The sequence below is a fragment of the Nicotiana tomentosiformis genome, chromosome 2 (assembly GCF_000390325.3).
Source record: "Nicotiana tomentosiformis chromosome 2, ASM39032v3, whole genome shotgun sequence".
Classification (NCBI taxonomy): domain Eukaryota; kingdom Viridiplantae; phylum Streptophyta; class Magnoliopsida; order Solanales; family Solanaceae; genus Nicotiana; species Nicotiana tomentosiformis.
This window is the reverse complement of record NC_090813.1, coordinates 17,404,029-17,548,207: the sequence shown is the minus strand read 5'-3', so window position 1 is coordinate 17,548,207 and position 144,179 is coordinate 17,404,029. Positions and strand designations below refer to the sequence as shown.

The 144,179-nt window shown below is 36.2% G+C and overlaps 9 protein-coding genes across 12 annotated transcripts; 5 read left to right on the top strand and 4 right to left on the bottom strand.

Annotated features, from left to right (window-relative positions):
• Positions 1 to 40,470: 40,470 nt before the first annotated feature.
• On the bottom strand, positions 40,471 to 40,836 carry LOC138904417 (uncharacterized). Its single transcript, XM_070192915.1, has one exon. The coding sequence runs from the start codon at positions 40,834 to 40,836 to the stop codon at positions 40,471 to 40,473; it is 366 nt and encodes a 121-aa protein (XP_070049016.1).
• A 1,183-nt stretch (positions 40,837 to 42,019) lies between these two features.
• On the top strand, positions 42,020 to 46,016 carry LOC104084507 (growth-regulating factor 3-like). Of its 2 annotated transcripts, none has more exons than XM_070195030.1 (4): positions 42,020 to 42,423; positions 42,535 to 42,729; positions 43,503 to 43,821; positions 45,391 to 46,016. In XM_070195030.1, the coding sequence occupies exons 1-4, from the start codon at positions 42,216 to 42,218 to the stop codon at positions 45,785 to 45,787; spliced, it is 1,119 nt and encodes a 372-aa protein (XP_070051131.1). In that variant the 5' UTR covers positions 42,020 to 42,215; the 3' UTR covers positions 45,788 to 46,016. The 2 variants fall into 2 exon arrangements, with proteins under 2 accessions (XP_070051131.1, XP_070051130.1); XM_070195029.1 differs by having other exon boundaries at positions 42,023 to 42,423; positions 43,491 to 43,821.
• A 2,182-nt stretch (positions 46,017 to 48,198) lies between these two features.
• On the bottom strand, positions 48,199 to 54,053 carry LOC104107354 (serine/threonine-protein kinase D6PKL1-like). The gene is made up of 3 exons (XM_009616132.4): positions 53,894 to 54,053; positions 50,611 to 52,883; positions 48,199 to 49,172 (listed from the first exon to the last, which is right to left on the bottom strand). Exons 2-3 carry the CDS (start codon positions 52,695 to 52,697, stop codon positions 48,341 to 48,343), a joined length of 2,919 nt encoding a protein of 972 aa, XP_009614427.1. The 5' UTR covers positions 52,698 to 52,883; positions 53,894 to 54,053; the 3' UTR covers positions 48,199 to 48,340.
• A 19,212-nt stretch (positions 54,054 to 73,265) lies between these two features.
• Positions 73,266 to 74,034, top strand: LOC138904416 (uncharacterized). Its single transcript, XM_070192914.1, has 2 exons — positions 73,266 to 73,366; positions 73,518 to 74,034. The coding sequence occupies exons 1-2, from the start codon at positions 73,266 to 73,268 to the stop codon at positions 74,032 to 74,034; spliced, it is 618 nt and encodes a 205-aa protein (XP_070049015.1).
• Positions 74,035 to 84,119: 10,085 nt separating this feature from the next.
• On the bottom strand, positions 84,120 to 86,206 carry LOC104107358 (cytochrome b-c1 complex subunit 9, mitochondrial-like). Of its 2 annotated transcripts, XM_070195027.1 has the most exons (4): positions 86,034 to 86,206; positions 85,584 to 85,631; positions 85,303 to 85,350; positions 84,120 to 84,392 (listed from the first exon to the last, which is right to left on the bottom strand). In XM_070195027.1, the coding sequence occupies exons 1-4, from the start codon at positions 86,151 to 86,153 to the stop codon at positions 84,342 to 84,344; spliced, it is 267 nt and encodes an 88-aa protein (XP_070051128.1). In that variant the 5' UTR covers positions 86,154 to 86,206; the 3' UTR covers positions 84,120 to 84,341. The 2 variants fall into 2 exon arrangements, with proteins under 2 accessions (XP_070051128.1, XP_009614443.1); XM_009616148.4 differs by lacking the exon at positions 85,584 to 85,631 and having other exon boundaries at positions 86,034 to 86,203.
• A 3,430-nt stretch (positions 86,207 to 89,636) lies between these two features.
• On the bottom strand, positions 89,637 to 99,102 carry LOC104107370 (cell division protein FtsZ homolog 2-1, chloroplastic-like). The gene is made up of 9 exons (XM_009616159.4): positions 98,905 to 99,102; positions 97,844 to 98,583; positions 96,011 to 96,310; positions 94,382 to 94,472; positions 92,088 to 92,212; positions 91,267 to 91,359; positions 90,443 to 90,508; positions 90,212 to 90,343; positions 89,637 to 90,113 (listed from the first exon to the last, which is right to left on the bottom strand). Exons 2-8 carry the CDS (start codon positions 98,471 to 98,473, stop codon positions 90,212 to 90,214), a joined length of 1,437 nt encoding a protein of 478 aa, XP_009614454.1. The 5' UTR covers positions 98,474 to 98,583; positions 98,905 to 99,102; the 3' UTR covers positions 89,637 to 90,113.
• A 551-nt stretch (positions 99,103 to 99,653) lies between these two features.
• On the top strand, positions 99,654 to 103,160 carry LOC138904415 (uncharacterized). The gene is made up of 3 exons (XM_070192913.1): positions 99,654 to 99,786; positions 102,355 to 102,920; positions 102,999 to 103,160. Exons 1-3 carry the CDS (start codon positions 99,654 to 99,656, stop codon positions 103,158 to 103,160), a joined length of 861 nt encoding a protein of 286 aa, XP_070049014.1.
• A 10,121-nt stretch (positions 103,161 to 113,281) lies between these two features.
• Positions 113,282 to 131,302, top strand: LOC138904414 (uncharacterized). The gene is made up of 8 exons (XM_070192912.1): positions 113,282 to 113,295; positions 113,579 to 114,155; positions 114,354 to 114,428; positions 114,517 to 114,687; positions 114,989 to 115,125; positions 127,818 to 128,135; positions 130,521 to 130,832; positions 131,044 to 131,302. The coding sequence occupies exons 1-8, from the start codon at positions 113,282 to 113,284 to the stop codon at positions 131,300 to 131,302; spliced, it is 1,863 nt and encodes a 620-aa protein (XP_070049013.1).
• A 9,042-nt stretch (positions 131,303 to 140,344) lies between these two features.
• Positions 140,345 to 142,624, top strand: LOC104107379 (F-box/LRR-repeat protein At1g67190-like). 2 transcript variants are annotated; one of them, XM_009616170.3, is made up of 3 exons: positions 140,345 to 140,579; positions 140,708 to 140,756; positions 141,088 to 142,624. In XM_009616170.3, exons 2-3 carry the CDS (start codon positions 140,730 to 140,732, stop codon positions 142,348 to 142,350), a joined length of 1,290 nt encoding a protein of 429 aa, XP_009614465.1. In that variant the 5' UTR covers positions 140,345 to 140,579; positions 140,708 to 140,729; the 3' UTR covers positions 142,351 to 142,624. The 2 variants fall into 2 exon arrangements, with proteins under 2 accessions (XP_009614465.1, XP_009614470.1); XM_009616175.3 differs by lacking the exon at positions 140,708 to 140,756.
• The last annotated feature ends 1,555 nt before the right edge of the window (positions 142,625 to 144,179 follow it).

The window sequence follows — 144,179 nt, the reverse complement described above, 5'->3', positions numbered from 1 at the left end:
ACCGTCGAGCTTTATTGTATACCTAGACAACATAATTGCATCTATGGTTTTTACGGTTGTGTTCGTTTCAGCCATGAACACCGCCTGATTTCATGAGTGCTTAGAGAATGGGCCTTTACTTTCATTCCCCTTGAAGCGGCTTACACTTCACACTCACATAGGTGATTTCTAAACGTGTAATCCTGTAGACACACTATCTGGTCATATCCTGCCAGACTTAGCAAATCATTAAAAAACCTTTAAGCTTTGTTGACTCATCAAAAAGCCTTAATGCTTTACCTCGATTTCTGAACATTATCTTCATCACGAGAATAGGTTGAGTTATTTGACAATATTGAACCGTCATTCATAACTTTGTTTGATCTCTTTGAACCTAACTCGTAGGATCTCCAGTCTGCTAGGTAGAGTTACCGTCATAATGACTTGTCCTAGACCTTAACCACATTCCCTTTGATGATCTTTCAACTGCCTCTCTAGATAGGCCTTTTGTAAGTGGATCCGACACGTTATCTCTTGACTTTATGTAGTCAATTGTGATAACACCACTAGAGAGTAGTTGTCTAACGGTATTGTGTCTCCGTCGTATATGACGAGATTTTCCGTTATACATAACACTCCCTGCCATGCCTATTGCCGCTTGACTATCACAATGTATACAAATAGGTGCCAAAGGTTTGGGCCAAAATGGAATATCTTCCAAGAAAATTTCGTAAGGAAAGATTCTGGGATTCAAACTCTATTTATAGAGTTGCTGGTATTGTTTCTGAAAAGGTTTGCAACCTTTCAGAAACAGTCATGGCTATTGGAAAATGGTTGTTTGAAATATTGCGGGAAAAATATATTTAAAATAATCCGGAAAAGAAAACGGGCCTGACCGAACCGGGTCGCGGGTCATGGGTTATTCCGGATTGAATTTTTCGTTAATTATTTAATTAATTAAATAATTGAAAGAAATTTTGTCCAAAAAGATTAATTAATCAATCTTTGATCGAAGCCGAAGCCGAGCGAGCGACGACGACGACGGCGCGAGCTTGCCTTTTTCTTAACTCTTTAAGAGCTAGAAGAAGAACAATTATATATATACCCATCAAAAGCCTTTTCTTCCTCCGATATGGGACAATGTCCCTTTGCCGAGGAAAACTCAAATATTTCTTTTTCCCTCCATTTCACATTCACCCTCTTTAAGCTACACAAGCTTAAAATTCCAACATCTTTAACACTTTTCTAACCAAGGTCTCATTCGTGAATATCTTGAAGTAAACGTCATTTATATTATTTTGAAATGGCAATCTTATTATGAATGCGTTGGCTGACAAAAAGCCTGTTATTTCAAAACAGGAAGTTTTATTTAGAATAACTAAGAAAGCATCAGATTAAGTAAAGTTTGCTAGAGCTTTTTCTCCTTATGAAGCTTTTTCTGATATTTAAGCTCAATTATTTTTAGCTTTCTTTCAATAAAGAAGGAATTATTATATTGTTTAAAAAAAGGTTTGGTATGAAGGGGGGAAAAGCATCAAAAAATGGGCAGCAGAGGTGTTAGCTCACTCTTTTTGACAGAAATGTCCAACTTTCCGATTTGGATTTGTAAAGAAGAATCTCACTTATCTTATATTATACTTTATTCTTCTATACTACCACTTTTTCCTTTTTTCACTTTCCTTGAAATATATAAATATTTTACACTTTGTTTTACTAGGGATAATTGGTTGGTATGGTTTGATTAAGCGGCGCTTAGATATTCTACAATAATATATATCTAATGTGAGACCATTTTCCTCTTGACCCTTCCAAGATTAAAAATAATATAAAATTCTTTGATAATCGATGGTTGGAATTCGATGATCGCGATGATCTTAGCCCTACAAATTTCTTATGTGGAGCCATGATCAATGCACCTAAATGAAATGATTTTCGCATGCTAATCAATTGATTACTCGTGCAATATTACTTGATTAACATGGAATTAGCTATTGAGGATGTGAATTAATCACCTAAATGGAAGTCTTTGGTATATAGCATGAGCCTATTTGTTTGTTGAAAAAATCCGTAATTGTTGGGAACTTGGGAAAATTAATCAGTAGGGAATTGAATTTTAAGAGGAATTTTTAAAAGTTTTTAAATGTGAAAAGAAAGGAATGAATAATCTGGTTAAGGGGAAAAAGTGAATACAGGGGATAAAATAAGAAAAATTAGAAGTCCGCTAAGAGGAAATGAGCTATGTAAGTATTGATATTTGATATATACCTTTTAGTGAATTCAAATATTTTTATTCTGTACTTAAGAAATTTAATTTTTTTGTTTCATTTGACTATTTTCAGCTTAATTATTCCTCTACCATACCAATCCAAGAAATTATATACTGAACTATTTCTTATTAGTATCATCCATGCTTGGAGTAGGAGGAGTTGACCAACTGCTTTCACATATTAGCGGCTAAATCTGATATTTATTCAAATTAGAAAATGGAGTATAAAACATATGGATAAGAGTAGAATAACTAAACATGTCAATATACATAAACCTCTGCGTTGGTTTTTATGCTAGTATATCTTTTGGCATCACTAAAAGGCCTGAATGCAAGTTGAAAATAGCTCTAGCATGCTGTAACAGTCCAAATACTTGTGATATTTTATAGTTTTGGCCTTTTGGGTCTAAAAATATAAACCATACTTCGGCAAATATCAAATAGTAAATATTCTTCCATTTATCACACACGAAAAACAGTCAATACTCATAAATAATATAATATAATACGTACAGAGTTACGAACATGAAAAGAAAAAGAAAAGAATTTGCACTCTAGTATCTTTTCAGCCACTGCCACTGCCAACATCAAATAAATCAATCCTCCAAATTAATAAGCTACAACATAGAGAAGAAATAAGTTGCGTTCCATACTTGTCATAAGAATTGGAAGTGAAGTACAAAAAACAATTCCAACACAAATTTGTTTGGTAACTCAACTAGCTCAGAATATTAGAAAAACTGAATCTCTTGTTTGGTTTAATTGTCGGTATGCCATTTGTTTACATTAATTTAGATTCAGCTCATATTTAATATATGTGATCACATACAAAAAGGAAAAATGGTCTAGTGAACACTCTATCTACAAGGGCGTGGTGTACGTGAGTTGGCCTAGTGGATAATCTGTCCACGAGGGCCTAGCTAGTATGTGTGAGTTGGTCAAGTCGTCCTATCGATCGGCAAGGGCCTAGCTGGGTTGCTAGGGCTAGCTACTCCACACTCGCTGGTGTTCCACATTCAGGTTCATATTTATGTGTTTGGGAAAAGTGGTCAATGTCCCCTAGTGTAAAAGTCGCGAGAGTCGAGGATTGGATCAACCATCCTCACACTCGCATGCACCATTATTTATATATAAAATTTTCATAATAATAAAACTCAGTTATATTCAGTTATCAGAATTTAACTCAGATTTCATATTACAATTCTGCTCTCAGATTGCATGTATCATATCAATTTTTAGATTTTATGTTACAATCGAGATTCCGAATTTTTTTTACGATTTAGCTTTTGAATTTCAGTGATAACCTATTAAATTGATTAAATTACATTTATTGCATCCTTATTGTTTAGTCCAAAAAAGTCTTGTCTTTCGCTTAAGGCGTGGTAAACAAGATTTACTAGATACCCTTGGAGATACCTAGCCTGTTTGGGCCTCCTATGACGTGTGGCGAGCATTGAGTGTGCAAGTGACGAAACTCATGGCTAGTTTCCGTACTTCTTGGATCTAATAGGCAGAATTCGTTGATTTCACTCCAGTGATAGTTGACTATTTTCAGACCTCTAACTATACATATATTTTTATTGTTACTCTTGGGGAATGCCTCAAAGATATTATTCTCAGTTATAGTCCTTAATTAGAGGCACATGACTTCTTATTAGTGGGTCCAAATTTTTCAGATAAAGTTTTGGTAAACTCTTACTAATTATTTTTTTATGGGTACAACATAAGAATTATTTATATTTGATTTACTTTAATAACTTTATCGGCACTTACGATATAAATGGAACAGGACTTGCTCAACGAGTAAGGTAGATTGAACGACGTCGCGTCTCACCTCAATTTTGGGGCGTGACACTTTTCATACTAAGAACGTGTTAACTTGAATCAGTTGATGTTAAGTGATTATTACAAATATCTTCTTTCTATTTGGCCTAACATATACTCCATCTGTTTGTATGTGTATCAAGTTATGAAACAAAATCTGAATCAATAACTAATGTTTGCACAAAACATGTACATAGATGTTTTTTAGAATGAACTTTATCGCTTTTCCAAACAAGGTCTTCTTCTCTTTTTAATTGGTGGGTTCTATATTTTCCTTCAGTGACTTTTGACATATAGTACGTGCACTATGCACTCAAGGTACCTTCAGTATCAAGGAACTTATGGAACTGTCCAGATTTTTATTAATTAGTAGTAGTTTTTTGCAATTAACTATAAGCAAACAATTTCTCGATTTCTTTTTTCTTTTATACTGTTTTTTTTTTGGGGTGGGGTGGGTGGGAGGGGGGGTGGATCCGAAATTTTAAATTCATAATGGTTCTGACTCAGATACTTCTAAGAGAAGCGATATAGCTCAGCAGAAAGCAACTGTGAAAATAATGACATAATATGAACTAATTTGACAAGTGGGATTAAATACTATAATACTATATTTTCTCATTTAATGGAAAAAGATAAAAGATTCTATTGCCGACATTTGCCCTCCGATAATCCGACAATTTTGATTCTTTGGGTTTACCTATTTCTCTACAAATGATTTTTCGTACAAAAGTAGGCTTTTTTTCTCCTTTTTAAAATTAATACGTGTTAACCAAAAAAATACATACACAAAAAAATATGGAGATTTAACAAGTAGTTAGCTAATGTAGATAAGGTATTTGGTGTTATGTGACATCCACTAAGTTTTCTAATAAATTAAATTTAGTTTAAACCAAAATACCAATCATCTCATCAAATGCAGGAGTCAACTCAAACAATAACTATTAGTTTACACTGTCCATCAAATGAACATGAAATTACATTTTTTATCCAAATATTGCTGTCTCGATCTGACATTAATTATTATTTGGATTGTGAAAAAAAATCCTTTTAGACATTATACTGTAAATTCTTTTAATATTCAAAAAGAAAATCAATTAACAATACAGTAATAAATTAATTCAATCACACCACTCGTGGGCGTTGAGCTGTTTTTTCCCCATGATTTAAGCTAAAGACCTAATTTTGGTCAACCAACTTGCATATACTTCTTCTTCTTCATTTCCAAGCTCCCTTGGCCTTATAGTTTATACCATTGTGGTAACAACAAAAACTATATCTCAATTTCAAGTAGATTGGATTTACTATTTAAACACTATCTATTAGTACATTTTAATTTTATTTAAGGCTGTCTTCCATATGTGTACATAAGCCAGATTAATTCGAATTTATTTACCAAATCAAAATAATTGTGTTGATTTTTAATATTTATAAACAAACAAAACCAACAAAATTCGGGTTTTTCAATCTCGTTTTTTTCGAATTTTTTTTAGAGGTTTTTTAATATTTATTCGGTGTGAAGCATCGCACAACATTTGCTTGATTTTTGTGAAGAATACCTAAAAATGTGTCAAACAAATTGGACAAAGTGAATATTTTTTTAAAATTTGTTTAATCACATATATAGTTGGTGAACACCGAAGAAAGATGGAAAAAGCTTTTAAACAAGCAGCTAAAATTCTTGTAAAAATTGCACGGGACGCCTTATTTGATCGATCTATACCCATATTTTTAAATTTTTTTACAATATACTTCAATTTTGACAACTTCATACCTGTCGTTGCCTCCTCTTCTTCTCCTGCGACCTATGCACTCCTTTCTTCCTCCTCTTCTTCTTTTCTCTCTCAAACACGTGAGACTCGGTGTAAGTATTATTGATCGAATATGAAGCATTCCGTGACTCAATTATTGAACGCCATAACAAGAAGATGGACTCCATCTACAGCAGATTCTGCAGCACGCCGTGATCTCGGCTTTGGTGTAATCACCAACATCATCAATGGTGGACTTAAATGTAATAAAGGTTCAAATGCACATATGCGAGCAGAATTGGTTTCTACAGTAGATACTGTATGATTTTGGGAGTTGACCCTGGCAACAACTTGGACTGTGCTAACCAAAGGCCTTTCGGCCACTGGGGACCTTAAATCCATTATAGTACTTTTGTGTAGCAGTTGACACCCTAATAAGGTTTGGTCTATCTAAAAATAATATGATCTCTTGCTTAATATGGAGCCTTAAAAGAGTTTATTGTCAAAACTCGAAGAAGCATCATTTGAAGTTTGGGACTGCAGGGCCAAACTTTATACATTACTATGTTAAATTTTATCTGAAGTTTGCAACTATCATGCCAGACTTCAAAAAAAATTATCTGAAGTTCAAATATTACAAGCTGATTTTGTCTAAAGTTTGCACTACAAATTGAAGAACTTCAGACTAATTTGTCTGAAGTTTGCACAATGAACCGAAGTTTTTCTGATTGCTTTTGCAAGTCAAGCCAAACTTCAGACGAAAATATCTGAAGTTTTACTTTGATAAGGTCACACTTCAGGCAAAAAGTTCTGAAGTTCAAACTTCAGACATAATTTTTTGCTACTTCAGGCCCCGTATGCTTGAAAGTTATCCGAAAAATGGATAGACTTGTAATTTTTTATGCAAAGTGGGTATAAATTTAGTGGTGATTTCAAAACTGGGTATAGATACAAATGTCCCAAAATTCCTTTCATCTGCTCTTGCCATTCTAAAGTCGTCGACCCATTGACAAGAATATTTTCAATAGCCCATGTAGATGTCAACTATCGAACTCATTCTTAGTTTTCTTCATGCATTAATATTATTTGTTGTATTATACTAACTAGACAAAATTATTAACAAACCTTATAGTATAAAGTAATAAATAACACTCTCACGCACCAGTTTCTAACCAAAACTTTTATCCTCTCCTTGTTAAAGAATGTGAATTAGCTTTCAATTGGGTCCAAGAATCTTCAATAAATGCATTCAATTTGAGCTAATTCATGCCCCTTTCATGAGAGAACCCGAAAAACTGAACTATTAACGAATCGCGAGACAATACAAAGCCTATAATTGACTTTGTTATACTTACTATTAAGTCACATGATATTTGGCATAATTCTCTATATTTTGATAGTAGTTTAACCTCATTCTCAAGTGTTCTTGAATAGTTTAGTGGTTAAAAGTTCACTAAAATTGTGCCTAATTGATGCTCTTTGTTGATAGGGAGTTGAAAGAAGAATTGAAAGATTTTTTGAAGTTTTGGGATGAAAATCTGCTCAAACTGAAGAAAAGGACAAAGTGTAAAAATAACGCATTTACCCTCTAATGTGCGCTCAGTGTGCGTTCATCTGGACAAGGTCAAATGCAGAGCACACGGTGCACGCGCGGCGCGAGCCTGGCGCGCGAGCAGAAATTTCTGGGCAAAAATTATAAAAATATTTTGGTCTTTGGAGTAAATTTTACACGATATAAAAGCTTCTTTTCGCCACCCCAGCCACTATCTCGATCTGAAAAGAAGAGAACACTACTTTCGAAGCAAGTAAAGGCTTGAAAGAGTCTAAAAACCATCCTGATCGAAGATTTGAAGAGTTTCTCTCAACTTTTCTTATTTTCGTTTATTATGGAGATTGTTTTGAAAATAGTCATTATATTTTTTAGTATAAACACGAGTAGCTAAATTTTCTAACTAGGGTATTGATGAACCCGTTGTTGGGTGGGTTTGAGTAAATATTTCTGAATTATTGATACTTATTCTATTTGTTTGGTTGCGGTTTTAATGAATTCAATTGTTTGAGCTCGTAATTGTTTATGTTATGTTTCTTGTTATTCTTGGGAAAGATTGATAAGGTTGGGTTAGTCAAACAACAGTACTTCGGGCTGAATTAAGGAATTACTTAACCCGATTTAGAATCATTATGAAGACATCATGATTTAACTCTGACCTAATATTGGACGAGTTTATTATCTTGATTATTTTGGGAAAAAATAGTTAAAGAATAGTATTTTTAGTAGTTGGGAAACTCTAGCGAAAAACTTTAGGTCCAAGGTTGATAGAATACTATCAAATAAAGTTTCAGGATTTCTCTAAGAGTTAGCCCAGCAATTGGGGGATTCTCTACCTCAGGCCTTTTTATCATCTACAAACTTCTTAAGTTATTCTCGACTTCTAGTTTAGTTTGTTGCTAGTTAGTCGAATCTAATTCATTAGTTAATATCCATAAAATTCATATATATTTGTCCCTTTTTGTTCAACTTAGATTATTTAGTAAGTGAGTCAATTAGAACGCTTCATAGCTCCATATGGGATTCGACCCCGACTCATAATTGGGTAAATTATATTGCATACGACCGTAGCATATCTCTTATCGAGGTGTGTTTTGGACGTCATTAATTTTGGCGCCGTTGCCGGGAAGCTAACAGTTTAAGTTTTAGTTGATAAAATAAAATTGCCAAGTGTTCAAAGTTGAACTTTTTCATTTTAAATTATCAAGTATTTAGGTTGTTTGGGAAGTAAGCGTACGTGCTTTGGTCCAAACTTGTTAATATTGGTATCAGTATTTTTTTTATCTTTGTTTATTTTTTTATATATTTTATTGTTTATTTTTCTTGTTTATTTTCTTAGTTTTTGAAAATGACATCACATAATAAAAATTGGTTGGATAGTAGTTGTTCATACTTTGATGACCCTTGTCCTTATTGTGGAGGACCACACTCATGGTAAAGTTGTTTAAATTATTCCGAAGGCAGGTTGTACACACAATCTCAAACCTATGAGTGGAGTATATGCGATAGGTGTGGTGGTCAAAATGGTCATTTAGGCAACTGTGCTTGTTTGTCCTTCCCTTCCTCGAACCCCAACTATGACGATTCTACTTTTGGTTTTGACAAATATAGGACTTTGGATGTGGAAGAAAATGAACAATGAAAAAATGAAGAGTTCAAACTCATGAAGAAGTGCCTATGTGAAGAAGAAAACCAGGAGCAAAAAGTCTTAGAGGATATCTTGAAAAATAGTCTCCAAAATGGTTTGGAGCTTGAATCAAGAATTGAACATTCGCCAACCGACTTCATACTTATTGGTGATGTCAAAAAAAAATTAGAATTAGACTCAACATGCATAATTGAACATATGGTTGAAATTGACTCTAATTCGGGGGGAAAAGAGGATGTTAAGATTCGAGAAAATTGTAATTTGAAGGCTTGATGTCTCATTCCAAGTATTTTTCGACATTGGAGCTATGTGGTGATATGGGAATTGAACCACATGAATCAATGAGGGATTGCGAAGAGGAAAGTCAAGAGTTGTACATTTTAAGGTTTGAAGGCGCAAGACGACAAAATGACATTCCTCACCTAAAAGCCAAGAAATGCAAAATGAAGCAAAATGCGTTCGGATTTTTTATTTACTTATCACCCCCTCCGCTCGTGGTCACAAACTTGAGTCCAAGTTAGGCTCCCAATTCATATCCTACAAGTGAAGAGAAAAGTGGTAAAATTGACTCGCTTCGTGCCACGTCGTTAAATAAGGCACTTCTTGGGAGGCACCCCAAGTTTCTAACCTTTCTAATAATTGTTAATTTTTCTTTAGTATTAAATGTTTGAAAAAGCAAATTAGGAACCATAGTTTTAGTTTTAGTTTTGGCTTATAGATATGAAGAAAAAAAAGTTAAGAAAAAAAATACTAATTTTATGCTTTGTATTATTAGCAGTGAAAGTTGCAGGAGCAGCAGAGTTAGAGCATTTGTTGACCTCGCGGCGCAGGGTTTCATCCCCTGCTGCAATTTCTCACTCCCAATTCTATGTCCCTTGTTATTCTATGCTGAGATGTGATCGCTGCTATCACTTTTGTTGCTACTGCTTCTCTTGGCAACATTATTACTAGCTCGAGGCGAGAGGATGGAGCCACTACTGATGTGATAGTTTAGGAAAATTCCTCTACATCCTACTTGTTTTATTTGTTTGCATTGGGGACAATACATGATCATAAGTGTGGGATGGGAGTTTGCTATGTTTGTGAATAATTTTTTTTAATTGCTATTATTTTATTCTTGTTGGGTTTTCTTTGCCATGGTTCTTTCCCGTGGAGCTATTTTTTTGAACTGGGCATTTTTAGAATATAAAAAATAAGAGTTTTTAAAGAAGGTTCGGAACCTTGATATGCAGCCTTCTCTGAGAGTTACGAAGTATGCTTGAATTTTTTTTTCATCTCATGCTTGCATATTGAGGGTTGAAATTGAGTGAACTCTGAATTCCATGTACATAGAGTGATGAGTTCTAATTGAACATTTCCATATTCACATGTCAGTCTAGAACTTGTCCGGCTTGTCGTTGGAGGCGAAATCCTAGGAAGTTATGAAGTAGGAAATGATTGTAGGCCATATTTGTCTAGCCACACGAGCATAAATTGGCCTAGCTACAATTATAAATTATCCCTAGATAACCCCTTTGTGCGTAATAACATGTTCACATTCTTTTTTTTTTGATAGCCTAATGTTACCTCTTAGCTTATGAAGTTAATTGCATAAATTCTTACTATATTCCCTAATGGAACACATCACTTGAATATTGTAGAAGTACTTAGTGCGTGAAGGAAGTAGTGCAAGACATAAAAGAAAAAGGGATGTCAATTATGCTTTTTAGTGCAAAATAGAAACAGTGTTAATGACAAATCTTGTGTTGTTGATGTGTAACTAAAGTGTGAATTTTATGAATATGCCTAGAAAATTATTGAAGATATGCACAGCCTTAAGAGATATGTATGCAAGGTAGGGGATGCATCAAGGAGGCATTATTGATTTTGAAGTTACCATACAAAGATGGTTATATTTGGACTACTATTATCAATGGCTCGATAATACATGATGATGTTGGGAAGTTCTTGGCTTTGGTGTGTAATTTAGAAAGGGAGAATGATATTTTTAAAAAAAATATACTTAAGTATCATGTGCTGATAGTGCCATAGGGAGTTGAGTCATTGTTGCCCATATTATCCTACTTGTCCGTGAGCCTACATCACAACCATAGAAAAGTCCTACTTGATCTTTACTTGAGATGCCTACATTAGTGGATAGTGACAAAATGGGCAAGCTTATGGTATTGTTTCATGTGCATGTGAAATTCATTGCTGAATATGAGAGTTGTTGATTGCTAATTACCCCATTGTTATGTGATTAATTACATAGCGTGTGAGTTTTGGGACACTTCTTTGCTTGTGAGGTACAATGGAATTTATGTGGTCACGAAATTTCGATTTTCAATGTGTGAGTATGAGTAAAAGAAAGGATCTTTGAATTTCATAGTTGATCTCAGCGGAATCTGCTTGTTGAGAAGTTTTGAACTAGTTTTGATTGCTTATGTGTTAAGATTGAACCATTTCTCTTCTTTGCTCGAGGACGAGCAAAAGCCTAAGTGTAGGTAGTGATATTTGGCATAATTCTCTATATTTTGATTGTACTTTAAACTCATTCTCAAGTGTTCTTGAATAGTTTAGTGGTTAAAAATTACCAAAATTGTGCCTAATTGATGCTCTTTGTTGATAGGGAGTTGAAAGAATAATTAAAGGAATTTTTGAAGTTTTGGGACGAAAATCTGCTCAAATTAAAGAAAGGACAAAGTGCAAAAATAACACATTTTTCCTCTAATGTGCGCTCAGTGTGCGCTCATCTGGACACGGTCAAATGCAGAGTGCATGGTGCACGTGCGGCGCGAGCCTGTCGCGCGAGCAGAAATTTCTGGGCGAAAATTATAAGGATATTTTGGACTTTGAAGTAAATTTTACACGATATAAAAGCTTCTTGTCGCCTCCCCAACCACTATCTCGACCTGGAAAGAAGAGAAAACTACTTTCGAAGCAAGTAAGGGCTTGGAAGAGTCCAAAAACCATCCTGGTTGAAGATTTGAAAAGTTTCTCTCAACTTTTCTTATTTTCGTTTATTATGGAGATTGTTTTGAAAATAGTCATTATATTTTTTAGTATAAATATGAGTAGCTAAATTTCCTAACTAGGTTATTGATGAACCCGTTGTTGGGTAGTTTTGAGTAAATATTCCTAAATAGTTGATACTTATTCTATTTGTTCGGCTGCGGTATTAATGAATTCAATTGTTTGAGCTAGCAATTATTTATGCCCTATTTCTTATTATTCTTGGGAAAGATTGACAAGGCTGGGTCAGTCAAACAATAGTACTTCGGGCTGAATTAAGGAATTACTTGACCGAATTTAGAATCATTATGGAGACATCGTGATTCGACTGTGACCTAAAATTGGACAATTTTATTATCTTGATTATTTGGGGAAAGTAGTTCAAGAATGGTGTTGTTAGTAGTTGGGAAACTCGAGGGAACAACTTTAGGTCCAAGGTTGATAGAATAATGTCAAATAAAGTTTCAGAATTTCACTCAGAGTTAGCCCGACAATTGGGGAATTCTCTACCTTAGGCCTTTTTATAATCTACAAATTTCTTAAGTTATCTCGACTTCTAGTTTAGTTTGTTGTTAGTAATTAGTCGAATCTAATTCATTAGTTAAGATCCAAAAAATCCATATATATTTGTCCCTTTTTGTTTAACTTAGATTATTTAGTAATTGAGTCATTTAGAACGCTTCATAGCTCCTTGTGGGATTTGACCCCGACTCATAGTTGGATAAATTATACTGCATACGACTGTAGCATATATCTTATCGAGGTGTGTTTTGGACATCATAATCGGACTTCTTGCAGGGATAGCGAGTTCAAGGGGGCGAGGTTGTCAACGAGCTCGAGTGAGGTGAAACGAGTTCAAGATACATAATACATAATTATATCATATATAAAATAATTTTCAAAAATGTATACATATCATATTGAGTTAGTTTGATCTCGGTTTCACTTTTTTTTAATACTAAACTAAACCAATTGTGATCGGATTTATTTTTTCCATCCAAAATTAAATTAAATCAAACCACTAGTCGAGTTTTTTTTCAGTTTGTCGATTTGATGCAATTACCAATTTCTTTTGTATGCACCTAGCTGTCTTAGTAGCTTATATCATTCTGACAATTAAGGTATTATAATACCTTTAATAGTGTGGGATCGTTAAGGAAAACGTGTAAAAATGATTGAAAATAAATATCGCATCACATTAAAAGTATTTTTGAGCTGATTTAGCCCAAAAGCACCAGTGAAAGGACGAGCCCAAAAAATAAATAAATCAAGTCTCTGCAATTTCATGACGTTAGTGTCCTCCAATGCTAAAGAGAATACCAAAAAATTAGTGGATTTATTGATGGGCTCATTCTCGTGGGCCTCACCTGTAGCCCATGACCAAATATTTTGGAACCCATCCCAAATCAAGGATTGTATCATAATGGACCCTAAACAATATCCGAATATTCATTTTTGGGGGTTGCTGTAACAAACGTCTGGAAGTGTATGGGCCTCGTGTTTAGGTCCACTATAGTTCCTTTGGGAAAATAACAATGAATAGTCGCTCTCAAAATAATAGCCGAAAAAATATATTATTTTTGTATATATATACATTCTATATGCTATATACAAAAATTATACAAAATTTATACACTTTTTTGACTACTAAATATAAATAGTTTCTGGCGCAGGGTAAAAATAATACCCCAATTTTTTAATTCAAAACTAAACCAAAAAATTGCACTGATTGTCCTTCTAAAGGACTCATCTTTATATATCATGCATGTTTTCTTATTTTGTTGTTAAAATAAACTTTTGTAGTTTTATATGCGTTGCATTGTTCTTCTTTACCAAGAATAACATAGTTCTTCAATTTTAAAAGCTTGACATTCTTATTTGGAAGTAGAACTAAGAGTTAGGGATTTATTATTATTAAAATTATTTGAATGTTGATAATTTATACTTAAATTTTAAGTTCAAATACTGATTTAGTGATTTGCTTTAAAGATCTCAAAACTCCAATGTTGGTTCTTAATGAGTGTTGAAGAAGACAAAGTGAGTCTTCTTCATTTGGTCTCATTTGACAAAATTGGTATTTGCAGATCATTGTGTTGGTATTTGGAAGGTTTGTTTCAAATTTAGTATTTCAAATTTGGTGTTAAAAATGGTTTAGGTTTTCCTACATTTTACTTCTCTTTGTTCGTATTTAAGATTTACAAAAGGAAAACAATCGATTTGACGATTTTATTGTTACAAACTTTCATTATATTGTCACGAACCAAACTAGATAACTCAATAACATAAAAGGAAAAAAACTTTAACGGGCCTAATATGCCTCAAAGTATGCGCATGAGATCAAATATATATAGCATGAGACCAAATATAGATATAGGGGAATTTGCAATCGTACCCTATATTTGTGCCACCTTTTAATCTGTACCCTATATTTAAAAATTATTGATTTGGTAGTCAGCTGACAAAAAATCCGTAATATTATGATAATTACACCCCTCACAAAAGATATAAAACTTGCATCACGCATTAATTGCGTGATCTGCAACCTCATTCGTGAAAAAAAGATCTCCTCCTCTTCTCTCAGCAGCTTTATCAAAAATACAGAAACTTGTCCAGATTCATCTTCAGAATCACACTTGCATGAAATTGTTTCACATTGAATCTAAAACTTCATACTAATGTATCATGAAGTTATTTCATGTTGAAGCTAAAACTTCATGCTAACGCATGCTAAAGTTATTTATCATGCAGTCTACAGTTTTGTCATGAGTTTATCCGAAATTTCAGTCTAAACATGTTAAAATTATTTACTTCATTTGCTAAAACTTCAGCCTAAATATGCTTAAGTTATTTAGTTCATTTGCTACAACTTCAGACTAAACATGCTTAAGTTTTTTAGTTCATTTACTAAAACTTCAGATTAAACATGCTTAAGTTTTTGTCTTGCAGTATGTAATTTTCTAATGAGTTTTTGCTAATGCATGCTGAAGTTATTTAGTTCATTTGATAAAATTTCAGATTAAACATGCTTAAATTTTTTAGTTAATTTGCTAAAACTTCAGACTAAACATGCTTAAGTTATTTAGTTTATTTACTAAAATTTCAGACTAAACATGCTTATATTTTTTAGTTTATTTGTTAAAACTTCAGACTAAACATGCTTAAGTTATTTAGTTCATTTGCTAAAATTTCAGACTAAACATGTTTAAGTTATTTAGTTCATTTGCTAAAACTTCAAACTAAACATGCTTAAGTTTTTTAGTTCATTTGCTAAAACTTCAGACTAAACATGCTTAAGTTTTTGTCTTGCAATATGTAATTTTCTAATAAGTTTTTGTTAATGCATGCTGAAGTTATTTAATTCATTTGCTAAAATTTCATACCAAAATATGCTGAAATTTTGTCATTGAGTCTACAATTTTGTCATGAGTTTTATCTGAAACTTCAGTCTAAACAAGATGAAGTTTTTTAGTTCATTTGCTAAAACTTCATACTAAACATGCTTAAGTTCTTGTCTTGCAGTATGTAATTTTCTAATTAGTTTTTTCTAATGCATGTTGAAGTTATTTAGTTCATTTGCTAAAATTTTATACTAAAACATACTGAAATTTTGCCCTACAGTCTACAGTTTTGTCAATAGTCTTTTATTAAAGAAGGACAAAATCATCTTTTTAAAGCGTTTTTAACAAAAAAATAAGTACGGATGCAAACGGAAAAATAAAACGGCTATAAGTTAAAAAAGGGAGACTAAATAGGGCGCCCCATGCAATTTCTACATATATATATATATATATATACCCTCCATATATGGCCATTTAAAATAAGGTCATATTTGGAACAAGTATTGGACGTTAGGGGCATGTTTGCCCAAAGTATTGATTGCAGGTAAATTCGTTCAATTTCACATAGTTCAAGTATCGTGATCTCGCGAGGGTGAGCTGATCCAAAAAACCGGCCGTGCTCAGTTTGGATTGCAGATTGCGACTCGCCTGCACCCTTTTCGGTAAAAATAATTTATTTTCATAATAAAGATTTCGTTAGAACATACTCATTTAGACCTGCATTACATCGCCGACTGAATGTGAGGAAGTATAAGCTAGAATTCCCACATCATAATTATATTAGTAACTAATTTAGTGGGGCTACATAACTGTTCTGACGTTGTGCACACCATATTATTATCTACCAGTAATTATGTTGTTTTCTCATCGTAAAAACTTGAATTTTTTAACATCCATACGTAGAGTAAGTAATTTAATCCAAGTTTCGAATAATAATAATAAAAGCCTCGAAAATATAACTCACGGGTACGCACGTGATTAGTCGCGTGCTGCGAGCCAGGACTTTTATATCCTCCCTAACACACAAAAGAAATTTAAATTTTGAAAGAGATAAAAAAAGATAGAACAAAAGAAGGAGAGAAAGAAAAAGGCAAAACAAAATTTGAAGAAAATAAAGAAGGAAAAAAGACAAAAGGAAGCTGCAATTTTTGAGATTTCTCAGAAAAATTTAACATTTTTCTTACAATAACTAAATACAGGATTAACGTATTTCGATTTTGGAGTTGTTAGACAAGAGTGAGTTGCTCTAGTGGTGAGCACCCTCCACTTTCAATCAAGAGGTCGTGAGTTCGAGTCACCCCAAGAGCAAGGTAAGGACTCCTTGGAGGGAGGGAGCCGAGGGTCTATCGGAAACAACTTCTCTACCCCAGGGTAGGGGTAAGGTTTGCGTACAGTTTGCGTACACACTACCCTCATCTGACCCACTAGTGGGATTATACTGGGTCTCAGGGCAGAAGTAAGGTCTGCCTATATACTACTGGGTTTTAGGGTAAGAGTAAAGTCTGCTTACACACTAAGATACTTTCATTTAGGGAGAAATTCAAAAATAATCAGATTTACAAGTGGTAATTAAAAAATAACCACAGTTTTAAAAGTAATCGAAATTTAGTCATTTTCAATGACTTTGTAAATGCTGGCTATTTTTGAATTACCAATCTAAAAACTGACTAGTCCGTGCTATTTTTACTTTCATTTATGACCGTACACCTGATCCAAGGATACCAGCTGCAAGGAATTTTGACAGGTTGCAAGGTTAATGTAGTTAAATACCAATAATTTAATACCAATCTTATAATAAATAACTTCAGAATATTTAGGTGCATAACCCTCTTTTAAGTGATCTAACTGGTTTAGGTTTACTCAAATTTAATTTCTCACAAGATATTATGTGATTATATGTTGTGTCACGTTCAATCGAATTCAATATTTTTTATACAAAATATAGAGGTACATGTAAAACGTTACTAAATTTTTAAAAATATTGGATTTTAAACCCATAATTTCATAAGTATTAGATCATCTCCAATCATGAGCCAATTTTTACGCCAAATGCTATTTTGGTGTAAGATTTGGTATTTTGGTGCTCCAACCCAATACTATTCTTCAACACCATTAATATTTATCAATATTTTATTATTATCTTTTATTATATCACTTTTAATTTAACATATTATAAATTTTGTAATTACTTGTACTTTTTATGTAATATCTTTATAATATTAATTTTACATCTTAATTTTGGTGTATAATTTTTATAAATTAATTTTCATGTATAATATTTTTATATAAAATTGTAAGTTAATTTTATTATAAGTTATAATGCCGGACCGTCACGTTTTTGGATAAAAGAAATGCTACATGATATATTAACTACGCGTATTATAATGCACAACATAATAATCGAGCATGAGCGTGATCTTAATGCACCAATTCAAGATACTTGAGAAGGTCCAACTCCAACAGTAGAAATGGTAGTAGATGAAAATTACCGATTTGAATAATTTTTAGCTCTACACAAAAATATTAAGGACAAAGATACTCATTTTGCACTTCGTATGCATTAAAAGAGCATTTATGTGAGCAACATACTATTCCTGGAAGTTTAATATTTATGTAGAAATTAAACTAAAATTTACCATAATGCAATATTTATTTAATTATATCTTATCAATAATTTTACTTTTATTTGAATTATCTATTAATATGTATAATGTATAATATTTCTTTCAATTTATATTATTTAAAAATTTATGGTATAAATATTTTTAATATTAAATGGTTATATAAGAAAGGAATATAAATTATACTGGATGAATATGTAAAAAGGGAAAAAAAAAGAAAGGATTTGTTTTATGAAAAAGAAAATTAAATAAAAAATAATAATATAATATAGAAAAGAAGCGAAGAATATAAAAGGGTTATTTTTTTTGGTGTAAAAAATAGTAACGAGTTGGAGTAAATTTGCACCATTTTGGTGTAAAAAATGGTGAAAGGGTTGGAGATTCCCTTATAGATTCAGTCGGTAAAATTTTAAATATTGAATCCATCAAATGTAATTCTTGGACTCGTTCAATTATATTCAAATTTTTAATATGCACATATATATAATGTAATATGTATTTGATCTATGCACCATTTGCCGGCAGGGGCGGATCTATCCATAAATAATGGGTTGAACCCGATAGCTTTGGCTAGATTCTATATAGTATTTATTAAATGTTCACTAAAAAAATTAAGAATAATAATAAATTAGAACCCAGTAAACTATGGTTAGGCACTCATATGTAAGGGTTCTACTGCAGTCTTTCCGTTGAGGTGACTCAAAATCTACTCATATTGTTTTATCAGGGGCAAAGGTCCAAATATGCCCTTATACTATACGAAATTGAGCATATTTGTCATTCGTTAATACTTTAGCTCAAATATGCCTTTACCGTCACATAGTTGGTCCATATATGCCCTTAGAGTTACACAGTTGGCCCATATATGCCCTTTTCAAAATGGAATTCACCCAAACTAATTAGCTTTTTCGTTAATTATATTAAAGTGCATTACAAACGCTATTTCATTTTTATTAATACTTTTTTTTCTTTACCTTTCTCTTTTCTTTCTTCTTTTTTCTTTTCTTCTTTTTTTTTCTTTTTTCTTTCCCCCTTATCCATTTCCTCCATTACTGATATCTTCTCCATTTTCGTCACCAATTTCACTTGACAAAACTCATGAATTCCAATAACTAAGAAAATTCTCTCATAAGGTAATCAAGTTCCAATTTCACTGGCCCTCTAAATAAATAAAATTAAATTGTTTCAAAAATTATTGTTTAAACTTTAAAATAATAAAAATATCCCAATCTTTAACAATACTCAAAAGACCAAAATATTTAAATTATTTTCAGAAAGATAATTTAATGATTAATAGCCTAGAGTCCAAGTTGTAGTATTATAAATTTGAGTTGTTAGTCTTTTTTCATCTTTTTCGGCTGGACATTTTCTATTTTTTTTATTAACTATGTAAATTAAGGGTGTATATGGAACGTGTTGGTTCGATTTTTATCAAAACCAAATCAAACCAATTATATCGGTTTGGATTGTTCGATTTTGTTGAATTTTTTGGGTTTTTTGTTACAAAAATATTATTTCAATCTTACTTTGTTAAATTTTTTAGAACTAAATATATGTTCAGTAAAAATTAAAAAATTGACAAACATATGATCTATAAAAATATTCTTATGGGAGAATTTTCTTAGATCATGAGTTTTGTCAAGTGAAATTGGTGACAAAAATGGAGAAGACCTCAGTAATGGAGGAAATCGGATAAGGGAGAAAGAAAAAGGAAAAAAAAAAGAAGAAAAGAAAAAAGAAGAAAGAAAAGAGAAAGATAAAGAAAAAAAAGTACTAATAAAAAGGAAATAATGTTTGTAATACACTTAAATACAATTAACGAAAGAGCTAATTAGTTTGAGTGAATTCCGTTTCGAAAAGGGCATATATGGGCCAACTGTGTAACTCTAAGGGCATATATGGATCAACTATGTGAAGGTAAGGGCATATTTGAGCTAAAGTATTAACGAATGGCAAATGTGCTCAATTTCGTATAGTATAAGAGCATATTTGGACATTTTCCGTTTTATCAATGCAAAACGGAGGTGTTGATATATAAAGTACATGCATAACACTAGTAAACATGCCATATATTTTAGTTTTGATCTTCCATGTTAACGGCAAAATACTAGTACTATATACTGACGTTATTAATAGCAAGCAAACTTGAGTAATAATATACTGACGTATCAATTACTAATTCTTAAGAAAGAAATGACTAGTTGGTCAAAGAAAATATCCAGAATTTTGTTTACGGAATTAAAATCTTGGAGGAGAAAAAATAACGATAAAAACATGAAAAAAAGATTAAATTTGCAGAAGAAAAATGGTAAAATAATTGATTATTCAAAGCTATCATGAACTTTAACTAAGTAACAAAGTTATAATGAACTTTTCTTTTTTCTATAAAAATATAGTTTTAAACGTGAAGATGTTAAAAGATTTCCAAAACTGCCAATGAATTGTTGGGTAGTAATTCTGTGAGTAGAATAGCAAGTTCTATTGGCGCCCTACTTTTGCTGATGAATGCACAAATAAGCAGACTAGAATTTTATATGCCAGAATGCTTATTGTAGTAGATATGACAAGAACTTTGCCTACAGAAATAACTGTGATGGATCTTAACGGGAAGCAATTCCGACAACTGGTAGTAACCTATAATTGGAAGCCAGAATTTTGTGAGAAGTGTCAAGTAGTTGGTCACAAATGCCACCCACCAAGGAGAGCTGATAATAATCAGCCAAGAAAAGGGAAGATTGTACAATAATGGCAATGCAAAGGCCCAATCAAACCAGCATAAGCTAGTCCTGAGTTTAATCTTAGCAACTTTCCTGTGGTATCTGTTGTACAAACTAGGAATGGTTTTGAGGCTCTGTAAAGAAGGAACTGTGATGAGATCAACCTACCTCTGGACAGAGGTGGAGGACTTAGCAATTGAATCATGAATTGGCTGTTTTGGAAAGTAAGAGGGGTGAATAAGAGATACAAGCAAAAGGAAATGAGAAATTACATCAAGAGCAAAGATATAAAATTAGATGGTATTATTGAAACAAGGGTCAAAGAGCATAATGTTTCTAGAGTAATGCATAACATAATGGCTAACTAGGGAATACTGAAAAACTACCAGCATGCAGTTAATGGAAGAGTTTGGTTGATTTGGGACACTAATTGGTATGCAGTAAAGCTGCTCAGGAAAGAGGCTCAACTTATTCACTGTCATGTTCAGAGAAGGACAAGGGATATTGACTGTCTCCTTACTATAGTCTATGGCTATAATGTCATGGAACAAAGAAAAGCTTTATGAGATAATTAACTTACATGACATTTCAGAAGGGGTAACTGTACCATGGCTAATTGTTGGACACTTCAATGCAGTCTGTATCCAGCTGATAGACAAATGGGGAATCATGTTACTCAGGCTGAAATCCAAGGTTTCTCCAACTGTGTTCATGATCTGGTATTGAATGAATTACCTTGGAAAGGTGAGTACTATACATGGACTAATAAACAACAAGGGGATGACCAAGTGTGTAGCAGAATTGATAGATGCTTTGAAAATTATGAATGGATGATGAAATGGGGACATATACTCGCAAAATATGACGTTCCCAATATCTCTGATCATGTCCTATGATAATCTGCACTCAGCTCAACGGAATGGTAAAGCACCTTTCAAGTTGTTTTTTAACATGTGGGCAGAACATGGGGATTTCCTAGCTATTGTGCAAAGTATATGGGATCAACCACTTGCACAGTGCAAAATGAGGAGCATATGGATGAAGTTAAAAGCACTTAAACCATTGCTGAAGAAAATGAATAATGAGGAATTCAAGTTCATTATCAACAAGATTGAGAAGGCTCGACAAGATTTATCTACCATACAGCATCAACTATACACCTCCTACACAGATGACCTCTTGGAATTGGAGAAGACCACATTACAAAATTTGGAGAGATTGTATTTATTAGAGGAAAGTGCTCTTAAGCAAAAATCAAGAGCAACTTGGATAAAGTTGGGTGACTCAAATACTAAGTACTTCTCAGCAATTATTAAAGAGAGACACAACAGGAAAAACATATCTGAGATCACCTCTCTAGCAGGCAACAGATTGACAGATCCTAAGGACATTAATAATGAGATTATAAGCTTCTATAAAGGTCTAATGGGATCAGCAAATCAAGCTCTTCCAGTAGTTAACAAGAGAATTCTGAGCAAGGGTCCTAAGCTAACTCATCAGCACAAGCTAGACCTCTGTGCCCCCATTTCTGACCAGGAAATATATGCTGGATTATACTCTATTGGTGATGATAAGACACCTGGAATTGATGGTTATAATGTTTTCTTTTTTAAGAAGGCTTGGCACATAGTCAAAGATGAAGTGACAGATGCAGTGAAGGAGTTCTTCACTACTGGTAAACTGTTGAAGGTTGTGAACTGCACTACTATAAATTTAGTATCTAAAGTTACTAACCCTGCCACAGTGAAAGAATTTTGACCAATAGTTTGCTGCTCTGACCTCTATAAATTGATCTCAAAGATTCTAGCTTCTAGAATCCAAAACGTAATTGCATGTCTCATTTGTGAAGCATAGGCTGGTTTTATACCAGGGAGGAGAATAGCTAACAACATCATTTTAGCTCATGAATTGGTGAAATCCTATACTAGAAAGCATCTATCCCCAACATGCATGATTAATATAGACATCCAGAAAGCTTATGACTCTGTGGAATGGATCTACTTGAAGCAAGTTTTGGAAGGATTGGATTTTCCATCAAGGTTCATATCATGGATTGTGGAATGTGTGCAAACAGTCAATTACACCCTCTTGATAAATGGGAAAACTATAGAGCCTTTTGATACTGCTAGGGGACCGAGGTAAGGATATCCTATGTCTCCATTCCTGTTAGCCATTGCAATGGAATACTTGAGCAGGAGCCTCAAGAAAACAAGCAGTTCAAATTTCATCATAGATGTGCTAAGCTAGGAATAACTCATTTGAGTTTTGCAGATGACCTGCTCCTATTCACAAGAGGTGATGTGGTATCTATCTCTGCTATATAATAATGTTTTTTTGGACTTCTCAAATTTGCAAGCAAACATGGAAAAAAGTTCAGTCTATTTTGGGAGTGTCACACAACAAACCAAAGATGACATTTTGAAGCAACTGGGATTTGTGCAGTGAGAATTACCATTTAAGTACCCGAGGATTCCATTGTCAACTAAAAAGCTTTCCTTGCTCCAATGGCAACCATTAGTGAAAAAAATCACTGCCAGAATCTCCTCCTGGACAGCAAAAAGACTCTCATATGCTAGAAGAGCTCAGTTAATTCAGTCTGTGTTATTTGGCATACAAGCATACTGGGCACAACTCTTCACCTTACCCATGAAAGTGATTAAGCTCATAGATGCCTATTGTAGGAGCTACCTGTGGTCTGGTACTAATCAACTAACTAAAAAAGCTCGAATAGATTGGGAGAGAGTATGCATATCTAAAGCTGCAGGTGGTTTGAATTTAACCAACTTCCAACTATGGAATAAAGCAGTTATAACTAAAACTTGTTGGGAGTTAGCTCATAAACAAGACAGACTGTGGATGAAACGGATTCATGAATACTACATCAAGAGACAACAACTCAATGAAATTCGAGTACGACCACAGGCCTGTTGGATGGTGAGACAAATTTTGAGTGCTGTTGGGAACTTACAAAAGCTTCAATACAACTCCTCCCCGGTAAAAGTGCAATAAGGAGCATATATATGCAGCTATTGGGAGATTATACTAGAGTTCCATGGAAATGCTTAGTATTCAACAATGATGCAAGACCAAAGGCCAAATTTATTATATGGCTGCAGTTACAAGGGAAGATGTTTACAACTGATCGATTGCTTAGATGGGGATTACAAGTGGACTCATATTGTGTCCTTTGCCAAAACTGTAATGAGTCGAGGGATCACTTATTTGTGCACTGTGATTGTACAAAACAATTATGGAAGGAGCTTATGAGATGGATACAACATGATCACATGCAGGAAGAAACCTGGGAACAACATTTAGATTGGGTCATCAACAATGCCAAAGGCAAATCAAGGCTGCTCAAGTATTCAAGATGGTGTATGCTGAGAGTGTCCATGCAATTTGGATGGAGAGAAATCAAAGAGTATTAGAGAAGAAGAGCAAAGGATGTGATCAGAATGCAAAGGAGATTGCATATAGCAGATGTGTTCGAGCTACTCCTAGAATTCGAATATTATTAGACAAGTTTTAGATTCTAAGTATTAGCTTATGATATATATAGTTTGATTTGTATTCCTTTTTGTTGTATTCTTTTTCTACAGATAGCAAGCTGTGTGAGCTTGGCTATGGTATTATGAAGTTTACAAGTGGTAATTAATAAAAGTTCAGTTAATTACAAAAAAAAACGTGAAGATTTTGTAATAATAAGAACAAGTTGTTTAAATTGAACATTTCCTCGCTCGTTTATAGCTTTCATCCCATAGTCCCTGAAGGGAGTCTACTAAGTTTTCCACATAAGTTAGACTAAAATAATTTGATTATTAGAATTGTAAGGATAAAATGGCATTGTCGGCATATATCTTGATATTTTCTCTTATTCTTAAACAATTTTTATTCGAACTAGAAAATTGAATGGAGAAAGGGAGAACAAGGGAAATGGTAAAAAGAATTTTTACATAAATAGGCGGTCGGATTTAAATGTTACTTTTCCTAATCAATATGCATAAATTATTCTTCAATTATACATGATTATACACATTACATTCAACGACTATTTTAAATATAGACGATTGTTTAGGCAGCCATTTGAGTTAATTCTTTAGGGGGAGGGAGGGGGGAGGAGGGCAGAATACATCCCTAAACTATTGAAAACAGAGTAATTATATCCTCCATTTGCTTTTGGATACTAATTTACACTTGGCATTGAAAAAATGGCTCATATTGGCTCTCCTCGTTAATAGACTCCACATTTCACATGAAATAATATTTTTTTTTGGTGACCTAAAAATTAAGTTTGAAAAAACACAAAAAAAAAAATAAAAAAAAATTCATGAATATATCTCTTCAAACAGCAAAAACTCAAAACAAGCACATAGAAATAATTTTTTAACAGTTAATTTGCTTGCACTAATCACATAGTGAAGGTCCAATTTTCTTTTATTTTAGGATGGAGTAATTTTGATATTTGCAAGACCTGATGCAAATATTTTTTTTATACTCCTTGTATAATTCCTGCAGACGATAATTGCTAGCATAAACAGTCCTTCAATTTCAAAATACTAAGATATTTAGAAAACCTTAATAAAAAGGAATAAAGTCTGATGAAATAGGTCTTACATGACACAGTGTATGCAGGGGTAGATTAGTAATTAGCAAGGGTCAGTAACGACTGTTAATTAAGAAGTCAGGAAGTTAGTTATACTGTAATTAGCCGGTAGTTAATTGTAGTTAGTTGGAGTACAACTATAAATTAGTGGAGGATACACATTATAAAAGTAGGAGCTATAGTACACTTTCTATACAGACGAATTCATTTTCACAAAATCTTCTATGTTTCTCTCGCAATTGAGCTCAACTAACACTTTCATTTCTCTACAAATCTCAACATGGTATCAGAGCTATACGGCCACAATTGTGAGTCAGGCACTACGATTCTATATAAATCTATACAGTTCATAGCTTGAGGAATTTTTAGATTCAAAAATGGCGACGACAGTCCTAGATCACAATCACGCTCTATATCTTCATCCTTCAGACACAACAGGTGTGCCGATTATCTCAATTTAACTGACCGGATCGGAGAACTACTCCATTTGGAGTCGTGCGATGCAAATTCAATTGCTTGGAAAGAACAAGCTAGGGTTGATCGACGGAACATGAAAAAAGAAGGATTTTAGCTCTGATTTTGGTCATCAATGGGATAGGTGTAACGATATTGTGTTGGAATGGATAATGAGCTCAGTCTCAAAGGAATTGGTGACAGGAATTGTGTATGGAAAGGATGCTAGTGTTGTTTGGGCAGATTTGCGAGAGAGTTTTGACAAGGTGAATATGTCAAGGATTTTTCAGTTGCATACGGGAATTGCAATAATTACACAAGGAAATGATAGTGTTTCTGTATATTTTTCAAAACGCAAGGACCTTTGGGATGAATTTGACAGTATGGTTCCTCCTTCTTGCGATTGTCCGAGATCTAGGGATTTTATGGAACATATGTATAGGCAGAAACTACTACAGTTCTTAATGGGCCTAAATGAGAGTTATAAACAGGCACAAAGTTAGATTTTGATGACTAATCCTATACCAACAGTGAACAATGCTTAATCTATGATCATTGAGAGAGAGAGTCAAAGAGCATTGACTAATTCCTCTATGGCAGGTAAAGGAACAAAACTAACAGCCTTATTAGCTAGTAAAGGAAGCATTTATCAGAAGCAAAGGAAGAATTGGAATCTCCAATGTAATTTTTGCAAAATGAAGGGACATACTAAAGAAGGCTGTTACAAAATCATAGACTATCCGACAGATTTCAAAAACAAAAGGAATGGGAATATGACTACAACTTACAATGCACATGCTGAGGATGTGAATCCAAATATGACAGGTTCTAGTGCAGTTGGCAGGCGTGAATTCCATGATGTGGCTGGCATAGGAGATCTACCTAAGGCACCTCAACTCACCAATGAACAATACAGTCAGATCATGAAGCTGCTTAATCGAGATCAGTCAGTGGATGGCTCAGCTAATATGGCAGATATTGTTCACTCTTTCCTAGCTTGTGTAGAAAAAAGAAACTGGATAATTGACACAGGTGCAACCAATCATATGGCAGCAGACTTGAGCATGTTGTCTAAATTTAGAGCAGTTAGTCAAGCAAGCAATAAAAGAATACACTTACCAAATGGAGGAATCACCATTGTGCCACATGTTGGGAATTGTAAGCTCACAGATACAGGGGAAATAAGAAATGTACTCTATGTTCCTGATTTTCAATATAACCTCTTATCAGTGTCTAAAGAAACTAGAGAACTACACTGTATGGTTAGATTTTATCCTGATTTTTACATATTCCAGGACCTCTCTAGTGGGAAGGTGAAGGGGATTGGTAGGGAGAAGGACGACCTCTACCTGTTAGTCTCACAACCACATGCTAGGAATGGAACTGAGGAGAAGACAGTAACACAAAGATTATGTGCACAAGTAGAGAAGGATGTACTGCTTTGGCATAGGAGATTAGCTCATGCATCTGAAAATTCACTAAAGGAATTATTTGGTTTTAATATAGATGAATGTAAAATTGCTTTGGATAATTGTGAAGTATGTCCATTAGCTAAGCATACAAGAGTACCTTTCCCTTATAGTACTACTAAGTCAGAAAAGAGTTTTCAATTACTGTATTTGGATGTATGGGGATCCTATAGTACACCTACATTTGATGGAAATAAATTTTTCTTAACAATTGTGGTTGACTATTCTAGAGTAACTTGGATATTTTTACTCAAATTCAAAGGTGATGTGATAATTGTTATGAGATCCTTCCTTAAAATGATCCACACCCGGTTCAATGTTGTAGTTCAGAAAGTAAGATCAGACAATGGTGGGGAGTTCATGAGCTCAGAAATGCAGGAGTTGTTTAATGGATTGGAAATAATTCATCAAAGATCTTGTGTCTACACACCCCAATAAATGGGGTGGTAGAGAGAAAACACAAGCATCTACTTGAAGTTGCTAGAGCTATTAGATTTCAGGGTCGTATACCATTGAATTTCTGGGATATTGTGTGATGGCTGCAACTTATCTCATAAACAGACTACCCCTCTAAAAACCTTGGAGGAAAGTCTCCTTATGAGCTATTGTTTGGCAAGAAACCTAGCCTAACTCATCTAAAAACTCTTGGCTGTTTATGTTATGCTAGTGTACTGCCTAGGAGAGATAAATTTGCCTGCAGAGCTATCAAAAATGTGTTCATGGGATACTCTGTTGTCTCAAAGGGATATATCCCGTATGACTTGAAGGAGCACAGATTCTTTGTCAATAGGGATGTCCTATTCAAAGAAAATGTTTTTCCCTTTCAAGTTATGCGTGAGACCTCTATGTAGCTGGTTGCTAAAGGACCTCAATTACCATCTGAAGATATCAATCCACCTGCAAACCAAGCTCATGAAAACTTTTTAGACACCTCACCTATTGCAGAATTTGATGATGATGGAAATACATTACAACCTGCTCTACCTGTGGATACTCCTCTTCCTTCAGATGAGGATATTCTTGCAGCTTTAAATACTTCACCTGTTTCAAATAATCCTCCTGAGTCTACTGCTGTCATCACTGCTCCTGAACCCTTCAGGAGATCTCAAAGGGTAACCAAGGAGCCTATTTGGTTATCTGACTATATCACTAACACCAGGAAATCCAATTCAGCTATCTATCCTATTAGTGATTACCTGTCTTATGACAGACTATCTTCAGCTCATCAAGCATATCTAGGAGTTTTCTCTTCTATTGCAGAGCCTACTTCCTTCTTGGAGGTTTCTAAGGATAATAGGTGGGTTGATGCTATGAGAGCACAAATACAGGCTTTACAAGACAATCACACCTAGGAATTGCTTCAATTGACCCAGGGAAAACTCCAATAGGATGCAAATGGGTATACAAGGTCAAGCTCAAGGCTAATGGTGAGATTGAAAGATTCAAGGCTCGATTAGTTTAACGATCCGTCCGGTCGTTTTGAGAGTAGTAGTCCCGAAACCCTATTTATTTCTCCCTCTACTTCTTTTTTGTGGTTATGTAACTTGCCGGGAGGATTTGTCTTTAGTTTCGGAGTAAAATGGGACACATAGTCCATAAGAAGGGAGTCTAAGTCGTAGGATTTGACCGTAGTTCGAACTATATGAATATGACTCCGGAATATAGTTTTGATGGTTCCTATAGCTCCGCAGGGTGATTTTGGTCTTAGGAGCATGTTCGGATGTTGAATCGGAGGTCTGTAGGTCATTTTAGCGTCAGTTTGCGAAAGTTGGGAATATGATGATTTTTGGGAAGTTTGACCGGGAGTGAACTTTTTGATATCGGGGTCGGATTCTGATTCTTGAAGTTAAAATAGATCCATAATGTCAATTATGACTTGTGTGCAAAATTTGAGGTCAATCGGACTTGATTTGATAGGTTTCGGCGTCAGATGTAGAAATTTAAAGTTTTAAAGTTCATCAGGATTGAATCGATATGCAATTCGTGTTTTTAGCATTATTTGATGTGATTTAAAGGCTCGACTAAATCTGTATGATGTTTTAGAACTGTTTGGTGTGTTTGGTTGAGGTCTCGGGGGGCTCGGGTGGTTTCCGGATAAAAAATTAGACTTGGAGCATAACTGAATCTTTATTGTGTCTGGTGTAATCACACCTGCGCATTTTGGGCCGCTGATGCGACACCGCAGAAGCGGCCTTCGAGCCGCAGAAGCGGAATTGGGGATGTCCAGCTGAGCACGTAGATGCGGTCATGTCCTTGCAGAAGCGAGAAGACTGGCGCAGATGCGGATAGTGCGCAGGTGCGAAGGGAGTTCCGCACCTGCGGTTGCGCAGATACGAGGGTGAAGAGCCCAGAAGTGAAGGTCCAGCTCCAGTGGTTAACCACAGAAGCGGTTGTGTTTTCCGCAAAAGCGGTGCTGCACGTGCGGCTAAGTGGACCGTATAAGCGGAACCCCTAGGCAGTGTTTAAAACCGAAGGGTTTCGTGATTTCTCTTATTTTGGACTTTGCAAACTCGGTCTAGGGCGATGTTTGAGAGCATTTTCGAGGAATTTCTAGAGGTAAGTCTCTTGTACTTATTTTTGATCAATAATCATATTTTTCCATCGATTTTTCTACCTAGATTGTGTGTGTTTAAGGTGGAATTTGGGAGTTTGAGGCTAGAGATTTGGAGAGTTAAATTTGGATTTTTGAGTGGCGACTTAGTGTTGGATTTTGGTAATTTTGGTATGGATGAACTCGTTATCGAATGGGTGTTCGTATTTTGTAACTTTTACCCGATTCTGAGACGTGGGACTGGGACGATTTTTTGGGATGATTTTTCGATTCTTTGCTAACGTCGTAAATTTATGACTAAATTAGTTTCTTGTAGTTGTATTCATGATATATAATTACTTTTCGCTAGATTTGGGCTATTCGGAGTCAGAACATCGAGGGAAAGACATTCTTACCGATTCATTGAGCGAGATTTGAGGTAAGTGACTTGTCTAACATTGTGGGGGGGGGGGGGGGGGAAATCCCCTTAGGATTTGGTATTATTGTAACAATTTGTGATATGTGAGTGCCGTGTACGCAAGGTGACGAGTGCGTACACGGGCTGATTATGAAAAATTCGGTTCTTGCTGATTTGTCATCTTTTGAATTCCTTAACTGAGTTGTCTCCTTTTAAAATTCATTTACTGAGTTGTCTTAGCATATGTAATGATCATGTTTAGACTAGTATCGCATGTCTACGTGCCTTAACTCTTACTTGCAATTTTTGCAACATGCTTAGTTGAATTTCCTAATTTCCTTGGTTTGAATTAAATCTTTAACTGTAAGATTCTTGTTGTAAATTCGTGTTTCCTTTGATTACCTGCTGCATATTTACTTTGGGACTACGAGGCAGTTCCTCGAGAGATTCCCCTTGTACTACATATTTACTTTGGGACTACGAGGCGTTAACTTGGGAGATCCCATGTACTGCATATTTACTTTGGGACTACGAGGCGTTTACTCGGGAGATCCCCTCCCCTGTCTTGCATATTTACATTTGGGACTATGAGGCGGTACCTCGGGAGTGCCCCTATTGTTTACTTCTATTTACCGTGCTGATATTTTCTGAAACTTTTTATTGTTTAAATTCTTAGTCATTTCAAAATATTATTATATCTTATGTCTTACTTTTCTTTTAAACCAGTAGGGCCCTGGCCTGACCTCGTTACTACTCTACCGAGGTTAAGCTTGGCACTTACTGGGTACCGTTGTAGTATGCTCATACTATACTTCTGCATATCGTTTTGTGCAGATCCAGATTCTTTCCACCAGACCAGATACCAGTGAGTTGGACTGCATGTGGAGACTTCAAGGTATATCTGCCAGTGTCCGCAGACCTCGGAGTCCCCCCTCTAACCTTACTATATTGTTTTTCTTATTTTCTTTAGATTCTGATGTATAGAGACACTTAGCATTTGTTCTTAGAAGCGTGTGACTTGTTTCTATCGAGTTTTGGGAGTTGTAGTTATTTGAATGGCAGTTTTATATTTATATATCATGTATTGAGATTGGAGTTCAGTTTATCATTCATTGATTCCGTAAATTATTAGGCTTACCTAGTCTTAGAGACTATGTGCCATCACGAAACCCTACGGAGGGTGAATTGGGGTCGTGACAATTAGTTGCAAAAGGTTACAACCAGCAAAAGGGGATAGACTACACTGAGACCTTCTCACCAGTCATCAAGATAGCCACTGTAAGGACAATTCTTACACTTATAGCTGCTCAACAGTGGTTTGTCCATCAACATGATGTGTACAATACATTCTTGCAAGGTGATGTGCATGATGAAGTGTATATGGTGTTGCCCTAGGGATTTTTAAGTCAGGGGGAGCCTAATATGGTATGCAAACTTGTTAAATCCCTCTATGGGCTAAAGCAAGCTAGTCGCTAATGGAATTTGAAATTGACTAATGCTTTACTCAAGTCTCGTTTCAGTCAAAGCAATCTTGATCACTCATTATTCATCAAACATGAAGGAATTAATACAGTGGCCATCCTAATCTATGTGGATGATATGCTAGTCACTGAAAACGGTTTAAAACTCATAGAGGATACCAAAAACTCACTGCATCAAGCCTTCAAGATAAAAGACTTGGGTGAGCTCAAATACTTCCTAGGAGTGGAGTTTAGTGGATCAAAAGATGGAATTTTGGTAAACCAAAGGAAATATGCATTGGAGATAATATCATAGATAGGGCCGGGAGCTGCAAAACTAGCATGGACACCACTTGAAGCAAACATGAAGCTCACAGTCACTGAATATGACAAGTTGATAGGAAGTACAGATGATCAACTCCTTGAAGATAAAGGGAAGTATCAAAAGTTGATTGGAAAATTGTTGTACCTGACCTTAACAAGACCAAATATTTCTTTTTCTATGCAGACAGCTAGTCAGTGAAAAGAGCAGTGAAATATATCAAGAGGCAACCAGGTTTGGGAATTTTGTTGAGTAGCAGAAGATCGGGAAAGCTGAGTGTTTACTGTGATGCAGACAGGGCATCTTGCCCAAATACAAGGAAATCTGTCTTTGGTTTTGTGATCAAGTATAGAGAATCTTTGATCTCCTGGAAATCAAAGAAGCAGAATACAATATCAAAGAGTTCACCTGAGGCTGAATATAGAAGCATGGCAAGTGCAGTATCAGAACTAGTTTGGATAACAACACTTTTGAAGGAGTTAGGAGTTGAAGTCACCTTCCCAGTAGATGTGTATAGTGACAGCAAAGCAGCACTGCAGATTGCTGCTAATCTGGTGTTCCATGAACGAACAAAGCACATAGAGATAGATTGTCACTTTATTCGTCAAAAAATACAAGAAGGCTTGGTGAAAATACAGCATGTGGGATCCAAAGATCAGATAGCAGATATTCTGACAAAAGGCCTAGCAAGGGCACAACATGACTATTTAGTTGGCAAGATGGGAGTGTTAAATGTGTTCACACCCACTAGCTTGAGGGGGAGTGATGTAATAGGTGTTACATGACATAGTGTATACAGGGGTAGATTAGTAATTAGCAAGGATCAGTAATGACTGTTAATTAAGAAGTCAAGAAGTTAGTTATACTATAGTTAGCTAGTAGTTAGTTATAGTTAGTTGGAGTACAATTGTAAATTAGTGGCAAGAGGATACACATTGTATAAATAGGAGCTACAGTACACTTTCTATACACACGAATTCATTTTCACAAAATCTTCTCTGTTTCCCTCGCAATTGAGCTCGACTAACACTTTCATTTCTCTGCAAATCTCCACAAAGTCTAAGACTTGGAGCTTCTTTATTATTATTATTATTATTATTATTATTATTATTATTATTATTATTATTATTATTATTATTATTATTATTATTATTATTATTATCGTCATCTTTATAATTCTTTTAATCTTTGGGTTTGTTCAAAGCTGAAGCACCCATGAAAAATAATTAGGAAAAAATAAAAATTATACAACAAAATAGGTAGAGCTAAAGAGAGTAATTTGAAAAACATTGAGAATCTGAAAATAATTCATTAGTGCAGGCAAATTAACCGTTAAAAGATATCTTCCAGTTTGCTTATTTTGAGTTTTTGTTGATTAAAGATAGATTCTTGTGAGATTTTTTTAAAACATAATTCCAAGCCACGAAAAAATATAGTATTATTTTAATGCGAGCTATGAAGTCTATTAACGATGAAAAGCATATATGAATTATTTTTCTAATGACAAGGGTAAGTTTGTACCAAAAACAAAACGGAAGGACATAATTGCTTTATTTTTAATAATTCAAGGGTCTTTTTTAACCTTTTTTCGCTTTAAAAAAAGTGGCAAAGGGCCAAATAATATACTCATATACTTTCGAAAATTGTTTATGAATACCTCTATTTATACTATTGGGCTATATATACCCTTCCCGTCATACTTTGGAACAAATATACCCTTATTTTGGATGGAGCGCCACGTGTCAGCACCAGATGAAAACGACCCATTTCATTTTTTTACCCGATCAGTTTTAAAAAATCCACCACCCGACCCATTTTAAAATTCAGTTTTTTTAAAGAATATATTTTGTAAAAATTAGAATTTATTTTGTAAAAACTGTAAAAAAAAAAAAAAAAAGAATTTACAAAATATATATTTTAAAGTCTTTTCAGTTTTTTTAAAGTATATTTTTTTGTAAAAACTGAAAAAAAAATATTTTTTAAAATGCTTTAAAAAATAAAAAATATATATTCTGTAAAAACTGGAAAAAAAAAAGAATTTGCAAAATATATATTTTTCACTTTTTTAAAGTAATTTTTTTATAAAAATTGAAAAAAAAAAACTAAAAAAAGGACTCTCCTAAAGCAGTGGACTACAAATGCAATAGTTTTTAAAAAATAAAAATAATTTGCAAAATCTTTTTTTTTTAATTTTTACAAAACAAATACTTTAAAAAACTGAAAAATATATATTTTGCAAATTCTTTTTTTTTTTTCCAATTTTTACATATTATATATTTTTCAGTTTTTAAAGCATTTTTATCAAAAAAAAAAATTCAGTTTCTACAAAAAAAAAATCTTTAAAAAAACTGAAAAGACTTAAATATATATTTTTTGGAAATTCTTTTTTTTTTTATTTTTTTTTTTACAGTTTTTACAAAAAAATTCCAATTTTTACAAAATATATGCTTTAAAAAAAAAATTGAATTTTAAAACGGGTCGGGTGGTGGGTTTTTTAAAACGGATAGGGTAAAAAAAAGAAATGGGTTGTTTTCATCTGGTGCTGACACGTGGCACTCCATCCAAAATAAGAGTATATTTGTTCCAAAGTATGACGGGAAGGGTATATATAGCCCAATAGTATAACGAGGGGTATTCTTAGACCATTTTCGAAAGTACAGGGGTATATTTGGCCATTTGCCGTTATTTATTTGGCTATTTAACGACCTATGATTGAAAAAATTGTCTCTAAAATCTTATTAATCATAGAGCCTTAAATAGCCAAATAAATATAGTAGTAGACTCTTCTAGCATACTCCTCCTAAAACTAAATAACTAATTATTCTAGAAAACAGTAGCAGTAACAGATGCAAAATCTAACACTCCTCCTTGCTTCTATTGCTGCAGTCTAAAGAAGGTCATCCTCAATTCCTTCTTCTGCTATTAGTGCTTGTGCATGAGCATCTTTGAACTTGCACACTTTTGTAACATGACCCTTTTTGCTTGCAATTTCCACATAATGCATGAGGTTTCCACCAACAAATTTTTTCTAAGTGTGTTTTCTTTTTGCAATATTTGCAATAAGGATAATCAACTTTTTCTTTTTGGTGTTTCGCATAAAAAATACCCTCAGTAACTTTATCTTGTCTGAAGGCCTTTCTTTGCTCTTGTGCTTGAAGAGCACTTATTAATTCTGCAACAGAGATGGTAGAGAGATTTTTAGACTCTTCGAGAGAGGAAATTTTGGATTCAAATCTTTCGGGAATTGTCACAAGAATTTTTTCTATTATCCTGTCATTTTTGAAATCTTCGCCAAGTAACCTGATTTTATTTACAATTAAAGAAATTCGGTCAGAATACTTAGCGATGGTCTCATCATCTTGCATTCTAAAAGATTCAAAATCTCTTTTCAAATTTAAAATCTAATTTTGTCTGCCTCGTTCACTTCCTTGATACTCTTGTTTGAGTGTTTCCAAAGTCTCTTATGCTGTCTCACATGGATTGATTTTAGGGAAGGTTGAATCTGCAACTGAATTTTGAATTATAGTTTTGGCTTTTTTTTTTTGGTTTTCTCATCTGAATGAGCTTTGATTTGGGCAAGGGTAGGATTTGCAGGAAGTGGTTGTATAACTTTTTCTTCCATTACAACTTCCCATAGATCATAAGTTTCAAGATAAAATTTCATCTTCACTGACCAAATCGGATAGTTTTCACCAGTGAAAGTTTGTGGGGTATTCAAAGAAAGACCGATGCTTGCCATTGTTAAAAATTTGGTTAAAAATCGGTATGGGTAAAAATGTATATGGTTTAAAAGTGGTTGAAATTGGTTATTTTTCAGCGAATTCAGAGATCCGTCAAGATCAATGGAGGCTCTGATACCATTGTTATGGATTTTAGAAAAAAAATGCAAGCAGCAAGAAGGTTGAAAATAGGATTGAAAAAACTATCTCTAAATTTTTATTAATCATATGGCTTTAAATAGCCAAATAAATAAAGTAATTGACTCTTCTAGCATACTCTTTCTAAAACTAAATAACTAATTATTCTAGAAAACAGTATCAGTAACAGATGCAAAATCCAACTGTTATAATACTTCGTATCAAAGAAAATTTTGCGTTAAAACTTGGGGCATGATGTCCTGGGCTCGATTTGGTACGAAGGATATGAGATAACTAATCCCGAGATTAAATTTGAGATGGGTTTATCCAACGTTTGGTTGAGATAAGGTAAAGGTAAAGAGAGTAATTTGAAAAACATTGAGAATCAAATAAGTCATTAATGCAGGCAAATTAACTATTAAAAGATATCTTCCGGTGTGCTTATTTTGAGTTTTTGTTGATTAAAAAGATAGATTCTTGTGAGATTTTTTTAAAACATAATTCCAAGCTAGGAAAAAATATAGTATTATTTTAATGCGAGCTATGAAGTCTATTAACGAGGAAGAACAAATATGAATCATTTTTCTAACGACAACGATAAATTTGTACTCAAAACAAAAGGGAAGGGCATAATTGCTTTATTTTAACAATTCAAGGGTCTTTTTTGGACCTTTTTTCGCTTTAAAAAAAGGGAACAGTGACTTAGAAAACGTTAGTTGGTCACATCAACTGAATCCACGCGAACATAAAGAGAAATGGACAACACCCTACAATTTCTGCTTCCCACCACCTGATTTTCTGACACTTCTCTCATATGTTTGGATCAATAAATATTTCCACTTATTGGCATCTTTTCAATTACTTCCTTACCCTTTCTAATTAATTTGTAATTGGATTTAATTATTCAAGAATTAAATTTTACACAAGTTAATAGTACAATTTTTGTTCGACCGCATAACTAACGTAACATTTGATTGACAGTATTAAATAACATGTATAAATATATATATATATGATATGAGGAAGAAGATTGAAGTTATGTGCAATATCAATGAAAAGATTTTTACTGTAATTTAATTTGTAATATCATGTTAGTTACTATAAGTAGCCAATTAACGCTTCTAATTTTTTTCTTATAAACTACATGGCTTAATATATACTTTGCCCCTGAGCTTGCATAAAACATAATCGTTAGAAATTGACACACTGGGCAATAAGAGTGTTCGTCGGTCGGTACGGTACGGTACGATACGGTATTTAGATATTTCGATTCGATATTTTTGGTATTCGATTTCGTAAAATGTTATACCAATACCGTACCTGATTAAATTCGGTATGGTTCGGTTTCTCCTTTCGGTTTCGATTTATTCGGTTCGGTAACTTCGATTTATTCGGTTTGAGTATTAACTAGAGAATAAAGTCATAAACGGTAATGTTCTTAATTAAAGTACTCAAAAGTACAAAACTAAAAATATTTATTGATAAAAGTTTTGTCCAAAAATAACAAATACCAACCTAGAGAGAGAAAACTTAGAGAATATTTTGTTAATTGCTTAAAGTTAATTGATGAAATTAGAAAATAAAATTTTTTAGATTTCTTATATTTATGTTATAATTAATAAAATGTGTATTGTGTAATATAATATATATTTCGATACTATATCGGTATTTTAATATTTTATTCTAAAATAGTACTAAATACCATACTTAATACTAATTTTTTTAAATACTTAAACCAAATATCATATCGAATACCAAAATTTTTTATTACGATATGATAATTCGATATTTACCGAGTATAGACTCTGCTCCCCAATCGCCATTATCATGTCATACATGTGGAGGATTGAAATATCCTAGTTTTAGCGGCCCAAAGCTTATGAATCTTATCTCTAATAAGTAACACCTAGAGAAACATTTAACTTTGCGAGACTTGGGAATATCTTGATAATTGTGATTATATTTATTGTAACTAATTAAGAACATCATTTTCTTTTCTTAATTCTACTTTAAATTAATATTAATATGGAGAGTGCTTGGAAGCTGGAGAAAAGTTCAAACAAACTTAAGGAATCTTCCATCGAAAGTGCAACATAAGCTTATTGTACAATTTCTTAACAAATTTTGAGACACTACTTTTAAACTGATAATTACTGAAAAATATGGTCTTAAAGTAAAAGTTCCTTTGAACTATTTATGTTATATGATTCTTGAATATTTTTACGCAAAACGATCAAGTAAAAATGGAGTGAGGTTAGAAAAGAGAAAAAAGAGAAGAGTTTTGCTATAACGCTTCCACGAATTTTGGAGTATTATGCCAATTACATAACACAAATTGTAACATTATATTTCTTAAAAGAGTCAGAAAAAATAATTAGAAAAGAGCGAAACTGATGTTCTTCTAAAATACAACCAAAATGTAACGTTTTCCTTATAAAAATATACCACATTTCTGAACTTAAAACTAAAAGGAATAGTCCAACCCCCATATCTTCTTCCTTTTTCTTATTATGACAAGGTACCTAATATAACCAAAGTGTATCAGTGTTTAGGCATTAAAATTTTGCGAATTCCTTTTTGTGACAGGAAATACCACACAAATATGGTTAACACATTCTTTTTTAGTTGTCTGTGAATAAAGTTTCCATTCTATTGATCAAAATATTTTTCCCTCAGTTTACTATTTCTATGTATCATTGGCAGAGTTAAATTTATTGTTGTCTCCAAACTCCAAAGTGAAATTAATATTAAATTTCACCTGCTCTCCTCGTCTTCCTCCATCTGACCAAACCTTTGTTACTGCTTATGAAATTTTTACAAAGTCTGAATATATGGCTGAAATAGAAGTTGCAATTGTCAGCTCCTTAATATTTTCTCTTTCTGTCTTTCACATTCTCTCATGTTTCAGTTCTTGACTCGTAGCCAAAATAAATAAAATGGTGAAAAAGTTGGCGTTGTTGAGCCCCAAACAGAAGGCCCCAGAACTGAGCCTCGAAACCCTACTCATTAGTCATAACTGCTTTTTTAGGGTTCACTTTCCAATACTTACAGCTACAGACAGAGAGTCTGCAGAAGCTTACAACCTAAAATTTTTTTAATACTTATATTTTTGTCTGTCGTGTTCTTTTCTTTTCTCTCAACTGTCTTGTCTGACTGTCTTTCTCTCAAGTGCCTAAGCTTACCTAAAAGCTTTTTTCATTTCTTTTACTTTTCTCCAGTGCTCACTGGCTCAAGATTTTCTTTTTTGCTTTATGTATCCATTTGAAATTCCAATCAATTTCAGTTTTTTGTCGGTAACCACAATAACAATAACTATATACTCTGTATAATTTACAAGTTGGGTTTGGAAAGATAATGAATACGTAATCTTTAATTCTATTTTATATAGGTTGAGAGGATGTTTCGGATAGATACTTAACTCACGGCGAATACGTACAATCATAATAGTATAGAGGAGAAAAAGTCATAAAAATTTTGTTGGTAAATTTAATTTTTTTAAAAAAAATCGCTCCTTACATGGGTTCTTCCGGAGGATTCAATCTCAAATTTTAATTAAGATCGATCACTATACTTTTTGACTTACTAAAGGGAATTTAATTCTAATAATGAGTTTGTTAATCCAGCATAATTGTCTCAAATATTAATTTTTCTTATGGTTCAACCATTCATCAGAACATACTAGCTGGATTATTTGGAGTTGTATTGTAGAAAGTTTATAATGGGTTATTGTTATGTATTTTAGAAAAATATGCAAGCAGCAAAAAGTTTGAGGAAAATTGTAAACAAAAAGGTCATGTTACAAAAGTGTACAAGTTCAAAGATGCTAATGCACAAGCACTAATAGCAGAAGAAGGAGAGGATGACCTTCTTTAGACTGCAGCAACAGAAGCAAGGAGGAGTGTTAGATTTTGCATCTGTTACTGCTACTGTTTTCTAGAATAATTAGTTGTTTAGTTTTAGGAGGAATATGCTAGAAGAGTCTATTACTTTATTTATTTGGCTATTTAAGGCCCTATGATTGAAAAAACTGTCTCTAAAATTTTATTAATCATAGGGCCTTAAATAGCCAAATAAATAAAGTAGTAGACTCTTCTAGCATACTCCTCCTAAAACCAAACAACTAATTATTCTAGAAAACAGTAGCAGTAACAGATGCAAAATCCAACACTCTTCCTAACTTCTACTGCTGCAGTCTAAAGGAGGTCATCCTCAATTCTTTATTCTGCTATTAGTGCTTGTGCATGAGCATCTTTGAACTTGCACACTTTTGTAACATGACCCTTTTTGTTTGCAATTTCTACATAATGCATCAGGTCTCCACCAATAAATTTTTCTAAGTGTGTTTTCTTTTGGCAATATTTTCAATAAGGATAATCGACTTTTTCTTTTTGGTGTTTCGCATAAAAAAATACCCTCGGTAACTTTGTCTTTTCTGAAGGCCTTTCTTTGCTCTTGTGCTTGAAGAGCACTTATTAATTCTGCAACAGAGATGGTAGAGAGATCTTTAGATTCTTCTAGAGAAGAAATTTTGGATTCAAATCTTTCGGAAATTATCACAAGAATTTTTTTAACTATCCTGTCATCTTTGAAATCCTCGCCAAGTAATCTGATTTTATTGACAATTAAAGAAATTCGGTCAGAATACTTAGCGACGGTCTCATCATCTTGCATAAGAGATTAAAAATCTCTTTTCAAATTTAAAATCTGATTTTGTCTGCCTCGTTCACTTCCTTGATACTCCTGTTTGAGTGTTTCCCAAGCCTCTTTTGTTGTCTCACATGCAATGATTTTAGAGAAGATTGAATCTGCAACTGAATTTTGAATTATAGTTTTGGCTTTGTATTTTTTGGTTATCTCATCTGAATGAGCTTTGATTTGGGCAAGGGTAGGATTTGCAGGAAGTGGTTGTATAAGTTTTTTTTCTATTACAACTTTCCATAGATCATAAGTTTCAAGATAAGATTCCATCTTCACTGACCAAATCTGATAGTTTTCACTAGTGAAAGTTTGTGGGGTATTCAAAGAGAGACCGCTGCTTTCCATTGTTAAAAATTTGGTTAAAAATCGGTATGGATAAAAATGCGTATGGTTTAAAAGTGGTTGAAATTGATTATTTTTCAGCGAATTCAGAGATCCGTCAAGATCAATGGAGGCTCTGATACCACTGTTATGGATTTTAGAAAAAATATGCAAGCAGCAAGAAGGTTGAAAATAGGATTGAAAAAACCGTCTCTAAAATTTTATTAATCATATGGGTTTAAATAGCCAAATAAATAAAGTAGTAGACTCTTCTAGCATACTCTTCCTAAAACTAAATAACTAATTATTATAGAAAACAGTAGCAGTAACAGATGCAAAATCCAACTGTTATAATACTATGTATCAAAGAAAATTTCGCGTTAAAACTTGAGGCATGATGTCCTGGGCTCGTTTGGTACGAAGGATATGAGATAATTAATCCCGAGATTAAATTTGAGATGGGTTTATCCAACGTTTGGTTGAGATAAAATCATGGTATAACTAATCCAGAAATTAGTTATCCCGGGATCATAGTATTTTTTTTGTACTCTACATAAATTAAATTTTACTAATAAAGTTTAATTAATTACCAAAAAGAAAAAATGATAGTCGAGACTACTGATTAGTAGCGGAATTCTTTTACCATTTTATGGTATAAAAAAATAGCAGCCGGGTGCACAAGCATTTTATGTTTACGCTTGATTCAAGGAAGAGTCACACCCCAAGGTGTTAGTAGACAACTTACCTTGTGTAAACATAATGACAACTTACATGACTCGAACTTGTGACTAGTATGTATGATTAGTGATAAATTAAAGACATGATACCACTTTTGCATTAAGAAGGAATTGAGTAGACAACCTACTTTATGTAAATATTAATGACGACTTTTTAGACTCGAACTCGTGATATGTATGTATGATTAGTGATAAATTAAAGGCATGATATATACCATTTTTGTAGTGGAGTTGAGTAGATAATCTATCTTATGTAAACATTAATGACAGTTTTTATGACTCGAAGAACTCGTAACCAACATGTATGATTAGTGATAAATTAAAAGCATGATATATACCACTTTGAAGTGGGTAGGAGTTGAGTAGACAACTTTTATTTAAACACAAATGGCTTCTCCGCAACACCCGTTTCCTTTATATTATGATTAGTAGTAAATTAAAGGCCTGATACCACTTTTGCAGGGTTTCCCAGTGCAAAGGATTTATAAAAGGGTCCACAGAGAAGTCACTGCAAAAAGCTTCTCCAAACGATCTCTTCAAAGTTCACTTTCACACCCTCACATTAATATGCTTCTTATCTTCGTACCAGTAATAAAACCATAGTAAATCAAAACCATAACAAAAAGAGCCAAAACAAAAAGAAAAAAGAATCCCATCTCTCTCTCTATGGACTTCAATCTGAAGCAATGGAGAAACCAGCAACATGAGTCAGAAGAACAAGAAACACCAACTTCTTCTGCAAAAATACCAAGACTTCACCTTGACTTCGACTCTGTTTCTGCTTCTGATTCTGATTCTGCTCTTCCATTGTTTGTATCTGAACCAACAACTAAATTGTCAGATTCAACAACCACTACTCCTACCAAATTTCCCAGTAAGAATAAACTTTATGTTTTTTTCTTGCTTCCAAGTAATGTTTTGAGCTTTTATTGTTAGGTATTACATGTGATTTTTTTAATTTTTTTTTTTGCTTTTGTTGGAATAGAGATGGGAAGTAGTTACTTCAGCTTGGGCCAGTGGCAGGAGCTTGAACTGCAGGCTTTGATATATAGACATTTTATAGCGGGTGCACCTGTTCCTCCTGAACTCCTACATCTTGTTAAGAAAAGCATTATCACTTCTCCTTCTTCATATTACTTCTCTCATCCCTTTCAACAGTATCCTCATTACCAACAGACCTGTAAGTTGCTTTCTTTTTTTAGTTTACTTGGGAAAATAATAATCCTTTCTGCCCTTCATTTTGGTGTGTGTGTGTGTGTGTGTTGACTTCTTTGCTATTTTCTTGGTTTTTAAACATTTGGAAAATGAATATACTTCCTAAATTTCTGTTCTTGATCTGTATCTCTCTAAGTCCTTTGCCAATGTTTTGAAAACCTTATTACTTTGACTTATATAAACACAATATAAAAGCCTTTAGTAACATAAAGTTCTTTTCCAGAAGTATTTTCTTTACCTACTTTTTGGACCAATTTTTTCCCTTAAAGAAACAAATCCAAATTCAAATGCCTCAGTGTTAATTAATGCCTTCATGTGGTTGATATGAAACTATTCTTAATATACAGGTATAAGCTTAGGTTAATGAGCTCAACCGATCTGTACTTCTACTGCATTCCAAAAATATTTCTGGCATATTTTTGTTATAAATGATGTTTTCATTCAGAGTTTAACTTCTTTAATTTGATAAGGCAAAAGTACTTTAGACTATTTCACCTATAATATAATAGCCCTAATCAAGGCTAAAGTTATCTTGTAAAGTAAGATGCACCAGGTGTCCTAATCAACTATATTTAACTGTCCATAAAAAAGTAGGGTTAATAACCTGGGAAATAAGACTAGTTTACCTGCTACTATTGATTAAATCATTTCATTTATATTTTCTGCTTGAGCTCAAAGAATATATAGAAGTGAATTATCAACAAATTAATGTAAATTTCATTGAAGTGATGCAATCAGGTTACTGGGGAAGAGCAGCAATGGATCCAGAACCAGGGAGGTGTCGTAGAACAGACGGGAAGAAATGGAGATGTTCAAGGGATGTTGTGGCTGGCCAGAAATACTGCGAGCGCCACGTTCATCGTGGCCGCAGCCGTTCAAGAAAGCCTGTGGAAATTCCCACACCTGCCATTAATGGTGGTAAACTCAACACTAGTACTACTGTTTCTCACCAAAACTTGGCAAAAATGGCTGGCCATTCTGCTGCTGCTGCTGCTGCTACTCATTTTTCTATATCTGGACCTTCACCTTCCATTCAAACTCTTCATCTCAATCAAAGGTATATTTCTTGAATTGTTTAAGGTTTCGTTTAATCTTCTTTTTGGTGTCTTTTTTGTTCATTATTTCTGCAGTTTGTTATGGCTTTTTTATTACTCATTCTGGTTCTTTTTATCTGTACCTTAACATCTTGGCACATCAATTAAGAAAATCATTTGATTGCATTAATTAATTAATTAATTAATTAAATAACTCTCTGTCTCAAATTATTTATAAAATTTCTCTTTTACACGTTCTTAATAAAATATTATTTATGAGGGATTTTGACTATTTTACCCTTATTTATGTCGTAACATATAATCTCTCTTCGTTAAATATTTATTTTATTTATGTGCCATTTCTAGCTTTTACTACTAAGGGTAAATTGAGAAAAAAATAATTAATTTTGTCTTGAGTTTTTAAAACTACAAATAATTTGAGATAAATTTAAAGGGAGTATATTCCTTCTTGAAATAGAATGGTGGAATTTGAAAAAAAATTAATCTCTGAAGTTTTCTAAAGTTACAAATATCTTGAACCAAATTATTTTGGCTGAAGTTGAATTATTATTATTACTATTATTATTATTATTATATTTTTGGGGAGGAAAAGGCAGTCTTGGTCCTTGGACATGGGAATGATTTGCCATTTCTTGGAAGACTGTAATGTATCTGATCTCAGTTTATTAATCTAGTTTTTATCTTGTGAAATATACACTGATTTATGTGCAAGTTTCTGAAATTATTGTTCTTCCTATTCATTGTTTTTTAGTAATAACTCATTTTCTCAGTACAAAGTGTTACTTTGTGCAGATTCTCTTTACTGGTTTTTACAAAAGAGAGATGACAAGAAGTTCAATTATGCATTAAAGCATTGAACTTTACCTTTTTTTTCTTAAAAGGACCAACAAATATCCTTCATTATTATCTTCTTCCCCATCCTCTCTTTTTTTCCCTACCACCTCCAAAGAGACATCTTTGTATATAAGTGTTAAGTGATGCTTGTCTCCCAACGGGGAGAAAATCTAATATTAAACCTTGATCAAATAATTCCATTTTCTCTAATTTCCTTTATCCTATTTTTTTCTTCCTTTTTGCCTTATTGATTGGCAAGGTCCACTTATTGAGTTATTCTTGGATTTTTAGAATCTATTTAAGATTGTTTTGGCCCACTTTCATTTTTTTCTTTCTAGGTACCCCACATGGTGCTGCTACTTTTTTGTTTGTGGGTAATAAGATTTCACCCTATCCAGCTGTTATGATTATTGGAGGGAATGAAACTGTATAGTCGCTCTCAAAATAATATACAAAATATATATATATATATATATATATATATATATATATATATATATATATATATATATATATACATTTTTGTATGTTATATACAGAATATATACAAATTTTATACACTTTTGCTGCTACCGAATATAAATAGTTTCTCACACGGGTTAAAAAGTGATTTTGCCATGTTTATTTGTACATTAAAAAGGTTCCCCTCCCTATGTACTAGATGTTTTTTTACAGCTTTTTACTTCAATTTGTCCCCTGCTTGATTTGGGCTGGGCTGTCATGATGTTGATTTGTAGGCCATCTGAGTCCAAAAAGGGTCCACTAGAAGCCCAAAAAGATGTTGTATCTTCTGATGGCAAATCCAGTGGGCAAATCCTCCGCCAATTTTTTGATGATTGGCCTAGCCAACTTCAAGAAGTTGACAATGTTGGAAGCAACTCAAGCTCAGTAGCTTCTGCTACCAGCCTCTCCATTTCAATGCCCGGAAACCCCTCGTCCGACTTCTCGTTGAAGCTCTCAACCGGCGGAGATGGCTATAACACTGACGCTCAAGTTGGTAATGTTCAACGGTCTGCATGGCGAACTTCAATGGGTGGTGGGCCACTTGCCGAGGCCTTAAGGTCATCGACGACTAACTCGTCCCCAACCAGCGTTTTGCATCAGTTGCCACGAGGTAGCACGTCATTGACATAACTGGTAATGTTGCTGTCATTTGACCAGGAGCTAAATGCATCGGACTGCCCTTTTTTTGTTTTTTGGTTTTCCTTGGTTGTGCTGTTGTTTACTGTTCTTTTGCACTTGAGCATTCACTATCAGCTGTACAAATTATTGGTTTGAGTTTGTATGATATGATGAATGCTTTGGCTATTTTGTAAACCAAAGTTATATGCATTTTGGTTAATTTTACCATCAATTTGATGTATTTGGAACTTTACTAGTGAACGTACAGTTCCCATAACAATTAGGTTCAACCGAACCTGCCTCATGGCCCAAATTATTGGACAAGCCTACAGCCTCTTTTACCTTCAAATTTTCTTATTTTTGTATTCATTTTTTCCACTATTTTTTAAGGAACGAATTTAGGCAGTCGTTGTTTATATCATGTTAACTAATTTTATTCGAAGGGTCATAAATTAAAATTATATTTCTATTTTAGATAATTTAACATAGTATGACTCAAATCGCAGCTTAAGAAAAAAAATGAATACTTTCAATATGTCACAATAATACTTCAATATATTTCTCTGTTTTAATTAGAATGAATATACTATAAGAAAAAAGGGCTTACATTATTAAATATTTTATTTATATTTAAATATCTGGGTTTGATGATAGTCTATAAACGTGAGCTCAATTATAAATGTGATAATTGGTTATTGTGTCGTACACTCTATGTGCTTGGTGGGTCTAGTATGGCGATGAGTATAGGCTCAACCCGAAGAGGGCAATAATAGGAGGGTTCATTAGGGTTTCATTAATTACAGTTAGACCCCTCGATCTCTAGTTCTGAGTTATTTTAGAACTGATAGTTATCCCATTGACGCCACCATATTGGAGAAAAGGTAATAAAGAGGAAGACCTAGTCCTTCGTCAATCCACGATATGGCTCAAATAGGTAAGCAACCGTTCTTGCTAATCTAGATTTACTTTTTATCTTAATATCATGTTTGATCTTGGGTTATAATATGTCAATATTCTAATATATACTTTCAAAACTTTTCTTTAATTACTTGATCTGATACTGCTAATCAGTCGATCGTCTAGATCATAATCTACAGAATGCAATATAGTTAACTACGCCAACTAACTGGAGACGGTTCATGCGTACATGCTTGTTTAGCATTTGGTATGACGAAAATTATCTTCCAATAAATTTTTTTTCCTTAATGGAATCATTTTCAAGAGTTAAATTACATTAAATTCTTTGAAAAAATTTCTTAAAAGAAAGAAGATTTTCAGCCAAAAGTGGGAAAATTACATAAAATCATTTGAAATATATTCTCCATATCATATGATTCAGCCAGTATTTAGACATATCGCTGACCTTCTATGCATAAATATAATATCAAGACTATTCTTATACGCACCTTCACCTTCTACAATAATTTTGTCACATATTTTATTTTTTAGTATTTTTTATTGTTCTAAACAATAGCGCATGCATAGGGGAATTGGACCAACACCTTTGTTATATGAAGTTTGGGAGAAAGAGGGCATATCCTCTATTCTCTCGGGGAAAAGCATAAGTACCACCAATCTATGACCGTTCCAACAAACACATTTTTTTTTTATGAGATCTTATTATCCCCTGAATGTTTTTGAAGTGAAATTATTGTCACCTTAAATGTTGACATGGCAAATTGGGTGTATTTCACTCTCTTTAAGAGAGAGAAGCCCAAAAATTTACTCACTAGTGTTTTTCCTTTCTTTTTTCTTTTCTTAATCTTTTGTCTTTTACTTTTCTTCTCCCCCAAATTACAAAGTCACCATTGAAAAGCATTTTTAATTCTGTTTATATGTACAAGTGTCATCTTTTTATTGGATATTACACTTAATTAATTATGACATAAACTTAAACTAACATTTTTTCCCTCTTATTTTCGAAAATATACAGTCCTTTTCTTAATAATTCAACAACGACGACAAAAAAAATTATCATATGGAAATATCATCTTCTAAACCGAAATCGAAATCGGAGAATTAAAATTTTGATATTCAGTGATGTCATGGTGTTGCTATTAGTCATGAAAGAATAGAATAATAAATCAAAATAAGAAACATAATTGAGAGAAAAAAAAGAGAGTAATAAAATATACACATGGCAGACGAGTGTGTTTCACCTCCCAAGAAAAATCTGGTTATGACATTTCAAGGAGATATTTATTCCACTTTAGAATAGTTCAAGAAAGTAATAAGACCCACGTAAAGAATATGTGTGTAGTTGGAACTTCGGTCATGGGTGGGAAACACTTATGCCTTTTCCCTATCTTATTCTATTAGGCTCTTAAAGGAGACTAGGTGCATTTTTCCCAGACACATCAGCTAAAGAAATCCAAGTAATATGGCATAATCAAGCAGACTACAGCATCCAATATGCTAAGTAATTTTTACTGAGCAAAATTTTTTCGTGATGTAGATAAGAACCACTTGTTGTTCTTGACAATTTACATTATAAATTAGATATCTGTTTCAACAAGGGACAGGAGCAAAGGATACATCACAACCAGACAGTAAACGCCAGTATTGTTAGAACAGCTCAAATTCAAGATGTTCTCCTGTTGAACTATACTCCAGAAACTTTTTGCTCTTTTCCTGAAAAGCTACTTTTGAAACTCCAGGTACTTGAGGTGGAATGGCGCAGCGTATCAGTGCCCAATTCAGGCCATCAAAGAAAGGGTGTCTCTTAATCTCAGCAGCTCCCGTCTCTGTTCCCAATCGATTCTCAGGCTCCTTTACTAACAACCCTCTGATAAGATCCCTTGCCTGAAAACTGACAATCGGGCTGTCAGGAAATCTGAGGTTCTGCATAACTACATTCGCCAAAGTTTCTTCATTTCCAGCACCTTTGAAAGGTGTCTTCCCGTATAGAAGCTCGTAAAGAAAAACACCGAGAGTCCACCAGTCAACAGCACTCCCGTGGCCTTCTCCTTTAATGATCTCAGGAGCCAAGTATTCATGTGTACCAACAAATGAGTTGGACCGAGCTTCTGTTGGCTCCACCACGAGCTGAGGCAATGATCTGTTAAGAGATGCAGCTTCAGCTTTTAGCTTTCTTACTCTTGCAGAGCCAGGAAAAATTCTGGGGCTAAAGCAAGAAACTTGACATGATGGACCCGCACAAAAAGGATCAATGCAGTTGGATCCTGCGCATGGACCAGAAATCCGTGGAGCTTCTATTCCTAATGAGGATGATTGAAGAAGAGTGGGATTGACAGAACATCTGAGTGAGAGGTCAAAATCAGTAAGCATGATGTGACCATCTTCTCGGACTAGAATGTTTTCTGGTTTCAAATCACGGTAAACAACTCCTAGCATATGCAAATACTCCAGAGCAAGGAGGACCTCAGCAACATAAAACCTGCAATTACAATGAGTTAGAACGATCTTAATGACTAGCGCATAAACGGATGTGGAAGCGAAATGATTAATAAGATGATGAATAATTCATCTAAGTTTGAATATTGTGGATATTATTCATGATACAGAATAAAGTTACTAGCTTCTGTTAAAGCATGGCTGGAATTGATTTGTACATTCTCAACCTGGTTAAGATAATGTACAATTCATTTTTGCTTAAATATTATAGATAAATATTCATGATGCGGAATATAATTACTAGCTGCCACAAAAACTCGGCTGAAACTGAGTTGTACATTCAGCCAAGTTAGGAAAAGCACAACCACTAAGTCATGATAATGAATTGCGGGGAGGGGGAGGGGGAGGGGGAGGAGCCATCTGTCTTTTATGATGTTGACATATCGACTGGTCAATAGATAGATCCACATGGCAATTCAACAAGTAGCATCCAATAAACGGAGAAGATATTTGATATCTCATGCATAAGAGAACCTAAACTCAGTACTACGTGTCTAATGTAACTAGTGAGAAAAATCCTGGGCCATAGAAGAATTAAAATTATCCGTTAAGCTAGTAGTCTTGTGATATGGGAAGGGTCTTTTATGCTGAAGACAGAGCTCGTTAAACTTTCCTACAGTTAAAAAGACAGCTACCAAAGCAAGCCAGAATTTTTAATCTTTCCAACAGTATATAAAGACATAGCTACCAAAGCAAGCCAATATTTTTAAACAGCAGCCCAAAGTTCTTCATTTCCATGTAAAATTCCCATGTCTTCGCTGAAACTATTGATCAATTTTCTGCAGAATCCAGATTTTGACACTGCATCAACACAAATTAAACAAAACCTAGAGAACCACGAACAGAAGTCCAATCAAATAAGTTCCATTCAGCCTTTAAAAGCACAGTTCTGACACAAGTGTTTTCTTTTAAATTTTTGTTTTTCTTTGGGAAGGAAGGAGGGGAGGGTTGATTGGTGAGGGAAAGAGGATATACCTAATCAGAAAATGCATGTGTATTAAAAGAATTTATCTTATCTCATTCATAGCTACAACATATAGATAGGTCCTATGGTCATGCCTTACCTAGCCTTAATTTGTTCGAGTCAATAAAGTTACTAGCAAGTCTAAGCCCACCGAGACTTAGAGGTGTCTGAATTATGGGAAGCCAAAATCTTATGGGTCTATAGATGGGCGATAATCAAGAGAGGGTAGGCATATCATATTAGAAATGAGTGCATAAACACTAACCCATACATCAACCCATTTGAACTAATGAAATTTTGCAGGTCAAAAGAAAGAGAAGTCTTTAAATGTTATGTTTATGGTGAACCAAGTTATTTCCAAAGAAAACTTCATTTTTCACAGGTATTTTCCAGCAAAGCTTCATCCACAAATATGATTAACGTTAAGTAAGATCTACTGCATTGGAGCACATCATACCTTGCTGCTGGCTCAGAAAAGTATCGGCTTGGCTGCTTCTGCCGAAGGACATGCAAATCACCACCTGAGCAGAACTCCATAACTAAACATGATAAATTGTCTGAAGTAAACTGCGCATAGAGTGTTGGTAGGAAAGGATGATCCAGGATTCGTAGAATCTCTCTTTCAGTTTGGGCCCTCGGCATTTTTTTCCTTCTGGCCAGATATTCATTATCCATAACTTTTATTGCAAACAAGCAATTAGTTTCAAGCAGCTCAGCAAGATAGACAGTGCCAATGTCTCCGCAACCAAGCTTCTTCAATAAATTGAAGTGACTTAACCCTAAGAATCCATAATGTTTCCTCACCTGATTGATAGCCTCCCACCTGCCATCCTTAGACATGTGCGGTCTGTTCCCAGAAAAGGATCCGCTTAGGTTGCTCTCTTCACTGATAGTTGTGCTAGTACTATAATCACCAATACTACTCTTTGAGCTTTGAGAGAATTCTCCTTGCTCCCTAGATTTTGATGTCTTGTTGAATTTCAAGACAGGAATACCGACATTGTCGTAGCCATTAGCAGCACAGCTAATGCTATTTTCACTGGCTTCGACGGTCATACATCCAGAGATTTGCTTTGCGGGTTCTTTATTAGATTCCTTCCCCACACCCTCGAGAGTGCACTGGCATCTCTGGCAGATAAGTTGACTAGGTGATTCTGTGGAACCATTTATTTCATAGCATAGATTAAAAGTGCCAGATGCTAGTGCTGCCTCCTCTTTCAATTTCTTCTTGCCAAGATATTTGTTTTTGACTGGAGGCTTTACGGAATGATTGGTGCTTTTTGTTGATTTGGTCTCCTTGTTGCCTCTTGTCACACTTGACGAAGGCACCGTCTGCAACCTGCCTTTCCGTCTCAGCTTTAGAGCTGCTTTGTTTGCTACTCTAAACGATGTCACCACATTTCTCTTCAGATTATCTGGCGATCTTTTTGGTACAGACATCAATATAACATTACTAGACTCACATGAAGATGAGGAAGGAACTGCAGTTTGGTTTTTTCCCTTAGTTGATGCAGTTCCTAGTGATTTCATCTCATGGTTGTTTGATGCTTGATTCAAATTTTCATGGAGACCGGGAGTTGTAATCTGTAAAGCTTGTACAGCTACCAACCTAGGAGAAGAAATGGCACCTTGGTTTGAGGACTTCATGGGCTCTTTAAGGTACTGAGGCATCACGTCGAAAGAGCCTGAAATGCTATCCGCGGGTCCTGTCTTCTCATTTTGCACTAAAATTGATTCTGCCCACTTAATTACTGGTTTATCACCAATTCGAGGTGAAGAGAGAGCACTTTGACTGGTTGACCTCATCTTGGCTTCTGGAGGCTGTGGAGAATCTTTCTGGTGGGACGTGGACTCTGTACTTTTAATACTCAGTTTACTAACATATCGTGGAGAAGAAAGGGCACTTTGACCTGGTGACTTTAGCCTGGCCTCTTGAATATGATGAGGCACAGAGCTAGACGTGCTCTCTGCTGGTACGACTCTCCCATTCTGGTGCATGCCGATGGATGATTTAATGGCAAATCGTGGAGAAGAAAGGGGACTATGGTTTGCTGACTTCACGTATCGTTCTTGGGGTTTATGGAGCACCTTGTGGAGAGATCCTGAAATGCTTTCACTTGTATCTGCAAACCGCGAAGAGCATGTTATCCGTCCAGCTTCTAGAACACTAGGAGAACCTGGCGGCTTTGATAATCGCTTCATTGCAGCCATTTCTGCCGCCTGAGAAATGCATAAACCCCGAAGTGCCTGCTTTAGAGAAAGTGGATCAGAAAACCCTGTTACCGGAGAATGAGATCCACCACCCCTCATTGGCCTTTTTGAGGCATCTCTTCTAACTTTATCTGTCAAATCCAGACTCTTCGATGTTCTTACATTGATTGCTTCGAAGAGCTGATTGATATCATCTTCTAAGAATTTACTGGCTCCTTTTCTAACCAGAGGTGGCTTCTGCTTTCTGTCCGGTTCAACTGCTTGATGAAACTTTTTGGAATGCTCATCCTTTGACTCAACAATTTCACAATTGCCACGAAATGAACCCATCATTTGCTGGTAATTAGACAAATGAGCAAGCACTCAGCACTTCAAAGGTAAATCATAAAAGCTTGATCTGAACCATCTTTCAAAAGCCAAACACCATGCTGACCGTGGCATCATTCATCACATCGCACAAAATTTCTAAGCTCCATGAACTCCGGTTTGATTCAGTCATTTCGATATCCATCCTTGACCCTGTAAATACAATTGAAGATCTATATTAATAATCAAAGCACCACCAGCAATCTTCCTTACTAATCAAACTCATACATATATTAAACCAGAATAAATACTATTACCTCTTAGACCACAACACAAGAATAAAGAAATGAATGAACAAGCTTTTCATAAAACAGAGAATGCAAATGAAAAGCTCAAAATTTAATAATTTGGATAAGCATTTTCAAGAACATTTGCAAATAATCTCAATTTTATAAAAGGGCAGCCCGGTGCATAAAGCATCTCGCGTTCACGCAGGGTCCGGGGAAGGGCCACACGGAAAGGATCAGTGGCTCATTACACGGCTCGAACCCGTAACCTATAGGTCACACAGAGACAACTTGACCGTTGCTCCAAGGCTCCCCTTCAGATAATCCCAATTCTATGATCCCAAAAAAGCATTTTCTATAGTTTGAGGTCCAACATTCCATGTATAACAAAAGTAACTCTTGCCATCAAATCTGTTTAATCAAAGTTACTGATATTGTAGAGTACCTGCATCCCATAAAATTGCACAACCCCTAATGAGATATGAAATCATCTAGTCTAAGACCAACCATCAACTTTTCATCATACAATGAGCCAAATCCAATAATAGAGAAACACTCAGTTCAAGCATAGATCCATTTCAATTAAAATAACCCCATTACTCAAAAATAATAAAGATTACAACTTTCAAGAAAAAAAAATGATATTCCTAAGTGGGATTTATTTTTCAAATTCCTTCACTATTTTTCCCAACTTCCTAAAAAGGTTGCAATTTTTAGTACAAATCCTAAAGCAATTAAAGTAACTCATTAATTTTTTTTTTTTTTAAAAAACGAGAGATTGAGTAGCTTAAAAGTCAATGCAAGGAAGTTAAACTCAGAACAAACATTTTACGGACAAACCCTTTAAGATTTAACACATAATGAGCATCAATAATGAGCAAAAGTTCAAAGCAAAACACAATAGCAAATCAAGAAAATAAAAAGACGGCATTTTACCTTGAGAAAATGATGAAAACCAGAGATCTAAAGCTCTATACTTTCACAAACAATACTCTGAAGAAATGCTAAGAAGAAAGAGAGAGGAGAAAGAAATAGCAATACAGTGAAGAGAGATGAAAAGAGTGCTGTTTCTGTTTTTCTCTCTGTATATTTTTCTAACATCTATGGTCCTTTCTTGGAGTGTATAGAGGACATGTGGGCTTCCACTCCCTGCTAGTAAAACGGGTCCCACATATATATTTTTTAATTTTGGGTTCGAATTTCTATTTTTTAACTTTCAATTTTCTTAATTTCACATATTTCTTTAGTTTCAATTTATGTGGTGATTTTGATTGAGCATAGAATTAAAAAAGAAAAAGTAAGATTTCTGATTTAAATAAATTGTATATTAATAATTATAAATTATCTCATCAAAAGTGAAATAAAAATTTTAACATTAAATTATTTTTAAAATATAAAAAACTAATCATATTCTTTAGAATAGATTAAAAAGATAATATCTCATCACATAATTTGGAATGGTAGGAGTGACATTTTATGTGACACAATTACTAAGATTGAAGTTTAAATTTTTGAGTTGAAGAAAATTCAGTAGATTATTTGGGACGAATTCTTACTTAATTTTCTCAATAATAATAACGAAGGTATGCCAAGAGAAGCTCGAATCAACCGACTGTAGAACAGTTAGCTCGATAAAAGTATATAAAGCTACAAAATGTTTGGAAAAGTTTGAGAGTCGCGTAAATTGTGAGAGAAATGGAAATTTTTTGCAAAGATTTGATGTCTTATTGAAAGTTAATAAATTTGAACTAAATTTTGTTTGTAAATATAATTTTAATGGAAAATAAATTGAAACTTTCTCGTTCAGCATTGGGCTGGGGACAATGCACGTCTTTGCAACGTGCTAAACCTGTAATATCTTGCTTAAAATATTATATACTACAAATCTTACTTGCTTTGGATTCTCCAATCGCTTTCTTTATCTTCCTTAATTATGTATTTATGCTAAGTTCAATGTACTTTTATGCTAAAAATCTGTTAACTAGTGATTCTTTTTATTTTTTCCCAATAGATCTTTTCTCAACCATTAAGAGTTTTCATAGTAAGACTTTTCAATGTTTTGATATTTTTATCTAGGTAATTAATGTTTTGATTGCCTAATAATGTTTTATGTACTAAAACGTATTAGAATTTTTTAGTTAATTGTATCATTTACTATTAAGAGCTTTTATTGTAAGACTTTTCAATGTTTTGATAGTTTTTTCCTAAAAAGAGCTAGAAAAATTACTCCTTCCGTCTCAGATTATCTGTCGTAATTTCTAAAAATAGTTGTCTCGAATTATTTGTCATTTTAAAAGTTCAAGATAATTTTTATTTTATTTTACTTTTAATAGTAATTGTTCTTGAAAATGGAGATAGAACATAAATAGAGTAAATATTTAATGAAGAAAAATTATTATCTTAAGACATAAATAAGGGTAAAATAATTCAAAACTCCTCCTAATGAAATATTTTGTTAAGGGGCGTGTAAAAGGGAAACACGATAAATAATTTGAGACGGACGATGTAGTTAATTGTATTTTCAATAGCCTTAATATTCTTATTCGCATTTCGATAATAGATATGTACTCCCTCCGTTTCAATTTAGATAAGGTAGTTTGACTTGACACAAAGTTTTTTAAAAAAAAGACTTTTGAAATATGTGGTCCTAAAAGCTTGAGGGGTAAAAGCTTTGTGATGTCATAATATTTGTGGGGCTATAAAAGATTTTCATTAAAGGTAAAGTGATAAAATAAAAAGTTAAAAGTTAAATTGTTTCTAAATATACAAATGTATCATTATTTTTTTAACGGACTAATAAAAAAACTTTTTATTTAAATTAAAACGGAGAGAGTAATACTTAATCCGAAAAGTTTTGAAGTGGATCCAAGTAAATAAAAATGATTATTGCTCAGTTTTCATAAATAAAGACTACGCTTCTAAGATACTAGTCCTAATTATTGCGTGAGGATTTATGGTTTTCTTACTTTCTAGGCTGACAATTTCTTCTTTTCACATGTTATTATGTTAATCTTTCATTCAAACGATTAATCCACTTTTCATGGGAATTGTGAAACTTTCACTTAAGTAAATGCAGAATTGATAATACTTTACCTAGAGCCTAACAATTATTGGTCTAAGAAAAAGCAATTATTTGGTTCAAAAAACTACAAATAGATGGAGACCAACCTTGACTTCTTTGATTCTTTTTTTTCTTTCCCGAAATTTTAGAATACAAAAAAAGAATGAATAGGAAAAGTCAGTTCAATAATAGAGAATAGGTGGAGCTAGTAAACAGAGCCATTATGAAGATGTACGAGATCTTAGAATTTTTACTTCTGCTATAATTGATAATGTTAAAAAGTAATTTTCATTCTATTTGAGTAAAATATATACGCAAAAAAGTAAATGGTAGTGCAATATCTTGTTCAAATATTTGTCGGGGGAAGTTGCTATTTTGGGAGAATTTTTTACTCCCCGTTGGAAAACTAATTCAAATATGTTGGCAAAATCATTGATAGTTGTCAATCAAATTAGATTATTCGATAAAAAGTTTCAAGACAAATTCAAGAAGAAAAAAAAAAATAAGTTTAAAGAGTTGCAAAAAAATATGGCACTAGATGAATAAAACTCTTCTCTAAAAGTTGGAGAGGGGTTTTAAAAAGTTGGAAGTTGATTATGTGTTTCAACAAAATTAGGCATTGGTGGCAAAGTGCATCAACGTGAGTTGGATCGCAGACAGGTGTTTCAACAAAATTAGGTTTTGGTGACAAAGTGCATCAACGGGAGTTGGAGACAAGTGCTTCAATAAAATTAGGTATTGGTATCAAAGTGCATCAACGGGAGTTGGAGACAGGTGCTTCAACAAAATTGGGTGTTGGTGACAAAGTGCATCAACGGAAGTTGAAGACATGTGCTTCAACAAAAATTAATTGTTGGTGGCAAAGTACATCAACGGTAGTTGAAGATAGGTGCTTCAACAAAATTGATTGTTGGTGACAAAGTGCATCAACGAGGGTTGGAGACATGTGCTTCAACAAAAGCTGAAGTTGGAGAGAAGTGTCCCAATACTACAAGAAAAACACTGGATGTTAAAGAGAAGTACCTCAATAATTGAAGATTGGAGAGAAGTGCTCAAAGACAAAAGAAAACATATACAACTTTGAATTACGGGAGAATGTTAGAAAACTAATTCAAAATTGTAGTATGAAACATTAATTGTTTAAGATTTGGTTTATTTAATTCACGTCTCAATAGGATTTGTAGTCAGAATTAATATAAGAATAGACATTCCTATTTCTAGTTAAAATAGATTTTGTACTATTATAAATAGGAATATTACTAACTTATTTTAATATGTGGAGGAAATAAAGAATTGTAGGGATCATTCATAAATTTATAAATAAAATATTTTCCTTCACTCCCTCACCCCATTTTAATTTCTAACATATCCATTTTGTTTATCCAAATATTTGACTGATACGAAAGAATAGTAGAAATGAGTTACAAGAACTTGAAATTTATAAATATGTGATTAAAAGATTAAAACCAATAATAGAAAATTAGACAAATCATTGACTTGAAGGAACTTATATGTTCTCTCTAACCGAATATCTTTAGTGTAAAATCTATATTTATATTAAAAAATTAATTAAATATATAAAAATTTAATTTAGAACGCAGTTATTAAAATTTGATTGTAACGACCCAACCGGTCGTTTTGACAGTTAGAATTATGTTCCCCTAAATAAGACTTCGTGTAGGTGCTTTTACTAATTTATGACTTGCGGGGATGGTTGGTTCGGAATTTGGAAGTGATCGGGTTGAAATCGGAACAATTAGTTCCTTACAGTCAACATTTTGAGAAAACGATCTCGGAATCGGGATATGACGATTCCAATAGGTTCGCATGATGATTTCGGACTTGAGCGTATGTTCGAATCGAGTTTTGGATAACCCGGGAGCGTTTTGGCGCTTAATAGTGAAAATCAACTATTTGAAGGTTTAAAGTTCTTTAAATTTGGTTTGGGGTAGGTTTTTAAGTAATTGAAATCCGTTTGGAATTTCGAGTTTGGGAATAGTTTCGTATAGTGATTTAAGACTTGCACGCAAAATTTCGTGACATTACGAGTAGTTTAAGTATGTTTCGGCGTATTGGAAGTAAATTAAAGAACTTGAAAATTTTAAGTTGAATCAATTTGGTTCGAGGTGTGATTCTTAGTTTTGATGTTGTTTTACACGTTCCGTGAGTTCGACCAAGTCCGTTTTATGATATCAAACTTGTTGCTATGTTCGAGCGGGGCCCCGAGGGCCCCGAGTGTTAACCGGACGAGGCTCAGATCAATTTTGAAATTTTGAAGAAGAGCTGGAGCCTTCTGCTTCTGGTACGTGCGCACCTGCACTTGGACAGCCGCAGGTGAGACTCTCGCAGATGCGAGCTTTATGCGCAGAAGCGAAAAGGGAAGGGGAGGCATGCCATCGCAGGTGCGGAATCTCGGACACACCGGCGAACGCACAGGTGCGAGAAGAAGAGTGCAGATGCGGAACTGGGCAGTCAAGATAAGCTCGCACCTGCGAGGCTTTTCCGCAGGTGCGAAAGCCACAGGTACGAAACCCCTGCTTGGCAGAATGTGTTAAAATCGGGGCTCAAACATTTTGAGCATATTTTTCCTCTATTTTCGGGCGATTTCAGAGCTTTTGAGAGGGGGATTTCAACTTACAATTTGGAGGTAAGTTAATTCTACAGACCTTGAGTTAAATACATAGATTATGGGTAGATTATAACTAGTAAATCTTAGAAATTAAAGGTTTAGATGAAAAACCTATATTTTTATTAAAACGAGATTTTAACCACGAAAATGATTATGGAATTGAGTAGAAATTATATATTTGAGTTCTTGAGATTATGGGTAATATTTTCGTCCGAAATCCGGGTACGTGGGCCCGAGGTGAATTTTAGAATTTTTACTGTTTTGGTTAGGGTAATTTATTTAATAGTCTAAATTCGAATTATTGAATATGTATTAATTATTTTGTATAATATTTGAATAGCTTCGGATTTTTCGGCACCGAATTGTGAATTTAACGCGATGTGGTAATCAGAAAGTGGACTTTGAGACGAGGTAAGTCTCTTGTCTAATCTTGTGAGGGAGAAATTACCCCATAGGTAATTAAATTAATAATTGTTGCTAATTGTGGGGGCTACATATGTACGAGGTGGCGAGAGTCCGTGCGTAGCTACTATTAATGCTAAAGTTCGGGTAGTTTAGGATTCAAAGCATGAATTACTTGTGCAAATTATATTTTTTGTTTAATTAATATTATTGATATATATATATATATATATATATATATATTGTGAATTGTTAGGTAAAAATATTAAAAGATGAAAATCTCATATGCTTAAATTTTCTGTTTAAATCAATTAATTGATAAAAGAAATTGTTCATCCTCTCGAATTTATCTTTTAATGAATATACTCTCCTTCTAGAGGTACATAAGAAAATGTCCTCCTTTCTTGTGGAGGGGGCCGGACGCCTCGGAAGGATAGATACATTTATGGATCGCGCCGCATGTCCCTCGGCAGTGTACACGACACTCTGGATCGGGCCGTACGACCTCGGCAGAAATCGTGCCTAATAATAATAATAATTACTCGATACTTTGCTATTTTAATTGCAGCTTGTGAATTTAATTAATAGATTGAGAATTGTTGCATTTGAAGAATTTTAATTGATAAATTGGAAATTATTGGAATTGAAATAATTAATTAACTCTGCTTGTTAAGGAAATTATTGTTATTCCTGTAAATGAGGCTAATTGATAAATTAGAAATTTATTGGAATTGAAGAAATTTAATTATTTCTGCTGGTTAAAGAAAATCATTGTAAATTCTATAAATCATGTCGATCTAGATATTGTTATTTTTATTTTATTTATTATTATTGACTCTTAGTGAGTATCAAAGTCGGTCATCTCGTCTCTACCTCTTTGATATTAGGCTTGATATTTACTAGGTACACGTTATTTTCGTACTCATGTTGCACTTGCTGCACATTTTATTGTGTCGGTACTTATATGTCTAGCGTCCTTGTGGGAGCAGATGTGTGGTTAATAATTGTGGGGACATAGGTGAGCTGCATTTTGTATTACGATCCGCATCCAACGGAGTCTCCTTTAGGATTATTATATTTTTCTGTCTAATTTATATTCTGGGCAGATGCTGTATTTTATTTTTAATTTTCTAGTAAATACTCATGCACTTGTGACACCGGGTTTTGGGAATGGTTGTGAAATTTTTAAAAATTTAGTTGCTAAAAATATTTATCATTTACTTTATGAGTTTTATCTTTATTATTTCATTATAGAAATTTTGATTTCAAAAATACTAAAATTGGTAACTAAGCTAAGTATGTATTATTGGCTTGCCTGACAGTAGTGTCCGGCGCCATCACGACCTTTAATGGATTTTGGGTAGTGACAACATGGTATCAGAGCACTAGGTTCACTTAGGTCTCACGAGTCATGAGCAAGTCTAGTAGAGTCTTGCGGATCGGTACGGAGACGTCTATACTTATCTTCGAGAGGCTACAGGGCTGTTAGGAGCACTTCCCTTCTTGATTCCTCATCGTGCGATTTGATTCCTTTGAGGCTTATGCCTTCATTTATTTTCTATTCAATCTTATGCGACGTGAAACACTTATTATAGATCGAGAATTGAGAATTTTTAATGATACTACAGATGTGGTGCAGGATGTTTCTCCCTGCATAATTGATTGGGCTATTGTCGTCGCCTTATGGAAAGATATTCTGTCATTTCAGCTCAGTAGTTGTACTTCTGAGAGCTTTGAGGCTATGCACATGTTGTTATGATGCTCATGAGTTATTATCGCACAGTATTGATGTGATGGTAGGATGCTTGCCTATGTGTCGGGACAGTGAATGACTTGAAAGGAGGTTTACTTAGTGCATGATTCAGAGATTTGGTATTTTACTTCCGACGGAGGAAAGACAATCAGACCAAGAATGTTTAGACTTGGGTTGATGGAGTAACGAGGCTTGGTATTTTCGAGCGTAGTAGAGTTCTCAAACTGTGATGTGGTGTCATCGTCCTTGTTGAAGGCGTTAAGGTTCGTCGGTGTTATAGTTTTCCTCAACTCGACTTCACTTAGGAGTTGGTGTAGGGGAAGCAGTTGTTAGAGATCGCGGTGTGCAGTGGTTCAGGATCAAAGTAGTGTTCCTAGTATTGATGGCTTGAGAAAGATGATCCTCGGAAAGGTTTAAAGCTGGTAACGACCTATTGGTTCAAGTGCTACAGAGACGAATTTTTAGTTAAGGCAACAACTGGGCAGCTAAGGATGAGGAAGGACATGTGGAAGGTGTCTTGTGGTGGTTAAGTTCCTAGAAGGCCAAGTGTAAGAAAACAGAAGTCGAGTAGTTGCTTAAAGGAAATGGTTGACCAAAGTGAGAGAGTGGCAAGGTAGCATATGGGTTACGTGGTAGGATAACGACATGGCTTGAGGAATGTTTGAAGTGATTTGGGATTTAGGATGGACAGTGACTGGGTCTACGGACTTAAGCTATAATATTAAATGTTATATTGAGGAAGATTGGATACAACAGGAGGGAGTTGATTGATATGAAGAAGGATACAACATGACTTTGGATTGGAATGTATTGTCGCACCTTTAGTTGACGTCCATGAGGAGTGAACGGTCTGGTGCAGCTGGTGAATGAGATCGAACTCAGGATGATCAACTGATTTTCGTAGTAATTGCACCCAGTGCAGCGACGTTGGAATATGTCGGCATGTAATTTTCACAGGTGGGTTATCTCTTGTGATCAGGTTAGCGGTCGCGTAGTGTTGACGAAGCTTCTGCGAAGAATTCTACTGGCTACCCGGTAAAAGATTTGATATGTAACTGTGGTTAGTGGTTCGGAGTGTTTATTAAAGGTTAATAGAAGGATTTTGAGAAATTTGGCGAGTTGTGTGTGCAGGATCATGTCAACGATGAAGAAAGAATCTCGGTGGATTCCAGAATTTTGTAATTGTAGCTTCAAGCTAAGTGGGAGAGCCCCACAGTTTATGATTGGATTGCGTAGTGTCAACTTGTGCGGTTTCTGATTTATCGGTGTATTGGTGGGTCATTTCAACTAAGGAAAGAAAATATCAGTGGTAATTTGAGCAAAGGATTTGGGGAATGTGTGTCATATTTGGCCTTATCGATTCATATTCAGGCTTTGGGAAGACTCAGAGTTTATGCTTCGTGTAGATGTAATGCACAGGGAAAATGAGACTGTCGGGTTTTCCTTGAGAAAGTGTCCATGTGCTAGCAGGGCCTTGGATTTGATCATGTTTGGGAACAAGTCAGAGCAAGTGACTCTCAATAACGGTCTTAGTGGGTTCAAAAATTTAAAGTACAGTGCCTAAGGATCTTGAGTCCGTAGTATGGTTGAGTATCGAGTTTTTGCAGCAGATTATGAAACGGGGCTTGGAGTACTCTACGTTATCTTCAGGTTGTGGTGTAGCATTTGAGAAACGGAAGAAAATAACTTCGGATTCATAAAAGAAGTATCAGAGTGAGTGTACCAGTTAAAGATGTAAAAGTGTGCACAAGGAGGGGCATGAGATGATTCATGGATTTTGAAACAACGTGGTCTCGTGAAATAAGGTCACTCGGGATGAGTGCGAATTTGAGTTCGTGATGTAATGAATGGAGCTATTATTATTTCTAAGGCAAGTTGAGAATAAATTGAGAAAAGACGGGTCGGCTAACAATGGTTGAATTGGCATGATAGTGGCAATGATCAGTTCCTTCAGCGCATTGAGTTATGCATGTAATTTGTGGCGGTACGTGCGAGGATTGACGGCTGCCGTAATTGATTTTATTTGGTAGAATTCAAGTATTATGGCATGTTATATGTAGAGGGATCCCAGAAGAGTTATGGTGGTTTAGACTACTACTTGAGGCCGGTAGTTTCAGCGAATATGGGAATTCAGTCGCATGTTGCAATGGTTCTCTTGAAATGAGTTAAGAATAAGGTTTCTATATGATGAAGTGTTTACCCTATTAGTGGTTCGGGAGTTATGATAGAATTCTTGTACTCCTGCGCATTTGCGTGATTTAGTGCACTAAGTAGCATGGGATTCGAAAGTTGAGGATTCAAGATTTCGGTTTGGTGTTGACAATGATGTCATGAGCTCGAATGAGCATGAAAAGGATTTAGATGTTTAAAGTAAGATGGTATTGTTTTCGGCATCACCTCAGGTCGATGTCCGGTGTAAGACACCTTGTGTATTGATTTGTGGATTCTTGTTATGCTTTACAACATTAGTGTAACCGGTGGCATGGATGCGGAGACTTGTTACCTGGTGCAGAAGGTCGTGGGAACGTGTCTCACGAAAAGATTGTGTAAGAGTGGCATGTAGTCACTTAATTGAGTGAAGATTTAAACCAAGTATGAAGATTGTGGCGATATTGCTAATTTGAGAATTTATGCCTGGAGGGCGCTCAGTTCATTTGGTTGTGGACTGTGAAAGTTTGTTCCGGTTATGATGGATGTTCTTGTGTGTTATGGGAAAAAGGATCATTATGGATCCTCGAAGGGTTATTAGCCTAGTATGGTGCGATCAGAATTGGCTTGAGATCTCTGGATGGATTTAAATATGAATATGGGCTCTATATCAGGCCAGATGTGTTTATTCAGCATAGCGCTCCTTGTGGAGGAGTATTCGGACGTTGGATGTCGTTTCGTCATCGGCTATTTCATGTAATACTATATTGTGCCGTGAGAGTTATGAAACAGCTTGATAAATTTCTTATGTGTTGAGGTTCCATGTATCGATGGTGTTATGTGAGCAAGATGGCTCTCGAGATTCAGATCATATATCGCACCTTAGTTGTGCTTGAGTTTTGTAGTGTATGACGCTGTTGGTCCTTCCAGGGATGGTATTATGCACTTAGCATGCTTGTATCCGATATTCGGATATTTTGTAGTAATGAGCATTCTAGATTAGTAAGTATTTCCTTATAGATTCTTTTTGTGCGGATCGGGTGGCACGCCGCAACAGTGTGATGTCGAGTGCAGTCCCCTATATTCTATTTTGTGTGTCTTGTATCCCATTTTCTGAGGAAGGTTCATGACACCTTTTCATTTGTTTAGTTAGTTACGTGGGTTGAGTAATCCTTTCCATAGTTCATTTTCCTTATGTATTGCAATCGAGTCCGTAGCTTATTAGCTCATTGTGGCGTCATATGGGTTTTTTTGATCGTATCTGAGGTGGCTTATTGCCTGGGCAGCTTATACTGGGTGAAACGAGATTATTGGATCCGGGATCAGTGCGATCGGATTATATGAAGTATAATAAAGAGTAAATACCATTATTTAGTTATAATGGGGTGATGATTCTAGTTAGGAGGAGAGACTCAATGATTTGTCGGCTCAGCAGTTGGTTATGAATTTCTACACATTTCTTCCCTCGTGGAAGCATTTTAAGAGTTGGAACAAGACTCGTATGTATCATGGGGTGTGTTGTGAACATCAGATTCGTGGAATTTTGGCTATTGTTATCGGGGGTTGTTATTATGGTCATGTGAATGATGCGGTGCATGGTCTAAATTCAACAAAGGTATGTAATCCAGTATTTGGGCGTCGTGTAGTAATTGATACGGTGTTCGTAGGTTGGAAACAAGCATGGTGGAGAATTCTGGATGCCAGGATTGGGCTCTAAGGCTTAATTGCCTAAATAAAAGGGAGAATCTTCAGATTGGCCCCGGCTAATGTGCTCAACTGGATGTGGTAGTATGTGTAGATGCACGAGGTGTTAAACAGTGATTTTGGACAACTCCGGAACAGTCCTTAGCACGTTCGAGGACGAACGTATATTTAAGTGGGAGAGAATGTAACGACCCAACCGGTCGTTTTGACTGTTAGAACCCTCTTTCCCTAAATAAGACTCCCCTTAGATTCTTTTACTAATTTATGACTTGCGGGGATGGTTGGTTTAGAAATTGGAAGTGATCGGGTTGAAATCGGAACAATTGATTCCTTAGTTTGGCTTTAAAATGGTAAGTTTGAGTTCGGTCAATATTTTGAGAAAACGACCTCGGAATCGGGATCTGATGGTTCCAATAGGTTCGCATGATGATTTCGGACTTGGGCGTATATTCGAATCGGGTTTTGGATAACCCGGGAGCGCTTTGGCGCTTAATAGTGAAAATTAACTATTTGAAGGTTTAAAATTCTTTAAATTTGGTTTGGAGTAGGTAATTGAAGTCCGTTTGGAATTTCGAGTTTGGGAATAGTTCCGTATAGTGATTTAAGACTTGCACGCAAAATTTCGTGTCATTCCGAGTAGTTTAAGTATGTTTCGGCGTATTGTGAGTAAATTAAAGAACTTGAAAATTTTAAGTTGAATCAATTTGGTTCGAGGTGTGATTCTTAGTTTTGATGTTGTTTTACACGTTCCGTGAGTTCGAGCAAGTCTGTTTTATGATTTCAAACTTGTTACTATATTCGGGCGAGGCTCCAAGGACCCCGAGTGTTAACCGGACGAGGCTCAGATCAATTTTGAAATTTTGAAGAAGAGGTGGAGCCTTCTGCTTCTGGTACGTTCGCACCTGCGCTTGGATAGCTGCAGGTACGACTCGCAGATGCGGGATTTATGCACAGAAGCGAAAAGAGAAAGGAGAGTAGATACGAAACTGGGCACTCAAGCTAAGCTCACACCTATTTTGGCTTTGATATTAGTATTGTTTTGGCTTTTGTCACCCCTATTTTGACACCATTAAAAATGACCAAAACCTTTACGCTTGAATGCAATCGAAACAAGGACAATCAATTTAAGAATGAGAGCTCAACAATGAACGAACCCTTCGACATTCGTGAATTTTGGGTAGGGAATTATAGATACATGAAATGGTAGCCATTAAAAACATCAAAAGACTGAGAGACAAAGTAGTTAAGATTCACTTTTTTTTTGGTTTTTCCCCGGTGTTTGGTATCCGTATTGGAGCCCGACTATATCCGAATTCGCGTCGCGTAGGGCCCCATTCGGGAGAAAGTGCTCCATACCAAGGATTTTTTCATACTCAAGGCTCGAAACCGAGACCTCTGGTTAAGAGAAGAGTAGTCTCATCCACTGCACCACATCTTTATGACAACAAAAATTGAACCAAACCAAATAAGGTAACGCCCTCCGTCTCATTTTAACTGTCGTTTTAGCTAACAAATTTTGTTCCAAAATAATTTTCATTTTAGAAATTCAAGATTAAATTTGTTAATTATTTTCAACTACACCCTTAATACTCCTTAAAAAAAAGTAATAGTTCTGTTACATGCTATTTTGGTAGAGTAATAAGTACTCAATTCTCAAAAGGCATTTAATCAGAATAACTTAGTAAAGTATACATTGCATTTTTTAATGGACGTGAAAAAGAACTAGTTAAAATGGGAAGGAGGAAGTAGCTTTTTTCCATAGGAATATATTTGTCATTTAATGGACAATAATTGAACAAATAAGTTTGATACATTTGTGAAATTTGGAACTTACTCTTTTGTGCCTCTGAAGGATTGTCGGCAAATAGATGAGAAAAAGGAGAAAAAAAATCTTTTAGACAAATCATGTTGTGCAATTATTTCAATTTTTTTTTAAAAAACGATGCTTATACCTTCTCGTATGCAATTATACTTAGCATAGATAATTAAGCACTTTTCTGGTTTCTATAGGTTAGAGTTAAATACAGCAAGCTGAAATTGGATGCGTTAAAGTTACAACATCTTCTAAATAACCGCAAACTGCAAAATTGCTTCCACGTGGCAAATAATATATCATGAATTAAAAAAAAAACGCTGAAATTTTATAGTTTCAAATTAAGTTAAACTTTATTGGTATATCGAACAAGTATATGCTCTCTAGAGGGCATTAGTTAATTATCGAATATTCAACATTTTCTATGGACCTCTAGGATTCTTTGAGAATGACAAGTATAAATTAATACTGCTTTCACTTTATTGGTGCACTGCAACTTTCCAATTTCAAAATCATAAAATGCTGGGAATTGAGAGTAACTAAGTTTAATTTAGAGCTAAATATTATATTATAAGTTAGAAATGTAAGGTTTAATTCTCAATTTCTCATCAGATTTTCTTTTTTTTTTTTGTCATTTTCTTTCAACTGTATGAGATGCATTCCCTCCATTTGCTCGAAGAAGGATGAAACTTAAAAAGTTTGTAATTACTCTTAATTTAGCCTCTAGATATATAAATCATTTTTAGAAATTAAGAAATCATTATACGAATATTAAAAGTTATATTATGTTGATTTTCATAATCCAGTTGTTGCTATTCTTTTTATGATGAAAGGAGTAGTATTTTAATCTCTTGGCCCAAATATTAGTTATCTTGATAGATTGAATTTATTTCAAAATATTTGACACTCTAAAAAATAAGAATTAAGCCTTATATTTTTTTAAATCTATCTCTAATTAGTAACGTACTAACTAAACGAGATATTTAAGACAGAGATAAAAGGAGTAGTTAAGACTAATGCTCTTATATGATTAAGATTTTATAAAATATCTTCCTTAACTAGTATGTAAAAATATAGAAGTTTACGAAGTAAATTCCATCCAATAAAGATTGTGGTAGAGTGATAAATATTTATCCATCTCTAATCGGATTGATATAAAGTTATATTTATTAAAAAGCGTTTTAGTTCCAAATATTAGATTTTTTAAAATAAATTTAAATTTAAACGGACATCAATACTGATATCGAATACCGAAGAGAAAAAATAGGTACTACCATCTAATCAAGTAGGTGAGTGGTTCAAAAATTTTTTATGATGGGATCAATAAATAAGTAGAAAAACATGTGGGAAGTAGGAGCTCAGGAGATTGTTAGACTTCAGATACAAAATATTTTGGCGGAATCTGCCATTTTTGGACTCTTATTAGCATTGAGAGTGACTTTTTGGTGTGTATCCCCAGAGGCTCTCAAAAATCCAAAAGAACAATAAATGTTCAAAAAACAAACTGTAGATGATACTATCTATGTTCCATTAATATTTTGCAACCCGTTAAGTTATTATTTAGTTTTTCTTTTTTTATTTAATGTAAGTTTTCGTTGTTTTCTTACATTTGTCAACTAGTAACTGAATTTATCCGAATTGGTGAGATCTATGGCAAAGGCTTATGGGGTACATGAATAACAAGAAAAAAGAGAGGAGAAAATGACATTATAAGTCCTTATATGATGTATATTATTTGACCGTCTAGTTTAAGCTACTTAGAGAAAGAATATTTTTAATTACTTAATTATATTTTTAAAATATATTTTAAAAATATATTTAATTTTATCTTCAATACGCCTCTCACGTATGAGGTTTTATTCTTTTTGATGAGTTAAACACGTGATTTATTTTTATGGCGGTAAAATCGAACTCAAGACATTTGCTTATACTTAAGTATGTGACAATCTCATTTAAAAGATTGATATTTTTAAAAACTAAACATTTAATTAATTAATAATATCTTCAACACAATACATCGATTAATATGCCTTTTCGTTTGTATTTCATACCCTTTGAACATTTTAAATTGAGTTGGTATATAGTTTTTCTATAGGCCCTAGTAAAGTCGGAACTTCTTTTTATGTATTTCGGTTTGCTAAAGGTCTTCTTTTCTAATTGGAATCTACATTTGCTCCCTCCCCTCAAGTTTTCTTCCATTTTGTACGCATATGTCAAGTATGGGGTTGTGTAGGGGTGTACAAAAGAAATTGTCAAATCACACCAACCCGATAATTCGAGTTAAATTGAGAAAAAAACTCGACTATGATTTGATCTGATTTAGTTTGGTACTGGAAAAAAAAATCGACCATATTTGGTTTGGTTTGATTTTAACTAAAAAAAGTCAAACTGAAACCAAACCAAACCAACCCGACATTATATGTATAGAAGTTTTAAATATATTTAATACATAAAAATATTTATGGTAGTGTAGTTTATAAATATTTCTTAAGCTTTTTCATAATTTTATCTTTTAACGTATTATTGTAACACCCCGAAAAATTTCGAAGTGTTTTAAGACCATTAAGAAGATTGGCGGGTGCTAATTATATTAATTCGGGTATGAACAAGACTGATAATTTGAATGATATCAATTGATCATGATAATATATGTATGATGTGCATTTAGAATGGTTTATGGTCTAAGAAGAGCCCTAAGGCTAAATCAAGTTGAAAATTATATGATGGAATAAAGTTTCAAGTGAGTTCGCACAAGGCCTAACGTCAAACGAGCATAACTCTCAATATATGAAGAGTTATATGGTGTATAACCTATCAAATCAAATCCCTTTGAGTCTAGTTTCCAACACATTAAACCGTTTATCATTTGGATATGTATACAAAACGTTATGGCCATTTTACTGGACCTGTGTCATATGTGCGCCCATATGCGCGGCCGCGCATATTTGAGAGTTTATGCCTCAGGTACGCGGCCACTTACTCAGGTATGCGGCCGCGCACGTAGGAACCCATTAAATAACCCCAAGGTCGGGTAGAGAGAGGGGGTAAGTCATTTTTGAGGTAAAACCTAATATTTTAGAGAGATGTAAGAGCATTTTAGAGATAGAATAAGTAAACCTAACATTCTAATCATCCAATCTTGCAATAATCTTCAAGAATCAAGGAAGCTAATCACAAGATCTTCGTCAAAGAGGTAAGGTTCCATACCCTAGTTTATAAATTCGGGATTTGGATTAAAAGTAGACCATAAGAAGTATGATTCTTGGGTGTGAGAGTATTATGTGTACATGTATGGATTTATTATGGAAATATGAGTATGAATCAAGTATTGGAACTTATGGTACAGTGATTAGAAGCCATAAATTCTCAATTTAAATACATAACCATTGTAGAGATTGAAAGGTGATTATTTGATGGAATTTTATTGGTTGGGTGAGAATGGTTGGTCACACACGTGATATTAATATTATAAGCTGTTAAAGAATGATGGTGGGATGAATTGTTGGTAAATGATGGTAGTTGGAAGAACTAATTCTATGGTTAAGAAATGTATAAACGTATGCCCACTAGGTGTTTGGTAAATTGTCTAAATGGCCTAAACTATGAAATTGGTTACTAATGTTGGTCCCATTGGATATTGATATTGTAGATTGCAGTTGCTTAGTATAGTAGATCGTTGTAGTATCATTAAGGGGTGAATTTCAATTTCAAATCATTGGCATTGAATTGAGGAGACAAGAAGGCATTCAGAGGTGAATACACGTGGAATGGAATTTCCTGAGTATTGATTAACTTGCTAGACGTTGGGTTTGCCTTGTTGAGGTAAGTAATAATTTTAAATTTGGTCTTGAGGGTGTGAAATCCCGGATTATGTGTTATGTGATTGATTTCAAGGTGACGCACATACTAGGTGACGGGCGTGTGGGCGTGCACCGTAGGAATTGTGATTTGGTCAAATTCCATGGAATTGTGAAGTTGAATAATATATTGATATTTGTACATTCTCTACATGTTAGAGAAAATTGAGTTGAGACTCGTATTAAAAAAAAAAATCATGCTTAGACATATGTTATTATTATTGGTACCAATTGGAGTCATTTCTGTGGTTGAATTATATGTTCAAATTGAAATTTCATACTCAGTCATGTTCATTCATTTCAAATCATATCTCAGTCTCTGTTGCTATTTATTGATACATCATATCATCATTTTTGGGCCAATTTTCATGATTACTGAGAGCTCGAGAGACTAGAGAGATTTATGACTGAGTGAGGCCGATGGCATGATTGTGAGATATTGATACTATAGCACGTGAGTTGTCCGTGCGGATCCAGATATTTATACTATAGCACGTGAGTTGTCCGTGCAGATTATAGCGCTTGGGCTGTAGGAGCCCCTCCGGAGTCTGTACACCCCCAGTGAGCGCGGGTACCCATTGAGTGTGAGGGCTGAGAGCCGAGTGGTTGAGTTGTTATGACGGGTTGAGTAACTGTTGCCCTGAGAGGCTATACTTGCTTTTCATTTGTTGTTGCACTTAGTTGCTATCTGTCATTGTTGTGAAATTATCTGAAAGATTTTATATCCGGATTACATGAACTTGAACTGTATAAAACTAATTTAACTTAAACTGTTGGAATTGAAAGTATGTCTACTCTCTGCTGGAATTACTGAAAATGAACAGTAACTGTGTAGCTTGTCACTATTTTCAGTTCCTTATTTATTATTGTTACTTGCTGAGTTGGTTGTACTCATACTACACCCTGCACTTTGTGTGCAGATCCAGGTGTTCCTGTACATAGTGGATATTGATTCTTTCGTACACTTGTTTTTTCGGAGATTCAGAGGTAGCTTCCATATTTCGCAGACCTTGCATCTCCTTCCCTATCTCATTGTTTACTGTATTTGGTCTCAGACTATTATAGACCGTATTTTCCAGACTTGTATTCATATTAGATGCTCATGTACTCAGTGACACCAGGTTTTGTGAGTATTTATATTTGTACTTGTGAGATTTCTTCAGCTGAATTTAATCATTATGTTTTCAAATTTAAAAGATATGTGGTTTATTGAGATTGTCGGCTTGCCTAGTATTGAGATAGGCGACATCACGACGGGTTAGGTTTTGGGACGTGACAATTATTTCAAGCTTGATTTTATAATTTTTGGATGCTCCAATAAGTTTTAGAGTTCATAAATGTTAGTAACTCAAATAAATCCTAAACCAAAATCAAATCAATACTAATGCTAATAAAAGACATTCAATTCAATTGTACTATAAATGAAAATAGTATTGGATATCTATTTTTTAGTTTTTCCATAGTTTAGATAAAATGTATAACTTATTTTTCTTTTACTGGTTAGTCATCTAAATAATAGTACTTATTACTCATAATTTTAAATTATGTTTGTTTTCATTATGGCTTATTAATAATATTTATTTTATGCGATTTTATTATCTTTATTGTTGAATAATTTAGTAAAATGTCATGACTCATCTCGTATTTATGTTATTTTATTGAAAAACACCTTATATAGTTCTGTCTTACTAGGATTAAAGAAATATTTGGAGCACTAATTTTATGTTTTGTGCTATGAACTTTATGAAAAAAATAAGAAAAAAACCGAAAACCCACAAACCCCGAGAAAAATCGAGATAAAAAAACTCGACTTTTATTGGTTTGGTTTAGTATTTAGATTTAATAATCCGATACAATTAGCTTGCTTTGATAATTAAAAAATTCGAACAAATCCGACCCATGTATACCCTAGGGTTGTGTATGTAATGGAAAGGTTTGGGGTTTGGAAGCAAGTTATACTTACAATTATAGGTGGACGAGATGGGACTGCTTTTAAGGACGAATTTTACCAAATATGACATCCTCATTTTTTACGTAATTGTCTTAGGTTCACATTTGATTTTAAGCAATAAATCAATATCTCTCTCTTCTTTTTAATTCTTCTTATTCAGATCTTCTTTCTTTTTCTTTTTTTCTCTTTTTCTCCTTTTCTCATCCCAAGGGAAGTCCCCCGCCGTACGGTGACTCAGAGTTTCATGGATGAGCCATGAGAGGTCAAAGTTAGGTAGTTTCAAATTTCAAAAGTAAAAAACTCCACAATTATTTATTGGATTTATCGGTCTATGATCCATTAGAGTTTGAGTATGGCCCGCTAGCTCGATTGTTTTCAATTTGTTACTTTCTCCATTTTAATTGATGTGGTGGAGTTTGATTCCACATTACTCAATTGTTTCAATTTGTTACTTTCTTGTTTGACTCAATTTTAAATTTAAGAATTGTGAGCTATAGTCAGTTATTGTTAGGTGAGGAGGGGAGTTAGTTAGTTAGTTAGTTATAGTGGTATGTGGGACTCAATAGTTAAGTAATTATAGTTAAGTTAGTATAAAGTTAGTGTGTATAAATTTGTACTTTTCTCTTACATATCAAAAATACACATTCATTTTACCATTTCTGCATTTCCTCTCTTCTCTCCTAAGCTCGGCCTCTCTACTCTCAAATCTAATTCTAAATTGCTTGGTTGAATCTGAAGATTGAGCTCAGATCCATAAAGCTCACATGGTATTAGAACGGTGAAGAGCTGTAATTTCGCAAATTTTCATTCAATTTAGCTGTAAATTCATCGTCATCTTCTTCGCGAAGCTTTGACTAACGATCGTCAGTGGCGGCCAAAAAAATCGATCACACGTATCTTTTGTTCGTTCATCCCTCAGATACTTCTAGTTTGATTTTGATTCCTGTAAAGCTCACAGGATCAGAAAATTATGGACTGTGGCGTCGATCAATGCGAATTGCTCTGCAAGCTAAGAGGAAGCTAGGGTTTGTGCTTGGGACATGCAAAAAGGATTCATTCAAATCTGAATTAAATGAGGACTGGGAACACATGTAATGCAATCGTGCTTTCCTTGATCATGAACACCGGGTCTACGGATTTACTTAACGGCATTGTCTACGCATCTAATGCACATTTTGTATGGGAGGATTTGAGAGAAAGGTTTGACAAAGTGAATCATGTGAGAATATTCTAATTACATAGGGAAATTGCTATTATTTACCAGGGAACAGACTCAGTCTCTGCATATTTCACTAGGTTGAAGGAATTGTGTGCTGAGTATGATGCAATTGTGCCTATTCCTAATTCGAAGGAGTATGTTGAACATCTTCAGCAGCAAAGACTAATGCAGTTCTTAAGTGGTCTCAATGAGGTATATGATCAAGCAAGACGTCAGACACTAATGAAGATTGTTGAGCCAACATTGAACCAAGCTTATGCACTGATTATAGAGGATGAAAGTCAGAATTCTAGTTCACATCCAGCCTTGCCAAACAGAGAAGATCCTGTTGCTATGCAAACAAGTAGAGGAAAATTTACTGTGCAAAATAGCAGGGGACAATACAAAGGAAAGAAGCCTTTTGTGAAGTGTGATTACTGCAACAAATCTAGGAACTCTAAGAAAAATTGCTACAAGCTAGTTGGATATCCAACTGATTTCAAAAATAAGAAACCATATGCAACTAACATGACAAATGGTGGCTTGGAGAATGACAAATAAGCACATTAGGATGAAGGAAGAAATAATTATGATGGATTAAAGGCAGGACCATACTTCACTGAGGATCAATATAGACAGATTTTGAGCATATTGAACAAGGAGACTCCAGAACATCAGGTTAACATGGCAGGTATTGCAACCTCTTTAATGACAAGTTTTCCTTGCAAATAATGGATAATTGATTCCGGAGCTACACACCACATAGCTGGTGAGCTATATATGTTAAAGACTAAGAATAAAGCAAATAAATATGATAGTGATCGAGTCCATCTGCCTACAAGAGGGAAATCTAATATAACTTACATTGGAGAAGTTGTTATCTGTGATGAGTTAAAGTTGGAAGATGTTTTGTTTGTACCTGAGTTTAAGTTCAACCTAATCTCAGTATCTAAACTAACTAGGCAGCTATCTTGCTCGGTGAATTTCTTCCCTGATTTCTGTTTATTTCAGGATCTCTACAATGGTAAGGTGATGGAGATTGGTAGAGAGAGGTGGTCTGTACATATTGAAGAAGAACTTCAAAGGAAATTTGGAAAAATTCATTAAAGGGATAAGGAAGTTTGCATCAACTACAACTGCATAAAGTAACAAAGAAGATGGAGCCTTGTGGCACAAAAGGCTAGGCCATGCTTAAGTTAGCACTATGAAGAACATGAATCTGTTTCATAACAAATCTGTAGATGTAGCAGTGAATAATGATTGCCATGTATGCCAACTAGCTAAGCAAAGTAGGCTAGTGTTCCCTAGAAGTATGAGTAGAAGTGAAAATCCTTTATCTCTTTTACATATGGATGTTTGAGGACCATATAGGTTTCCCACTTATGATAGAAAATATTTCTTTCTAACCGTTGTTAATGATATTACAAGGTATACTTAGGTGCATTTGCGTCAATTGAAAAGTGATGTTGTTGTGGTGTTGAAGAAATTTGTTGCTATGCTACAAACTCAATTTTAGTCCAAAGTTAAGGTAGTTAGAACAGATAATGTCACATAATTCTTTAACAAACACATGAATGACTTGTTTGATGCTTATGGGATAATTTACCAAAGCAGCTGTGTATATACTCCACAGTAGAATGGAATAGTGGAAAGAAAGCACAGGCACATTCTAGATACAACTAGGGCATTAAAGTTTCAGGCAAGTGTTCCTACAAGGTTCTGGGGTGAATGTATCAAAACAGTTGTACATGTGATAAATAGACTGCCTATTGAGTTGTTGAATGGGAAAAATCCATATGAGCTCCTTCATAACAAGCCACCTTCATTGTTTCACCTTAGGGTGTTTGGGTGTCTTTGTTATGCCACTAATTTAGTTAAGAAAGACAAATTTTCACCAAGAGCAAAAGTAGTTATATTCCCTGTCTATGCAGAAACATAAAAAGGCTACATGCTAATGGACTTGGCCACTAACTGTTTCTTTGTTTGCAGAGATGTTATCTTCAAGGAGCATATCTTTCCATTTGCCAAACTATGTTCTACATCTCATAATAGAGAAGGACATACAATAACTATTGATCCCATCTCAGGCATGGAACAATTTGAACCTCTACGGAACTCCCATGACACTGTGAATATGCAGTCAGAAGGAACTGCAAGCAGTGGTTTAGAGGAGTCTGTTGGGGGGAGTGGTCTTGACAACAGTGCAGAGACTGACATGCAAGAACATGAATGAACTAGAGAAGCAGATGTTCATGACATGCAAGAACATGAAGGAACTGGAGAAGGAGATATTCATGACATGCAAGACTCACCAGCAGCAAGTGCAGATGATAATGCAAATACAGATCACAACACAGCAGTAATAGAGAATGACAATGTTGATGCACAAACAATTAACAATGCTGATGCAGTTCCTGAGCAATATTCAATGCAGGAAAGTGGAGTGATTCCTCTAACAACTCTGGAACAAGAGTCTACTGAGTTCAGAAAATCCAAAATAACTGTAAAAGAACCTTTGTAGTTGCAAGATTATGTGACCACTACAAAAAAGAGTTCCTCTTATCCCCTATCCAACTATCTATTCTATAGCAGGTTGACTAGTAAGTGTAGAAGTTTCTTGACTGGGATCTCAGCATTAACAGAACGAGCAACTTTCAGTGAAGCATCTAAGGACAAAAAGTGGATTGAAGCCATGGAAATGGAGATCAAGGCTTTAGAAGACAACAGAACTTGGGATGTTGTTGATCTTCCAAAAGGAAAGAAGGCTATTAGTTCAAAATGGGTGTATAAGATAAAATACAAAGCAAGTAGTGAGGTAGAAATGTTCAAGGACAGGTTGGTAGCGGAGGGCTATAGCCAAAGAGAAGACCTAGATTATAATGAAACTTTTTCACCAGTTACTAAGGTGGTAACTATGATGCTGTGATTGCTCTCACTGCTTCTAAAGCCTGGAATATATCACAAATGGATGTGTACAATGCGGTTAGCCTTGGCGGGTTCGAGAAGAGAGAGAGGGCGGTCTAAGAAGTATTGGGGAGAAGTGATCAGACGAGACATGGTGTGACTTCAGATTTCCGAGGACATAGCCCTTGATAGGAAGGTGTGGAGGTCGAGCATTAGGGTGTTAGGATATGAGGTAGCTGATAAGGTCCATCTGTGGGGGAGGCTGGTCTGATAAGGTTGGGTCTTAGACTGCTATCAATTATTGTTGTGTCCACACTATTCCTTCATTTTTCATATTATCGGGCTTTATTCACTGGTTTTTGTTATTATTTCTCAGCTATTTTTTGGTTTATATGCTATTGTTATTGCTCATATGGTTCTGTTTATGGTACTAACATTCTGTCTCTCTCTTATATCTTTTCGTTTTCTTAAACCGATGGTGTTTCAGAAACAACCTCTCTACCCTCCGGGATAGGGGTAAGGTCTGCGTACACTCAACCCTCCCCAGACCTCACTTGTGGGAACTCACTGGGTTATTATTGTTGGATGTGTACAATGCATTCTTGCAAGGGGATTTGTATGAGGAGGTGTATATGGAACTTCCCCAAGGTTTTAGGAGACATGGGGGACAAAGTTCTGTGTATATGGAACTTCCCTAAGGTTTTAGGAGACATGGGGGACAAAGGTCTGCAAACTATTGAAGTCATTATATGGGTTGAAACAAGCTTCACGACAGTGAAACATTAAGCTCAGTGAGGTCTTAACTGCTGTAGGATATGTTCAGACTCTACATGACTATTCATTTTTTACTAAAAGGAAATGAGATGACTTTGTAGCAGTGTTGATATATGTGGATGATTTACTAATCACTGAAAATAGTGAGGAGTTTATCAATGAGACTAAAGTTTTCCTTCATCAGAAGTTCAAGGTGAAGGATCTTGGTGATCTCAAATATTTTCTGGGAATTGAGGTTATGAGATCCAAAGAATGGATTCTAATGAATCAAAGGAAGTACCATCTTCAACTCATCTCTGATCTGGGATTGAGTGAGGCTAAGCCAATCTCAATCAGAAGTTCACCTCTACTGAATTTGACAGACATATTGGCACTATATGTGATGAGATCCTGACAGATGTGAGTGAATATCAAAGGTTGATTGGTAGGTTGATCTATTTGACCATCACATGATCAGACATTGTGTTCGCAGTCCAAACTCTCAGTCAGTTCATGCAAGAGCCCAAAAAATCTCATTGGGATGAAAATATGAGAGTAGTCAAATACCTTAAACATTAACCAAGCATGAAAATATTTCTGAGCAGTGAAGGTGCAGATAGTTTGACATGTTTTTGTGATGCAGACTGGGCAAGTTGTCCAAACACACGAAGGTTAGTAACTGGATACTTAGTCAAGTTTGGCAACTCACTCATCTCTTGGAAATCCAAGAAACAACACACAGTATCAAGAAGCTCTACAGAAGCAGAATATAGAAGCCTAGCAGTTGTGACAGCAGAAATGGTCTGGTTGTTAAGCCTGTTTGCTAAACTTGGAGTGCCCATCAAGCGACTTGTGGAGGTCTATTGTGATAGCAAAGCTGCACTGCAGATTGTAGCTAATCCCATCTTCCATGAGCGTACCAAACATATTGAGATCGGTTGTCATTTTGTGCGCGACAAGATCAAACAAGGTGTCCTTAGCACACAATTTGTAGGGACCAAAGATCATCTAGCTGATCTTCTCACTAAAAGTCGTGGGCAGTCTCAGCATGTGTTTCTACTTGGCAAGCTTGAAGTGCTCAATATTTTTTACCCTCCAGCTTGAGGGGGAGTGTGAGCTATAGTCAGTTATTGTTAGTTGAGGAGAGGAGTTAGTTAGTTAGTTAGTTATAGTGGTCTGTGGGACCCAGTAGTTAAGTAACTATAGTTAAGTTAGTACAGAGTTAGTCTGCAAAAATTTGTACTTTTCTCTTACAGATCAATACACATTCATTTTACCATTTTTGCATTTCCTTCTTCTTTCCTAAGCTCGACCTCTCTACCCTCAAACCTAATTCCAAATTGCTTGGTTGAATCTGAAGATTGAGCTCAGATTCATCAAGATCACAAGAATGAATAAAGAAGGTCTTGATCAAGGAATGTCAAATTTGAATGAAGTCTCGCTTTGATGCTGGAATGATGAGATCTAAAGATTTGAATAAAATTACGCTTATAGAGGAAAAATATGAGCGCTAGAACTTTTATACATAGTTAATCGGATCACATAGCTCTTTGTTCAAACAAGTCACCAGCTAGGACTTACATAGCTGATCAGATCAGATACCATGTAAACATCTTGAACATGATAATTATTTGACCAAAAAATATAGATCTTGGTTTGAATAATTAATCTTAGATAACAATTATATTCCTAAGATGGAGTTCTTAAAAAAGCAACAAATACTATGTAGATATATTCGGATAGCGGCGACAACATACAATAAATATTTCAGAAATCAAAGGCAATATTGTAGCATTCAATATCAATGGATAACAATAAATGACATTTAAGTAAATAGAATGAATGAGTTATACAAGAAAGGATGAAACCACATAATGTTCTTTATGACAATGATGAGTGATGGACAATTCTTTGAATATTTGAGTTATTCTTGGATTTAGTGAAAAAGTGTAGACAAGAATCTTAGTGAAAAGGTATTGTTTGTATATTATCAATGAGATCTGATTCTGTTTCTCAAGTCAAAGTGTATTTTTACAAATGAATATCACATGTCCCCTATTATTATGTCTTTTTTTATTTATAGGGAACATGTTCCTAAAAGAAACCCTAAGGGGTCGTTTGGTATGAGGTATAAGTACAAATAGTGCTGGGATAAGAATTTAATACCACCTTAATACTTTGTTTGGTTAGCAAACTTGGAATAAGTTATCCCGGGATTAAAATTAATACTGGATAACTTATACCTTGTAGGGGGTGAGGTAATTAGTATCGAGATAACTTATACCTTCTTCTTATAAATTATGCAAATATCATTTTTAATACAACATACCAAACAGTGGATAAAAAACAATCACAGCATAACTAATCCCAACATAACTAATCCCAACATAACGTATCCCAGCATAACCTATATTTAAACCAAACGACCCCTAATAGTATAAGTGCAGAGAATATCAATTAGAATATTCTCTCTAATGCCCTATCTTAAAACTAGCCGTTATGATTCTGCCAAGAGTCCTCGACCTCGGCCGTGGTCCTTGTTGACTCTTCGACCACGACCTTCGCTGATAGTTAGACTACTTTGACACGCGGCATCCCAGGAATGCTTTACTAACACCGTTTTGACTAAAGATGGATTTTGACCCATACAATAATAAAGATAGAAAAAACACATTTTTTCTAAAGCTTGTAAAAGGATTTAAGTTTATTACAAAGGGAGTTACTTGTTGACCAAATATTTGGGGTGAAAAGAGGAAAAAGTCGTGGGTTGTGGTCCTTAACGTGTCAATTGTCAAAAAAAAGAAAAAGGAATAGAAGAACTATCACTTTCCTGGGAATTTCGCTGGAAAGGGATTGCCTTAGTTTTTGTACCCCCGCAAATTATAATATTGTTGCTGGTCCCCCCTCAAGAAATACAAAATTCAGATACAAAGCCAACATTCGAAGTTAATGGATTATGAGTTTACCATCGAATTCATAGTTAGTAGTTTTAGTTATACGCAATTAAATATCATATTTAATACATTTTTAATACAAAAACGGGAGCTAAGCAAAAACGTACGAAATACTATAACTCTGCCACTTGATAGAAAACCGCGACACACCTAAAAAATTATTTTACCATTAAAATAAACATCGACAGCTAATCAGAGGAGAAGTAAAATCATTATAAAATGTGACTTTTGATTCTGTATACATGACTTATGTTCGGTTGGTTGGTACTTTGAGTACAAAATCTGAATATAATCAAAGGAAAGATCTAACTAAAGAATAAAAGATTTAAAAAATAATGGTTGTAGTAATTGATTCTTGAATAATTTATTACAGACCTGGATTGAATAATAATATGTAATGATGAACAAATTAATTTGACATTTACGTCTAAACATCAGAATCTTTGTAATAAATTATTTCTGCTTTATAGATATTTGGTCTAGCATTGATAAAAAAAACAATATTAGGGATATACTTGATTAGGACTCATAACATACTATACTGTGGGCCATGAACAAGTAGTTAGCAACGGGGTTTTGATCTGTATATTTGGTAAGTTTGATTCCCATAAATATATATTATATGAAAATACTAATAGATTTTTTTAAACAATATTCTGTTTAAACCAGATATTACTTGTAACACAATTCTTGGTTCTGATTCTTTTCTTTGATCAATGATCAATCATTATTATTGTTGATTGTTATTCCTCATTAAATAATTTACTTTTTCACTAATTCCATATTGTCCCTTCCCATTCTAATTATTTCAGAAGAAACAGTAACTATTGCCCAGACTTTGGAAACACTTCTAATATTACTAATATAGAGTTAGGACAAAGGTAAAATTGTTTTTGTGATTTATAAGTCACGAGTTCGAGCCGTAGAAATTTAGGGGCGGAGCTAGAGTGCGAGTTATGGGTTCGGCCGAACCCAATAGTTTTGGTTCAAACCCTCTATTTATTTGCTAAAATTCATTAAATATGTACAAATTATTAATTTAGAACTCAGTAGCTAAAATAATTAGAATTTTGAACCCATAAACTTCAAATTCTGGCTCCGCCTCTGCTTAGAATCAGCCCTTAATGCTTGCATCAGGGTAGACTGCCTACATCACACCCCTTAAGGTGTGATCCTTCCTCAGACTCTGCAGGAACGCGAGATGCTTCGTGCACTAACGTGCCCTTTACAGACTCAGGACAAAGGGAAAATGGGACAAGTTCTGGTATGTAAATATAATTTCAACTGTTTTCTGGGGACACTTTTGTTGGGCAACATGAAACACATTTATATATCAGGGGGTAAAACTGAAAGCCTGCAATGTTGAATCAATGACAATTTAAAGTTTGGGGCTTTGGTACTTGTACTTTTTAAAGTTTGTTTAATTTATGTGTTCCCTTTGCTGGGCAATTAGAAGGCTCTAAGAAAAAAGACTTTGTCTGTGGTCCCTAACTTGAGAATTTAATGCTTGTGGGCTATGTGACCTGAGAAATTGAGTAAATACACGAAGTGAAAAGATATGTAGTAGTAGTACCTAATACTGAAAGGGACTGCCCTATTGATTCATTGAACCAAAGTTCACACCAAGTAGTTCATAACATCAAGGGTGTGCTAAGAATAGTATTTTTTTTTTTTTTATTAACGAGAGATCTCGAGTTCAAATACTTTTTTGAGGTAGTTTACTTTTTCTTAATCAGAGATCTCAAGTTGATCCGATTAATTGTGCTTAATCCACATTATAGTTTCCTTATGCCATTTGGTAAAACAATTTGATGCTTAAATCTTTGGCATTTAGCAACAGCGTTGTTGCGGCCAAACGCACACGCAAGTATACGCGGTCGTCAAATTATAAAGTGACTAGAAGTCGGATGTCGAACCCACGAGGACTTGTGATTAACTATTAACTAAATTAGACTATCCTAATTATCTAAACAAGAATTAAACCTAGAAGTATTTGATTCTAAACTAATTAAAATAAAGAAAAAACAAATAGTGAACTCCGCAAAAGAAGAGAAGATTTTTATGTTATCAATGTAATGAAAGCGATCTAGGGTTATGGGCTATCTAACATTGCTATTGTATTCTTCAATTGAATTGACTAACTAATTCATCTAGTTTATTGGTTGATAAGGTTAATATTGCTCATAAGAATCTGTCGAATTCTTAGTCGCCTATTCAAGCTAACCTAACGCCTATATGTCTATGCAATTAGAACTAACAAGAACACATTTAAAATTCATGTATATCAACCAAGTAAGGCAATTAGGTGTATGTCTATCCTAATCGCGAATCCGTTCCCCGATGCCCAGGTTCAAGAACTTGCTCTACTCAATCCTATGTGCAATCTAGAATTCTCACTTTCGAGTTCAATTCTAGATTCGTAGATAGTATTAAATGGTGATCAATCAATTAAATAATTAAGCGCAAAATTGAATAAATAAACCAATGCGATAAACTAAGAAATCAAAATCAATATTCGAATAACATTAGTCATGAAAGAACCACAACCCTAGAACGTAAAATTTAGCTCTACATAGACATGGTAGCCGAACAACAAATCATACAAAGAAACATAATAATTACATAGTTTGGGGGAAGAAAAGATGAAACTCAACCTCCACGGCGGCTCTGTGTTTATGTTTTCCTATAAAAAACGTACTCCCTTTGTCAAAAGTTGTTCTCAAAAACGTTCTCTCCCTCCAAAATAGATTTAGGACCCCTTTTATACGAGTTGGGGATGTATAGAGTCGAAATAACCGAATCCCGGACGAAATAGGACAAGTCCCACTTCGAGTGTCCAGGGTGCGCTCTGGCGCAGAATGCAGTAGCGTTTTGCGAATTCAACTCTATTCTTGCTGCCAACTTCCAACTTTCCTTATAAACACTTTTTTGCTTTCTTCTTTGTTTCCTTTAATCTTCAATCATTATGTCCCCTCTCTTGTTTTAATTGTTACAATTCACATATTTACTTCACCTCATGCCACGTAGATAAGCATCCTAAGTCTTCCATTTTTCTTCATTTCATGTGCTGCTCCAAATTTGTCTCTCCATGTAGATTTTTTTCTATTCTCTTTCCGATAATAATTTCGTGCTCTTTTTCTTTTTGCATTATTTTTGCTTCGAATCTTTCTATTTTCGCACCGCTTTATTCCTACACGGTTAAAATATAATATTAAACATAAAGTGATATAATTAATACTCAAAAAATGATTAAAAGTACTAGAATGTAAGGCGACAATGGTTAAATATATGCATTTTTGGCCAAACATCAAGCGCCTTCCGTTTCTTTCCATTCATACTTAGACATTTTCTGATAATATTAAGTCTATTGACGTATCCCTAATACAATATACAGAAAATCTTAGACAATAACTCTCTTGAAAAAGCATCTAATCATACACACTAACTGAAATATCATTCGAACAAGATGCTTCCAATCAGAAAACAGAATATGAAGTTAAAAGTCTTCAACTAACACGACCAATATCCTTCCTCTCTTCTACTGCTGCAGGATATGGATTTCAGTCTTTTTGACAGAGTTAAGATTAAAGAGGTTCGTGGTTTTAAGCTTAATAGGCACAAGTAATAATCCCAAGGCTTTGTTTCTAAGATATAACAATACTTCTGTATGCCTGGGAGAACTATAAGAGAAAGATGAATGACCACAGACTTATTCTAATAGTGCCTCAGAGTTGCCCAATTGCTGTTACAATATGTTTCTGTTTCTATGAATTAATTCTCATAGGTAGCAATGGGTAATCTCAGAGCGAAATTCTCTAAACTGCTGAAAATGAAAGCTATATCTAAGTTGAGCTTGAGAACCGAGCACTTATCCATCTTAGAGCCAAAAATTAGGAAAAACCTAAGAATAGTTCCCAGACTAACCTAAAAACAGTAGGGACGCCTAGCCTTTTAACAGCCTGGATGCAAATTAAAGAGAAATTTCCTGAAAATGTCCCGGCCAAACTTCATATCCCATAAAACTTCTTGGAGTGGGGCAAACAAAGATGACAATGTTACAATAACAAGATGTCCAAGTATTTATAACTATCACATCAAACAAAAGGAAACAAGGTATCCCTTCTTGGATCGAAATAGTTACTTCTTAGGAAAGAAAACAAAACATAAGAAGTCCTATTTTTAGAAGGAAACAAGAAACATAGTTGAGAGCATCTAGGATCCTATAGCTATACATTGGACAAGATTACAAACCCGAATTCATTCTTCAGGTTGCCTTTGCCCCAAAACTGGGATGTCTTCATATCGTTTCTGCGTAAGTAGAAGCACCATGATCAGATTCTGAGTCAAAGTTAGATTCAGTACAGCAAATATTGTTACACTATGTAAACACTAAAAGGAACTGTTCAGCCAGAAGACAATCTAATCTCTTATTTGTAAAGTCAACAATGCATACAACAATTATCCTCCAAAGTCCAAAGTCATAATGTTAAAAAACCGCCATATGCATGCTTTATATTGTACAATATATATGTGTCTGTGCATGAACTCGTAATTTTCAAATTTCTTTATCCGGGAAAGCAATGCTGATTCTACATTGAGTTATGCTTCAATCACATAACTATGTGTAAATATTCCCATCATGTCCTTTTTATCGGTCACTTTAGCCCAAATATTTAGTTCAAAATATTTGTCATTTTAGAAAACTAAGACATTAATTTCTCTTTTTCCAATTCTACCGTATTACTCCAAGAAGGTATACGATCAATTACTCATTTAAGGAAGATATAAGCATAATTTAGTCAAATACCACTTCTGATTAATGCAATCCAATGCACACTTAAACGGTAGATAAGAAGAACCGAAAGGGAGGAGTATTACTTTGCTATTTACAACAGCCAACTAATTTTAAGAATCACGCTGTGTGCCCTATCCCTATCCCTGCTATTTTTACTATTACATCTGACAGCTCGTACGTCCAACCAGAGAAAATGATTGAGGAAATAATTTCCTTTTAAAAAGTTTATTTCATGCAAAACAGAGCCTTCTGTGGTAAAAATCAGTTTTTAAAATTTTCTTGACTTCGTATTTGGAAGGATTCTCATGTATAATCTGAGTTATCCACAAACTCTTCCAACTCTCAGAGCTGCAACTATACATGTAAATCAGCATTTAAAGGAGAAAAGCAAACGCCAACATTATGAATTTCAGGAAAACTCACCCCAATATTATTCTTTTCCCAAAGCTTACGAACACCATAATCAACAGCCTGCGACGAAGAAACAAGAACATGAAGAGGGCATTAAATTTGACAACTTCTCGACTTTCCTATGCTTATTTCAATCATACAGAATATCAACCAGAGTTAAGCAAATTGAAGATGCAGATAGATCAAGATATATTGCTCAATGAAGCGGTCTCAGCAATCATATTCATAGCGAAAGCAAAAAAAACGCTATGTGATTAATTCCCATCTACCTAAACCTTGGTTAGCAGAATTACCAGGTACCCAATGAAATAGTCTGGACGTGCACATGCTGGCCCCACACACTGTTATAAAAAGAAAGTAATTTTTAATCATCTTGCACAAGGAATCAAGCCACGATTCTTGCATCATGGTAGACTGAGGTATCCTGCGTGAACGCGGGATGCTATATAAAAGCAGTTTTCTGATCTTTAACAAAATTTAACTGTACCGGTTTTAAAGAATACTTCTTTGGTCGCACACGGCAAGATACTAACAAGTACTATATTGCATGAAATATGGATTTTCCTTCACTCAAAAATACCCCAACGTTCTTCTAATTCCATCCTTTCCTCTGTTTCTAAAAAACTTTGAGCTTCTAAATGAGGAAGTTCACACAATTCATCAAAAATCAATCCATCATAAGAACAAAAAAGCGCAAAAATGAATCGATATGCGATGTGGAAGTTGATAATAAGTTGGATTACCCGTTCGCCGAGGAAAGCGCCAACGATGACAAAGGTAACATAGACAGAATTGCGACGCATAATGAGCCTGTAAAGCCTTTCCAGAGGCCCTCTTCCCCTCTTTCGACCTTCTGTTTCCATTCTGATTTCTGTAGAATCTTCGGATTGCAGATGAGTAGAAGAGACTGGAGAGTGAAAACTAGAATATTTATTCCCCCTGTTTTTTCTAAATGTGACGAATAAGTTCTTTAAATTATTTTAAATAATAAACACACCCCTCTTTAATAACGTTTTTTGCAAAATAGCCCACTTTTAGTAATATCATTAGAAAAATGATGGTAAAAACTTTGTTATATTTTTTTATTGCATCTTAATCTATAAAAAAATATGGTATCAATTTTAATTTTGGTGCTTATAAAACACTACCGTGGAGTAATGTTGTTCGAAAGCATAAGATGTTTGTGATACTGATTAATTAAAGTTGTGCATGGTGGGAGTTTCAAACTCTGGAGATCATAAATTTTGAAATATGTCACTATGAAATCCATACAGTTGAGTTGAGGAGAGAAATAAATATGTAGTGTTATATATTGAATTTAACTTTTATATACCGATAATGTTTAGTAATAATTTTTACCATATATTCATTTAAAAGATAATTATAGGTTATTGTCGGAAAAAAAAAATCAAAAATAGCCGGATTTACAACTGGTAATTGAAAAAGTCACAGTCTCAAAAGTAATCGAAATTTAGCCATTTTTTAATGTAAAGATAAAATCTGAACAAAAACACTCTTAAAATTCGAAAAAATTCTAGGAGTTCAAATTTCTTGCATATGAGGTTATAACATAATGTGTTGGAATTTCATAATGTGCTAGAGTTCCAACATAATATGCTGAAAGTTTATACGCAGAAGCTTCATAATCCAGCATATTATGCTGGAACTTTCCGTGTTCTGGAGTTCCAACATAATATGCTGGAAATTTATACGTAGGAGCTCCATAATCCAGCATAAGCATGGAACTTTCCGTGTTTTAGCAAAATAGTGACTATTTTTTAGTGACTTTGCAAACGCTGGCTATTTTTCAATTACCAGTCCGAAAACTAGCTAACCCGTGCTATTTTTACGTTATTGTCTATACAATGTGGGATTAGTAATCTGAAAAATAAAACCTGTTACAATATATTAAAATACTTCCAATTTCTAAATTTTCTTGAGAAAAATACCCTCCATAGCCCCTCAAAATTTTAATAGCCCATGTTTTTTTCTACTTACACGAAATGGCCCTTCGGCCCAAACATATTGCATCTAATAGCCTGAAATGTCTATTTTGTATAGTGACAGTCTATTTTGTATAGTGACAGTCTATTTTGTATAATGACAGTCTATTGTATATAAATTGTATAGTGGCAGTCTATTTAGTATATTTTTGTACAGTGACAGTCTATTTTGTATATATTTTGTATAGTGCCGGTCTATTGTATATAAATTATATAGTGACAGTCTATTTTGTATATTTTTTGTATAGTGACAGTCTATTTTGTATATTTTTTGTATAGTGACAGTCTATTTTGTATAATGACAGCCTATTTAGTATATATTTTGTATAGTGACAGTCTATTTTGTATATTTTTTGTATAATGACAGTCTATTTTGTATAATGACAGCCTATTTAGTATATATTTTGTATAGTGATAGTCTATTTTGTATATTTTTTGTATAGTGACAGTCTATTTAGTATATATTTTGTATAGTGACAGTCTCTTTTGTATATATTTTGTTTAGTGACAGTCTATTGTATATAAATTGTATAGTGACAGTCTATTTAGTATATTTTTGTATAGTGACAATCTATTTTGTATATATTTTGTATAGTGATAGTCTATTTTAGTATATTATTTTATATAATAACAGTCTATTTTTGTATATATTTGTTATAGTGACATGTAGGCACATCAGAAGAAAAAAGGCCGTGTAATTAAAACCTTCCACCCAATCCCTTGTTGTCTTTCCATTCACCATTAATTTCTCTCATTTTCAAAGTTTAGAACATATTCGGATAATTTTCCATAGTCTCATCCGATTGACCGGAGTCGACTGTGGTCGGAACATATACTGCAATTTGTTTTTTTCTATTCTCTACTCCATAGCCTCTCTCCTCCACAAAACAACCCTTCTCATCAGTCCCAAAAATAGTAAAAAAACTTTGCCGGAGTTTGGTCGGAGAATATCCATCCGATGACGCGTCTCTATCTTCTTACTCATGTTTATGCCGATGTCTCAGCCTCATATGATATTTTCAATGAAGAAGCAGAAGAAAATAGAAGCAGCAACAGCAAATTGGTGACATAAAATTTGGACCATTACGAAGAATACTATCAAGAAAAATTCAAGGCAACAAATGCAGATACATTTTTTCTTAATTCTCCACCTTGGTATACTTCTTTAGATCCACATGCAAGGCTAAAGAGAATAAGAATTTTATATTATCCAGCTTATAATGTTGACTCTTTAAGACCATTTGCTTACCATGCACAGAGGAAAGAAATTTCAAATAGATATGACATTGAAACACTTCCATCAAGCTTTAATAGGACCTTACTGGTTTAAGCTCAGCAAGGCATATTCACAAACATAGAGAGACATGGAATATCTTTATCGTCCTCTACATTACATATATAAAACCCCAGTGCAAGAAACCCTTCTTTTTCAGCGTTGAACGAAACTCAGGGCTTTACCAACTTTCATCAATCATTTTCTTTACTTTCAGACCAATAAAATTCCAAGGGACCTATATCTCTGATAAACACATTTCATTCCTTCTATGCCAATAAACTTGACCTTCTTTCCCTTTTCAAACCATCAGAAAAAAATTAACTACTTCCATCTAACAATTCAAATAATCATAAGTTAGTTAGTACTGCCTAATACTATTTCATAATTAACTGGGTATTGTACCAACTTATTATTTCTTTCATACCATGATCTTAAACAGTTTTTTTCTTTTAAACTGGCTGGTTTTAAACCTTCTATGCTTTTTCCTAAAATTAATTACTCAATAGGCCAAGAATTAACACCAGAGCAAGGGGAAAAATTGAAGAAGCTAAAATCAAAAATGAAAAGAGGTGGATTGCTTGTTGACAAGGAAGCTTCGGAGTTTGGAAACTATAATTGATGGGTTGAAACAGTAGATGATGGCGGTGATTGAAGCGGCGGAGTCGGCAGTGAGGTCTGTCTTTCCAGCCATGGCGTGGTCGCCTCTCTTTCTGCATCTATCTTTGCAAATCTAAGCCTCTTAGTTGAGTACTTTTGGGCAAGGCACTAGAATTACTTTTGGGCTATAAAATGTATATTGTAATTTTTGGGCTACCGGGTGATTATATTTTGGGCCGATGGGCTATAAATGAATTTTGCTCAATTTTCTTAGTATGACCGTTCATTTATTTTAGAAGGAATAAGTACTAATTTAGAGCAAAGGTGGATAAGATAGCAAGAACATTTCATGGTGTAGCAATATATCTTACTTTTGGCCCAAAGTCTTGACCCAAATAGCAAAATTAAGGCTTTAAGAACCTCTTAAATAATGTCCTGCACTAGAAACAGTGTTCCTTGTACAACTCATCTTTTCACAAATATTGGTTTCTAATATTTCAACATTGCCATTCTCCCTAGCAGTGGAATAGTCAATCTGCCTTCACTCAAAAAGAAAATGGCTTAGATTAGGCATTCCGTTTAGATATCTTCATTGTTGTCATGAAGAAATTAGTCCAACTTCACACTAAATATAATATCTGCACATACCATTAGTGGCAAAGAATAGAGATAGGACGTATTGGACATACTCTACTGACCACAAAACTGATCCTAAATCACACACGCACGCAATCAAAGATGTAACAGTACAGTTCATGTATGACAAAGTTGCCGACTGATCCTGCTTGCATATCTTGACGTAAAAAGCTCCAGCTTATTCCAATGAATGCCAAAGAAGTGATATATATGGGCATGACTAGTGAAAATAGACAGTATCCATGTACTAAGAAAGGGCAACGGATATAACTTTCCCTGAGACAGTTACTATTTGGAGCATACTCAAGATCCTGTACATAGAAAACATTATCACCTTAAAAGATAGAGAGGGAACAAAGGACAGTTATATGAACGGTGAAAGATTAATATATATACAAGAAAAACTGACTTAAACTCTTGGATAGCGAGAGCCCCCTTTCTTCCGGAGGAACTCAGGGATCTCTACTGAACCACCTTCAAGGAAGGATGAAGGTCGTCGGTTAATCCCAGGTGTAGCATCTCCCTGTGCTAGCTGGTTTCCCTGTAACATCATAATGAACAAATTATACAAGATGCCCAATCAATACACAGGATTTTCATGAGCAGACACATGCAAAGAGAAGGTGAAAGAGAGGAATACCTGGACGGGCCTCCCATCACTTTCTTCTTGGCGCTTAAAACCGGTGGCAATTAGGGTTATACTGACCTGCATCATGAGAATAAGGATGCGAGTGACCATGATTCAAGATGAATATCGGTCACGGGTTCAGGGAAAGAGAGCTTGAAACTAGCAAGTAGAAAGATTATGAGTAATGACAACTGAACAGTGATACCACCCTCATGGGTGCTGTAACATTACTAGAACCTATTTATGTTTGCCTTAGAATGAGTATTTGGTGTGAAAAAATAAAGACCAATTTGAAAGATGAGAGTAGGTTCGAGGAGGATCAAAAGACTGATTCTCGATCCCCTAAAGTTTGTTTTTGTTCCCCAATTTTAAACACTTGATTTACCAATTAGAAAGAAAGCCTTTCTTATACTTCGTCGATGTTTGACTTCTAACCAGATAAGCTGCTTCTTGGAAGTACTAACTTTGCATGACAAATTCTTTCAAGTTGTTCTACTGTCTGACCAATTTCTTTTACATAAATTCCTTTTTTCTTTGAAAACTGCAAGTAATATGTCTTTTCATAATATCAAAGAATAATCTCAAAAGTAAATTCAGAATCAGACTTGTTATGCAAGTGAAATCGATTGCTAATGCTTTCTCCTAGTAAAGGAAATCAACTAGTTCAGGTTTTACAGTTGGAACTACTTTTATGCTGTTTCAAGCATTAAAAGCTTCTGATATTCAAAACCAGGCCCATTGTAATTTTTTAACATAGAGATCTTTGCTAGTTATTTTAGCATATTATCGTCTAAATAAAAGCAATATTATCTTAGTGATAGGAGAAATTAATGTACCTGTCCATTTAATGATGGGTCTATTACAGCTCCAAAAATGAGGTTGGCACTTGGATCAACAAGGTCATATATAACTTCAGCTGCAGCATTTACCTAGTGAAGTTCCACAAGTACATACAAGTGTATGAAAAGACTTCAAAAGTTGGATAATTCATGAATTAACATCATTGACAATATATCTACAAACATAAAATATTTTGAACGCATCCAATTAAAATTTAAACTATACATAAATAGAATTCTGCAACCTGGAGGTTCAAAAACAATAACCGTGCGCCTGAAATGGGAACACTTTGATTCCATAATTGTGATAAACTGATCCATCTGATCATCACTATACCATAAGATAGGGATGAAATGATGATGATGATAATGTGGCTATATGAATTTAGATAAATAAGCAGTCATCTCTGCTGAAGAGAAGTAACAAGTACGCAGACAGGTAGACGAGGAGCATAGGCCAGTTGATGTTCTAGAGAACAAGCCTCATGCGTCATTAAATAAAGATTCTCTCTAATTTTTTCCATTCCTAGGAAAAATCACTCAGGGAAATTAATGAAAAAAAGACTCATACAACTATTTATACATGATATGTTCAACACAGAATTTTCTTTACTAAAACCAGTAAAAACCTGTTGGTGGTCTTGTCTGCATTTTGTGAATATGTCTCATCCCTTTTCAGGCATGAGGTGCATCCCATGGTAAATTTTTTTTTTTTTTGTGTGTGTGTGTGTGTGTGTGTGTGAGAGAGAGAGAGAGAGAGAGAGAGAGAGAGAGAGAGAGAGAGAGAGAGAGAGAGAGAGAGAGAGCAGGGTGGGTACCTCAAATAATGTCAAATCGCTACCACCGGTTATATTCCACACAATTCCAGTAGCTCTCTCTATGCCAATGTCCAACAAAGGCGATTGAACGGCATTCAATGCAGCATCTCTGGCTCTGGTCTTACCTGCAATATCAACCCAATAACATCATATCTAACCGTAATACATTCTCAACAAAATAATTTCCCTGGAACAACCTCAGTATTAAGACTAACTAATTGAGAAGTAAGAAAAACCATGTGTGGCCATACATATATCGGGAACCGTGATCAACTTTTGCTCCCCGTAACCTGCTAGAACTCATAACTTACAGCAGCAACAACAACAACTATGCTTCAATCTCAAGCTAGTTGGGGTCGGCTGTATGGATCTTCAACATAATAAATGTTCTGTTTGGGTCATTGACCCAAAAAAATAGATGCTCTGTTTGGGTCCATAACATTTCAATACTAACACAAGGGGTTCTCTAACATACTCTAGTAGTTATATCTCTAATACTCTGAGAAGGTTCTTTCAGATGGTTATATCTGCAATCCTACTTCTGTCAGGAACATTTTTTTTTTTTTTTTTTTGCTTCCATAAGTTACTTCTATCGGAAAATTGAGGACAAGAAGCAGTGGTATCAAACACAACCTCTACAAAATTAAGTATAAAAACAACCACTAAAATGAGTGATTTACTAGAAAATGAAAGTACAAAGTTCATGCCTATTGAATAAACATTCGCACCTAGACTTCCTTATTGCTTTATAAACACAAAAGATAAATTTACAACAAAAGTTTGGGGGTTTATAGAGTAAATAGATGGATAACCTAAAGTTACACTGAGATACTAGCTGGCAGCCACAGATATCAATCTGTTACTCCTATTACATATCACATTATCTTCTAGGGATAACTGTGAGCTTTAGATCTCTGGTTAGAGAATCCTTAATTTGTTTTAAAAGACAATTATCTAGTATCAGGATGAAATGGAACCTACAGAGAGCAGAATGGATACAAAGGATTCATATAGACAAACCCAACTAGTTTGGGATTGAGGCATGGTTGATTGATATAACATCATCTGTTAGGAAAAATACAAGCTCAAACCGGATCCTGAAAACATCTGCGAAACTTAATCCTGAGCGCACCTTTTTTTTTTTGACAAACTAAACTTATCTATTTTCAACTTGGCATATTGATGTAACGGTTGGAGGCTCAAAATATGTCAACGGTTGCACATTCGAACAAGAAGAAAGGCACTGCTGAAAAGACATTCTATCTTGGCAGTTTCCTTCTTTAATATATTTCATCGATATATCTCCATCAACAGACAACATTTGTACAATCATACAAAGACATCAATGGTGACAATGTGGCTTAACATGATGTGAAAGTTATGGGAGCATATGTAAGTTTACGTTAGAAAAGATGAAATTAACATATGAGGAAAAGATACTACTCCAGTTATCTTCGCAAAAGATTGACTAGTAAAACATTGTAGTCTAATGTTTGTCATCCACAGCGGTCAAAGACAATCGGAAGGAGAAGGTAAAAGATAAATAATTAGATTATCAGAAAGTTTTTGTTTCAAGTTTCTCAACATTGCAGCCCTCTGGGTTGTCAGTATGCCATTTTTCTTTAACATGACTTCTGATTATAGGTTTCATCATCGCGTAAAGCCATTTAAAGCATTTAATTGCTTACTAATATATAAAGAAACTTCACTCAAGGAACTGCAAAGGGATTAGGAAAACAGTAAGTTAAACATGTGACTCAGTGGTTCAGAATGGGGTTTGCTATTCATTTACAGAGGCTCCATTAGTCCAAATAGTGAACTGAAATAAGGAGACTGGATTTGTATGTGTTAAAGTGAAAGAGCGAGTGAAAGCACAAGTAATCTTATGATACTGCCTTATCTAGCAACAGATGGTTGTGACATTCAATTCAAGGTTTGACAGCATATTACCATTTATCAGTAGGATCACTCTGCAGTATACCATTTGGTGAATTAGTTTTGTACTTGGAAAATTGCTGTTTTATCTTGGTTAAAATGATGCTATCAGGGAAACGCTGAGATGTGTGATTACATTGAGAACAACTACTACGAGTCAACTTTCGCCTTTTTTAATCTCTTTTGACTTTAGGGGTACAGATAATAATTCAGAAGTATAGGCTCCGCTCTGTCTCCATCTCAAAAGGCCACATCATCACATTCTTAGTCATCTCACATACACATAAAATTATGAATTAAATGGTAACCGACATAAAGTAATGGTCCACTCCACCAACAAAATAACATCCTGAACTTACCTGTAGCAGTTCCTATTCCCATCAATGAGGAGCCAGCATTTGCCATAATAGCACGCACATCAGCAAAATCCACATTTACAAGCCCAGGAATCTGTAGTTCATGTAGACATACTGTGAATAAATCATTACAGTCTAAGATATTTCCCCACTTAACAAGGGCATTTGCTCCAAAGCAAATTCAGTTCATCACATAACCAAAGAACAAACGAAAATATCAAAAGCTGAAATTGAAGCTACATATTACACTGCAGGGGTTCAGATGCATAAAAAGATGAATGGGCATTTTGGGAAATGGGAACAGATATTTCATCCTTGGGCTAGTCAAATAAGATTTATTAGACCCGTTGCTTTATAAATCCATACAAGGGTCATATGGTATGATTCTGAAGCTTGTGGAGATACATGAGCATAGGAAGTTACATGTTGATACCAAACTGAATGGAGGATAATACATCATAATTTATTTAGAGAACATCATCAACACCCCATAGTCTCTCCAAATGTTTCAAAACCAAGACATAAACCCTGTAGGGAGATTCATACAATTACGGTTAACGATTTGACTTCTGGAAATGAGGGATAAGAAAGCAACTTATAGGATTAGAAAAGAGAAAAACTTTGTGATAGAGGCGGGAATTGCCATATCCTATCCCTTATACCTTGTTCAAGTATACCAGAAAGAACAAGAAAAAAACCAACACCAACGTTACTGGGCCAGTCCAAGAATATGAATTACTAGGTTTCAGTGTATTTTTCCAGGTCTGAACCAGAACCCATTCTGTCAATTACATGGGCTGGGCTTGAAAGCTCGTCATTCTCTCTTCCTTCACTGTCTCTTCTTCTCTTTTCAGGGGCAGGCGGGAAAAACTGCTAGTATCATCTCACTTTCAAAGCAGTTGCCCCAAAATTGGATGAAAATGTCGTTCTTTTAAAGTTATATACCACAGCACATATGCACTATATTACTATCAGCTACTTGACATCACCTTGCCTCTCTACTCCTTCGGGGTAGGGGTAAGGTGTGCGTACACACTACCCTCCCCAGACCCCATTAATGGGATTTTACTGGGTTGTTGTTGTTGTTGTACTTGACATCACCAAATAAAAACAAATTAAGATGCACTCTACTGGTAGCAGACATGGATTATTCGGATATAACTGAGTACTGACGACCTACTCTAGGTAAGAAGGTAGTGATTGTCAGCATATAATTGAGCAACTGATGACCTACACCTAGATGAAAATGTTAGATATTTGTAAACTAAAAACAAATCAAATGCACAAATGTGAATTATAGGAGAACTTCTGTGTCAACTCCCCATGTAAAGAAAAGAATTTGTACTGTAGTTAAGTACCAGTTGTTCGAAAGAAACTTTTTTTGTAAACAAAGTAAAATTATTCCAAGAGCAAAATATTAGGTTTCTAAAAGGAGGATAACATATGAAACAGCATCATGTAATTCACAGCTCAAAATATTTAGGGACACTACAAAGAGGAAAGATAAGGCACATGAATGAAAATTTCTGCATGTAAAGGATGATTGGAAAAAGCGACTGAACTTCAACTTCTCGGCAAACAATGCAGAGAGCAGAGCGGAAACAAAAGAGTGGGAGAACTCAGCATTAATACCGTAATTATATCAGAAATACCACGAACTCCTTGCCGAAGAATATCATCAGCCAGGTTAAAAGCTTCAGTTACAGGAGTTGATGCGGAAACAGCAGTCAATAACTTGTCATTAGGAATAACAATCAGAGTATCGACATTTTCTCTCAAAGCTGCAATTCCTTCTTGGGCTTGAACTGCTCTTCTTCGTCCCTCAAAAGAAAAAGGGGTTGTGACAATACCAACAGTTAAGATACCCATTGACTTGGCAATTCCTGCAATTATAGGGGCCCCACCAGTCCCAGTTCCTCCACCCATTCCAGCCTGCACATAACATTTTGGATCTCACACACACACAAAAAGAAAAAAAAGAAGGCAGCCAGGTGCACAAAGTAGTGCGTACTTGGGAAGTAAAAGAAACTAAGTAGTGAACCGTAAGGCCAAAAAAAATAATGGAAAGTTAATTCTGAATATAGCAATATGCAGATCATCTCATATTTAACTTTTACACAGCTTCTGGATAATACACATCGTGATGGACGATATCAATTATCTTACACATATAGTTTCGTGAGGATATCGTTTAAGGCTTGGCATTCCAAAAAGTCTCAGGACCAAAAATCTAAGCCAGAACAGAAAATTACATTTTATTCTAGAATAAAATATTCCTTTTGATAAGTACTGTAAAGTAAATATGTGCTCAATGTAAGAATTCTCACTGAGTTTCAGACACCATTCAAACTTTATATAATCTGGGAACAGACTACGATTTCTATTAAGTCGCTCAAAGAGAAGTTCACCATTTTGCTTATACCCCTGGAAAAATTCGCCCTCCGCTTGAGCCTTCAAACACAATGCTTGGCGAAATTTCAGTATTTTCCAGACATCATACAACTTTTGAGATAATCCATCATGCATAATCAGGCTGAAGTTCTCATAAATGGATTAAAACTAACAAAGGGGCGGAAATGGCCCTATTATGCATATAAGCTAAACATAAAGACTCCGGTTTCTTGGTAATGACTGAAATACCTGTCTGATCATCAAGGCAGTGTGAAAATATCAAGAATGCTTCTCTGAAAGTTTTTCCCTCCCTTTGCATGGATGACCTAGTCAAACCCGATCATTTCTCATCCTATTATCCAGCATCCAGTTCACCTAATCGACTAATTTACATTAATGCCTGGCGTCCAACCTAGTCTCCAAAACTGAGACTCAAACTAATGATTTGACACGTCGAGAGTTCATCCTCGAAATTTATACTCTTTGATTCACTAGGTAGAATATATAGTATATTTTTACGGACCTATTAGGATTCTGAAGTTGTGAAATCAGAGAAGCCTAAAGGAATGAAGTGGGACAATGCAACACGACTTCAGCAATTAGTAACAGGGAGAATGAACTTTGCGCTTAAAGACAGATACAAGGGTTATTTCCCTTCTTCAGCCATTATTTTACCATTTCCAGAGGCTTTGAGGTGAGAGGGGTCATATGTTAAGAAAATCAATTCTAATTAACTTGCCCTTAATTTGAAGATCATATTGGGGATTCTGCATGCTATCACTAATTCATGATGATTATATGCGATTAAGAGAATCTATTTCAGTTGAATCTGTCCCAAATATCTTTTACTAGTTTCAATATGATCCTGAGGGACAGAAAGGAAGCACTGTATCACCAAAGCAGTATCTATTATCGATGAAAAATATGAATCAAAAAATGTTGTATAGCAGCATATGATAACTACAACGTCATACAAAGAAAGATAGGAAAGAGCATAGAAGTAAAGTTAGTATAAAAATAAAGCTAAACACCTATCTCAATGAACTTATTGTCCTAAACAGAAGCTGAACTTACAGTCACAAAAACCATATCTGCACCACGAACTGCATCTTCAATAGCTTCCTTGCTTTCTTTGGCAGCATTCATTCCTATATCTGGATTACCACCTGCACCAAGTCCTCTGGTGAGCTCTTGGCCTATAGGCAATCGATGCTCAGGAAACGCAGGTGACATCCTGATTGCCTGAATATCAGTATTCACAATCCAAAACTCCACACCATTCATAGAGCTCTCAATCATACGGTTAACTGCATTTGATCCACCGCCTCCTACACCGACCACCTTAATTTTAGCCTCATTGAAATTCTTCAAGCTTGACGAGTCCATTGATCTCTCAGTGACACCTCCACCAGAGCTTTCTTGTTTAGAGGTAGTAAAAGTATCATTTCCTTCACCTCGAAGCATCGAAATTTCAGGATGCAAATTTAGAAATGAGTCTTTACTTTGATAATTGTTGAACCTATGTGAATTAGCTGAACACTTGAAATGTGGCCAACTTGAAATACCCTTTTGGTTAACACCCAAGAATCCATTTTTCTCATCATGCATTTTCAAAGGGCAAAATCTTTTCCCAAGAACAGCTAATAACCCATTTTGCAATCGAATATCAGGAGGTATACACACAGCTGATGTACAACTAGCCATACCCAAAAAATCCCAGAACCAGAAATCAACTTAACCTGATAATTCCACCAAAAATATGACAACCCCACTTGACTATGTCTGAATTTGAGTCTAAAATTTTCTTTCAGCACCTGCCAATTTTTTTGGAAAAAAAAAAAAAAAACAAACAGATATAATCAGGGGAAAGGGGTTCAATATTCACACTAATTCAAAGTGAGTCAACACATTAAAATGGCAGGAAATGGGGATAACATAAACCAGAAAGGCAAAAGAGAAAGCTGTAAACTTTGCAGATAACTAGCATTTTTCCTGATAACAAAAGCAAGCATCTTTAGAAGAATTGAAAAGCTTAAAATTGCAGAAATTATAGCATGATTTTGAAACAAATGTAAAGCTATAACTTGAGCAAGAAATTAAAAAATGGAACAAAGAAAGAGAAAGGTAAATGGCACCTATGTTTCCTGTGGGAGTTCTGAGAGATTCTTGGAAGCAAATGCAGAAATACTCGCAGCATTTACAGTGAGTGATAGAGAAGTTTTAGTAGGCTAGAGGGTGCACGAAAAAGGGGAATTTTTTGGTACTAATATTTGCTATTGTAGTTGTGCTAGAATAAGAAGCAGGAATTTGGCAATTTCTCTTTCTTTTTTGTTAGTTTCTGCGAAGTAGGAGAGTGCCATTTGATAAATATCTGCAGATTCTACCAAAACTTATTTGTAAAATCCTTCACACGAATTGCTTGAGAATCACCCTAACTAGGGGTGCCCTTCTTTTGCTTTTTTTCCAATGGAAGTACTAGTTCGTGATTGGGCTAAGAAAATTGGGAAGATTTGACATTAATTTTCACAAAGTACTACAATTTAGAGTTTAATTACTATATGTGACCTATATTAGGGGTGCATACAAAATATACAATTGTATCTGCTTACTTACTAAGCGGGTGATTTAACCAACTTAGCTATTAGAGCTTGTTGTTCTTTTTTTCGGTTCAAAATAATTGATTTGCTATAGGTAATTTCGTACTATAGGTTGATTTGCTATAAAATTTAAATATAGCCACGAATGGTAATTTTCTGAAAGTATAACTATAATTGATATATATATATGTTTACCCGAAAAACGGATAGAGTTGAATTTGTACGTAGTTCTAAGGATATATGATATAACTTGATACAAACCGTAGGGATAAATAGAAATATTGAATATGGGTTGTAAAGAATACGATATAAACAAGGTAGGAAAGAAGATGATTTTTAGGACTCAGCACAATGGACCAATTGATGAAGCTTACAAGAACAATTCTCGAATATGGAACAATATAGTGCTTGAATTACAATGTAAGTAAAAAACTCGGTCCTTACAGAAATGATAATTATCCCCTTTATAGTAAAGGGATCTTACTTTAGATATAATTAAAAATACATAGTGGGAGACCCATGGTAAATCAGCTTTTCCACAATTCCTGCCAAGATTCTCCCCTCTAGTGGGATTGTAACGGCTCTTGTCTATGAGCTCGATATTGACTCGAGTTCTAGATCTTGACTCGAGCTCGATTCTGACTCGGATCCTTAAATTGATTTTGGGTCAATGTTGGTCGGTCTCTGGATCATAAGCTCGATAACTTTACTTTGTATCATAGTTCGATTTGGACTCGAGTTTGATAATGATATCGAGCTCGACATTGATCGGTTCCCCGGGCTCGAAGCATGTTTGTTCCATCTTCGAAACCCATCTCGAAGTCTTACTTTGATTCATTATGTTTCGAACTCGATCAATCGTACGAAGGCCGAAATCTATTTTGACCGTATACAGATAGTCCCCTCGTTTCTCTAGAAGAAAATGGTAAGAAACGATATGATTTTTCAACGGCTCGATCGGATTATAAGCTGACGTTTACATTGGGCTCGACCATGACGCACGTGATAGCTATCCCGTCGATTTAGTCTTTCAAGGTATTTAATGTATGTCAGACGGTGGTCGGCCACCGCTGATACTGAACCGCCATTGCTTTAACCTATAAATAACCCTTCCTTTTATCATTTATCACTTTTACATCTTCAATCTTCCAAATTTCCCAAGTTCTTTTTCGTATTCTTTGAGTTTATTCGCAAATTTGTGATTCCTCTTTGCAAAATTCTTCTTCCAAATTACCAAATCTTTGTCACCTTCTCTAAATCCAAAATGGTGAAGACATCAAAAATCGTCCCCCAAAAAGAAAAAGCTTCTTCTTCCTAATCCGCCGCTGACAAAACACCGGTGGATCCTCGTCCTGAGAAGTGCGTTCCGGTGATGTGTGTTCTTACCTCCGATTTCAAACTCGATAAAGGTTCGCCGGTTCTTGGCCGATGTGAGCCCGTATTGAGATATATTTGTTCGATAACCCGGGAGTACATCGAGCAGATAAAAAAAATTATAACTGGGAGAACAAAGAAATGGTAGTGCCGTCTCCTGAAAAAGATATTACTACTCACGTGAGAGGGTTTTTAAGCGTGTATACTTACCTTTTCACGTTAGGTCCCCTCGACCTTGTTATCATAGATTTTTGTCGTACGTACCTAATAACCCTAGGCCAGATACATCCTTCCTTTTGGCGGATCGTTATTTTGATCCGATATTTTGTGAGTAAAATCGAGGGGATGCCTTTCACCCTCGATCATCTTGTCCGATTATATCGTCCTTGCCTTTTTCGATGAGGGTTAATAAAGCCCTAACGTCGAGCTACCAAGGCTCTGTTCTCGAGTATAGACGAGGATAAGAATCGAGGCTGGATGGACAGGTTCGTTCGAGTAAGGACTTCGGACCTGATCCCAACCGAAAAGATGCCTTTTCCTGAGGAGTGGAACATGAAGCGTAAGTGTAATTCCGTTGTTATCTCCTATTATTTTGTTCTTTAATTTCTTTTCTCACCAATATTCCCCTTTTGTGATGCAGCGGTTCCCTGGATGCCTAGCGCAATGCCCGATTTCAAGAACTGGGTACGTGATCTGGTTTCGACCTCCTCATACGCCGAGTGCTCATGGCGCGACTTGTCAAAGGGCCGATGGGAGGCCAAAAATCACGGTAAGCACCTTTCTCGTATATTTTGGTAATTCGAATAAGATGTTTTTCACACACTTCAATAAAAAATTTCGTATGCAGGTATGGGCAAAGATGCGATTTTGAGGCCCTCATCCATCGAGGAAGAAGCTTCGGCCTCTGTCCCAAAGCCGGTGAAAGATAATAAGAGGAAAAGAGCCCCCGTCCTCGAAGATTAAAAACTGAAGAAGAGGACGGCTCATAAGCCAAACAAGAATACCATTTCTTTGATCGTAGAATCAGTTCTGCGTCTGAGGGATGAAAAAGAAGAAGAAGAAGAAGAAGAAGAAGAAGAAGAAGAAGAAGAAAACGATGGGTCTACACTGGCGGCCTGAACAAAGAAGACCACCGACGTTCCACAAGCAGCTGGATCGATGGTGGTTCATAAGGCTCCGCCTCGAACTGAGGATATATCATAGAGAGATTCAGACAGAGTCCCCGAGTTGCTGGAGATCGAAGATGTTTCCAATCGAAGCCGACAGATGGGGGATATGTCTGAAGGGGATCTTCCTGTATCTTTTCGAATCGAAGAGAATGCCCCAGATGATTCATTGGGGGCAGTATCAATCGAAAACTCGCCCACCTTCCCTGCTTTTTTCGCAGGGGCGATTCAGGAAGCCCAAGCTTTGGGGGTCCTCGAATTAGATAGGCCTCATGATGGATAGGATCCCTTTCGTGACCTGTTTATCGGCGTCGAAGACACTGCCGGTACAAGTGACGCATCTGATATTTTTCACGGAGTGCAGCAAGCATTGAATTAGGCAAGCCTTAAATTATATGGCGTTACCTTTAAGTTTTTTTTTCTGACTTTGTTTCTTCTTTCTTTGCAGGCCGCGGTAGTTCATCGAGAATCATGTTCTCGGTCCCGAACCGAGCTGCGTTGATACGAGGGCTTCAATGGGTTACGAAGGAGAGGAACTCCTTAAAACTCCTCTTGGGCCAAAAGGGAGAGGAAATAAAAGACCTCCAATCTGAGTTGGCCTGGGCTCACCTAGATCAGATCGATCTATCCGAGCAGGTAATAATACTTTTAAAAGCATATGGGCTTGATACCGGAACGATGGCTAATTTTTCGGTCTCACAGCTGCAACAAAAAATCGAGATGATCGGAAAACTCCGTGAAGATGTCAATGTGATAAGAGCAGAGTCTTTGAAGTGGAAAGAAGGAATAGACCGCTTTGCTGCAGAGAAAGAAACTGCTCGAGCCCAATTGTCATCGGCCGAAAACCAACTTCAAAAAATGAAGGAGAAAAGCTTGGTCCAAGCAGGGAGAATAGAGGAGCTCGAGCATCGGTTGGCCTCTGAACTTGCCAAGGTCGAATCTGACGCCGAAAAGGCAAAGGCTGATGCGGATGCACTCGTGGCCGTCTATCGGGCCAATGCTAAAGCTGCCCAGGTCCAAGCAAGAGAGGCAGTCGAGACCGCTGATACTCGAGCATACTAGGTCGCTGAACTTGCTAAATGCCGATCTCAGAGGGAGACCCTCGAGGAGATCCATGCTCGAGGTTTCGACCTCGCTGAAGAGATAAAAAGGGCCAAAGAACTCGAAGTTGATAATGAAGCCTTGGTTTCCGATGACGATGATGATGAGAATGATGATGATGATGGGAGTAAGAGCGGATGGGGAGCCCGATAGAGAAGAGACCGCTCCTGGGGATAACCGGGAAGCTTTGTCTTTAATTTTTATGTTGTAATCAATCATGTAAAAAATCTTGTATATATAAAAAATATCCCCTTTTGTCGACTTGCTTCTGTTTTGTTTTCTGTCTTGTGAAGATTTTATTCACTCCTTATGAATATTTTCACAAGGATTTAAGCAACTTGCTCAAAATTTTTAATCGAGTGAGCGCTTACTCAAACTTGAAATAAGGTAGCTCATATGCTTAGTAGTCGAGTTGAGTGATTGTTTGGACATAGGCTTACTCAAACTTGAAGCGATGTAGCTCTTAGGCTTATTAGTTGAGTCAGTGATTCAAACTCGAAGAAATATAGCCCGTAGGCGTAATGATCGAGTGAGTGCTTGCTCGAACTCGAAATAAAAATAGCCCGTAGGCTTATCAGTCGAGTGAATAATTCGAACTTGAAGTAATATAGCCCATAGGCGTAATGGTTAAGTGAGTGCTTGCTCGAACTCGAGATAAAAGTGGCAGCTTAGTAGTCGAGTGAATGTTTCTAACTCAAAGTAATGTAGCCCATAGGCATAATGGTCGAGTGAGTGCTTACTCTAACTCGAAATAAAAGTAGCCCGTAGGCTTAGTGGTCGAGTGTAACTCGAAGTAATGTAGCCCATAAACGTAATGGTCGAGTGAGTGCTTGCTCGAGCTTCTGTTTGCATAATAAATCTTGAAAGTAGAGGAATTTTTCTTGGATATAAGATATCGGTAACGAGGAGAACTTTCTTTTTACACGTGTGTTCATGTTTTGAGTCAGGGCTCGGGCCAACTACATGAGCACGGTTCATTTTGACTATTTGTCTCTTACAACTTTTCCTATTGGAACCCCGTTGTTACGAAATAACTTTCTTGCATCAGAACTTGATATATTTGAGGGATAATACCCCCCCCAATATTCGAAGTCGATTGTAAAGAGGCCTCGAATACTGTCGAATTATTTCCAAGTACAACACGATCATTGGTTGCCTCATTAAAAACCTTGCCGAAAAACCCATTTGGGAAAAAACCGATCTAAGGGAAAAAGAGTGCAACGCGTGCTTTCAGACCTAGGGCTTCGTATTGAAGGATCCATCTTAGCTCCTTATCGAGACTCCTGCAGGGGTTAGTTTCAAAATGTAAATGAATGTGGGAAGGTCGTACCTTAACAGTAGTATCGTTTTAGGTGTGACACATTCCAATTGCTTGATAGTTGTTTTCCGTTTGTAATACCGAGCTTGTATGATCCCTTTCCGACGTTTTTGAGAACCTGATACGGTCTTAGTTTTTCTTCTTTTGGATTTCGGGTACTGAGGGTGACTTTCCTTAGCACTAAGTCTCCAGATTTAAAATGGCGAAGCTTGGTTCTTCGATTATAGTATCTTTCAAGAGCAACTTTTGGACGGCCAATTGGACGAGAGCAGCTTCTTGCTTTTCATCCGATAATTCGAGGCTAGTGTTCATAGCCTCGTTAGTTGACTCTTCTGTTTTATACCGAAACCTAGCACTAGGTTCCCCGATTTCGGCTGGAATCAAGGCTTCAGAGCCATATACTAAGGAGAACGGGGTCGCCCCCGTACTAGATTTTGATGTTGTTCGATATGCCCAAAGAACTTCGGGTAGGATTTCTCTTTGTTTTCCTTTAGCGTCGTTCAACCTCTTCTTTAGGTTTTGAATGATAGTTTTGTTTGTTGATTTGGCATGTCGGTTCCCACTGGGGTGATATGGTATTGATAATATCCTCTTTATTTTGTGGTCTTCGAGGAATTTCGTCACTTTGCTGTCGACAAATTGTTTCCCATTATCACACACTATTTCGGCGGGTATCCCGAATCGACATACGATATGATCCTAGATAAAGTCTATAACCTCTTTCTCTCTCACTTTTACGAAAGCCTGTGCTTCAATCCATTTAGAGAAATAGTCAATCATAAATAAAATGAATTTAGCTTTACCTGGGGTCGATGGTAGAGGGCCGACGATATCCATTCCCCATTTCATAAATGGCCATGGGGTTAGGACTGAGTGAAGTTTCTCTCCTGGTTGATGGATCATTGGTGCAAACCTTTGACATTTGTCACATTTCCGAACAAACTCCTTTGTATCTTTGCCCATATCGATCCAATAATATCCTGCCCTGATTATTTTTCGGACTAACAAATCGGCACCGGAGTGATTCCCACAAGTGCCCTCGTGCACCTCACGTAGAATGTAATTGGCATCTTATGGACCTAAGCATACTGCTAATGGTCCATTGAATGTCCTTCGGTATAGCGTTCCATTTGTAGTTAACGTGATTCGAGCAGCTTTGGTTCGTAGGGGCCTCAAATTATTAGGGTCCAATGAGAGCTTTCCATTCTTTAAGTATTCAATATACTTATTTTTCCAATCCCAAGTTAAGCTCGTAGAATTTATCTCGGCATGACCTTCTTCGATCACGGATCTCGAGAGTCGAATGACAGTCCCCGAGATTAACTCACCTTTTTCGACCGATGATCCCAAATTTGCAAGTGCATCAGCCTCACTATTTTGCTCTCGTGGAACATGCTGCAAAGTCCATTCTTTGAAATGGTGCAAAGTGACCTGTAGTTTGTCCAAATACCTTTGCATTCTATCTTCTCGAACTTCGAAGGTTTTGTTTACTTGATTTACCACCAGCAAATAGTCACACTTGGCTTCAATGACTTCTGCTCCCAAGCTTGTAGCTAGCTCGAGACCTGCAATCATGGCCTCATACTCGGCCTCGTTGTTAGTCAACCTGGTAGTTTTGATAGATTGCCTAATAGTGTTACCTGCGGGTGGCTTTAAAACGATGCGTAGCCCGGACCCCTTCACGTTCGAGGCCCCATCCGTACAAAGGGTCCATACCCCCTATGACGTACCCGATCTCAATAAGATTTCTTTTTGACTTCGTGTATAAGGGTTGGCGTGAATTCAGCCACGAAGTCTGCTAAAATTTGAGACTTGATGGCTATACGAGGTTGATATTCGATATCGTACCCACTGAGTTTGACGGCCCATTTTGCCAATCGGCCTGATAGTTCGGGCTTGTGAAAAATATTACGAAGCAGGTAAGTGGTTAATACGCATATAGGGTGACATTGAAAGTACGATCTTAACTTCCTAGAGGCGCTTATCAGTGCAAGTGCCAATTTTTCTAGGTGCGGATATCTAGTTTCTGCTTCTCCTAAGGTACGACTTATATAATAAATGGGAAATTGCGTACCTTGCTCTTCTAAAACTAGTACATCGCTTACCGCGATCTCCGATACTGCCAAGTACAAGCAAAGTTTTTCGTCTGTTTTTGGAGTATGAAGTAGTGGTGGGCTCGATAGATATCGTTTTAATTCCTCTAATGCATTTTGGAATTTCGGGGTCCAAGCGAAATTGTTCTTCTTTTTGAGTAGAGAGAAAAATTTATGACTTCGATCTGACGATCTCGAAATAAATCGGCCTAAAGCTATAATCCATCCCATTAGCCTCTGTACGGCTTTCATGATGTCCACAATGGTGATGTCTTCGATGTCCTTGATTTTATCGAGGTTAATCTCGATCCCTCGATTTGACACCATGAAGCCGAGGAACTTGCCCGAACCGACCCCGAAAGCATATTTCTCGGGGTTGAGCTTCATGTTGTATTTCCTTAAAATCTCGAATGTTTCATGCAAATGGGTCAAATGGTCCTCTGCGTGGAGGGACTTAACTAGCATGTCATCAATATAAACTTCCATCGACTTACCTATTTGTTTTTCCAACATTTTATTTACTAGACGTTGGTAAGTAGCTCCTGCATTTTTTAGCCCGAAGGGCATCACATTATAACAATATGTTCCATATTTGGTGACAAATAAAGTCTTTTCCTGGTCTTTCGGGTTCATCTAGATTGATTATACCCGGAATAGGCATCGAGAAAAGTAAGGATCTCGTGGCCGGCCGTGGCATCGATCATGCGATCGATGTTGGGCAGCAGAAAGGAATCTTTGGGGCATGCTTTGTTCAAATCCTTATAATCTACACATATTCTAAGTTTGTTCCATATTTTAGGCACTACAACTACATTGGCTAACCATTCAGGATATTTCACCTCCCGAATGGACCCTATCTTGAGAAGTTTGGTTACCTTGTCCTTTATGAATGCGTGCTTAACCTCAGATTAGGGTCTTCTCTTTTGCTTCACCGTTCTAAACCTAGGGTCCAAGCTTAGCTGATGCATCGTTATGTCCGGTGATATCCCTGTTATATCTACATGGGACTAGGCAAAGAAATCAAATAAGAAATTGAATAAGTTTATACCTGAGTTCCGTGGTCAACCCCGTTCCCAGGTATACCTTCCGCTCGGGCCAGTGCTCGATTAGTGTGACTTGCTTCAATTCCTCAATTGTTGATTTGGTAGCGTTAGAATCATCGAGAATCACGAAGGATCGAGGGATCCTCTGATCATCATCTTCTTTGATCTTCTGATTATCTGGTCGGGTTAAAGCTGATATCTGTGATTGCTATTTGGTATCTCGTTCCCCTTTTGAGCCGGATCCCTTTACTGGCGAAGGCGAGGATATTGGATTCGCTTCCTCGACGATGAACATTTCTCTTACGGCCAGTTGTTCTCCGTACACTATTTTGACTCCTCCCGATGTTGGGAATTTAAGGACCTAGTGTAGGGTCGAAGGTACAACTCTCATGTTGTGGATCCATGGCCTTCCAAAAAGGGCGTTGTACCTCATGTCACCTTCGATTACGTGGAACTTTATTTCTTGGATGGTCCCAGCCACGTTTGTCGGTAGAACTATCTCTCTTTTGGTGGTTTCACATACCATATTGAATCCGTTTAGAACCAGGGTTGCAGGTATGACCAGGTCCCGTAAACCGAGCTGTTCTACGACCTTCAATCTAATGATGTCGGTCGAGCTACCTGGATCAATTAGCACACGCTTAACTTTAGTTTTATTCATAAGTACGGATATTACCATTGCATCGTTATGAGGGTGTATGACTCCTTCTGCATCTTCATCATTGAAGGACAAAGTTCCTATGGGTGTGAAATCCTGAGTTAGAGATCGCTTTTCTCTCATAATCGATGTCTTAGTGCATTTAAGCACCGGTCCCTGAGGGGTATCGGTGCCGCTGACGATCATGTGAATGACATGTTGTGATTCTTCTTGTTCGTTTTGCTTGCTGAAATCCTTGTTTTTAAAATGGTTCTTCGCCCTATCGCTTAAAAATTTTCGAAGGTGACCTTTGTCGAATAACCAGGCTACCTCCTCTCTTAGTTGCCTACAATCTTTCGTTCTGTGGCCATGGGCGCCATGATATTCACACATTTGATTGGGACTCCTCTGGCAGGATCGGCCTGCATGGGTCGAGGCCATTTAGTGTCTTTGATGCGTCCGATAGCCGACACGATGTCGGATGCATCGATGTTGAAGTTGTACTCTGATAACCGAGGCGCTTCCTTAGATCCGATAGGCCTTTCGAACTTACCTCTGCTCATGAGCCCCCGGGATCCTTGACCTCGATCATTTCTTTTGTTATTTTGTCTGGGGTTATGTCTCGATTCACCGATTCTGTGGTTTCCGTTATACGGTAGGTATCGATCCCTGATCGGACCTTGTTCTCGATTAATATCCCTTCGAGCAGCGGGTTCCGACCCCAATTGATCATCTTCGATCCTAATTTTTGATTGGTACCGATTGTGCATGTCGGCCTACGTGATGGCTCGGTATTCGATCAGGTTATGCTTCAACCGCCATGAAGCCGTTGAACTTCATTCGTTCAAACCTTGAGTGAAAGCCTGAACAGCCCAATCGTGTGTGACTTGTGGCAGATCCATTCGTTCCATTTGAAAACGAGATACAAACTCCCTCAGCATCTCGTTATCCTTTTGTCTTACCTTGAAGATGTCCGATTTACTTGTTGCGACCTTTATGGCGCCGACATGTGCTTTCACAAAAGAATATGCTAACATGGCGAATGAGTCAATGGAATTTGGTGGTAGGTTATGATACCAAATCATTGCTCCCTTCTAGAGGGTCTCTCCGAATTGGTTTAACATCACAGATCCGATTTTATCATCTTCTAAATCATTTCCCTTGATGGCACATGTGTAAGAAGTGACGTGCTCGTTGGGATCGGTCGTTCCGTTATATTTGGGAATTTCGGGCATACGGAATATTTTGGGGATTGGTTTTGGGGCTGCGCTCGAGGGAAAAGGTTTTTGCATGAATTGTTTTGAATCCAACCATTTTATCATTGGTGGAGCTCCCGGGATATGATCGACCCTGGAGTTATATATTTCTACTTTTTTATCATTGGCTTTGACTCACTTTGTGAGTTCCTCGAGCAATTTAGCAATTTCGGGAGTAGTCCCCGATTCTTGCTCTTTTAACTTCACTATGGCTGGCTCCGTTCTGTGGGTAATTTCTCGAGGTAGATTGGGCTCCGACCTGCTTTGTAGATGGGTTTGGCTATGCAACTGAGCTATTACTGCCTGTTGAGCTTGCAACATTTTGAAAATCATACGCAAGCTGACGCCATTTTCCTCAACATTATGGGTATCTCGAGCTGCAGACCGAGTGCCACCATAAATGTTATTTTCGGGTTCAGAATGTAGGTTCGCCTCAATGGACACATGCGAATTGATATCTATCGGTGCTCCGATTCGAGTTCCAACGGCGTTGACAAGTGGTCTTTCGGTACTGGGTGTCAAGTTATTGTTTTCGTCTTGAAGACCGGCTTCGTTGTCGATTGGTGAGGCCATTTGATTGGTAGTTAGTCATTGCTAATCCGAAATCTAAGATATTTTCGAAAACAAGTGCAAAACACAATGGTGTGTTTTTTGTAGATTCGTATTGAATAATCACTGTTATCCTTAGCCCCACGGTGGGCGCCAAACTATTTACCCGAAAAATGGATATAGTTGAATTTGTACATAATTATAAGAATATATGATATAACTTGATACAAACCGTATGGATAAATAGAAATATTGAATATGGATTGTAAAGAATACGATATAAACAAGGTAGGAAAGAAGATGATTTTTAGGACTCATCACAATGGACCAATTGATGAAGCTTACAAGAACAGTTCTAGAATATGGAACAATATAGTGCTTGAATTACATTGTAAGTAAAAAACTTGGTCCTTACAGAAATAATAACCATCCCCTTTATAGTAGAGGGATCTTATTTTAGATATAATTAAAAATACATAGTGGGAGACCCATGATAAATCAACTTTTTACAATTCCTGCCAAGATTCTCCCCTCTAGTGGGATTGCAACGGCTCTTGTTTATGAGCTCCATATTGACTCGAGTTATCGGTCTTGACTCGAGCTCTCGATCTTGACTCGAGCTCGATTCTGACTCGGATCCTTAAATTGATTCGGGATCAATGTTGGTCTGTCTCTGGATCATAAGCTCGATAACTTTACTTTACATCATAGTTCGATTTGGACTCAAGCTTGATAATGATATCGAGCTTGACATTGATCGGTTTCTCGGGCTCGAAGCATGTTTGTTCCATCTTCGGAACCCATCTCGAAGTCTTACTTCGATCCAATATGTTTAGAACTCGATCAATCGTACGAACGCCAAAATCTATTTCGACCGATATATATATATATATATGTGTGTGTGTGTGTGTGTGTGTGTGTGTGTCGCGTAATTTATTTATTTTTCTTTTAGACAAATTATATATTAACATGAATGCATCTCTAAATGTCAAGCGATCAACATATCTGCGCTCGAGTCCCCTCCTTTAAACTAGAGAATCTATTATAATTGATGATTTTTCACATTCAACAGATTTCTGTAATTTTTTTACATAAGTATGGTGTAAATATTGAATTAATCAATCTAGTCTGAACTGCATTTGAAAATATTTGTAGTGGTTAAATGTTTGTGTTAAAATACAGGAGATATAACCGAAGTAGTTACTCTAAAAAATCAATTAAATTGAGATACTAAAAAACAGAAATTGAAAGTGAAAATGAAAATTTCATATATATTCACTTTCGTTAAAATTTTACAAGAAACAACTATGATATAATATCCATTTGTAAACTATTCATTTATTTTTAAAATTCATATAGCAAATTCGTCTACCGCACAAAGTGAATTTTTTTTTTTTTTTTTTTTTTTTACAATTGTTACTTTCAAGTTGGAAAAAAATTAAAGTAAAAAAGCTAGAGCCATAGATTACGCATCTTTTAAAGACTATGGTTCATGTCGAGGAATTTCTCATCTTTTTAGCTTCATTTTGTCTATGCGTTGTTTCTCTTCAATTTAAATTGATTTGGTCAGTGTTTAACCTCAAAATCGGATAACAATTGAATTTGTTAGTGATTATAAAGACATGTGGATTAACTTGATACAAAGCGATAAATTAGATTGCAATTGAAATAAATAACGATAGATTAACCGTAAACCATGTGAGTTGGATGATTTCGGCTTAGGAAAGCATGTCACCCTTGAATTGAATGCACTTTATTTGACACCAAAATATCAAAGAGTAAGAACTCAGAAAATGTATTGCTTATCAGTATATGTTACAATGTATTTTATGAATTATCAAGTCCCCTTTATATATTAAGGGAGGCCTACCTTTTAAGGCATTGATTTATTGTTCCATAAAAGGCAAAAGTCCTTGATTTTGATGACCGTTGGTTCATTTTTTGATTTATTCCGTGATTTCTGCCATAATGACTGGTTAACGGCGAGAATTAAGGATCTCTGTCGGATGAGTTGGCAAAGCTTTCTTCGAGACCGTTAGAAATAGAACCGGTTATGCCTTCGATAAACTCGATGGCCAACATGATGGTTTCGATAGCTAGTTTTGACAATGCTTTGGGTCCGATCTTAAATATCATGTTCCGATCTTGGCTGACCGTGTGGAACGTCAAATTGAGCTTCGAATATTGACTTTTACCCAATTACAGATTTATCGACTTCGGCCTACCGTTTCAAAAGCTAGATCGAACATCAAGCTCAGTTTTACCCCTATACAGATAGTCCCTTCATTTTTCGGAGACTCGGTGGTTAGAAATGATATGAGCTCTCGATTCTTACTTCGATCAATCATGACGTAAGCGACAAATATAAGGGACAAAAAGTAATTGAACGTCCCGTCGGTCTAGTCTTCAAAGCATTAAATGTGTGTCAGTTAACGGTCGGCCATCTTGGGATGTGAATCGTCGTGATGTGAAACTTCATTTGGGAAAACTGTAAATACCCTTCAATCTATTCATTAGAATCTTTTCCATTCCAACTCTTGTTCTTGCGTTTCAAGAAAACTTCATCATCCCCATCTTCTGGTTTTCTGGATTTAAGCTTAAGAACTTCCTTCCTTGTTAGTTCTTTGAAATTTCTTCATAAGTTACCTGCTTGTTGCAACTCCTACTTTACCAACATCTTCTTCTCTCCTCTATTTAAAAGAAATGGCAAAGACTTCAAAATCTATTTCTAAAAAAGAAACCCCCTCTTTCTCGAAACCATCTGAAATATTTCGTCTGCTGCTACTGAGAAACCAACACTGGAACCCCCTTTAAAGTCGTATGTCCCTTCGGGGTGCCCAACCGGGGCCGACTTCAAGATCAAGAAAACCCCCTTGGTAACGGGTCGGTGCGAGCCGGTCTCGAGATACATATGTGTTATTACTGCGAGCATCCTCGATAAGGTCAAAGAGGACTGCAACTGGAAAGATAAACTCGTAGTGGTCCCTACTTCCGAAGAATCAATCACCACCTACGTGGAAGGTTTTTTAAGTGTTTACACTTACCCTTTCACGCTGGGTCCTTTAGATCCATTTATCATAGCCTTTTGCAAAAGGTATGAAGTGACGATCGGGCAGATCTATCCTTCATTTTGGTGGATTGTTATTCTGCTTCATTTCTTTGTGAGAAAGCTCGGGGAGTGTCCATTTACCATCGACCACCTCATGCGCTTGTATAGCCCTCGACTTTACCGAGGGGGATTAATCAATCTCGCATGTCGAGCTACTAAGGCCTTATTCTCGAGCATCAATGAGGATTGGGACCGAAGCTGGTTAGCCGATTCATTCGAGTGAGGACCTAGGACTTAATACCGGCTGCGAATATGCCATTTCCTGAAAAATGGAACATGAAACGTAAGTATAACTTCAAGATTTATTTTATTGCTTTTATTTTCCCTCCCTTCTCGTCGATGTTATGTGATGATACCGTTGTTGCCCAGATACCGGATGTCGTTCCTCGACTCAAGGAGTGGGTCGAGGGTATTGCAACATAGAGACCTTATTTTGAGCGCTTGTGGCGTGAGATCTCGAAGGGCCGATGGGAGGCCCGTAACCATGGTGAGAATTTTTCTCTAGATTATATTTGATCTTACTTTCACATCTTTGATCTCTAAATCATTTTACTTTCTTTTTGCAGGTTTATCAAAAGATGTCGAAATGACGCCTCCATCAGGCGATGGCGACATATACGCCGATCCCATGATCCGAAGCAGGATAAAGAGAAAAAAAGAAGAAAAGCTCCAAGTTCCTCGAGCCCTGAAAAGAAGAGACCGAGGAAGCGGCTAGTGCGCAAACCTAAGAATGTCAGCGCCCGAGAACTTTCATCAGACTCACTCCATCGGTTGAGGGATGAGTCCAAAGAAGAAGAATATTCTGAATTGGTTGCCCGCATGAGAAGTGATTTAGAACTGCCTCAATCCATGGAGGTCGTAGAGGAAGCAGTGGCTGAAGTCTCCAAACCAGGGAGGGTCGAGACCATTTTGCCCCAAGCTAGGGAGGTCAAAAAAAAGATTGTGACCGGTACTTGTCGGTCAGAAGATAATGTGCCTAAGGAGGCGCTTGGCGTGATCGATCTCTTTGGGTCGCCTTCGTTTACCAATTCTATGATAAATGAGTCTCGGACGTTGAAAGGTAACCTCAGCAAAGAGGCCCAAGGAGCAGTCAATTCTTTTCACAATTTCTTCGATGGACTGGATTCTACTGCTTCGGAGGATGTCAGCGGGTTAGGTGACTTACCGGTACCAAAGAAGATATCGTCCTCGGGAGTTGGCGGGTCTTCTTCAAGCCCAAAATTAGTGAATTAGTTCCCAGCTCTGAGTGTTGGTCCTACTCGGAGACGAGCAATATTTATGCATATTCTGGAGGACGCCCGGGTTTTCTCTGCCCCGGTGGGGATTGCATGTTACCTTTAGTACTTGGTGACCGAAGAGGATCAATCTAGAATGAATGAGGTGGAAGCGCCATGCCTGTTCAACGAAGCTCAACAGGTGCTGAATCGGGTAATTTCGAATATCCCTTTATTATGTACTTAAATTTAATCATGAATAATCGTAACATTTTCCTTTGTGCTTGCAGGCCTTGATGCTTCATCACGAGGCCTTTCTCCGATATCGGGAGGAGTTCAAGCGTCAGGAGGCCGAGACTCGAGAGCTTGTTGAGAAGAAGTATGCTTACAAGCTTCTTAGCGAGAAGCTCCAGGCCGAGTTAGAAGCGGCTCGGAAGGAGCATGTCGATCTGGTCGAGCAGGTAAGACGAATAATTGAACTTAGTGATGATGATTCAGACACATTAGCTAATGATCCGAACCATAGGTTCAAAAGATACTTGACCAGATCGAGTAGCTCCAGGTGGAGGTAGATACGGTGAAGGCTGAGGCCGAAGAATGGAAGAAAAATATGGACCGCCTGGCCTCGGAAAAAGAGACTGCCCAGGCGCAGTTGGCTTCGGCTAAGGTTCAGTTCGAGCTATAAAGGAGAAATACTTGGTGCAGGTCAGTACGATCGAAGGACTCCAATATCGATTAAACTCGGTTGTTACTGGTCAACAGAACCTGGCCAAGGAGCTTGAGGCGGCCAAGTTAGAGGTCGTTGTGGCCAAGACCAAGGCCGATGATAAAGTGGTCCAGTTCAAGGCTGACATCGAGGCCATTCAGGAACAAGCGAGAAACATGGTGATATATGCGAGGTGGCAATCCCAAAGGGAGGCTCTCGAGGGAGTTCATGCTTAGAATTTTAACATATTGGCTGAAATCGAGAATGTCAAGATATGCGAAGCCAAGGCTTGGAAGATGGATTATCCCAAGGAGGATTCCGAGAGGTCTAAAGAGTCTGGTGGGCTCGATGGTGGCGAAGACCCCGTAATTGATGATGTAGCCCCCAATGAAGATTAGGCCATTTAGGATCTTTTTGCTTTTTATACTATCTTTTTGTTGAGGCCTTTTGGCCTTTGTAAAAAATATGTATCGGGGCTATTCAACTCTTGTAATTTTTTTTTGATATATATATATATATATATATATATATATATATATAAGGCTTTTTCCTTTCATCACTTTTGAAATTTTCCTTTGCTTTTTTATTTGTCTTCGCAATGGTTGAAATGCCTTAGCATGAAATAATTAGGTTATGTTCGAAGGTTCGAACAAACCTTGCCTTTAACGTTAGTTTGTGTTAAGGCATTGTAGGGATTTGGTGTTACCAAAAACTTTTTTCGCAAAATAATTTAGGTTTATAGCTTGGTGACGGTAGCCTTTAGAACCGGTTATAAGAATATTTCGAAGGCCTTGTTGTTTTACGAGTCTAGGACGTATCCGAGCCGTGTTAATATGGCCGTAGCCTTTTTAGTTCAGGCAATACCAAATAATCTTCATGCTTTCGACTTTTATCAACTCGGATCGGCCTTGGCCTTTTAATTCGGGCAATGCCAAATAAACTTCATGCTCTCGGGTATTATTAACTCGGAACAGCCTTAGCCTTTTAATTCAGGCAATGCCAAATAAGTATCATGCCCTCGAGTTTAATTCAGGCTATTGTCATTACTGTCATCGGTTCGTAGCCGGCCTTCAATTCTAAGTTAGCATGATTTACTTTGTTGCCTCATTAAAAACCTTGCCGGAAAACCCATTTGGGACAAAGCCGGTTTAAGGGAAAAAGAGTGCAACGCGTGCTTTCAGACCTAGGATCTCGTATCATCCCTTGTTGGTCACCTGCAAGTGTTAGTTTGAAATGTAAAATAAAATAAAGAACGGTGTTGCACCTTAGCAGTAATATCGCTTTAAGTGAGTTATGTTCTAGTTGGTCAGCAATTGTTCGCCGTTCATTGTTTCTAGCTTACGGGATCGTTTTCCGGTGATTTCAATAATTTGGTACAGTCCTTCCCAGTTTGGCCCCAATTTACCTTCATTCGGGTTTTGGGTGTTCAGTGTAACTTTTCTTAGTACTAAGTCCCCGGTATTGAAATATCGAAAGTTAGCCCTTCGATTATAATATCTCTCGATCCACTATTTTTGGGCGGCCAACCGGACAAGGGTGATTTTGCGCCTTTCATCTAATAGTTCCAGGCTCATACTCATAGCCTCGTCGTTCGATTCCTTTGTTGCATGTCAGAATCTAATGCTCGGTTCTCCGACCTCGACCGGTATTAAAGCTTCGGTGCCATAAACCAAATAAAACAATGTGGACCCGGTACTGGACTTCGAGGTTGTACGGTACGCCCAAAGGACCTCAGGTAGCATTTCCTTCCATTTTTCTTTGGCATCGTTCAACCTCTTTCTGAGGTTTTGGATTATGGTTTTATTGGTGGATTCTGCTTGTTTGTTCCCACTAGGGTAGTAAGGAGTGGATAAGATCCTTTTGATCTTATGGTCTTCAAGATACTTGCTTACTTTGCTGCCAATAAACTGTTTTCCGTTATCGCACACAATCTCGGCCGGTATTTCGAATCCACATATAATGTGGTCCTAGATAAAATCGATGACTTCTTTTTGTCACGACCCAAAAATCACCAGTCGTGATGGCATCTAACTCGACCCGCTAGGTAAGCCAACTAACAGTCAATACAATTCAATTGAAATTTGTAGAAAAATAAGAAGAATTATCTAAACTTTTACAAATTAACCCAAGAACTAGCAGTACAAATCATGAACTTATAGGACTTAGAATTTACAAAGCTGATACAAAAAAATTACACGATCGGTTTGCAAGCTACATAAACAGATTAACAAAATCTAAAGCCACCAAGGACAAGTGGCAGCTATATTCGGAATGTACGAACATCTTTAGGGTCAGCTCCCGACATCACCAGCAGCTCCGCTCTAAAAGTCTGCACGCAAGGTGCAGAAGTGTAGTACGAGTACAACCTACCCTATTTACCTAGTAAGTATTTTGTCTAACCTCGTCGAAGTAGTGACGAGGCTTTTTAGTAAAAAGATGCTCACTATTAAAAATATGTACCGGAATTTCGCAATAGAACTATACTACAGTATAACATGATAGAGTACACCAAATGAATATACAAAACAATAACAGAGTACTAGAAAAGATCACAATTCAATAGTTTCCAATATCTCGACCATCCTTTCCTTAGAGTGAAACCCAATGAACCACAATAATCACCTCAAAACTTTCATAGTTTGAGAGAAACACTCAAGATATCAAATACAACGGCACGGCAACACCCTTTGTGCATTTATCTCCTCCACACCAAATATGCGTAAAACAGTACCAACCGAAGGGCGGAAATACCGATAACAGAAATGACAAAGTAGGAACTACGCAAGTAGTAATAATGAATGAGAATGTACATAAGGACATTAGTAACAGACTAGGCGGAAGGCATAAATGTCATGACAACAATTAGGAAAAGGAATGTAACTTCAACTAACTAGCATTGTGGGGGCATGAAGATAGATATAACAAACAAGAAAGAGGACACATGATCTTTATAAGTTAACAAGTAGAGACATGAATGACTAACATGGAATAAGACCTGTACCTAAGTGCAACAAAACAGATATGTCATGGATGCAACTATAATAGCAGGAAGTAGGCATGATATTTAAAAGTTAAGCAAGTAGAAGTCATGGGCAACATAACAACAATTTAGATAGAGAATAAAGACAGAACAATGACGACAAGTCATAACCGTAAGTACAACAGTAACAATTTAAGGTAAGGACATGAGGATATCTGCAGGAAAAGGATATCACAATATAATGCATGTCCCTCGTCCTCACTTGCACGGAAACGCCCTTCGTGCCATGAACTCGCAATAACACAAAAATATGATAATATAAATGCAATGGCATGGCATCACCCTTCGTGCTTTTACTCACATAACATGGAACGACATCACCCTTCGTGCTTTTACTCACAAATAATATGGCACGACATCAACCTTCATGCTTTTACTCTTAGATAATATGGCACGACATCACCCCTCATGCTTTTACTCTCAAATAATATGGCACGACATCACCCTTCATGCTTTTACTCTCAAATAATATGGCACGACATCACCTTTCGTGCTTTACACTCTCCCTCACATGATAATGTATGAACAATGGCATGGCATCACCCTTCGTGCTTTACACTCTTCCTTACCAAGCATATGTATATCAATGACAAACAAGGCAGGAAGCATAAATAACGTCAAGGAGAGTATTTAAACGAATATTCCAAATGAATCCCAATCACAACTTCCCAAGCCGACAATAGTTCAATAAACCCGCAAGAACCTTATTATTCAAGTATTCCAACAAATCTCACAAATGATCTACAACACAAGTGTAAAATCTAGTATCTCAAGAATATCGGTCGTAGCAATGTATTAATGATTATGCATAATGATAACCGAGTTAAACACATCAATGTAATCTCAGAATTCCATTAAATTTGATCAAGTCATAATGAACTAAGTCTTAGTTTCCAACATCTAATACTATATTCTTAGTATCTATGAATCAAGTAAGGCATGAAGCAAGAAGATCACGTGAATGTACAAGACACAATTCATAATATAATTTACCCTCGAGCATGGTTAACTCTGGCACATGCATATATGCTCGTCACCTCATAGATGTATCACCCCTACATGTAAAAAACAATGTCAAATAGTAGGAAAAATTCCCTCAACAAAGTTAGGCAAGACACTTACCTCAATTCGGCTAATTCAATACTCAATTTAGCTTTTTCCTTTACAAGATTCACCTCTGCTCGGCTCAATCTAGCCAAAGACGACTTAAATACATCACACAATGCAAGGGAAAACAATTTTAATTAATAAAGTTGTGATTTTTATTCAATTTCTAAAAAGTCAACAAAAGTCAACTCTCGGGGTCAGCCCGGTCAAAACCCGAGTCTAAGGATAGGTCTTGGCTACCCATAGCCTCACGAGTCCAAATATTTATTTTGTTTCCAAATCCGAGTCATATTCGACTCTCAAATCCCAAATTTTTATTTTTCAAAATTTTAACAAAATTCCCAATTTCCCCCTAGATTTCTCATGAATTTGATGTTAAATCTTGTGTAAAATCATGAAATGTAGTTGAGAATTGATTAGAGGCACTTACTCAATGATTTGATATGACAATCCCTTCACAAAATCGCCTCCCATCGAAGCTAGGGTTCAAAATATATCAAAATGAAGCTAAGTCTCGAAATTCTCAGCATTTAGCAGGTTGCAGATATCATATTTGCGACAGGGGATTCGCAAATGCGACCCCGCAAATGCGAACAAAGTATCGCAATTGCGAACTGGAGACTTTCCTACTAAGGCCGCATTTGCGACCAAAAGCTTCGCAAATGCAAAAAAGGGGGCCATCGCAAATGCGAGATATTCTTCGCAAAAGCGAACTCCAGCCCAACAGCCCAGGTTCGCAAATGCAAGGCTGCTTCGCAAATGCGATAGCCGCATTTGCAACAAAAACATCGCAAATGCGATTAAACCAGAACCAACACTCAAAACTTTAACAAAAATAATCTGAAACAAATCCGAAGCTCACCCGAGCCCCCGAGGCCCCAAACCAAAACACCCACACAAGTCTAAAAATATCACACGAACTCGCTTGAGCGATAAAAACATCAAAATAACCTCTAGAATCACGAATTGGTCGCCAAAACACATGAAGATCAAAGGAAACTTTAAGAACTTCAAGAATCGCAACCAAGCGTCCGAACCATATCAAATCAACTCCAAATGGCGTCAAATTTTGCAGACAAGTTCCATGTGATGAAACGAACATACTCGGGACTTCAACTAATGCATAACAACCTCGAAATGCCGAATCGCACCTAAAGTCAAAATCAATGAACTTTGGAACTTCAACTTCTACAACCGATGCCGAAACCTATCAAAACACGTCCGATTGACCTCAAATTTTGCACACACATCACATTTGACATTATGGACCTATTCTAACTTCCGGAATAGAAATTTGATCCCGATATCAAAAAGTTCACTCCCGGTCAAACTTCTCAAAAATCCAACTTTTACCATTTCAAGACTAATTCGACTACGGACCTCCAACTAACAATCCGGACGTGCTCCTAAGTCCAAAATACCCAACGGAGTTAATGGAACTCACAAAATTCCATTCCGAGATCCAATACTAAAAGGTAAAACTTGGTTAGCTCTTCCAACTCAAGGCTTAAATCTTGAAGTCCATTCTTCCAAATCAATTTCCAACAACTTAAAAACCAACACTGACGATTTATGCAAATCATAATACTTCATGCGGAGATACTCGACCTCTCAAACTATCGAGAAAAGCGCAATTGCTCAAAATGACCAGTTGGGTCGTTACATCCTCCACCACTTAAAATATATGTTCGTCTTTGAACGTCCCAAAAGTCATTCCAAAGCTTTCAAACCAAGGTGTAACTTTACTATGCAAATATCCGGGGATGATCCCACATCACCATAGTCCATATAAGCCTGCCAACGCAACATAACTTGAGATCCTTACTTCAACTTTGGTCCTTAACCTTAGAACCCAATCTCCAACATCCAAAATTCGTTACAAGCCCCGAATCTCACATCTACACACTGTATAAACCTGAACAACTGTATTAGGTCATAACCATAACCCCAAGATGAAATCGCATAATACGCCCCATCACTCAGACACTCACATCAGTGACTTTTAACCACCATTACTGCCTAACAACAAACCCGGTGCCGGTAGCAAACCTCGTATCGATTAGAGCCTCGTTCAAAACCTGCATACCCTGCCGGTGATGAAATAAACACGCATAACCTCTTAACTACTCATCTGATCAAGAAGCCAAGAAACTCACTCGTCCGACCAGGGCCATTGCCCAAATACTTAGAAAAATATGGTATTATTCTCCCAAACCTTCCTCGTCCCAATACAATAGTGCAAATCTCAAGTCTAGAAACCTCATCTCAACCAATACAAGCAGCCCCACCGACAGGTATCAACAATAATCATATGGAACCCCACACAACAGAGTCCCGAACAACAAGTAATAATTCAGATATAACATGTAACAATAAGAGAGTTAAATAAGAAGACTACTAAACAAGTTAAGCAGACAGGTTTAGCATTTTCCATATGAACTATTTTCAACAAAGTGAAAGCAAAAATACACGAAGTAAACATCAGGAGTTACATTTCATCACAGTACCGTTGCGGCGTGCAACCCGATCCCATAATATTAGTCCACATAGGGTATCCCTCGAGCCATAATACTCGGGCTCACTAATCACATGTGCGTCAGTATCAAGCACAATAGAGTGCACAAAATATAACTATGGGAAAAATTATTAATAACACAAAATACTGAGAAGGACACGCACAACTATGGTGCAATAAGCAAATCAACATCACGAAGGCCATCTCGCCCATAGCGCCATGAGGCCTAAATTGAATTACAATATGCGTACGAAGAACCATGTAACCCTCTCAACCCGTCATAGCATAAGAGAGGACACATAACACAGACCAAGGTGCGAATAACATCTATTCCGCCCGACGATATTCTACGCAAAAGCGAACTCCAGTCCAGCAGCCCAGGTTCACAAATGCGAGGCTGCATCGCAAATACGATAGCTGCATTTGCGACAAAAACATCGCAAATGCGATTAAACTAGAACCAACACTCAAAACCTTAACAAATACAATCTGAAACCAATCCAAAACTCACTCGAGGCCCCAAACCAAAAACCTACACAAGTCTAAAAACATCACACGAACTCGCACGAGCTATCAAAACATCAAAATAACCTCTAGAATCATGAAGCGGACGCCAAAATGCATTAAGATCAAAGGAAACTTCAAGAACATCTAAAATCGCAACCAAGCGTCCGAACCATATCAAATCAATTCCAAATGATGATAAAATTTGCAGACAAGTTCCATGTGACGAAATGAACCTACTCGGGACTTCAAATCATGCATAACAACCTCGAAACGATGAATCACACCTTAAGTCAAAATCAATGAACTTTGGAACTTCAGCTTCTACAACCGATGCCGAAACCTATCAAAACACGTTCGATTGACCTCAAAATTTGCACACACGTCACATCTGACATTACAGACCTATTCAAACTTTGAGAATCAGAATCCGACCCCGATATCAAAAAGTCCACTCCCGGTCAAACATCCCAAAACTCCAACTTTCGCCATTTTAAGGCTAATTCGACTACAGACCTCCAACTAACAATCCGGACGCGATCTTAAGTCCAAAATCACCCAACTGAGCTAACAAAACTCACGAAATTCTATTCCGAGATCCAATACTAAAAGGTCAAACTTGGTCAACTCTTCTAACTCAAGGCTTAAATCTTGAAGTTCATTCTTCCAAATCAATTCCGGATAACTTGAAAACCAACACCGATGATTTACGCAAATCATAATACATTATGCAAAGTTACTTGAGCCCTCAAACTACCGAAAAAAGTGTAATTGCTCAAAATGACCAGTCGAGTCGTTACACTTTTTCTCTGACCTTTTCATATGCATGTGCTTCCACCCATTTAGAAAAATAGTCAGTCATTAATAAAATAAATTGAGCCATACTGGGTGCCCGTGGAAGGGAGCCAACGATGTCCATCCCCCATTTCATGAACGACCATGGTGATAAGACTGAATGTAGCGACTCTCCTGCTCGATGAATCATCGAAGCATGCCTTTGACATCCATCGCATTTTCGAATGAACTCCTTTGCGTCTTTTTCCATATCGGTCTAGTAGTAACCGACTCTGATTATTTTTTGAACTAGTGATTCGGCACCTGAATGATTTCCACAGGTACCTTCATGGATTTCCCTCAAAATATATTCGATGTCTCCCGATACCAAACATATCGCGATCGGGCCATCGAACATTCTTCTGACTATGGTTCCATCCTCAGACAAATTAAATCGGGCTGGCTTTGTTCGTAGGGCCCTCGATTATTTTAGGTTCAAGGGCAGTTTTCCACTCTTGAGATATTCCACATACTTATTCCTCTAGTCCCAAGTTAGGCTCGTTGAGTTGATCTCGGCGTGTTCCACCACCGATCTTATAAGCTGTTCAATTTCTCCCGAGTTGATCTCGTCGTCTTCGACCGACGATCCCAAGTTAGCGAGGGCATCAACTTTGTTGTTTTGATCCCGAGGCATATGTTGCAAAGTCCATTCTTTGAACCGAGGTAATGTCGCCTGTAACTTGTCCAAGTATCTCTGCTTTCGTTCTTCCCTGACCTCGAATGTCCTATTAACTTGGTTTACCACAAGGAGTGAGCCGCACTTGGATTCGATCACCTATGCCCCCAAGATTTTGGCTAATTCAAGGTCGGTAATCATGGCCTCATATTCGGCCTCATTGTTAGTCAATTCCATAATCTTAATAGATTGCCTAATTATTTTACCTGTTAGTGGCTTTAGTATGATGCCAAGACCGAACCCTTTTGAGTTTGAAGCGTCGTCCATAAATAGGGTCCAGATTCCCGGAAGTCCCTGAGTTAATCAATAACTCTCTTTCGACCTCGGGTATTAAGGTCAACATAAAGTCAGCCACAAAATCTGCCAAAATTTGGGTCTTAATGGCGGTTCAGGGTCGGTACTCAATATCATAACCACTTACTTCCACGATCCATTTGGCCAATTGGCCCGAGAGTTCGGGCTTATGCATCACGTTCCTTAACAGGTAAGTTGTTACGACACATATGGGGTGCCATTGGAAGTATGGTTTTAGTTTCATGGAGGCACTTAGCAAGGCGAGCGCCAATTTTTCTAGGTGAGGGTACCTAGTTTTGGCCTCACCTAAGGTCCTACTAACATAATAAATTGGAAATTGTGTACCTCGTTCCTCCCGAACTAGGACTCCACTTACCGCTATCTCCGAGACCACCAAGTACAAGTACAATTGTTCGTCTGTCTTTGGTGTGTGAAGCAACGGTGGGCTCGATAAGTACCTTTTTAGCTCCTTCAAAGCTCGTTGGTATTCCAGAGTCCATGAAAAGTTATTCTTCTTTTTCAATAGTAGGAAGAATCAGTGGCTTTTATCAGACAGCCTCGAAATAAATCGCCCGAGGGAGGCTATGCTCCCGGTTAGCCTTTGCACGGCCTTTACGTTGTCCACGAATGTGATATCTTCGATGGCTTTGATCTTATAGGGGTTGATCTTGATTCTTCGGTTGGATACCATGAACCCAAGAAATTTACCTGATCCAACTCCGAACGCGCACTTTTCCAGGTTCAGTTTCATATTGTACTTCTTCAATATGCTGAAGGTTTTCTGCAAATGTTTTAAATGGTCCTCTGCTCGCAGAGACTTAACCAACATATCGTCAATGTAAACCTTTATCGATTTTCCTATTTTTTCCTCAAACATCCGATTTACTAGGCGTTGATAGGTGTCATCGACATTTTTGAATCTGAATGGCATCACGTTATAACATTATGTGTAGTATTTAGTGATGAAGGAGGTTTTTTCCAGATCACTGGGGTCCATCCGTATTTGGTTGTACCCGGAATAGGAGTCGAAAAAATTGAGGATCTCGTGGCCGGCCGTGGCATTGATCATACAGTCGATGTTGGGAAAAGGAAAAGAGTCTTTGGGGCATGCCTTATTCAAATCTTTGTAATCTACACACATTCTTATTTTATTCTATTTTTAGGGACTACCACTACGTTTTCTAACTAATCCGGGTATTTAACCTCCCGAATGGACCCTATTTTAAGGAGTTTATATACCTTTTCCTTGATGAAAGCATGTTTGACCTCGGACTGGGGCCTCCTCTTTTACTTGACCCGATTGATTTTCGGGTCCAGGCTTAGCTTGTGAGTGATTATCCTCGATGGGATCCCTATCATATCGAGATGGGACCAAGCGAAACAATTTATGTTAGCTACAAGAAATTGAATAAGTATTTTCCTGGGCTCAGGAGTTAACCTCGTTCCTAGGTATACCTTCCAATCGGGCAGATGCTCGACCAATATATCCTGTTCCAGCTCTTCGACCGTTAATTTGGTTGCGTCAGAGTCATCAGGGATTATAAATGATCAGGAAACCCCATAATCATCGTCTTCATAAGTCCCTGGCTTATCCGATTGGGTTGGTGTCAGTGACTGCTATTTGGCATCTTGGTTTGCGCCAGAATTCGGTTCCTTCTATTTTGCGAGTATGGATATTGGGATCACTTCTTCGACTGCAAATATAACTTTTGCGGCCGGTTGTTTCCCATAGATTGTCTTAATCCCCTCCGGAGTTGGGAATTTTAACACTTGGTGAAGAGTTGAGGACACTGCCCTCATGTTGTAGATCCATGGCCTTTCGAGAAGGGCGTTGTACCTCATGTCTCCTTCGATCACATAAAACTTGGCCTCTCATATGGTTCCAGTGATATTGACTGATAACGTTGATGAGTGATGATTTTACCACTCATTCTAGTCTCTTTTCTTTAGATTTTGTGTCCTTTAATTATAATATGAGGTCGTTTATGGTGTGTATTATTAGATTTTCAGGTAAATGATGCCATGAAGTGATTTGAATTCAATTTAAGTGGAATTGAGCAAAAAGAGTGAAAAAAATGCAAAACTCTTCAGTGATTCTGCATCTGCGGAACACTGCTCGCTTGTGCGACCTCGCAGATGCGAGGAAATGGTCGCATTTGAGAAAGAAGGTCTGGAAGGCAAGAATCGCATCTGCGATATGATCAACGCATCTGCGGAAGCGCACATGCGCTTGAATACCACATTTGTGTTGGCGCATCTGCGAGTGTAAGTCCGCTTCTGCGGAATTAGTGCCTCATTGATTACTGCTTCTGCGTTAGGCTATCCGCACCTGCGTGGATTCTTCCGCATGTGCGGTCAACAGGCTTTAGACCTGGGCAGACTTGGAAATTCACATCTCCTCAATTCCAAACCCACAAATACACGACCTAGCAGATCATTTGCAAATCTTTGGCTTATTTTTTAGTCTCTTAAACTAGAGAAGACATGTTTTGGATCTAGGGTTCTTGCACACATACTTGGGCTTGAAGATTTGAAGCTTTTGGTTGAGAATTTCTTACTCATTTATGCTCATATCTTCATTTCCTTGCTTTGTATTGAATATTTAAGTGTAGTATTTTTTTTTCAACACTTGAATCTTATTTATGGGAATATTCATATTTAAAGTGTGGATTAAATATCTTGTTGTGCTTATGTATTGAACGATTTTTATTTATTATGAAGTGAGTTATTGTTTCTTTAATTATTCTTGTTCTTTAATGTTTCCAAAGGGATTATCTAACCCTAGGACTCGCCCATTAACTTCGAATTAATTTTGGAAAAGATTATTTGGGGTTGGAAAAGATTAATTAATAAGAACTTGAGGCTTTAACCCTCACTTTATTGATTCTACCTAGGGATAGAATTGAACTACTTGTACCCGTATCCGGGCAGGCTTAATCTTTTAATTGTTTTAAGAATAATTCAATTAGGAAGTATTTTTATTCTTCGGAAGCAGCTAATATAGAATTATTACCCGATGCTAATTAACATAAACTCGCTCATATTTGTAAAATCGTGAAATACATTGGATCGTTACTTGAGTGTAAATTCCGATGCATCCATGCTTGTAGCCATTGATCATTTTACTTGCTCTCTAGGTTAGTTTATATTTTTGCATTTAGCTATAATATTTTCTCAACAACCATTCTAAGTGTTTGGCACTGCATAATAACAACAACAACAACAACCCAATATAATCTCACTAGTGGGGTCTGGGGAGGGTAGTGTGTACGCAGACCTTACACTACCATTACATTCCAACCATTACTCATCACAAAAAGAAGAATCATCATAGCAGGGACCTTACAATTTTGAGACCTCTCTTACATTCCTAATCGCCTACATATTGTTCTCTGTGGGATTCGACCCGACTCATAGTTGGATAAATTATATTGCATGCGACCGTGTCCATTTACTTTTTAGTAGTGGATTTGAACGTCATAAAAAATTGACGCCATTGCCGGGGAACAATTTGGCGCAATTTAGGTTGCTTGAGAAGTAAGCGTAAGTGCTTTGGTCCAAACTTGTGAATATTTTTGTAATTATTTTCTTATCCTTGTTTATCTTCCTATTTGTTTTCTTGTTTACTTTCTTAGTTTTTTTTTATAAAAAAAATGGCATCATATAATGAAAATTGGTCGGATGGTAGTTGTTCATACTTTAATGACCCTTGTCCTTATTGTGGAGGACCACACTCATGAAAAAATTATTTAAATTCTCCCGGGGTGGATTGTGCGCACAATCTCAAACCCATGAGTGGAGTATTTGTGATAAGTGTAGTCGCCAAAATGGTCATTGGGATAATTGTGCTTATTCGTCCTTTCCTTCCTCAAGCCCCTGCTATGATGATTCTTCTTTTTGTGATAAAAATTATAGGGATGTGAAAGTGGAAGAAATTGAGCACGGTCAAAATGGAGAGTTTAAGCTCATGTTAGAATGCCTACTTGAAGGAGAAAACAAAGAGCAAAATGCATTGGAGGAGATTTTGGAAAATAGTCTCCAAAATGATTTGGTGCTTGAAAGGTTGAACTTACAAATGGGAGAAATGCTTGAAGATTTAGAGGTCCAAAAATCCTCGAAAGTGAATGATAGCCAAGAACCTTACTTGGAGGTTGAAGCCAAAAATCCTTCTTTGGCACTTGATCAAAACCAAGAAGAACTCTCAAATGCTCAAAATGAGAGGATGATGCTCATGTTGGAGGCCATTCTTCAAAATGAGAAGAAGCAAAGCTTGGCACTCGAGGACTTAAAACAAGCACTAACTCAAAATGATGATGATATACACACCTTGGAAAATCAAATGAAAATATTGGTTGAGGCTCACTATGCCCACCAATTTGAGAGTGTGGAAAGAGATCAAGAAGAGTCCGACATCGAGGAAGAAAGTGAGCTTTATTTTGAGGAATAAAAAATTGAACATCCGCAAATCGACTCCATGCTTGTTAGTGATACCAAGAAAAATATGAAATTAGAGTCAACCGGTGTAATTAAAAACATGGTTGAAAGTGACTCTATTCCGGGGGAAAAAGAGGATGTCAAAATCCGAGAAGAATTGCAATTTGGAGGTTTGATGTCACATTCCAAGCATTTTTCAACATTGAAATTGTGTGGTAATATGGGAATTGAACTACACGAGTCAATGAGGGATTGCGAGGAGGAAAGGAAAAGGCCATACATCTTACAATTTGAGGGAACAAGAAGGCAAAATGACATTCTTGCATGAAAGCCAAGAAACGCAAAATGAAAAAATTAAAGTTTGGCTTGATCATCAACTTACCACCCCCACCGCTCGTGGTTACAAGCTTGATTCCAAGTTAGGTGCCCAATTCATATCGTCCAAGTGGCGAAAAAGTTGTAAAGTTGATTCGCGTCGTGCCACGACATTAAATGCGGCGCTTGGTAGGAGGCAACCTATCGATTTTCAAAAATTTTAGTCGTTTTTGAAATTTTCTTTTTAAGAATAGTTTAGGATATTATTTTTGACTTATCTGTCAAGTTTCAGAATTTTTGGAGTTGGATTGAGGAGTTTGAGGTGTTGGAGTGCACAAAAACAGTGGCTGAAAAATCTGTACATCAATCATCTGGTGTAACCGCATTTGTTGAACATTCACCGCAGATGCGGCCTTGCAAAAGTGCCTAAAGAATCACAGTTGCGGTGTTAAGTCGCAGAAGTGGTTTGGCAGCCGCAGAAGCGCTCCCGCAGATGTGCAAGCCGCAGAAGCGGTCCAACGGGTAAATGTTAAAACCCTTCATTAGGTGAGATTCTAATTTTCTTTAATTCTCACAACTCCCTATCCTCTCTCACGCTACTACTCTTTACTTCACCAACTGCTCACATTTGAGTTCTCACACACAAGACACACACGTATGGTTCTTAGTCCCCTCATCTACTCATCTCTTCTACTTCTCTTTTCTTCTTTTTCTTCTTCTTCATCTCATCTATTCTACAGTCATGTTTTCAATTTTTTTTTTTATTTTATTTTATCACTGTTAGTTTTAGGAGTGAGAAAAAATGGTTGAGAGTGTCTGTGTGTGTGCTGCTAATGATGAAACAAATTGTTGGAAAGTCTGAGTACCAAATTAAATTAAAAAAGCATATCATCCTCTCTACTTGTCATGTGTTTGACAAATTGTCTAAAAGACAATTGCTAGCTAAGTACCACAAAATCAGGTTTAATGGAATCATCGGTTCATGTAGTGCACCAATTTAGAAGTCTTGACTATAAATTATGTGCTAAAAATATTGTTTGAGAAGTTAAAGAGTCGAAAATTCTGGGCTTTGGAACCCTTTGATAAACACCGTAGAAGCGGATAAAAACTCGCAGAAGCGGGGCCACACCTGCGATGGTCTTTTTGCAGGTGCAAAAACTGGGCAGAATTCCCAATTCCAGTAGCTTTGCATCTGGAGCTTCCCGGGCCCGTTCTACTCGATTCTTTGGCCTAATTGCTTTGTTTTAAATTTCCTAACATGATTCTACTGCCCGACTAACATTGTTTTGATTTTTTGAAGGTAATTTGAGCTAAAATGGACTCGAACATGAACAAAAATGCCTTGCTTGATCATGAAATTGAGGAGGAAGCTGTGGATGAACAATTTGACTAGTCATGCTTCATGTCGGCTGATTGTCACCACCGATATTATGACAACCTCCTCACCAAAAAGATAGTGCTTGAAAAGGGGATCGCCGAGGAGAAATTGGCCGAGCTACTCCCATAATTCTATGGACATCTTCACGCCTCCGATTGGTCGTGCTTCATGCCAACTCCGTGCAAAGCCAATAAGGAGTGGGTTCGTGAATTTTATGCTAATCTTAAGCGTACAAACTCCACCGACCTACAACTCACCATAAGGGGTAAGACAGTGAGGTTTGGGACTGAGCAGATTAATAACATACTCGGGATTCCTGACCATCCACTCGAGTCGGTGCTAGAAAAATATCATTGCAACAACGCAGAATGGCTTGTGTGTAAACTCTATCCCGCAAGCATGAGAGCAAAATGAGCTAACAAGATAAGGGGTTTGAAGTCGAACGACTTCATAGCTGAAGCTAAAATATGGCTCTACATCCTATGCAACAGGGTATCACCCTGTGGAAATGTTTCAGATATATCATACACTAGAGCCTTGATCATTGCATTCCTTCTTGATGGCATTCCTGTGAATGTTGGTCATTATATCCTGCGGGAGCTGAGAGAGTACTTGCACGACGACAACCAAGGGTTGATGTTTCCTTCACTGATCACAAAGTTGTGTAGGCAGGCAGAGGTTGAGGTGCGTAGCACCGATCATTGGTTGCCGGCCGACAAACCCTTTCATCCGTTGAGAGTAACGGGTGAGGGTAGTGCAGTCAAGAGCAAGAAGAGGAAAGTCACCATTGTTGGCAGATCAGAGTCATCCTCATAGGCAGCAGTGCCTGAGGGACCATTTGGGATGTTGAACTCGCAGCTTGGCATCATCCGTGACTTAGTGTCAAAGCTCCCCAGTGGACCCTCACACCCCAGCCTGGCTTGAGTACTTCACCAGGGAAGACATGAAGACCTACTTAGATGCACAAAAAAAGCAGGCAGAGTCTTAGGAGAAAATAACAGCATCTGTTGGCAGACTCGAGGCATCCTATGGCAACTTGGCCAAGGCACATGTAGATCTTCAGTCGGACTTCGAAAAGGAGAAAGCGAGAAACAAGAAGAAGGGCAAGTTTATGATCAAAATGTGGAGAGGCATCAAAGCCATATTCCAATGGGGGCAGCCGAAAAGGAAGATACATGTTGTTGATGGTAAGGATAGCGAGGAGTACTCTTTCATGTCGAGTGCTGCTGATGATACTGATGATGATGAGGCCGAGAGTTCTCAACAGCAATGATTAGCCCTTCTCCTGTAGTCTGCTAGTCTGATGCAGCCCTCATGGAGACCCTCAAACTAATCTTATTTTATTTTGATATTGTGCAGTGAGGACACTGCAATATTTTTAGTTAGTGGTGGCTTTAAGGAGTATACTTTATTCGTACATTGATGCTATATATGTGCCCTTTCCGGGTTTATGTTGTGGTATGGATATTGTGAACCCTTGCCAGGCTTGTTTTAGTAGTGCTTATCACGTGCTCTTGCCGAGCGTAGTTGTGATTGGTTGTACATTTGCAAGATTAGTCACTTTTGCTATTCTATTTTATTTTTCTTTCTTTACTTATTTTCTTTAGTAGTTTTTAGTTTATGTTATTTTTGTTCATTTAGTATTAGTTTCTTTAAGTAGTTTTTGTTATTTTATTTTATTTTATTTTATTTCTTTAGCATTTATTTTATCTTCTTTAGTAGTTTTAGTTTATATTTTAATTCTTTAGTAATATTTCCTTGGATTTTCTTTATGCTGCAGTTCTTTTCCGAGGAACATTTTTGTGTTGAACCGGGTGACTTTTTCCTATGATGGATGCGTAATGACTTTCTTAAGGGAATTAGTCTTATTTTGTTATGTGGAGACTTTTGAATTATTTGGTACTAATAAAATTAGTCTCTTGTATATGAAGTGTGAATTAAGAATACCCCTCCGAATTTTGGTTTTAAATTGAAAAAGTAAGTTGCATGGGAAAGAATAATTTATGTAATAACTTTTTGGCTCTTTTGGTGACTCTTTGCCCACTAGTTGGTATGATATTGCTCTAGATGCTCTTATTAAGAAGTGAAATTGATCTGTCTTGATTAGTTGATATTCCATGTGTGTTAGTTTTTGTTATAAATAATTCTTGTGTTTACTTCTATCATCTAGAACTTGCCCGGTTGGTCTTTCAATGCTAATGTTAATTTTGTTTGGTTGGAGGGATGACCTTAGGCATTCTTTGTGATCTTTGAAAAAGCCTCTTTAGCCTTTCAAGCCTACCATTGCATAAATATTATTACTAGTTTACCCCATTTGAGCCTTTAACTTTTTTTTGGCCACCTCATTACAAACCTTTACCCTTTTGTAAAATACTTCCCTCTTTTAAACTCGTCCCTCCTTGAATATTGAGAATGAGGCTAAAATCTTAAGTTGAGGGTGTTGGTGTCAAGTTGGAAATTGGTAAGGTTGTACATTGAGTATAGAAATATATACCTCAAAGTGCTCATATGAAATTACTCAAGCTCCAAAAGACAATAGTTAAAATAAAATAAAATTGAGAAACATATGTATATATATAAATATGGAGTCTTGAGAAAATTAGATAGGTACTTTAAGGTGGTTCTATATTGGTAGCTAGATGCCGATAAGGGCTATGTGGTTTAAAAATAAGCAAAGTGCAAAAAGAAAGACAAATGTGAGTAGTGTTCAAGGAGGGTGTAGTCACTTGTATCCCAAATGCTGTCCGACCCTTCCCTAAACCTACATTACAAGCTTAAAAGTCCTTATGAGATCTCCAACCGAATGTTCTTGAATAGGCGGCGAATTAAAATAAGGGTAAGCTTATAGCATGATATTTTATAACACTTGAAATTCTTTGTGAGAGTGAGTGTCTTTGTGCATTTGTCCCTTGTGTTATTATAAATATGGTAATTTTGGGACTTTATTTCTTGTGAGGGCACATGGATTAGGATGGATTGGTGACATTGATAGATTCCGAATTGAGTAAATTGAGCATATGTAGTAGACTATTGCTTTTGAGTTACTTTTTGAGGCTTGGTTGTTGTCACTTGGTTATTTTGAAAACCCATTGCATTCTTGAAGTTGTTTTTAAATGAGGGAGTTATTTGGTTGAGATTCACATGCTTGAGACTAATTATTAGTACCAACCAAATCCACAAGTATGGTGCTTAATCGGAGAATGTGATTTGTGAATGATAGTAATCCTACTTGTTATTTGAATGGTAGAACCTCATTGAATATTTGGTGTTGATTTGCTTGAGGACAAGCAAAAGCTTTAAGTTGGGGGTGTTGATAAGTGATGATTTTACCACTCATTCTAGTCTATTTTCTTTAGATTTTGTATCCTTTAATTATAATATGAGGTCGTTTATGGTGTGTATTGTTAGATTTTCAGGTAAATGATGCCATGAAGTGATTTGAATTCAATTGAAGCGGAATTGAACAAAAAGAGTGAAAAAAATGCCAAACTCTTCAGTGATTCCGCATCTGCAGAACACTGCCCGCTTCTACTATCTCGCAGATGCGAGGAAATGGCCGCATTTGCGGAAGAAGGCCTGGAAGGCAGGAATCGCATCTGCGATATGATCAACGCATCTGCGGAAGCACACATGCGCTTGAAGACCGCATATGCGTTGGCACATCTGCGAGTGTAAGTCCACTTCTGCGGAATTAGTGCTTCTCATTGATTGCTGCTTCTGCGTTAGGCTATCCGCACCTGCGTGGATTCTTCTGCGGGTGCGATCAACGGGCTTCAGACCAGGGTAGACCTGGAAATTCACATATCCTCAATTCCAAAACCATAAATACACGACCTAGTAGATCTTTTGCAAATCTTTGGCTTATTTTTCAGTCTCTTAGACTAGTGAAGACAAGTTTTGGAGCTAGGATTCTTGCACACACACTTGGGCTTGAAGATTTGAAGCTTTTGGTTGAGAACTTCTTACTCATTTATGCTCATTTCTTCATTTCTTTGCTTTGTATTGAATATTTAAGTGTGTAGTATTTTTTTTCAACACTTGAATCTTGTTTATGGGAATATTCATATTTAAAGTGTGGATTAAATATTTTGTTGTGCTTATGTATTGAACGATTTTTATTTATTATGAATTGAGTTATTGTTTCTTTAATTATTCTTGTTCTTTAATGTTTCCAAAGGGATTCACTAACCCTAGGACTCGCCCATTAACTTCGAATTAATTTTGGGAAAGATTATTTGGGGTTGGAAAATATTAATTAACAAGAACATGAGGCTTTAACCCTTACTTTATAGATTCTACCTAGGGATAGGATTGAACTACTTATAGCTGTATTCGGGTGTGCTTAATCTCTTAATTATTTTAGGGATAATTCAATTAGGAAGTCTTGTTAGTCTTCGAAAGAAGCTAATATAGAATTATTACTCGAGGCTAATTAACATAAACTCGCTCATATTTATAAAATCGTGAAATACATTGGATCGTTACTTGAGTATAAATTCTGATGCATCCATGCTTGTAGCCATTGATCATTTTACTCGCTTTCTAGTTTAGTTTACATTTTCGCATTTAGCTATAATATTTTTTCAACAACCATTCTAAGTGTTTGGCATTGCATAATAAGTGATAATTCACTTACATTCCTAATCGCCTACATATTGTTCTCTTTGGTTGGGTAAATTTTATTGAATACGACCGTGTCCATTTACTTTTTAGTAGTGGATTTGGACGTCATCAAACGTTATATCCCCCTTAGTGGTTTCACATGCCATGTTGAACCCGTTTAGAATTCGGACTGCATGCACGATTTTGTCACGTAGACCGAGTTGTTCCACGACCCTCGACCGAATAATGTTGGCCGAGTTACCTGGATCAATCAACACACATTTAATTCGAGTTTTACTTATGAGTACATATATTACCAGTGCATCATTATGAGGCTGTATGATCCCTTCCGCATCCTCGTTACTGAAAGATAAAATTCCTTCAGGTACGTAGTCTCGAGTTCGTTTCTCCCGAGTAATGGATACTTTGGTGCATTTCAACATCGGCCCTTGTGGGATATCGTCTCCACCGATGATCATATTTTTGATGTGTTGAGGTTCAGTATCTTCTTGTTATGTCTATTTGTTAGAATCCCTGTTCCTAAAGTGGTTCTTGACTCGGTCGCTCAAGAATTCTCGAAGTTGCCCATTGTTGAATAAACGGGCTTCTTCTTCTCTCAACTGTCGACAATTTTCCGTTCTATGACCGTGAGTGCCATGATATTTGCATATCTGGTTAGGGTCCCTTTGAGATGGATCATATTGTAGTGGTCGAGGCCATTTGGTATCATTGATGCACCCGATAGTTGATACGATGGCGGCAACATCGACATTAAACTTGTATTCCAATAGCCTAGGCGCTTCTTTAGGCCCGATGGACCCGTCGAAGCTGTTTTTGGTCATGAGCCCCCGGTTGCTTCGACCTTGATCATTTCTCCTTTTGTTTCTTACGGGGTTCCTCCAGGACCCACTTCTCCTCTGATCTCCATTATATGGTAGATATTGATCCATGTTTGATCTTGGTTCACGATCGATGTCTCTCTTAACTCTGTCGAGGGTTCTGACGGGATAAACAGACTCCGAGGGGCCCTGAGTTGGTCATCTTTGACTCTGATTTTTTATTGATACCGGTTATGTACATCTGCCCAGGTAACGACAGGGTATTCTATCATATTCTGCTTCAGTTGGTGTAAAGACATTGAGCTCCGAATATTGAGTCCTTGAGTGAAAGCTTGAACAACCCAATCATCAGCGGCTGGCGGCATATCCATTCGTTCCATTTGGAAATGAGACATGAATTCTCTGAGCATCTCATTATCCTTCTAATTAACTTTGAAAATATCCGATTTCCTGGTTTCGACCTTGATGGCACCAGCATGTGCTTTTACGAAGCAGTCTGCAAGCATAGCAAATGAATCAATAGAATTAGGAGGTAAGTTATGATACCATGTCATAGCTCCCTTTGACATGGTCTCTTCAAATTTTTTCAGTAGAACAGACTCGATCTCGTCATCTTCCAAGTCGTTACCTTTGATGGCACATATGTAAGAGGTTACATGCTCGTTTGGATCGTTCGTTCCGTTATATTTAGGTATTTTGGGCATAAGGAATTTCTTGGGGATTGGCTTTGGAGCCGCGCTCAGAGGAAAAGGTTTTTGTACGAACTTCCTGGAATCCAGTCCTTTCAATATCGGAGGTGCTCCTAGGATTTGATCTACTCTGGAATTGTAGGTTTTTACCTTTTTGTTGTTCGCTTCGATTTTCTTTTCCCCTGATTTTATCCGCTTTGTCAGCTCCTCGAGCATATTTATAATCTCGGGGTCAATACCCGATTCTTGTTCATTTGACCTTACTATGACCGGTTTATTTCTGTGGGTGACTTCACGGGGCGGATCGGGTTCAACTCTGCTCGGCGCCTGGCTTTGGCTCTGCAACTGATCTATCGCCACCTGTTGAGCTTGCACCATTTCGAAGATCATCCGTAGGCTGATCCTGTCTTCATCATTATTTTATGTGTTTCGAGCTACCGATCGGCCCCCACCACAGATGCTATTTATGGGGTCGGTAGGCAAGTTGGCGTCCATAGCCACATGTGAATTAACATCAATCAGATCTGTGATCGAAATTCCTACGGGACCAGCGGTTGGCCCTATGTTACCGGGAGCTATGTTTTTATTCTCACCCTGATGACCGGACTCGTTGTCGATATGTAGGGGTGCTAATCAAGAGTTTGATATTTTTATCCTGAAATCAAAGATACTTCAAAGAGCAAGTGTAAAATAGTATGTGTTATGAAGATTTGTATCAAATAACTACTATTTTTCTTAGCCCCGCGGCGGGCGCCAAACTGTTTACCCTCAAAATCGGATAACAATTGAATTTGTTAGTGGTTATAAGGATATGTGGATTAACTTGATACAAAATGATAAATTAGATTGCAATTGAAATAAATAACGATAGATTAACCGTAAACCACGTGAGTTGGATGATTTCGGCTTAGGAAAGCAGGTCACCCTTGAATTGAATGCACTTTAATTGACACCAAAATATCAAAGAGTAAGAACTTAGAGAATGTATAACTTATCAGTATATGTTACAATATGTTTTATTAATTGTCAAGTCCCCTTTATATATTAAGGGAGGCCTACCTTTAAGGCATTACTTTATTGTTCCATAAAAAGCAAAAATCCTTGATTTTGGTGATCGTTGGTTTTTTTTTGACTTGTTCTGTGATTTCTGCCATAATGACCGATTAACGACGAGAATTAAGGATCTCTATCGGATGAGTTAGCAAAGCTTTCTTCGAGACCTTTAGAAATAGGATCGGTTATGCCTTCGATAAACTCGAGGGCCAATCTAATAGTTTCGATGGCTAGTTTTGACAATGCTTTGGGTCCGATCTTAAATATCATATTCCGTTCTTGGCTGACCGTGTGGAACGTCAGATCGAGCTTCGAACATCGACTTTTACCCAATTACAGATTTATCGACCCTGGCCTACCGTTTCAGAAGCTAGATCGAACATCGAGCTCAGTTTTACCCCTATACAGTCAGTTCATAAAATAACTTTTGTATTTCAAAACAAAAAAACTCAACCCCCTGCTATTGCATAACATTTTATCAATACAAAAGATATTAAACGTTTGATTTTGAAATATTGGATAACTATTCACATCTGTATAGAATTTTTATTATATAAGTGATTGCGATGAATCTTGGCATACTTGAATGAATCAAATTACAGAGATTTTAGCATTATTATTGGGACTTTTAAAGGATTGTTCAGGTGGAATAAAAAGGTTATCCCCTTGTACCTATAAAAAAAATCATTTAAAAATTACTCCATATAATACAGCTTTATACGATGTATACCTTTCAAATACATAATCACATAATTATATACCCCCAAAGATGAACTGTATACCTCGAAAGTTAGAATAATTGATTTATATTGTTGTATACTATTAGGTGCCGTTTGGTTGACCTTTCAATAGAGTTAATCATCAATATATAGAATTAACATAATAGTACATTGTTTGGTTGGTGTTTAAGGAAAAATAGTCTTGGTATAAAATTCAGTATATCTAATACAATGTTTGGTCGGCTTTTTTATGTTCTTCGTATATAATACCCATATAAGTTAATGAGAAAATTTATGTACTATTTATGCGAAGCAGAAAGTGAAATAAGAACACGTATATTATCAAGATTAAAACATTAGAATGAAAAAACTAATCCTCCTAATAGTGAGCAATTCTTTTTGTTGCTAAACGTAATTAAATATTTTAAATTATTATAAGTTATGTTGAATAATAAAACTAAATATCCCAACAAGAAATAATCCCCATATTATAATTTTTGCATAGCTAATACATGCATAATAATTCCTATATTTTTAATTCTTGTATAATTAATCTCTATATTTATTAATCCCTGCATAACTTGTATATAAAACAAACGAACTTTTAAAGGGGAGTTTTACCTAGCTATACTATAATAGAAACCCATTTATCACCTTTACTTATGTTTCTTATTAATTAATTTGTATATCTATATTTATAAGGTATATACAAAAGCATAAAAAAGAAAAAAAAATTCAAAATCCTTTAATTTTAGCTTGTCAGTTATATGAGATCCACCCCATTTCCAATAACCCTCCCCCTCCCCCATTTAAGATTATGTTTCTTTCCAAAGGATGTCAAAAATAATTTCTCTCTTCCTTAATAATCACCCCAAATCTCTCTTTTATTTTTACCCCCCCCCCCCCCCCCCACACACACACAAAAAAAAAATCCAGTTTTTTTCCTTTTTCCAAAGATTTTCAAACCCAATTTCTCTCTTTCTTACTAATCACCCAAAATCTCTATTTCTTATTGATACAATGTAGACGAAAATCAAAATATTGCTCTAGAATCAAGCTATGAGTAAGTTTTGAATCTTGTTTTCTTTCTTTCTAAAATATTCACTGTATGTGACTTCTATATGATACATCAATACCCAAAACAATACTTGATACAATACTAATATAATTATTATACGATTATATTAGATTTTTAGTGTAGAGTTGTGATTGAAACTTGAAGAAGATGAAGATCATAATTGTATCATAATTTTTCAGAAATGTATCGCGATTGTATTATAATTGTATATGTATAATAATTGTTGAAGGAATTGTATAACAAATGTATAATAATTATATATTTATCGTATTACGAGCATCTGTGAGTTCGTGACGGATTTCACAGTTTGTATCATAAATATATGATAATTAATATATATTTAATTATTTCCTACCTCTTCTCAAACCCACCAAAGTTAACCGTTCATGCCTCCTTATTGGGGCATCTGAGCTTCTCATCTTCACATGCTAGAACCATCTAAGTCTCGCTTTCCGCATCTTGTCCTCCACGGGGTCACACCCACCTTTACCTAGACATCTTCATTCCTAATCTTATCCAACCAATTATGCCCCCACATCCATCTCAACATCCTTATCTCCGCTACTTTCATCTTATGGGTATGAAAATTCTTGATTGGCCAGTACTCTACCTCATACAACATAATCGGTCTAACCACTACTCTGTAAAACTTGCCTTTAAGTTTTGGTGGCACATTCTTATCACACAAAACATTGGAAGCTAGCCTCCATTTCATCCACCCCGCTTCGATACAAATGTGTGACATCCTCTTCAATCTCCCCATTCCCTTTAGAAATATCTATATGAAGTGTAATAATTTTCAAAATGAGCCTTTTTGAGTGATTTTTTTTTGATTGCATGGGTATTTTCTTTAATTTTACTAATTTATTCTAGGGAATATAAATGAAATACTGAAAATAGTTGATTTGCAGCTTCTATAATTTTTTCTCTACAGCACTAATTGTGATATGTGCAAATACAATTTAAAAAATATGTAAAACGCACATGTGAAATATGATTTACATGTGTTTCTGAATGTTATTAGTTTAAATTGCATTTTAAAAATACATATTTATAATAGAATTTTTGAAAAGAAACTTATACCCATTTGTAGGCTGAACACACTACGACATATAAATTTGAATGAATGCGACTTATGAATCGCAATACTATAAATTGTGATACTATAAAATTGGACTTATCGCGCAGTTAGTAAATGTGACTTATAAATCGCATAGTAACATTTGACATATAATCGAGACTTATAAATGCGTCTTATAAATGGCGTACCCTAAATAAATCGCAAGGCAACATGATTTGTGTATATACCATATATAACAGGCTACTTGAAGTTTTGAAGGACAGACTGACGCGGGTCTCAACTCTCACGTGTATTCCACTTCGCACACAGCACACCATTCACTGTGTGTGTTTGTCTGTGCTGCGCTGCGTTTCTTCCACCATCTTGCCCTGACCAATTTTCTCCTAAAACTGTTATTAGATTCCATTTCTTTTGATCGAACGTTCCTTATCATTTGCCTCGTCGATCCATTTCTGGTTTTGGGTCCTGATCATAACCTCAATTCTTGTTGTAAGTTTGCCAAATTCCTGATTATTTACTATGTCATGTATCATTTTCTCTATGAATGTGTGTGGTGTGGTAGTGTCAGTGATTTTCTAAAATTGTTTCGTTGATTTTATTCTTTTCTTGGTTGCAAGATGGGAAATTGATGTGGTATTAATGGGATTGTTGCCTCTGCCCAAAAAGGTGAAATCTTTTTGAGTCTTTCTCGATTTGGGTTTTTTACTGGAATTAAGCAATCTGTCTTTGGTTGATTTTAATTTGCTGGGTCACTAATTGGGTCGCTTGATATTTCATTTCTTGGTCTACTTTTGGCTGAAGATTGGTCTTCTATTTACTGTTAATCTCAGTTTGCACAGTATGTTTTGAGTTGTTTTCATCTGATTTTGGATTTCATTTAGTTGCTGAGGGTAAGCAGATGCTGGACTTTAAATTGCTTGATTATTATGCCCAGATAATGTAGCTTTATAAGTTTGGAGGTTTTAGTGGCCGTTTGATTTGTTATTCTGTTCGAAAGGGAATGGAGCATCTTCCTGTTGAGGTCATTGGCAACATATTGTCCCGGCTAGGAGCTGCACGAGATGTTGTGATTGCATCTTCTACTTGCAGGAAATGGCGAGAGGCTTGGAGAAATCATCTTTACATGCTCACTTTTAATTCGAATGACTGGCCTCTTTATCATGAGCTCACACGGAGCAGACTAGAAATAATTGTAACCCAGACGATTTTCCAGACTAACGGACTGCAGTGTCTTTCAATTCTTATGGATGATGTGGATGAGTTTTCTGCTGCTCCGGTGATTGCTTGGCTAATGTATACGAGAGAAACCTTGCGTGAGTTACACTATAATGTCAGGACTACCCCTAACATTAATATACTCGAGAAATGTGGTCGTCAGAGATTGGAAGTATTAGATCTGGCACATAATACGATTACGGGTGTGGAACCTAGTTACCAAAAATTTCCTTGCTTGAGGTCTCTTTCGCTGAGCTATGTCAGTGTATCAGCCTTGGACCTCAGTCTTTTCCTCACAGCCTGCCCAAAAGTTGAGGTCTTGAGCCTCGTAAGTCTGGATATTGTTATGTCTGATCCGCAGGCCTCAATGGAGTTGAGTACTAACTCTTTGAAAGATATCTACGTTGAAGCCATTAGTTTGGATAAAATTGTTTTGGAGGCTGATAGCCTTGAGAAGTTGCAGTTAAAAGATTGTACGCTTGAAGTCTTTGAGCTTGTTAGCAAGGGGAAGTTAAGACTCCTTAAGATTGATGATGTTAGTGTCATCCATCTTGATATTGGTGAGAGTGCTGAGAATCTAGAGATTGTGGACGTCAGCAATTTCACAATCATGTGGTCCAAGTTCCATCATATGATAGCAAAATCATCGAAACTGAGAAGATTGAGATTATGGGGAGTTGTGTTTGATGACGATGATGAGGTTGTTGATATTGAGACTATTTCTGCTTGCTTTCCTCAATTAAGTCATCTCTCGTTAAACTATGAACTAAAAGAGGCAGCAGTTCAGTATGGGTTGCAAAGTTCTTTTCAATTGGAAAATGTGGTTGTATTGGAGCTTGGTTGGCCGGTGATTAGTGACCTGTTCTCACATTGGGTAGCAGGGTTACTGGAAAGATGCCCTAATCTGAGGAAGTTGGTGATTCACGGGGTTGTTTCAGAAACCAAAACACATGAAGAATGCCATACATTAGCCAAATTCACATCTTTTATTGTAAGGCTAATGAGGAAGTATTTGAAGATAGATGTTCAGTTTGAATATGACTAGATTTTGAGCAACTGTACGCTGCCTCGGAATTCACATTTTTGTCAAAAGTCAATAGCTCAAGGAGGTACATGATCTTTCTGGTGATTGTTTCTGTTATTACACGGATACCATACCGTTCCTTTTTTTAGTTGAAGTTGTGCTTCAACATTGTAACTTACCCTATTCTTTCAGTTCAAGTTCACATACATTCACGGTTATGGTATTCTTATTGTTACTAGTTAGTGCATCGATGCACTCCCATTCCTGGTGCAAAAAAAAACTTCTCTTTTCCGTTTCTGCTTTTCTGTTTTATTTCTTGTTGTAATGAAGTTTTTTTGGTTCATGTTTTAGCTTTTCTGGTATACTCTGCATAAATTGACTTACATGCTGAAGAAATGAGGAAAAGAACTGACATATAATTGGTTGCTTTGTCAAAAGTGCCATCCATCTTGAAATCAGATCCTTTTTCTATCGCATCTTTGGGATGGTTTAAGTTAATTTAAGGTGAAATGCTACATTTCTTATGTACCCATAGGTACTATTTTGGATTTGAATCAGATTTTGGATCAATTTTATATTGAGTGACTGCCTCCGTTATGTTGTTACTAGCAAAATACCACTATTTTTGGTTTTGGATCTTCCAAATCATTCCCGAATGAGACCACATGTGCCATAAGTTTAATAATTTTACGGGACCTTTTCGCCTTGACCTGCACTTGCTATAGTACAACTTATGAATGTGTTGCATATTCTCAGTACGGTGGTTGTGTTTTGTGACTGATTGTGCAGAGCTTGAAAAATTGGCAAGGAGGGATTTTTCACAATAAGGGAGTAAATTCCCTTCACAAGAAGTATACCAAAAGAGTCTTTTCCTTTCAAGAATTAATTCTGAAGTTGATATAAGCCGATCAAATATTTGTTGTCCAGTAAAAAACGTTGAGATTTTTTAGAACTAAATAATTGAAAAATCGTAACAATCAGAAACATGGTGGGGAGGAGAAATTAGTCCCCAAAAGAGTTACTGGAACAAAAAAAAAGAATCAAATATGGAGAATCCCTACGGAAAACCAAAGCTGTTGAACTTTAGTTTGGCAATTCTAAACCTTCAATTTCTTTTGTTAGGAGTTCTATCAAAGAAAAACAGGAAAAGGAAATTGTACAAAACTGTCTTCTTTTCCATCTGAAATAGCACTGCTTGTGTGCTTTCATAGTTCAGTTAGAAAGCATATTAACTTCAAACTGAAGTTATTAGGAACTATCATCTATCTGATTGCTGCATTATTGCGAGCAATGATACTTGAATCATGAATGTGTATGCTATACTTAAATATTCTGCCTTAATTGTCTCATTCTTTAATAGTGACCTGCAAATATGGATGTATACCATTTCAAAATTATTGTCTGAGCATTTTTTTAATAAGAAATGTGCTAACAAGAATTTACTTTATGTGGAAAATTTTGACCTCCGAAATGCTAGAGGTTCGTTTACAAAGCAGTTCACTTGCTTAATGACCTTTATTGGAGTCATAAATAAATAGAGTTTTATTCTACTTTTTGAGGACTTTCTTAAGTTTTTGTTTGATGGAATTGTGTTAACTCTCTCTTTCGTCTGTGTTGCTATTTTATTTCTGAGCCCTATGTTTAGTGAAGATGAGAATGGGTATTCCAATTAATTTTTCTTTTTGACCTGATCGTGGTGAATTACATCAGGAGATCCACTCCTTTGCAAGAGGAAAATTGTGCTTCATTTTTAACAGGAGAATGAACTGATTTTATAAGTTGTTTTATGACAAGTGAGGATAAGTGGTAGAGAGGTAAAAGGGAGGGCTAGAAATTATTTTCATTGTCTT

Excerpts from the sequence above, each read along its gene's own strand:
- LOC104084507 (XM_070195029.1), top strand. The coding sequence starts at position 42,216 with ATGGACTTCAATCTGAAGCAATGGAGAAACCAGCAACATGAGTCAGAA. Across the intron at positions 42,424-42,534 it reads TACTCCTACCAAATTTCCCA|AGATGGGAAGTAGTTACTTC; the intron begins GTAAGAATAAAC and ends TTGTTGGAATAG. Across the intron at positions 43,822-45,390 it reads ACTCTTCATCTCAATCAAAG|GCCATCTGAGTCCAAAAAGG; the intron begins GTATATTTCTTG and ends GTTGATTTGTAG.
- LOC104107354 (XM_009616132.4), bottom strand. The coding sequence starts at position 52,697 with ATGATGGGTTCATTTCGTGGCAATTGTGAAATTGTTGAGTCAAAGGAT. Across the intron at positions 49,173-50,610 it reads TTTTCTGAGCCAGCAGCAAG|GTTTTATGTTGCTGAGGTCC; the intron begins GTATGATGTGCT and ends TTGTAATTGCAG.
- LOC104107379 (XM_009616170.3), top strand. The coding sequence starts at position 140,730 with ATGGGATTGTTGCCTCTGCCCAAAAAG. Across the intron at positions 140,757-141,087 it reads TGTTGCCTCTGCCCAAAAAG|GGAATGGAGCATCTTCCTGT; the intron begins GTGAAATCTTTT and ends TCTGTTCGAAAG.
- LOC138904417 (XM_070192915.1), bottom strand. The coding sequence starts at position 40,836 with ATGGAAAGCAGCGGTCTCTCTTTGAATACCCCACAAACTTTCACTAGT.
- LOC138904415 (XM_070192913.1), top strand. The coding sequence starts at position 99,654 with ATGGGTTGTAAAGAATACGATATAAACAAGGTAGGAAAGAAGATGATT. Across the intron at positions 99,787-102,354 it reads TATAGTGCTTGAATTACAAT|GCCGCGGTAGTTCATCGAGA; the intron begins GTAAGTAAAAAA and ends CTTTCTTTGCAG. Across the intron at positions 102,921-102,998 it reads CCAATGCTAAAGCTGCCCAG|AGGGAGACCCTCGAGGAGAT; the intron begins GTCCAAGCAAGA and ends TGCCGATCTCAG.
- LOC138904414 (XM_070192912.1), top strand. Across the intron at positions 114,156-114,353 it reads ATTCTACTGCTTCGGAGGAT|TACTTGGTGACCGAAGAGGA; the intron begins GTCAGCGGGTTA and ends TGTTACCTTTAG. Across the intron at positions 115,126-127,817 it reads AACATGGTGATATATGCGAG|GGATGTGAAAGTGGAAGAAA; the intron begins GTGGCAATCCCA and ends TAAAAATTATAG.
- LOC138904416 (XM_070192914.1), top strand. The coding sequence starts at position 73,266 with ATGCGAATTGCTCTGCAAGCTAAGAGGAAGCTAGGGTTTGTGCTTGGG. Across the intron at positions 73,367-73,517 it reads AATGAGGACTGGGAACACAT|GGAAATTGCTATTATTTACC; the intron begins GTAATGCAATCG and ends CTAATTACATAG.
- LOC104107358 (XM_070195027.1), bottom strand. The coding sequence starts at position 86,153 with ATGGAAACAGAAGGTCGAAAGAGGGGAAGAGGGCCTCTGGAAAGGCTT. Across the intron at positions 85,632-86,033 it reads GCGCTTTCCTCGGCGAACGG|TGTGTGGGGCCAGCATGTGC; the intron begins GTAATCCAACTT and ends TTTTTATAACAG. Across the intron at positions 85,351-85,583 it reads ACTATTTCATTGGGTACCTG|GCTGTTGATTATGGTGTTCG; the intron begins GTAATTCTGCTA and ends TCTTCGTCGCAG.
- LOC104107370 (XM_009616159.4), bottom strand. The coding sequence starts at position 98,473 with ATGGCTAGTTGTACATCAGCTGTGTGTATACCTCCTGATATTCGATTG. Across the intron at positions 90,509-91,266 it reads ACCCATCATTAAATGGACAG|GTCAGTATAACCCTAATTGC; the intron begins GTACATTAATTT and ends CTCATGATGCAG. Across the intron at positions 90,344-90,442 it reads GTGATGGGAGGCCCGTCCAG|GGAAACCAGCTAGCACAGGG; the intron begins GTATTCCTCTCT and ends ATGATGTTACAG.